The sequence below is a fragment of the Rhipicephalus microplus genome, chromosome X (assembly GCF_043290135.1).
Source record: "Rhipicephalus microplus isolate Deutch F79 chromosome X, USDA_Rmic, whole genome shotgun sequence".
Classification (NCBI taxonomy): Eukaryota; Metazoa; Arthropoda; class Arachnida; order Ixodida; family Ixodidae; genus Rhipicephalus; species Rhipicephalus microplus.
This window is the reverse complement of record NC_134710.1, coordinates 435020748-435164926: the sequence shown is the minus strand read 5'-3', so window position 1 is coordinate 435164926 and position 144179 is coordinate 435020748. Positions and strand designations below refer to the sequence as shown.

Sequence of the window (144179 nt, the reverse complement as noted above, 5' to 3'; positions counted from 1 at the left end):
GGTTCTGCAAAGGCAAACAAGGGAGGCATGCGCATGGGAAATTAACGAGACTCCTTTGTTGACATGACTCATCAGCAGAGCCGTCATGGTCACCCCCGTTTGGAACTACAAGGGGAAGGCTTACTCGCAAAAATCACGACAATCACTGATCTTGCAAAAATCACGACAAGCGTGGTCGTCTGAGTTTACGTCATTGTTGGCATGCACGTGTGCCCTTGAGAATGGCACAGGGACGTGACTACTGGGCTAACAGAGACATCGTTGTGGCACGCAGACGAGCTTATCCTCCCTTGCTATACGTCAATACCAAGTGTTGTCAGGATGCAAGGGTGCCTCGCTGCCGCGTGCACACCTGGTCAACGTGGTTTTTACCAATGCAGTGTCTGTTATGAAAGTGTTTCTGTTATTGGTTGTGATGATGTGAGCACCAACGTGTGATTGGCTTGTGTGAAGACCCTTTGTTCAACTGAGGGTTGAAAAGAGGATGTTTGAATCTGAAATGGGAGAGTGGAGGCTCGGGCTTGGACTCGCGCAGACGGCTGAGGCTGCAATAAAGCATCTGTTCACCGGACTACGGCTTTTCCTTTGCGCTGCCATCGAGCACTCGAGTGATCGAGGGGCACCTATTCCGGACCTCAAACACCTTCCCTTCTTAGCTATTGTAGAAGCTAGTCGATAAGAAGGAAATCAACTCACAGTCACTCATAGCAATGGCAACAGATTTCTAACATCCTTTCAATAAAGGCTGCCATAGCAAAAGAATGCATGATCCGGCTAATAAACCTCTACGTGCTTCCTGATCTACCAATGTAAAGGCTGTTTGCCAAATCATGACCATATGCTGGATCATTCTCCATTGTTCACTTTATTTGTCACACTGGTCAGATCCCGAGGGTTTCGCACTTCTTGCATTTTTCATTACAGGCTACAAAGGTCGATTCATTGGCAACATGGCACATGCACCAGTACGTCCCACATTTCCACTTAGCTATAAGGTGTTATTTCCACTAAGCTACAAGCTGCATTATACAGTACTGACACAAAAGTTTAGAGATTTATTTTGCATCAAATGAGAGGCCGAGCACCTCAAGAGCACAGAAAATGTACTGTTATCCGTGAGTACACACTGAAAATGATTTTACGGCATGTCTCTAAAAGATGGTTTCCGTTCCTACATTACCCACTTGTCCTGCCATGGTATAAAATCCTAGCCACGAGCTCTCACCAGATAGTGTGCTCTGCTCTGTTGACTACATGCAAGCAGCCATTTGTTATGGTTGGTGACCTGAAATTGTCACAAATAGCAACACTAGCGTCAAGAGTCGCCAAAACACTCTTATGTCACACTAATGTTGGTGTCAGTAGGTACACCACGAGAAACAATAATTTTGTTACACTAAAACATTTTTTTGCAGCCTTTACTAAAGTTCATAGTCGCTCAGCGCTCTGTATGCAGACATATGTGTGGGAGAGTAAACTTAGCTTAGAGAATGGCAGTCAGTACATTGTTATATCTTATGCATTCTGACAGTTCAACAAAAATTATTACATAATGACCCTGCTCAACTGTACTGAAACATTGAGTTCAGTTACTCATGGCCATTAGAAGAATTCTTATCAATATTTATGCAAACATGTAGAATTGTAACTTTACCGTCGATGAGTGTCCCCTTCTGAAGGCAACACGAACAGCCATAGTAACCGTTGTACTGCTTAGCGTTGAGAAGAGCAGCTCGTGCCGGTGAGTCAACACAACAACACAGAGCACTGACTGTGGAACACATAGTGCGTCCACACCAGTGTGCCAATCGCATTAATCTTTTCCACAAATGTCTTCATGAACAGATGACTTATGGGATGCTCTTTGCCAAAGCATACCACACCAACAATAGTGTTTACCCAGTGACGTGGAACCGGTAGCTCATTTAAAGCCACTTGAATTGGTCACAGAGATTCCTTACTTGATTTGAACATTGGTGAGCCGTTGTTTTTCAGTGTGACAGTAAGGTCGCTGCAGGATAACTGGTTTTTGGTGCGGCAGTTTCTGTAAAGTTCCCCATCAGTGACGTCCTCGAAGAAGTCTCGATTAGTGGTTGATGCAATCTTCTGCAAACTTCTTCCCACTAAATACGAAGTGTTCTTCAGCAACTTCAGTACTTACAGCTTTAAATCAAGGGTAATGAAGAAGTTTCCTTTACTGAGCATGTGTGACAGTGTTGCTTGCTTGGCACAAACACTACACTGTCCTGTGTTGTTTTCACAGCTTGCAGTCAAGTGTAAACATGCCGCACAGTCAGGGTGAACTTCTACTTTCTTTGACCGCTGAAGGTCCCACAGTTTTCGCAGTCCATACTGCGATGCTGGGAAGATGTCCTTTCCAAAGAGGGTATTCAGCAGTTTTAGTAGTCCATTCACTTGTGTCCACGTGAGCCCGGCAGCAGCGACGAACGTTAGAGCCAACAGAATTGATTGCAGTAGGCTCGTTCCTTGGTTTGGCAATATTTTTTCGGAATTCGTCCTGATGAATTCAGCAAGGTCAACAACAGGGTCGTCGTCTGCCGCACACAGACCCTCGAGCATCGCGTCTTCAGTTGACACATCCGCACCACCTACATTTGAGTCAATTCTTTGGCTGATTGAGTCATATGAGTCAATTTCTAGGCTGATTGAGTCAATGTGTGCGGTGGCCTCAGCTGACTGAAGATGATGCAGCATAAGCAGAAAAAAAAGCAGACAGAATTTTATTGTCCACTAGGGGGCAGCTTTTTCATTAGTCTCATGAATCATGCTTGCATTTGAAGATATAAGTTAGTCCTCATTATTGTGGATGAAAAATTGATAGGTTAAAGCCAATTAATTTTTACTTCGTGAACAGCTCATATTTTCATCACCGACTTTTTACTAATCGGGCCATTTAAAAATTCTCGAGAAATTATTTTGAGTATTAAATACAAAAAAAATCTGATCTTACTGCAGTAAAAGCTTGTTCATTAACCAAACCATTGAATTAACCAAACCATTGAAAGTATAAAGAAAACAACAAATAAATGTCTGTATGCCTTTATGCAGGCGTTAGCTTGATGAATATGTAACTCCTCTACTTGATGTGCATAAGAGTAACAAAACAGCCGAAATTGTCGCAACTCCTGGCTCTGTTAACAGTGTGACTGCAGTTGAAAACCTCTCTGCCAACACTATAACCAGAAACTTGCAACCTTTAATTTAACCACAAGTGCCATGGCCGTACAATTTATGTTAATGACGATGGTGATGCAGGCTGCGCTGCCTTATTTTAGTTGTTCGCAATTGCCATTTCCGGTCCTCTGCATCGCACGCCCGTGGTGCTTCATGTCCGGTTCAGTTTGAGAATCGTACAATTTATAGGGGTTGAGAATTTCATGCTATAAAACAGTGTACATGTTGGCCAAGACCAGAGAGCTTGTACAAAATATCTTATTTTCAGAGTTAACGAGTGTCGAATTGAGCTTTTGCTGTTGTACCAGAAGAAGTGACAGTAGGGCAATTTGGTATTGATTCATCATTCATTGCACAACACCAGACACGGACAAAGAGGAGACTTGATATATGAGTGCAGTTAATGCAATGTTGTGAAGTGGCCAATAATAAGCCCCATATAATTTCCAAATAGAGAAAATATAAAATTGTGTCTCTTGCGTAGAGAGGCATTTTTGTGATTATTTGACTAACATGTTTGTCACAATGGGAGGTTTGAGATAAACAATATATAACAGTAAGGTAACAGCATCTGACTCACTAACACAAAAACAGTAATAGTAGGCACAAGTAGCATAGAGCAGGCACGATGAAATATGTTCGTTATCTAGTAGCGTAACAACTCTACAAAGACAACAGAGTCGCCTGAGATCACATGGCAGATGACATGTCTTTTACGTGTTTGTTTAGTTGTGCTAGCAAGACGTGAAGCACATTACCAAACGTAGACAGAACATCAAGTTAGTTTGAGCAGTTAAGTGCAACATGACAGCATTGCATACCTTACGGCCGTTGCTGGTCGTTTCAAAGTGCCCTTTTAAAGCTACTAAGCAATTTCCGTGTGGTAGTTAACGAAGTGGCTACGCAAGCCCCCCCCCCCCCCCTTACTTGTGAAGGTGCAAGCGCAGAAGTCGCTTGGCGTGCCTTCTTCTGTTGGCTCCACACAGTTTGTCGAGGGACATCTGCGGATGTCGAGCTGGGTTCCAAAGAAGAACAGTAACACTTCGCAGGAGGCATAACGCACAATAGGAAAGTTTTCCAAAACCTAGCCGTAGCGAGTTTCGAACACCCATGAAGCGCAAGAACTATTTATTGACGGCAATCACGGAATTTAGTTACCTCGCTTGAATAAGAAGCTCGCCGATTGCCGGGTGCAGATAGCGTAGCTACGGTGCCTAGAATGCTGTGGCGTAGCTGCCAGAAGGCCGAACTCCGCATAGAGGCTTTAGCGCTGTAGATGTTCTAAAAATTGGCTCACAACGGTGGCTACCGCACAATACCCACAAATTCAAACGTGCAAGCCGAACCAGGGTTCTCCAATCATACCTGCAGCGAAACTGTGAAACCCGATCATGCATGAACCATAGCCAGCAGGTTGTCGTGACATCTAAGGGCAGCAACTTGAAATATTAACTGCCCTTAATGTTGTTCGTTTGTGTACGTTTTCGTGTTACGCCGCACGCTGCACTGTCATTGTTGCGTGGTTGTTAATTAGTTTTTAATCAAAAGATGACGCAACAATTGACAAACTTTCGCAATTTTGGCCAATAGCTTGTGCAGTTTTTAGTACATGATAATATATAATATACACAATCATTCAGCGCTTGCCCAGTTGAACAGCCAGGCAGTTTGGCCAACACTAGCAGACTTTTTCAACGTCTAATCTACGCTTGCAACGTTTTGTTTCATAAGATAACATGAAACAACCTCTAGAAACACATAAACCACTAATATTATTTTTTGAAATTGAATTCTGCAGTACTGTTTTTTCAAAAAAGCTTTTATTTTATAACCAGATACTAGCGCCGTTGTCAGAAAGTTTGCCGTTCGTTTGTGCGTGGAAGTACACAAAAGTCAGGTGTTCTGTAAACAGTCGTCGTGTTTCTTTAATGTGCCTCGCGGAGTTCGTGCGTTTATTTTGTGTAGTTGCCATCACTATCCTTCTTTGTGGTTTTTTTTCGCTGAGAGAACATTGCAGGAGACCTGCCAACAGTCATGGTGTATTTTGTGTACGTGAGATACGCATTTGACAAGGTGAAAAAGGTGACAACTTTTAACCACGTGAAAGCTTCAAGCCAGAGAACTCGAGTGATTTCGAAGGTAAACGCCTATATAGCGTTTACTGGGAGAGGGACAGCCGCACAGCGGGGGCGTACTACGACGCCGAGATCGTGCACATGAAAGGTGAGAAATACACCAAGTTCCTCTGCCATGCATTGTTCACACTGCATGCACCATGCGCAGTGAAATAACAGCGGATATTTATTTGGGTTCTTTAAATCGTCTCTAAACGTCATAGTACTCGTTGCCGTCACAAAGTCAATGCAGCGTGTTACAGTTCACTTTTTTAAATGTCCATTTAGCTTGCAAGGAGGGAATGGACGACTACCTGAAGGAAGTCATGAGTCGTCATATCAGAAAAGGCGCTACCGCAGCCCCAACCGACCATAGTGATGACAAGGTATTGGTGCTTTACATGTGGTTGAACATGTTGGAATTTTTTGCCTGATTGTAATGGTACTGCACAAATGTTCATGGTAGAAAAACGAACAATGTGTTGGGTGTCTCTTGTCTGCGATTATCTTGTCCTTGTAACTTAGTTGTGCCATTTAAGTTCTGCGTTATTTAGAAGTTGGTATGATTCTACCAGCACAGTTAGCCTCGTGTTTTGACTTCGTGGTCTATTTTTTTAGAAATAGGTGGAATCAACTGGTTCGTACAGTTTCATTTCACTAAGAAAGCGTGGACAGATGATGGTAGCTGCGATCCTTTAATATGAAGCTGCAGGAAGAGCTCCTGCACCACCTTTCAGAAGCATGTGGGTTACAGGTTTGTAAATCTACCAAAATTTTCCAAGAAAAAAGATTTTCTAATTTGAGTGAGAAGTTTGAAACAACCAATCGAAATAATGCCGATTTCAGTTCACCAGCCAAACTGTAGTGTGTGTACATCGCGGTGAGTTGTTAGTCAATATCTGTAAATTTAGTGGGAAATAACAAGGCCCACTGTTCTACAGCTGTCACTTAGCAAGTTGCTTATTTATTGGCGTCCACTTGAACATTGTATAAGTTCGAGCTAATCGTTACTCCATAATTCAGCATTAGTGCGGAACTTCTGGCTTGAAAACAAAATAAATACTTCCGCTAGAAGCTTCCGATTCAATGGTACACTTCTGATGATTCGATCGTAGACCTCAGCCAGGATCATGGGTGACGGAAGAGCCTTTGGCACAGATTGAAATATGTGATTAAATGAAATGCCTGTCACTTTAGCAAAGCAAGACTAATTTGACATTGGAAAAAAGTTTAATATGCAAATGACTGGAAGAATATAGCAAAAGTTCACCTAAATGCATGGTGTATATACAAAGGTAAGAAAAGGTATTCTAATATTTAACAGAAATGATAATATTTTAACACAAAAAATGTGGCCTTATAAGACCCCTAAGAATGTGTAACCAGTAACGTGTCTGTAGAGCCAAACTAGGAGTAGCAACAACACAATGGAGCCCAGTGTGCACAGAAGTATGAGTGATTGACCATGGAAAAAAATAGAAAATGTTTATCGACTATTTACGTCAACTCTAGAAATGAAATTTTGCAATGGATTGCTCATAGTCATACAATCGCTGTGCTTTTCTAGGTATGCGGGCTCAGCAAACGGCCACATGCAGTTGTGGCAAGGTAAAGCAAAAAAAAACCCCACCAGTGACAAGGTCAGAGGCCACATGGTTGCGAATGCATGGTGACCATACTAGATGCCCTTCATTCTGGGCAAGTCCCTCAGAACAGGCCACCAGTTTCACAGCAGTTATTTATAGGTATGAAAGTTCAAGCACCCAGTGCAAAGTGCTTTCATTGTGTGATAACATAAGCATGTCATCCTAATTTTTCTAACGCGATGTATTCTAATGTGTTGTGTCGTAAAATACATTGTGATGAAATGCTTGCTTTATTATTAGAATTTAGAAGGGTCTTGCTGCACTTTTCCAAGTACTCAGTAGGTAACGTCCATAAAGAAGTTATTGCCTTACAAATCAACTGCCGCAATATTTTTTTCAATGCATCGAGTACGAAGACAGTTAGAGATTTGCTGTATGCTTTCAGTGCTGTCTCTTTCCTTTGGCACTAGTGGGTGCACTAGAAGCTACACGGGGGTACATCACAAAAAAGCGGGAGGCTCATTCATCAGCATGCAACCTCAGACACTTTGTTTCCCTTTTTGTTTCTTCAAATGCACGGGTGACTTCGTGTGAAAGCAAGCGCACAGGCGGGCAAGTCACGGCTTCTCGTGCTGGCAGCGGTAACTATGCAGCTCATGATACTCTAATCAACCAGTGGCCGTTAACTTTGTGTTATTGACATGGTAATTTGGAATTATGGCATTGTTTTTTAAAAGACATGCTATTTAAAGCTGGCTTTGACAGTTCATTGTGAATTCCAGGCTGTGTATTTCCCTATAATGTTTGGCTCATGTGTTCTCAGGAGCATCAACTGTCTATCGGCCGCATTTCTGACTGTGCTCAAGGAGTGTCACAGGTACCCTTCAGGGGCAAGACAATATAATGAACAGAAACATTTTCACTGAGAAGTTCAATTTACCCCAAAAATAACGATAATAAAAATTCATTTAGGGGGCTCATGCAGTGGCACATTTTCTCCTTAGCAAAATCTAAGAGTGAATCTAGCTTGGCAAAAGAATGTTGGCAGTGGCTTTGCCAGAGTGTCTTTACATCTTGTTATGCTGACTGCTAAAAGAAAGCAAAGTGTTTTTTTTAGCGGCAATGGGTGCACTATCCCAGCTTTCTCGGCACATGGCACCGCACAAGAAACTTCATTGAACAGCCACAACAGTGAGTCTACTAGCTGCTGAATTTTCATTTCATTTTTTCATTTCATTTCATTTTATTTCCTCAAAGACCCCTTGCGTGGCATTACATAAGGGGTGGGTTTATAAAAACTGAGCAGAAAACAATCGTTGGTCCTAAAGTGAAAGGTGATTAGTAATACTGGTTGTGAAGGTAGAAGTACAAGTAATGGCAGGAATGTCGCCTGAAAGGCCATTCCAGGCAACTGCTGTGCGAGGAAAAAATGATGTTGAAAAGGTAACGGTGCGTGCACGTGGGCGTGCGACTTGAAGAGGATGATTAGTTCGTTGAGAGATGTGCGCTGGGGGAACAAAATAAGGTGGCATGCGCATCAAGCTGTAAAAAAACTTATGAAATAACGAAAGACTGGCGATACGGCGGCGGAGGGAAAGGAGGGGCAGTTGAAGTTCTGCCTTTAGTGAAGATACGCTAACGTCATGGGAGTAAGAATAATTGATAAACCTAGCGGCACGATTTTGAATACACTCAAGGGCGTCTTCAAGATAGGCCTGTTGCGGGCTCCAGATTGGGGAAGCATATTCAAGTTTAGTTCTAACAAGGCTTTTGTAAGCTAATAATTTCACATTTCTAGGTGCGTTACGTAGATGACGTCTCAAGAATCCCAATGTTTTGTTTGCCGATGATATGACTTTCGTGACATGCAAACCCCATGAAAGATCGTTGCAGAGTGTGACCCCCAGATATTTAAAAGAATTAACAGTTTCAACTGGAACATTACTGATGGAATATGGAAAAACAAGTGGAGAACGGCGGCGGGTGAAGAATAAGGCTTTGCATTTGTGAGGGTTAAGTTCCATTAGCCAATCATCGCGCCATTATTTTACATTGTTAAGATCACTCTGTAGAGCTAATTGATCAGAAGCGTTACAAACAGTGTGGTAAATAACACAATCGTCGGCAAACATTCGGATTTTACAGAATACATGAGTTGGGAGATCGTTAATAAATATCAGGAATAAAATCGAGCCCAGAACCGACCCCTGCGGGACACCAGATGTTACCGGAAGTGAAGTAGAGGTAGCATTGTTAACAAAGACAGCTTGAGTGCGGTTTCTTAAAAATTCACGGATCCACTTTAGGACGTCGGGGTGTAGGTTTAAGCGGGAAAGTTTCAACAGAAGGCGTTTATGGGGTACCTTATCGAATGCTTTCGCAAAGTCCAGGAATATGGCATCAGTCTGTACGTTAGAATCCAAGTTAATATGCAAGTCGTGCGAAAACATAGCCAGTTGAGTCTCGCACGACAAACCTTTGCGAAAGCCATTCTGCGCGGAATTGAAAAAGTTATTTGAGTCTAGGAAGTCCAGAATCCGGGTGTAGATGACATGTTCGATAATTTTACATGGAATGCTGGTTAAAGAAATTGGTCGGTAATTGAGGGGTGACTCTCTAATACCTGATTTGAATACTGGGGTGATATTTCCGTGTTTCCAATCACTAGGAAGCTCACCCGTGGAAAGAGACTGCGAGTAAAGTAGGCACAAAAATTTTGCACAGATCTGTTGAGTGTTCTTTAGAAATTTCGAATTTATGTTGTCGATACCTGATGATGAAGATAATTTAAGTTTATTAATGATTGCCAAAACTCCGGGTTCAACAAAAAGGATTGGCGGCATGGAAGTACTGACTACGGTAGGCTGTGGCGGGGGTGGAACGTCAGTTTCTTTGCTGAAAACCGATGAGAAAGCTCTATTAAACAGGTCGGCACATTCCGAGTCAGTGGCCACGTCACCTGCTTCATTAGTGAGAGTAATAGTGCATGAGTGGTTGGGATTTATGACCTGCCAAAATTTCCTAGGGTTACTAGCAAGCGATTTCGGTAAGTGAGTGTGAAAAAAAGAATGCTTAGCGTTTCGTATTGCCGTAAGGTAAGCTTTTTCAGCAGCATGATATTTTAACCATGCGTTTTCGATATTCTGCTGCTTGGCGGAACGAAAAAGGCGTTTTTTCTTATTTTCTAATTTTTTGAGCGTTTTAGTAAACCATGGTTTTTGGGGACAGGCACAGAAACTGAGCTTAGGAATGAATTTTTCGACCAGTGTATCACATTTATCCTTAAATAACTTCCAGTTATCATGCACCGTGCGACAAAGAAAGTTATCTTTGAATATTTGAAGAAAGCAGTTTAATTCGTCATTTATAGCAGTGTAGTTTCCTTTATCATATAGTCGTATGGTTTTTTTGGTGGTTCGTTGTTTTGCAGGAGTGATTAAAATGTCGGCTTGAATTACTTTATGGTCGCTTATTTCTGACAAGTAGTAAATAGATGTTACACTTTCAGGAATACTGGTTAGTATTAGGTCTAATATGTTTTCACAGTCTCGGGTTACGCGGGTTGGTTTGGTGACAACTTGAGCTTGGTTGAAATTTAGACATACATTAACAAATTCACTCGCCTCACTCTGTAGTTCTCCGTTAACAGTTAGATTAGGCCAGTCAATATTCGGGAAATTAAAGTCGCCAAACAAGATAATATGGGCATTAGGGTACTTTGTTGAAAGTTCATTTAGCACTGAATTAAGCATGCCGGGAAAGTCAGGATTCCTATGTGGGGGCCTGTAGCACACGCCAATTAAAAGTGATTGCGGTACAGCTTGGTATTTTATCCATATTATTTCCAAGTCTGACGAAATATTTACCAAAGTTGCGGGTAGGCCCTAGCTAACAGCAATGAGCACCCCTCCTTCCATTCTGCCGTCCCGGTCCTTACGGAAGATCTGAAAATTTGGTAAGTCTGCTAGAACTTCCTGATCGCTTACGTCACTATTAAGCCATGTTTCCGTTAATAAAAGCAAGTTGCTACTGGATGATGAAACAAGATTAGAGACGATTTCGCGTTTCGAAATGAAACTGCGAATGTTGGTGAAGATTACGGAAAGAGACACAGTAGTTTGCTGTGTTGGTTGGGGATTAGTTGATGATAACGGACGACGCAGTGATTGCTAGGTTACTTCCTTCACTGCCTGGGAGGATTCATCAAAGACGTAGCGTTTAGAACCTATGAGCAAAGTTTTGAAGCTTAATTTAAATGCTGTAGATTTTGATCTGGCAAAAGAGACAAGCTGTCTTCGTGCATGTCGGACGGCAGGGGAAAAGTCGTCACCAACACTGTAGTTAGTGTCTTTAAATTTCTTGCCTTCCGACAAGATCAACTGTTTGACCTTAAACGAACTAAATTTTACAATTACAGGACGGACGCGGTCAGGCGAATGGCGACCAAGGCGGTGTGCGCGTTCAACTTGTAAAGGCTGTATTTCTAGTTCAAGGTTTTCAGTGATACACCGAATGACTGTTGCCTCTGAATCGGCAAAGGATTCTTTGGGATTAGGATCAGGAATACCATAAAATATCAGGTTATTTCGGTGGGAATGGTTTTCGCTAACGTCTGCACGGGATTGAAAGTTATGATAATGCCGGGTGATATCAGTGGTTAAGGTTTTTGTGTCATCTAGCTCTCTGCGCATGCTTGAAAGTTGACAGTAATGCGTTTCCAGATTAGTCAGACGCTTGCATACATCGTTCAGTGCTGCGTCTGTTGATCGCAGATGATCTTTAACAGTTTGAAGTTCCGCGATCAATTTGGTTTGTGCTACAGAAAGATTTTTGAGCTCGGTGAGTACAGCATGTATGGTATCTGGAGGCCCCGGGTTAGTTTCAACATCCCCTCCCAAAAGCAGTAATGAGCGCAGCACTTGAAATCATTCGACAATAATAGCAACACAGCACTGCGGGCCCGGCAGCTGTACTAGAGAGTAATTACTTGACTTTTTACAAAAGATAGCCTGGGTGTTACCAACCTGAAGAGTGAAGACGAACGGATTAGTAGACTGCGCTTTCGCACAGCTACCGAGCCCACAGAGCGGCGAAGACGGGTGGCACTCTTTTATAGCCGGTGACGTTGAAGTTTGCTTTGACGAGAATGGCCAGGCTGGAACGTAGATCGAGACATCTGGCGGCGGTACGATGAAGTGAAGATCGGTCGAGAGATGGCACCAGTTGTAGGAGCCATTCACAAAGGTATTGGGGCGGGATACGGCGTTTGTCCGGTAGGCAGGAAATCCGTCAGGAGCGAGCTCGTGAGAACGGTGAGTATCTGCATAGTGAAGACGAACGGATTAGTATACTGCGCTTTCGCACAGCTACCGAGCCCACCGATATGAGACTCATCTACTACCGGACATTTATATAGTGTATTTTTACGAAACAGTTTCAAGAATCACTATGGCTTTGTGGTAGGACTCCTGCGTTCCACTCAGGTGGCCCAAGTTTGATTCTCACTCACACCAAAGTTTTTTATTATTGATTTTATTTGCAGCTTTCTCCTATTTTTCAGTCATGGGTGATTTTTCGCTCACAGCCAACGACCCTGACACTGGGATTTCCGTGAAACGACTTTTTTAATGCTATTGCGTGAAAAGAAGCCCCTTCTCCTTTCACTCCTTCTTTCATTCATCGGCTCGTCTCTCCTCCTGGGCGATTACTTGAGGTGGTTTTGGGGCCCTTTAAAGAAAAGAAAACTGTTCTCTTATTGGGCATTGAGAGAATATTCCTGAAACAAATGAGTCTTCATATTAAATTTACTGTGCTTGCATCTGCTTAATGGATAATAAAAAGAAGGAAACTTTTTAGTAACACCCTGATAAAGTACGAGTGAATATTTTTTGCAGGGCTGTATTCTGCAGTGTTTCCAGGCCAACTATTGTGTGCAGCGGCTACACCTGCAGAAATCCAGCCGCCTCAGCATTCAAGGCCATATCTACCACTTGCAGGTATATTGTAGCTTCAGAATCAGAAAAATTTGTTAATTCTTGTTAGCAGAATAAGGTGTTTTTTCTTGACGTAACGCTATGTGAACAATCAATTTTACAATATTTACAGTCGAACCTCGCTACTACGAAACTGACAGGACGCGGAAAAAATTTTGTTGTGGCAATATCTGCCTCAAAACACTGCCACATTTGACCACACTCTCCACAAACATCGTTTGGTTTATAAAAAAGACTGTCACCCTCGTTTTCCCCCTTCCTTTGGACGTCAGCTCAACGGTTCAACACAAGCACGTGGTCAGCAGGTGCATCGCTAGGTCATACGCGGGCACCAGTGAAAGTGCAAATGATGTCAAATGCATTCATTCCAACACCTTCAATGAATACATCGCCGTTGACGCGGACGTTGTTGCTTATGATCAGCTAACTGACTGAAGGTGGCGCCGATGTGTGTTGTGCATCACTTTCATGTCCAGCGACGCAGTGTTATAGCGAACTTCTTCAGTTATTGCCAAGTCAGTTAGCTCATGCTGAGCAAAAAGTCTGCATCAACTGCAATATAATTGTCTGGGCTCAAGTCTGTGTGAATGTTTACCGTGCCCAGGCTGCCGTAGCACACGCGAGTGCCCAAGCACAAATGTCAGGTTACGGCGCTTTAAAAGATGCTTTAGTGCTTTTGTTGTACTGCAATGTTGCAAACGCACGATCTAGAATGAATGTGGATCGGCTCTTGTGGCTCCAGCATTTCAAAGCAAGCATGCACCTTGCCTCAAACTGGCCTGCCGCATCGCTATCGCCACCAAACAATGGTGCTTTTCTACGAGCGATCAGTGGGCACATAATATTTTGGAAACAAAGCGCAGGTAATGTTCGAAAAGTTTCGTAGTTGACAATATGCTTAAATTATCGTAAGACAAATTTTGAAGTCAAGATCCAGTGAGCGAAAGTTTTGTTGAAGCATAAACAAGCGCGAAAAATGGTTCGTTGTGGAGAAAACTTTGACAAATTGACTTCTATGACAAGCTGACGGGGAATAAAAAATCTTTCGTTGAAGCTAAATGTTGGTTGGAGCAACGTTGGTTGTAGCGGGGTCCGATTGTACTCGCATAATAAGCATAGCGCACTTTTTTTCTCCCTAAACTGTTGCTCCGAATTCGGGGTGCATGAATTGCGGGGTAAAGTTTCTGAATTTTTGTTTCCAACTGCAGTCGCAGGAGTCATCATATTAAATTTACTGTGCTTACAACTGCTATATTATGACAATTTTTTTGTAGAGGCTGAACCTGCGGAACCTAAGTCGCTCCAGAATTCAAGGCCACAGCCACCTGCTGCAGAGACACCACCAGCCTTCACTTTAATGGGCAATGGCATGATAAGATCACCTGAAATAAGGTCGATCAGAGATGTGTGATCATTCATTAATATCATTCCAGCTAAATATTCAGCATCCCAAGAAGCCTAAAAAATAAAAATGATTAAAAACTATTCAAAAGCAAACTTTGAAGCCATTAACAGTGAACTTGGTTCATTTCTTAGTACTTTTTTGGAAACCTTTCACGAACGCAGTGTGCAAGAAAATTGGGACATGTATTCAGCTGCTGTCGCCAACATGGCAAACAAACACATTCCTGTTCACGCAATAACAATGACCCCAGATTCCCCATGGTTTAACGCACACCTAAAGCGCCTATCGAACAAAAAAAAAGCGATTATACAGGTCAGCCAAGAAATGCGGGAATGAAGAACGCTGGAATGCCTACAAGCTCGCTTCTAAAAATTATGTAACAGCACTAAAAAAGGCCAAAAGTTATTACTTACAAAACGTGTTACCATCCATGCTAACGAATAATATTAAAAAATTCTGGCGCACAAAAACCCTAAACCCGACGACGCAATCACCCTAGAAGATGCTAGCGGAAATCAAATTCCTCTTGACTTATGTGCGAACGTTCTAAACGATGTTTTTTCCTCTCACTTTTGCGTTGATGCAAATGATGTTTTACCTAACGCAGAACCCTTTCCCCATCCCGCTATGCCTCTAATATGTATTCATTGCAGCGGAGTTGAAGTGATAATTAGGTCCTTAAGATTGTCTTCCGCTCCTGGTTGTGACCAAATTGACCCGAAATTCTTAAAGAGTACGTGTGCTTCTTCATCGGTCATACTAACAATGATCTTTCAGTAGTCACTCGACCAAGGTTGCCTGCCCGCTGAATGGAAGATCGGGAAGGTGACTCCATTTCACAAAGCTGGTAACCGCCATTCCCCACTTAATTACCGACCTATATCACTTACCAGTATACCGTGCAAAGTATTAAAACACATCTTATTTTCGAACCTTGTAAAATTCCTCGAATCTAATTCATTCTTCACCCTTGCACAACATGGTTTCCGAAAAACATACTCCTGCGAGACCCAACTGGCATCTTTCACACATAAACTGAACGTTATACTGGATCACTCTTCTCAGGCCGTTGCATATTTTTGAATTTTTCTAAAGCGTTCGACATGGTTTCCCACAGTTTATTAATGCACAAATTACTTCAACTAAACCTTGATAGGAAACTACTAACTTGTATTGAATTCTTTCTTAACAATCGCTCTCAGTATGTTGCTGCTAACGGGGTGAATAGCCGCCACACCGCTGTTCAATCTGGAGTACCACAAGGGTCATTGCTTGGTCCTCTTCTTTATCTTATTTATGTTAACGACTTACCTGCGTGTCTTTCCTCTCATGTGCACCTATTTGCTGATGACTGTGTAATATTCCGTAAATTAAGCTCCGATGCCGACGTAACTGCTCTTCAAACTGACCTTACTGCTGTCTCAATTTGGTGTCAAAAATGGTTAATGCAACTCCACGTCAACAAGTGCAAGGTTATGAGAGTGTCTAAAACAACTAATTCACCTCCTGCCTACTCTCTCAATGATCTTGCATTGGATACCGTTTCTAGCTATAAATATCTAGGCTTACACATAACAAGCACTTTAAATTGGGCAATTCACACTGAACACATAATTGCAAAAGCAAACAGAATGCTTGGGTACGTACGCCGCAACTTTGCTAAAGCTCCTTCTTCCTTAAAACTCACCCTCTACAAAACATTGATTCGCCCTAAATTAGAATATGCTGCCTCGGTTTGGGATCCTGTATCTGCCATTCTCATACACTCAGTCGAAATGGTTCAAAATAATTCTACCCGCTTTATTCTTTCTAACTATAACCGCACCGCAAGCATATCGGCAATGTAATCTAGCTTGAACCTACCATCTTTAGCAGCTCGCCATCAGTTTCTTCGTTTGTGTCTTTTTCACAAAATATATCACCATCCCCAATTACATAATGAACTTATTTCACTACCAGATTATGTATCACCTCGTCTAGATCATCGTCACAAGGTCGGAGTTCCATTATGCAGAACAAATGGCTGCCACACATTATTCCTACCACGCACGAGCATCGAATGGAATCACCTTCCCGCATCAATAGCAACTATCCAAGATCATGAATTGTTTAAAAACGCCATTAGCTAAGACTGTATGAGTAGGAGCCGCACCACTGTAATAACTTCATATCCATTGCTGCATTTTTGTATTATTTTTTTCTTTTTTTCTTTTTGTGCTAATACCACTCCCCTCTGTACTACCTCCCGGTCCTGAGGGTCCCAATAAATGAAATGAAATGAAATGAAATTTGGATGTAGTAATTACTGAAAATTGTTTTCCTACAGGTGCACCTAGCCAACAAGGTAACCGTCACAAAGACGGTGTACGAGACACTGATGGCAGTCCCTAAAGATTCACACTTCATCAAGCGGGCGGCCACTGCAATTTGGTGATCCGAAGTGCTCGCACAAAAAAGTTTTTCCGGGACACTGCCCAACAGGTATCTGATAGATGGCAGTGAGAAAGCTCCACAGAGGCACCTGACGCCGCGAAAAGTTCACGCCTTGAAAGGCAAGCAATATTTTTCCTGTTCACCGAATTTCTGTTTTTGCATGTGCCAGTTTTCTTCTGGGGCTGTCTAGCCGACTTAAGTGCAAACCCGAATAACAGATATGTGCACTTGTTATAAAAACATATCGGCTCAAATTCTGATCACTCATTCTATTAACCCTTTGATAGTCAAAGATGTACATGTACGGTATTCACTCTCATAATAGGCACACCCCTACTTTGGTCGCGAGAGAAAAAAAGGACTTTTCAGTTTCATGCATAAAATGCACCCCGAACTTGGCAGTGATCAGCAGTTATGTACGGTATTTGCACGGTTGCAATTCAAAGCCCTCCTACATTACCTGGATGGAAGAGAAAAAAAATTTTTTTAGAAAGACCGCGGCTTCGATCGCTCGCAAAGTGAAGAAGGTGGACAGTAGTCAGTGCGTCGGAGCAACCTTTGCACCAGCGCCAACAGTGCTCCGGCCGATTGCAGGCCGCGCGCACTTCGCATAGATCAGACGATCACGTCTTCAAGTGCACTTTGAGTTTTCTGTCGAGAAACGCCTTGGCGTTATCACGTTTCAAAAGCTTTAGCGGTTTTGTGACGCAAGCTTTCACTTTTGCTGTTACTGGGCAGACTTACACAAGCTCGGCGGGCTTTTGGCGCCATTGATCTTCCAGCCGTGAACTCAAACTTTGTGTCTCGTGTGCTGCTCTTGGGTTAGTGCTTGAGTGCGATAGTGTCGACAACCAGTCTTCATGCTGTCTTGGAGAAACATCAGCGACAACATGCAGAACCGCAGGCTAGAACTGATGAGCCTACGAAGTTCGCGCTTATGCAAATAAAGTGCTGACTCTGAGGTAACTTTTTTGGCCTTCGAATTTTAGGGGTCGGCCTGCAATCAGGATAGCCTAAATTCAAGTAGATGGGGTCAGGCACTACGCAAAGGCCCGAGGGCTCTCTGTGGAGGAGACAAACAAAAGCTCTAAAAAATTCGAATGTGGCGGTCCCAGAAAACGTGTGAGCAGCGACGCAAGCGGCTTGTTGCTAAGTAATGCTTCTGCCACATTTTCTTGCTTAGCATGTGCTGCTGCATTTCTGGAATACGTGGATTTTTTATCTATCGATGTCTCTTCATTGCTTTTTTTAATTCTTTTTTTCACAGCAGTGCGCAGGCTTTTGCTTGCACCACCCAGTAAGGGTGCATGGTGCGGCGGGTTTCGGTTTTGTCTTTTGGGCGGTTATCTCTTCCACCTCTGCCAAGCTGATCACTGTCTGTCTGGTTTCTGATCTCTCTGCTTGTTAGTGTCACACATTTTTTCGGAGGATTTTGCTTGCTGTTACTCCCAAATGAAGCATGTGTAACAAATTTCATTTTCGGTCACCTTAATTCTTTCTCAAAGTTTTTAACGATTTTTAAAAATAAATTCAACTGAATATTTTTATTCAGCGATGAATGGAATAAACATTTTTATGAAGCATATCGTGAAAGAAAATCGACGAGCAAAGGGTTAACTGAATTTTTATAATTGGTATGTGTTGCTGTATGTTTCTGTTACACCTTTACGTACAAGATAGGGAAGCCACTAGGGGTTCCCGGTTTTTGTGTTTACATATGTACAATACAGCTTAAAATTCAAATATTGCTGCTGCTGCGATAAAAGTGCGCTTGATCAACTCAGACATTTGACTGATGTCAATGAATTCTCACTTTTTCAGGCACTACGCATAGGCCCGAGGGCTCTCTGTGGAGGAGACAAACAAAAGCTCTAAAAAATTCGAATGTGGCGGTCCCAGAAAACGTGTGAGCAGCGACGCAAGCGGCTTGTTGCTAAGTAATGCTGCAATTAATTGAATAAAGTGAGGAGTTTTTCTTTTCATATCATATTGTTATGTTACATGTTACTGTGGCAGTTTTCACTGCTCTTTCTGAGCAGCTTGCATGAATGCTCAAATAGGTTACACAAAACGGTAGTATCTATCACTGTGGTACCATCGTGCTGATTAATAAAAGCTCCACACCGAACACACTAAAAACGCCACAACGGGCACACTAAAAACACTAAACCATGCACGCTAAAAACGCTAAGCCATGCACACTAAAAACACTAAATCGTGCACACTAAAAACACTGAACCGTGCACACTAAAAACACTAAACTGGTATCTATTACACCGGACACACTAAAAACACCAAACCCGTGTCTGAATTCACGCTCTAATATATACGGCCAACACGGGCTGGTGTATTTTTAAACTGGGTTATTATTCTTTATTCTAATCTACTTGTCGCGTGTGCGATATGGATCGCCCTTGTCGGCAATGGGCTCGGTTGTGCTGTATATCGCACGCACGAAATGCACCGCGAAGGTCAGCTTGGGCGTCTGCAGTTCGCCTGTGCTTTGCGACCACCTAGTAATGGGCCGCCATTGCCGTCGGCCTCTCGTACGCTCACTCATATAGTGCTCGTCTGTCTTCGCCACTGCGATGAGCTCTCAGCTGACAATATTTGGCTGAGACCTCGTCGCTGTGTTGGGAGTCGTCGAAATTACGTTGCAGGTTCTTGTAACGAGCTTAGTTGTAGTAAGTATGTCGTGCACTGTAAGTGCACCAGCATGGGCTGGCAGGGCTTTCGCTAGTGGCAGGGCTTTCGCTTGGCTTTCCCGTCGGTCGGTCGCAAGCACTTCGGTGCCATCCGTTGGCCGCGGCGGCGGATTCGCATTTTCAGGCTGCACTTGCTCGAGTTTATGGAAAATGGCCGCATTACAGCCGATTTCTTCGGCGCTAGCTCCAAACCAGCTCGGCGCTGTTCGTGGCGGCGGTCAAGCGTACGGTCGCTCGTCTGTTCGAAGTTCGCTGGCGGCAGACACTCCACGTGCAGCGCCGTGTTTGGTCTCGCGTTCGCTTGTTCGAGCTGAATGACGTCACTCGCTCAAGACTCGCCGACTTGTTAGCGGCACAGTGGTTCGTGAAGTTGTGGCTGTGGCCGCCGCTGTTAAGCTGTTGTGCTACGGGAATCCAAATGAGTCTTTGACGATGTGTGATATCACGGTGAAATTATTAGCATGTGATACCTCACGTATGTTTTCATTTCACCTTGAACGTATTTCTCATATGCATTTGTATTCATCCTCCGCCACGTGTGACTCACTGTTTCACATACTTATTGTGCAGCCGCGGGCAGTCACCGTGCTGAAGACTGTGTGCGCTGGTGTCTGCGATGCCTGCACATCCATCTCTTTCGTCAGAGCACCTTCAGGAGGACAGTGCGAGATGTAAAGGTTGAGTTATTTGTGTCATAATTTAAACGCAAGTTTTTATATTAACGTGCGCGTACTCGTCATGTGCGTGCATCTTCATCTTCTTTCACGTGCGTCTAACTATTTTTACAATATTATTGTACGTGCAGCTGTGGGAACGTAACAGGCAGAAGGCAGCGTGCGCTGGCGTCTGCGATGCCTGTCATCTATCGCTTCCGTCGGTGGAGCTCCTCACGGAGTGAACAAGATGTGACAATGCGACTGGACTTGTACACTTCACAATGAATTCAATTGAAAGAATAGAGAAACTTTATGTCTATGTAGAAAAAGAAAAGATTTCAGTGTCTCTCTTTTGTCTTTCGTTGTTGCCGTGACTGCGAAAGCAGTTACACATATGTGGCAAATTACTTTTTCGCTTGTTCTTTTCTGCGCTATTTGTTTCTCACTGCGCAAGAAAACAGGCCAAAAAGTATTAGGCCTGGCGGGAATTAAATAAAAAGAATGTTCGAACTGAGGATAAAAAGTTCATCTGATTGAAGTATTTAAGTGGATCAACCGTTCCTCCGGCGAGGTGCAACTGTGAGGAATAACGGTTGCCCGGTAGGAGGTAAATGTGGGGATTAGCAGTTACTCTATAAGTTGCAAATGTGGCGATTAAATGTTAGTCCTTTGAGCTGAATTCTGGGATGAACGGTTACTTACTAAGGTGTAAATGTGAGGACTAATTAATAGTTCCTTCAGCTCGCCTGTGGGGACAGACTGTTAGACCCAGTGCCGTTAGTCCTTAAAAATATTAATGGTGGTGGCAGCCCCATTAGTCCCCAAAAGGACGAACCACACATCCTTTTAACACTCTTTTGCCTTAGAGTGCAGGTCTTTCATTTGAGGCCGCGCAGAATGGCATTGACCATGAGCTCAAATGTAGCGGGCGCGTTCCACAGCCCCAAGGGCATAAAGTTGAATTTCTATAGCCCATCGGGGGTTGCGAATGCCGGTTTCTCTTTATGCTCTTCGTGCATGAAAAATTGCCAATACCCCGACCGCAAGTCGAGGCTGAAAACGTATTTCCCGCCTTGTAGAGAATCAAGGGCATCGTCAATTTAAGACATTGGGAACAGATCCTTGCGAGTGATCTTGTTGAGCGCCCTGTATATGACACAAAAGCGCACGGAGCCATCTTTTTTATGAACCAAAACGTCAGGCGACGACCAAGGGCTAGATGAGAGGCGAATTACTTCTGGTTTGAGTATGTCAGCTAAGTTTTCTTCGATAATTTTTTTTTCTTGGCAGAAGACACGTAGTAGGGCCGGAGGCGTACAACTGACATTCCGACTGTGTGGATTCAATGCGTTGTGGTAGTAGTGCAGCCCAACGTCGAGGAATAAACATCGAAAGAACTTGCGTGTTTCTTTAACAAAGCAATCAGCTGCTGCGTTTGTGAAGGTGTAACGTCGTCACTAATAGTTATAGTAAAGGCGGAAGAACAAGCCCGCTCAATACTAGGGCTGTCGTTGGAGTAGATGGCATGAAGTGGCATGACGAACGCAGGCTCGGGATTCGTCACGCAGGCCACCGTGGTGTTCTGAGCAAGTAAAACTTTTTCGCATGTTGTATTCACAGCGATGACAAGTGCGCAACCATTCAGAAAACGAACTACACCGGAAGGGAGAATGATGCCTTTACCGACGCAAATAAATGATGGTGAGACCAAAACGTTGCCATGGTCGATGTATTTGGAGGTAATAGGTACAATTCGCTCTTGACCTGGTGGTAATTCTGTATCTTCCGCAGCTGTCAAACATGGTGGCCTCTGGGGCCGGTCGTCGTTGGGCGTGCAGACCGTGTCGGTGAGGTGGACGACGCGTTGGCCAAAGCACATAGCCACGGAGGCAGAAGAATGAAAATCCCACCCTAATATATTTGGTGAGAGCAGTCAGTGAGGACGGCGAACTGAATGTCGTGTCGCATATCATCAATAAAAAACGTGGGCTGTACAAAAAGCCGAAGGGCTAATGGTATACCACTGGGCAGCAACCAACGTGGGTCCATCGTGGTCATCACTTTTTCAGACGTTGGCCTAAATCAACACACATTACAGAAAATGCCACATCCATGTCCACCAGAATCCACATACATTTCTTCCACTACCACCGAAATCATGTTGCATGGGCCTGAGGGAGAAATATCAGTCCTAATTTGGAGTGCAGTGTTTCCCCCAGAAACTGCATCACTTAGTTTTTTGAATGACTGGCATTGGCGAGTGAGGCAGGCCGAAGTAGGGATGAGGAGCGGCGAAAGGGTGAAGATGAAAGGCGTCTGGAGTTCCGGCTGTTCCGAGGTGCACTCTGTGCGGGCAGAGAGGGAGACCGGTGGAGGTGATGAAGGGCGTTGATCTTGGTAGTACGAAGTATCTCGTTCACGCATGTCATAACCGTGGTGCTGGTCTTGCTGGCGCTTGCGGCAGAAACGAGAAATGTGGCCACGATATCCGCAGTAATAGGAAATAGGGCGAGATGAGCGCAAGGGAGAAGGCTAGAAACCCTGCGGAATGCCTGAAGAGAGTGTGGTCAGGTGTGCAGAGGAAGGGTCAGGCGGGACCGAACTAAAGTTGAGGGGGGAAGCTGCAGCGACCGATGCGTACGATGGTAGCGGAAACGTCGTGTTTATTTCGCTGGAAGGCGTCGCAGCGACCGGCACGTAGGTTCATATGGGCTGAGACAAGGGTGACTGGGCATCAGCCGGAGAGTTCAGAGATGTCAGTTCCTCCCTCATAATGTTGCGTAATGCCGGTCCAGTAGACTGTGGAGTAGACGGTGGAGAAAGTGAAGAACCCATGTTCTGCAACTTTTCTCGTGTTATGTTTTTTATGAGGTCACAGAGAAGTCTGTTGGTTGTGAAATATTGTTCGTCAATGTCTGTTTGTAGACGAACCGAGTCCAGAGTACCGAGGCACTGACATGTCGGGACGACGTCAGCGATGGTAGCCGGGTTCTGAGCAATCAGGGCATTGAAGGCAATAGTGCCAATACCCTTCAAAATGTGGCGTACTTTCTTGGATTCCGGAAAGACGAATTGGCATGCCAGCAGAGCGCAAAAACGTCCTTGATGTACGACGTGTACGACTCACCGGAATGTTGTTGGTGAATGTCGAGGGCTTTCTTCGAAACTGCAGACCGAGTGACTGGTGTGCCGAAAACGTGATGGAGCTGCTGCTCGAAGGTCGCGCAGTTGGGTCGCGAAGACCAGCGAATAAGAGGGGGATCACTCTGGTGGCTGTGTACGTAAACAGGAGGCATGGCTGAAGACGGCGGGGGAGAGATGGAAGCAGTCATGGCAGCAGCGCCGGCCGGCTCGTTCTGTGACATGCTGCTAGACTTTGGGAGCAATCGGCGCCCTGAACGCAGCTCCAGGGAGTCGAGCGAAGTGGAAAAGAACCAAGGATCTAAAATTCACCTCCACCACGCATGATGTCTGGGTTGAGACAGCATTTCTCCAGCCCAAAGGCTCAGCAGCGAATGAACAGTCTGAGACCAACCGCACACACACACACACCCTATGACGATTGTGGTGACACCCAGTGAAAATGGACAGAGACCCCGACGAATGATGATGATTCTGATAATGCATGTATCAGAAGAAGCGCATGCCGAATGCCCAGAATATATATATATATATATATATATATATATATATATATATATATATATATATATATATATATATATATATATATATATATATATATATATATATATATATATATATATATATATATTGTAATGCAACGTTTTGGGGCTGCAAGACACTTCTTTTACTTGCCGAGCCCCTGCCCCACAGCACAGGTCAGACTGATGATGATGAGTATGTACATATAGATGACGTGTATGAATAATGCTCACACTTATTTTCCCCCCACGCGTAAGCGGCCAGCCCGGACGCGTCTTAGACGGAAACAGAACGTCGAACGAATGGCTTCTGACGCAATACGCTGACAATCTCCGAACCACGACAACGACGATCCGAAGAAAGGTTGGTGGGTGTGACACGATAGTTCACTTGGGACGTTTGTTCATTCATTGTATATGGTCCAATGAAGCATGACTGAAACTTGTCACACAATCCTGGAGTACGAATAGGCGTCTAAAGCAACACTTCATCCCCCGGACTGAAGGAGACATCGCGATGAGAGCTGTCGTAGCTTTGCTTGCGATCTTGCTGATTGATTTCTGTATTAAGGCGAGCCCGTTGCCGATATTTTTTGAGCCTTGTGATGAACTGCTCTGAAACGGTTGCCAAGGCGTCGGTTGACACATTTAGGAAAGAGGAATGTCCATGGCGAATGCCGGTGAACTGCCGTACACGAGGTAGAAAGGCGAGTAGCCAATAGTTCTTTGAACAGCGTTGTTATGGGCAAACGTCAGAAAAGGCAAAATCGTATCCCAGTGGTCGTGGTTTGGTGCGATGTACATCGACAGCATGTCTGTTAGGGTCCGATGAAATCTGTGTGTCAGCCCATTAGTTTGGGAATGGTAGGTTGACGTCTTCTTATGTACTGTGCCACAGGTTATCAGCAGGGTTTCGATTAAGGTGGACAGGAACGTCTTGCCGCGATCACTCAGGAGGACGCGAGGTGCACCGTGACGCAATACAATGGCGTTGAGAAAGAAGTCTGCGACGTCTGAAGCAGAACTTGTGCGTAGCGCAGCAGTGCCTGCGTACTGTGTCAGCTGGTCGACAGCAGTCACAATCCAACGATTACCTGCTGGCGTGATGGAGAGAGGTCCGAGTAGGTCTATGCCAACGATTGCAAATGGAGTCTCAGGACACATGATAGGTTGCAGAAGGCCAGCAGGAGACGAAGTTGGTCACTTCCGTCGTTGACACAAATGGCAAGATGCAACGTAATTGACCACAAAGGTACAGATTCCTGGCCAGAAGAAACGGTTTCTGATGAGGCTTTGTGTTTTGTGAAATCCCAAGTGGCCTGCACATGGGCGTCGTGAAAGGCTTCGAGGACTTGATGACGTAGAGAACGCAGAAGTACTGGAACCCAGCGGTGTTCATCAGTAGTGTAAACGTAACGATGGAGCACATTGTTATCGAGCTTAAATTGCCGTAGTTGTCGGCGCAATCTAGCATTAGGAATAGTATGATATGCCATTTAGGCATTGGATAATGCGATTACAACATGGATCATCACGCTGGCGTGTGGTGAACTCGGTGTAACAATTTGAAACCGGCGTGTCGATAGCCGAAAGGTGTGATAATGTGAGGGGTGACACAGTGCCTTGCCAACAGACGAGCAATAAGCTGACGTTCTTGATGGTGAAAGTGGAAGGGGGCAGCGAGAGAGAGAATCTGCATCTTGGTGTCTTTTGCCAGACTTATAGATGACGTCAAAATTGTACTCTTGTAGGCAGAGCACCCAACGACCAAGGTGACCCGACAAGTTTCACAGTGTCGAGAGCCAGCACAAGGCGAGGTGGTTTGTAATAACCGTGAAGTGGCGTCCGTAAAGACACGGTCGAAATTTTCGTATGGCCCAAACGACAGCAATTAAGGCACTCCTGCTCAGTTATGGAGTAGTTCTGCTCAGCAGCCGCAAGAGCACGACTAGCATACGCTATAACTCTTTCCCGTGAAGTGGCATCCCGCTGTAGAAGAACTGAACCAATGCCATGGCCGCTCGCGTCGGTGTGCAAATATGTAGGTGCGTTCTCGTCGAAATGGCACAGAACTGGGTCGCACGTTAAAGCAATCTTGAAGGCTCGAAATGCACGCTCGCAGTCGTCGTTCCGAGCGAAAGTTGATCCGGATGTCAGCAGCTTGTGCAGTGGCGACGCGATAGCAGCAAAATTACTAATGAAGCGGTGGAAGTAGGATGTCAGGCCCAGGAAACTTCGTAGGTGTTTCTGATTTTCTGGCCGAGGGAAGCGTATTACGGCAGCAAGCTTGTTAGGATGCGGACGAATGCCATATTCGCTGACAAGGTGGCCGAACACCTTGATGTTCTTTTTGGTGAATTGGCATTTTGTGTGTTTAGCTGAAGTCCAGCACTAGAAATACACGTCAAAACTTCGTCCAAACAATCAAGATGATGACGAAAAGAAGAGGAGAAAATGACGATGTCATCTAGATAACAGAGACACGTTTTCCATTTTAGGCCGCGTAGAACTGTGTCCATCTTGCGTTGAAACGTGGCAGAAGCGTTACATAAACCGAATGGCATGACGTTGAATTCGTACAGCCCGTCTGGTGTTGCAAAGGCAGTTTTTCTTTGTCCGCTTCGTGCATAAGTATTTGCCAATCACCAGACTGTGAATCGAGGCTGGAGAAAAATTCAGCGCCTTGCAGAGAGTCAAGCGCGTCGTCGACTCGTGGCATCGGGTAGACGTCTTTGCGCGTGATCCTATTAAGTGCTCGATAATCGACGCAGAATTGCACCGAATCATCCTTTGTTTGGACTAGCACTACAGGTGATTACCATGAGCTGGACGAAGGCCGGATAACATCTCGTTTGAGCATATCAGCAACGTTGTCCTCGATGATTTTCCGCTCTGTTGACGACACTCGATATGGACGGCGGCGTACGATTGTATTGCCTTCCGTTTCAATTCGATGCATGGCGACATAAGTGTGACCCAGAAGCTTGGAAGATACATCAAAAGAAGCGCTGTGTTTTTGAAGCATACCCAAAGGTCTTTGCTTTTGCGCTGACGTGAGATCGGGATTTATTGTGGATGTTAAAGCAGTCGTGGTAGCAGGGTCATCAGTGCTCGTAGAGAAAGATCGCGAGTCTGCGTGAAGGGGCACCAGAAAAAGTGCTTCGATATCTGTGAAGCAAACCACACTGGTGCCCTGGGGCAGTGCAACAGGCAACGAAGTGGGGTTAACTGCCATAACTAATGCTCTGTCATCACGAAAGCGCACCAGGGTAGGAGTGATGGTAAGTCCACCAGAGATGTAGCGTCCACACGGGGCCAGGAACACATCAACAGTACCGATATTATCTGATATCAGGGTCAGAATATGCTCAATACCTAGAGGAATAAAACAATCATCAGCGGTGATGAAACGCTGGTTATGAGCATAGTTATCAGACGAGAGTGCAGTATCTGACATGCGGATGACCCTCTGAAGGCAAGATATCACGGCTGAAGCTGAGGAGAGAAAGTCTCATCCTAAAATGAGTGCATTGGTACACGATGACAGAACGAGGAACTGTATATAGTGAAGGATGCCCTCAATAAAAACTCTTGCTGGGCAAACACCAGAAGGCTGAACAAAGACCGCATTAGCACAGCGAAGGGGCGGGCCCTCATACGGTGTCTTCACTTTGCGCATATGGGAACACAAGTCCACACTAATAAATGAGAGCGATGCACCTGTGTCCACCAAGGCTTCAGTTCATATACCCTCAACAAACACTGAAAGTACATTTGAGGGGCGTTCCGGAGGAGTTCGATGCAGTCCGCAAAATGCAGCTTTCCCTTCTGAAGCTGCACTGTTTTGTTTTCCGGGCGATGGTCAGACGGCATGGTAGCAGGACGAAGTGGTGACGAGGAACGGCGCATAGGGGACGGGGAGCGACGGCGCGAGGAGCGGAAGGTACTGACTGCATCAAAGTGCTGTGAAGAGAGTGAGCGGCGTTGGTACAGTTGGTATGGGTGACTATATTGTGGAGCAGGGGCATACTCATCCCTCTCGAAGTCACCATAGCACGCCTTTTGTCTTGTTGACGTCGACGACAGAACCGTGAGATGGGGCCGCGTATTCTGCAGTAATAGCAAATTGGTCTAGATGGACTCCAGGCTTGAAAAGAAGTGGCCGTTGCTCTTGGGGCGAGGACATTCAGTGAAGGCTGTATAGTTGACCCATACTGCGGTGACTGCTGAGGAGGTGACGCTGCAACCACCTCAGCGTACGTCGGTTTTGGAGTGGTATGCGAGGTCGGGACTTGCTTACACGTCATGGACGCTACTTTCTCCCTCACAATGTTGCGGAGGCTGCCTGCAGAAGGCGTCATGCGGAGCTCAGAAGATGACGAGCTGGCCTGGAGTTGCAGCTCTTCGCGGATCATGGACAGTATCAGCGCAAGGAGCTCACCTTTATGCGTTGGCCTGATATCTGCTGTTTCAAGTTGTAAAAGTATCAGTGGAAGGTCATCAAGTCGCTGTTAAGTACTGATGATATCGGCGACCAAGGTCGAGTTCTTTGCCGCCACAGCGTTAAATGCGATGGCGCCGATGCCCTTGAGCAAGTGGCGAACGCGGTGATGCTCCACCATCGAGCTGTCAACGCGACGGCAGAGGGTGAGGACATCTTCAATGTACGAAGCATAGGACTCGCCAGAGAGCTGGACACGTTCAGCAAGCTTCCGTTTGGCGATGTCTGCACGTACAGAAGGGTTGGCAAATATCTGATGGAGCTGCTGCTTAAAGGTAGGCCAGTCTGGGAAATCCAGCTGATGGTTCAGAAAACGTGTCTTAGCGACACCCGTGAGATAGAACGGTGCGTTGGACAGCTTCACAGAATCATTCCAATAGTTAAGCGCACTCACACGGTCGTACTCATCCAACCAGTCTTCAACGTCTTCACCGCGAAGGCCGGCGAACATCGGTGGATCTTTTTAAGGGGCGGTGACAGTCCAAGAAGGCATGCCCAGGGGTGCAGGCGGGGTGGATGAAGCCGTGTTGTTGTGCTCGTCTTCCGACATGACCGCAAGCTGACTGCGCAGACGGCGACCCGACCGGAGCTCCAGGGATGGTACGTAGTCGAAGATAACAAAAAAGCGCTGAAGAAAGAGGACCAGGGACCGGAAAGCACTCTCCACCACTTGTGTATATATATATATATATATATATATATATATATATATATATATATATATATATATATATATATATATATATATATATATATATATATATATAGAACTCATATGATTGTATTCATGATATTTCACGGTTTCGCAGCACTGTCACGGCGACGAGGACTGGACAGTTGCAAATATGTGTTTTAGTGTAATTACCCTTCCTAATGTACTGCTGTCGTTACATTCTCTCTCTCTCTTACTAACAGATCAATGGTTCTAAGCCCGACATGTCGAACAGCCATCGCATACACAACTAGAAACCCCCAAACAAAATTCTCTGAACAAGATAGTATGCACTTTAAACGCCGCTTTGCGTATTTCGCCAACACTGCCTGGTACCTTTTCAAAGCAAGACAGTGCCTGGAGAAACCTTTTCTTCCGCGCCGCCTCCCTGGAGTCTCGGGACGTCGTCTTCGATGCCTGATTAGTAACGGTCGGTGAGACAAAAAAACTTCTACGGCACGTAAGCCCCTTACCTGAACCAGACACCATCTACAATAAAAGGACCACCAGCCAACAACCCTGAACGCAACACTTCTAAGAAGATACACACTCACGAAGCTACTCGCATATCACAATGAACCGTGGAACGTTCAAGATTTTTCCTCGCTCTTTTTTATTGTCATCTTTCTTTCTTTTTTTCACTTATCCGCTCTTTGGTAGAAGAAGAAAGTGCTCAACAGCGCAAACGGCAGGACGTGATAGAAGAGGCGAAAACCGAGCGCTGAACTAACAAAGTAAGTTTATATAAAGAAAACTGCAATATAATGGAAAACAGAATCTGCGTGTAACCATGTAACATAAGTAAAATCGCACATACATGCGCCAAACGCCCTACCTAATCAAGAATCAGTCACATCAGTGGACCCCAGATCACTAATTTCACAGCCGTAAAAAGAAATTGAGGGTACGCTAACACAGGAAGCGCCAAGTGGTTGAATGTGGAAGGCTTCGCTGTTCTCGCACTTGCGCTGATTTTTAGATCACGCCATGTTCACACACTTGTCAAGAACTGCCTGACAACCACTCTTTTTACAAAGGTCCACCAGGTGGCTGGGAACGGAGCCTTTTAGAAAATAAGCATCCTACCTCAAACGATTGTATATGCATTGGCCTGTTTAAAACTGTAACAACCACAAGTAAACAATATCTTGTACATAATCGCTAATATACATTGAACATAGCGCGTAGCGTGCTTTTTAGTGCATGCTTCTACTTAGGTCCGTCGCCGTTGACCCTGCGACATAGCCCAGCGAGCTTGTCACGTGCGCAGTACACAACTCTGATACCTATTTTGCCAGCGAGTTTCTTTAGCCTATGGGAAACTTCGTGTACGTAGGGAATGGCAGCCGTGCTAGAATGAGGCTTGATCCGTTGGCTGTTGCTTTGTCCCCTATTAGGCACTCGTGACGTTAGGAGAGTCTCGGAGGTGAAAGTTAGCAGGGGATTAGGAAAACCTGCTTGTTGAAGGCGGTGAACATGGTGCGAAAAACCACATACTATCTGGTGGTGACCAGAGCAAGTTAGAGCGGCCTTCAGGCAGAAAAAAGCGACGCTTCGCTTGGTTAGCTTAGAATGAGTGGATATAGAAGGAATGAGAATTTTTTTTTGAGCGTGGCATGCACGGCCAACAGACAACAGAAAGAAGCGTGCACTAATAAACACAGGCAACAAAAAGAAGCATGCACAAAGAAGCATGCACCTAGAAAAAAAGTATTCACTAAGAAACACGCTACGTGCTCTGTTGGACGAGTTTTAGCGTTTGTACACAAGATATTGTTTACTTGTGGGCTCTGTTACATTTGCCAATTAAGCATATGCATAAATGATCGGTTGAGGGCGCACGCTTACTTTCGAAAACGCTCCGTTTCCTTTTTTTGCTGACTTCGTGCATTCACACATAAAAAAGTCTGAACTACATACACCCACTCACACACACTAAAATTCAAACTTTAAACCAGAAAAACATAGAATAAAAAAGCTAGAGATGCAACAGTATCTACGGTCCAGAAAAAAGCAGGTGATGCAACAATGTCTTACAAACCCCACAAGCTGATTGGGGCACAACTTGACCCTTCTGCTATTAAGGCAAACCTAAGTGAGTAAGACAAGATGCAGCACACATGTCGCATTGATGTCTAATAAGTCAAAACTCAGAGGCAGAAAACAAAACCAAAAAATTGCACATTCAAGACCATCACCGTGTCTTTTTTAAAGGATAGAAAAGTTGAACAAGGAAAAAGAAAGTGCCCATTTTCCCCAAAATTCAGTTAAGCAAAAGACAATGAATGCACAGGCTCATTGCTAACTTAGCACATTCACGGATTTTAAAAATCTGAAGTGACTGAACAACATACACACACTCCGACACACTACTTATAAAGCTTTAAAAGCAGAAAACGAAATAAAAGAGCATAGATTGAAGCAATGTCTACGTACCAGAAAAGCAGGAAATGCCACAGGGACTTACAATACCCACAAGCTGAAGGGGGCACATTCTGTTCCTTCTGCTCACAAGAAAAACTTTATTGAGCAAGACAACATGCAGTAAAGAAGTCGCGTTGGTGTCTAATAAGTCAAATTTTAAAGGCAGAAAAAAACCAAAATCCTGTACACTCAAGACCATCCCCACAAAATGCTAACAGTCCCTTAAGGTGACCAGTCATACCCTTTTTAGCACAGAAACGATATGGAGCAGCGTTTGCCAATCCAGAGCAGTTCTCGGAAAAACATTGCAACAATGTATAGGAAAAAAATAACTTATGGTGGAGGCACATGACACTGCCAGTCACCAACAAGATATGGACACAGTTCTTGTGTTGCAAGAAGTGCACACCAGAGTTCTTCAAACAGTGGAGAATGCCTTCTCGATCCAACCAGTGTGGCTACCATTAAAATAAAGTTTCTGAACTGACTCGCAGAACTGGTGTTGATGCCCCTTGCAACCGTCTGATGATCACGACTGTCAGCCTAGCTATCACTTCTAGTTGGGTTGCTTCAAGGAGACTTGCAGTGGTCGGCCCGTGTAGTATAAACCATTTAAAGCCTCGATGGCCCGCACACAGTCCAGGTAGTTGGCCATGGTAACGAAACCAAAATTTTTAGAGAGGCCCACGGCTCTGTCTCGGATGATGTTCACACTGGTCACCATGCCATACTGGGTGAAAAGTTGCCACAGCGAAGTTTCGTCTGTATCGGTATCAATGTTGTAGACAAAGAGTACATGTCCAGCTGCGTCGGCTGCTATGGGAGCGAAATCCATGTCTTCCGTCGGGTACTGGTGGAAGCCCGTCGATGGGCTGTAACAGTAACAATCATGAGCGCCGCACACGGGGCCTCCGCAACTGGTGCTCGAGGGCCCGGTCTTCTGACCATGGGGTCCCCGACCCCCAGGAGGTCGCAGCTTCTTGGTCCTGTCTACAGTGAACTGAATAAGAAGCGGCTCAGTGGCGCCTGGAAGTGTCTGGCCATTCAGGGCTGACATGGCAGCCTCAGCATTTTTACGCAGATCATACAGAGCAAACGCCACCCCCTTGTTACTCAGTCCGTCGTCGTCCTTCAGCACTCGAAACTGAATAAGCTGGCCGAAGTCTGCAAACAGTTTCTCAACCTCCTCAGGTGGGAAGTGCTTGGGGATGCCACGAATGTAGAGGTTGGCGCGCTTGATGGTCTGGCCACTCGGTCTAGCGTATGCCACCTTGATCTTCTTGTTCTGCAGCTCAAAACCATTGAGCGACTCGACCGCCCGCGCTGCGTCGCCTGCTCTCTGATAGTCGACAAATCCAAAGCCATAGCTGTAGCCGGATGCCTTGTGGCGCACTATCTTTGAAGACCTAATGGGACCAATGCTGGTAAAAATTCCCCGAAACTCTTCATCTGTCAGGTTCTGCGGAAGGTAGTTGATGATGAGGTTTGTTTGATTGTTGCCTCCGTCACCTTCCATGGTTTCGTGTTCTTCCAGCGTGCCCGTCGATTCTGGCGCTCACTGCTGCCGTTGGGCTGTTTCGTCTGCTGCTTTCGGCCAACTCGCCACGAGTCCTGAAAAAGCAGCCGCCAATCCTGGTGAACATAGAGGTGCACAAGAGACAAAACAGTTACAGCTTCCCTCACCAAAACAAAGCCCTGTTTAGATGCAAAGAAGCGGGTGCTAACGCTTACACTGGCAGCGGCGTTGACGCTGGCGCTCACCACAGCGTTGCGCAGGAGAAATACCGAGGCAGGTGCAAGCATGCAGTAGTCCATGGACCGGCATGTCCTAATGGAGCACACCAATCACTGCTAATGGCCACTAAGAAACAGAAGAGTCGGATTGAACACAGAGACTTGCTTTCTGCGTCGTCTTTGCGAAGGACGAGCATAGGCAAGGAGTAAGGGGGAGGGGGTACGCATGCGCAATGGGGTGTACATGCCATGGTGAGGGATGCTTAAAAAAAGGGGAAGCGAAAGCAGGCTAGCAGGCGCTGCTCGCGTCGGCGTTGCGAGATGACCGAGGGAGAACATGGAGAAGGAAGAGGCACGCATGCGTAGTAAGCGTGGTTAGGCCGCAAATGAGATTGAACTCGACCATAAGTTGCTTTGCATCTAAAAAAGCAGTTCCTCCGCGAACACGATGGTGGGCGTGACGTCTGTCAGCAGTGTGGTAGAGTTGACAAACCCCCTAGGAAATCAGGGGTGGGGGACGACATCAGCATAGGAGAGTAGCAGCGATAGTGAGTAAACATGGATCAAGGTCGATATAAATAGTAAGAAAAAGGAACAAAAATCACAGGTGAAACAAAGGAAGAAAACACAGTGGCTGCAAAAAAAAATTGACGAGGAAGACGTTCGTTTATACCATGCTTTGTGTATCGTACTCCACCTTCAACGTGTCATGCATCAAAAAAGTATGATGGGCCCAGACTGCAAAAAAACATGACTAATACAAAGTTGCGCTGTTGTGGTGGCATTGAAATTCTTGTGGAGAATAGGACTACGTAAAAATAAACTCTTACGCGGGCGCCACTGCAGTGAACCACAGCAGAACGTGAAATGTTCGAAGTGCAAGGTACCAATCTTTCACCATAAAGGATCTGACAGTATAGTGGCAAGCCACACAGCGAACAACCATAAGCTATGTTGCTTCGTGTCTTTCTCCTACACACTATGCTGACATGCCAGTAAAAGCATGACAAGCTGTCGATCCGGCACGCCGGATCTTTTTATTTTATTTTAGCTCTCTGCAGAAGGGATACAGAAGAAACGACACAATAGAAAATATTTTAGCTTCGTCCAGGCATTGGTTTCTGAAAAACTTATTTTCGGCATCACAAAACAACAGTCATGCTGCAATGACTGGTGTTTCACAAAGGCCTTATGCTGAACTTGCTTAAGAGAAAATAGCGGTGATAACGACACTGATGTCAACCTGCGCATAAAAAATACTTTGGCAAAAATGTTTGCAAAATTTCTACCATTCAACTCTTCGAATTGAACAATATCGCAATTATCATTAGCACGTAGTAATTCTTTTGTTTTCCTCTCTTTAACACGAACACTAATGTTTGCCAGTTGTCGGGGTTTAAGAAATAGTTTGATGTCACTACAAATGCTAAGCTAACTAGTGTGCCGGTAAACACGACTGTGCTTTGTAACGGAAAACCTAACACAGACCGTTGCCAGTACACAGTTCTAGTTTCGAATGGGAGCAGTACGAGCCCACATAAAACTGTGGAAATGCTTACTAAAACCTCATAGAACATCCTCTAACAGTCAAACTTCTCTATAAAGACACTAATATAGGAGACACATGTGTATACGAGACACCAGTGTGTCTACAGTAAAATATGCGTAGATAAGAACAGGCATCTATTGGTACCCTGCTTATGAGAGACATCTCATATAAAAGGCAGGAACTGCTTTCCGGAGCATGTCTCTTATAAAATGAATCAACTGTGCTTTCCTTGGCATGACGTTATATTAGATAACAATATTGTTGTGTCTAACAATAAACAAGTCCTTAAAAGGGCCCTGAAACACTTTTTTGAGTAACCATGGAATTGAGTGAATGGAAGAGCTAATTGCTTCACAAATTCAACGCCGCAAAAATTCTAAGAATCTATCCAGCACAAGCATAGTTACAAACGTTTCTCACACGCTCCGATTGCATTCTCTCTTTTCTTGTCTCGAGGAAAGCGCTGGATGCTAAGCAGCGAGAAACGGGAGGGGCAAACAAAATATGTCACGTGCGCCTCGTGACCTTTAGCACTTTTTCCTTTTTTTTTATCGAACACGCGGCTTTTTGAGTGCAATCACGCACGCACGTGTGGACAAGAGACGGCCTCCCGTGGTGATCTCTGTAACGACCGAGGGCGCCATGTTAAAATCAGCCAATGGCTGATAGATAGGCATTTTACGAGTGGTTTTTGAGCGTCTTCCGTCATTTGTCGAGGGAAGAGAAAGCAATTTTCAGCCGACTTTTATAATTTATTGTGAATTTTCGGCCACGTGCGGTGCTATAACATTTGGATCGCGTGTTCTCGGGAGCCTCTACTGCGAATCAGCAGTGTTTTCTGATCATGCTCAAAAAATGTTGCAGGGCCTTTAAGTGTACACTTCTTACCTCCAATGATAGCGTAGGTCTCATTCTCGCAGAATTGATGCCTTCAGTTACTATACAAGGAAATATTGTTCAGCTACCCACTTGTAATGAGATTACGTACTACGTGACGCCATATGTCATTTTTTCCAGGACGATAGCGCGGTGAAATAGGTTGCCTTCTGAAGTAGCAGAAGTTACTTCACATGAAGTATTTTCAAGATTACTTCAGGGTCTAAAGTAGTGTACTCGCGAGGATGTGTAGGGACGAAACGGTACTGTGAAATGGCTTTGTATTTCTACTCCCACGTGCCACTGCGTATAGTTGACAATGAATTGCTTTATTATTGTGATGTAAAAGTGTGAGTGTCTGTATTCAGTGCTGAAGATTTGTATTCTTATGCTTGTATATTATGCTTTATGACAACATATGACATATTTGAAACAGGAAGTTTTTAATAACATGAGCTTAATGAACTTATGACCAGTGAATGAGAAGCATGACGAATGTCTGCAAGCTGTAGGCCAAAAAGCAAGTACCTTACTTGCAACCAAAACATATTACGCTAAATACCAGTGCAAAAAAGATGTTTGAAGCGACATTGTCAGTGCCACCTAAGTTTCACAAGCTATTATACAAACACAGTCGTGCTGTTCTGAAAAAGCAACTGTGGGCAAACAGAATGCGCTGAAAAATGCCTAAAGTGTAATTTTTGACTGTGCTGCTTTGCATCTTACAGTGTTGGCTGCTAAACTTAGCCAAATTGACAAAGTTACCGGAACAGGACACTCCAAAATGCATAGCGCGACAATGACACACCCAGTTTAATATTTGGAGCAGACTTCGAAAGTAAGGAATTTCTGTTTAGGAGTAGACAGAAAACTGTATAAACCTCTTGGAGCTGAATGAGTTTGTACAATCACTTCTTGTTGATCCACATTGCGCAACAGAAAATGCTTCTTTTAAATGGCTTTCCAATTCTTACGAATAAGTTTTTAACATCCTAAGTGAAAGTACACATCATGGTCAGAAAGTCGTCACGATCAGCAACGCCAAGCGAGGCAGTGCTGTAAGCTGCAGGTGCCACAGGTGGTCGAAGTTTTTGGAGCCCTCTGCTACCACTTCTCTCATAATAATATGGTGATTTGGGGACATTAAGTCCATCGATTTTAAAGAAAATAATTGTCAGCTATCACGTTTTCCTGATGCAAATGTACACAAGCAAGTCTTTATGACGTGTAGATCTAGACGAGTCCAATAGTGTCATTGCCCACATTTGGCGCATCTACTCCATCTGAGATTTCACTCTGCTTTGATCCGCGCTTCTTGAGCCTTATATAGTGCTCGACTCAGTAGACAGGCTATCTTTATGCCTATTTTTGCCTAAAGTTAATTAGTGCATTGATAGTCATAACAGCACTCGTTATGCTGTCTTAGTCTTGCGCGCACAGTTTATGCACATCAGGAAGAACTGATTCCTGGATAAAATGGAGCAATGCGTGGTGACAAACACAGCTATTGAAAACTGCAGCGCTTGTGTCTTCGTGCTTCATAGGAAATGTGAGGGCTGTTTGTCTCTTCGAACAGATAAATTCAGTTGCAGAAAGATGTATTTTCTTTTCGACATGACTGACAAGGTCGGCATGTTTTCCAACAATTTCGCACCTGCACACATAACAGGCTGCCCTCACACAATTGGAACTCACTAAGGCTATCCAGTCTCTGAATCGGTCATCTTTTAGACACTACTATATGAACCTTTGAGTGTGTAGCAGAGAGGCAAAGGAATAAAGATGCTGCTACATTGTAAAACGAAATCAACTGAAATACTTCATGACTGGAAAAAATTGTGCCACGATTGCTGCGGAAAACAAAGTTAGAGAGGAGACAAAAAAAAAAGAAGTGGAGAATACATCAAGGAGGTTTCAACAAAATGCGGGAGTGGAAGCTTTCGCAATGCCTTGCCAGCAGTAGTCAAGCTAGGTTTTGCCCTCCAAAAATCTCAGAAACATACTATTTTCTGGTGGTGCCCACTTTTTTTGGCAGCAGTGGTTGCGGCTGTGTACAAGCATTGACCCTTATGTTCACTCCGTCCAGGTGGTGAATCTTATCTGAACGGCTCACTGGACAGCACTGCTTAGCCGCTGCTGCTGTACCCTCGGCACGTGCAACTACGTCACTGAACTTCAGCCGCTACTTTCGCCATCTACCGGAAATGGAGCCCTAAAAATAGACCATCGTTTGTCATTGCTTGTCATTTTGGTAGCACTGGCTGCGACTGTGTACAAGCATTGACCCTTCTGTCCGCTCCGTCCAGGTTCGTTGCTTCTCGGTGCACTCCTTTCTGTTTTGCGTTTTTTCTCGCTTCCACTGCTGCCTTTAATATAGTTTATATAGTTTATTTCCTTTTTTATTTTGTGTCTCGTGTTTCGTATTTTGAGTTTACTTTTCTTCATTACTTATCTTGAGAATGCCGACTTGCGCGGAACTAGCAAAGGAATTACAGGCTCTTCGGCAGGAGGTCGCAGAGATGAAAACAAGCCTTGTGATGTTCAATGACCTTTTTGAACGTGTAAAGAATGACAATGAGGCACTAACTAAAGAAAACAAGGTCCTGAGGGATGAGAATAAGAAGCTCAGTAAACAAATATGTGATCTCGAACAATACTCACGACTTAATAATGTTGAACTGAAGGGAATCCCTGACACAAAGGGCGAAGACTGCTTGGCAGTCGTCCAGGTTATCGGTGAGAAGATTGGTTGTCCGATTGCCGATACAGACATAGACGCCGCGCATCGGGTGCCCGCAAAGAATGGAAGCAACATTATTGCGCGATTCTGTTCGAGAAGCAAGAAGGCTGAATTTGCTAGGAAGGCAAGAAAGGCACGCCTGTCTACCACAGATATAGAGTTTTCTCAGAGCACAGGCCCTAAACCTGTGTATGTGAATGACTATCTCACACCAGAGCGAAAGCGCCTTTTTCCACAGGCACTTGCGCTTAAGAAAGCCAATCAGTGGAAGCATCTCGGGACTGACAATTGTACAATCAAAGCCAGAAAGGCGGATGACAGTCGCGTTTTTCGAATTGCATGCACAGAAGATCTCAGTATTCTCTTAGATATCCTATCAGTCCCCATTTTAAACCGACCTTAGATCAACATGGCTGCGTTCTCGTGGCAGCAAACATCAGAATTGCTACTCGAGAAGTCACCATCCCTATCACTACTTTACTTAAACATTCGCAGTCTTAGAAAGCACCAGGATGACCTTGCTGCGTTGGTTCATTCTCTGTCATATGTTTATCTGAAACTTGGTTGTCTGGTAATGAGGGTAACTTGTACGGATTGCCAGGTTACTATTCTGAATACTGTAATTGGGAGCTCTGTCGTGGTGGCGGTAGTGCCATACTTGTCAACTCATCCTTAACCTACACACGCCGTAGTGACATAACCTTCAACAATATTTTATGTGAATCTGTTTGGCTTGAATTCAACCATAGTGTTATACCATTGAATAGCCGTAGTACTATTACAGCTTCCATTTATCGGTCACCTTCATCGTCGTATTCCAATTTTTGTAATCAGTTAAGCATCATTCTTAATAACCTAGTGAGGGAAAATAAAAACGTTGTCTTATGTGGTGATTTTAATATCAACATTATTGATCCTGATAGTGCATCGGGCTTAGAATATATGAACTGTTTATACTGCTACGGCTTTACGTCGCATATCTCAGCACCAACTAGAAACGATTTACTAGGTTCGAATACCCTAATAAATTATATCATCTCCAACATTTCCACTGAACACGTTGCAGGTGTAATAGATCATAACATTACAGACCATAATCCCGTATTTTTTATTCTGGGCTCCAAAAATACCAAGGCCAGCAACATCTTTGCGAAACGCCGATTCGACGCGGACAAGTTTGTGCAAATAATTAGCACAATATACTGGGCATCGGTGACTAATCTAGACTGCGCAGAAAAAGCTTTTGTGTCTTTCTCAGAAGTAATAGCTTCACGTATAGATGCATGCACCACTTCCACTACTGTCACCAAGTGGTATCGTTCCCCTAGAAATCCATGGATAAGCAACTCGTTCTTGAAGTCCATTAATAAAAAGGATAACCTTCATAAGAATTTAAAGTTGCAGCCTTATAACCTCGCATTAAAATGACGCTTTCACAAATACTCAGCAACAGTATCTTCTTTACTTAGGCGTGCTAAACGCAATTACTACCGGAATCTCATTGTAAAAAACACAGGTAAAAGAGACGGTGCTGGGAAATCAATAAAGAATTTTTAAACATGAAAAACTGCTCAGAGCCCACAATAAAAATAAAGCAAGGTGACAAAATGTATACCGACCCTGTAAGAGTGGCCGCCACGTTCAGTGAGCATTTCTGCGCATCTGCGTATACGCAGCAATCACCAGGTCATTTACGCAATATACCACGGTGTACTCATTCTTTTTATCTTCATTCCACGTCTGCAGATGAAGTCCTTCAGGTCATCACATCACTAAAAACCACAAGTGCTGGTTTAGATAATATTGATCCTTTTGAAGTAAAAGTAGTTTCAAACTTAATATCACCATCTTTGGCAGTAATTATTAACAAGCTGTTTTCAGCGCGTGCGTTTCCGAGCTGCCTTAAGGCTGGTAAAATAGTTCCAGTTTTTAAGAAGGGTGGTAAGACTTTTGTACAGAATCATAGGCCAATCTGTATCCTGCTTTCTTTGGTAGGGTAACTGAAAAGGTATTCCACATTAGAATAATGCCGTATCTGAAAAAATATAATCTTTTATCTCCACAACAATTCGGATTTCGTCAAGGATATTCAACTGAGTTGGCACTAATTACCTTACCGGAGGAAATCAAACATTCTATTGATAGAGGGTTATTTGTGGGATCTGTGTTTATCGATTTGACGAAGGCTTTTGACACTATAAATCATCACGTTCTACTTGCTAAACTCGAATCATTTGGTATGTCTGGTCCGCCACTAAGTTTTATTAGGAGCTACCTCAGTAACCGGTCTCAAATGGTTTATGTTATTGGCCATCTTTCAACGCCCAAGTTGATTAACGTTGGTGTTCCACAGGGATCAATTTTAGGCCCACGTTTATTTTTGATGTTTAATAATGATCTACCTACCATTCTTACAAGGACCAAGTGCATACTTTACGCTGACGATACAATCATCTTTCAGTCATCTAAATCAGTTTCTTCACTACAGTCTGACCTCAACACAGAATTACATAACATAACTTTATGGTTCCAGGCCAATAATCTTCAGATCAATGCTACTAAAACCGTGTTTAGGTTGTTGCATTCCCCGCGAATTTCACTTGACATACAACCTTCCCTTCACATTGGTAATAACGTCATAAACATTTCCCGTGAAGCGCGGTTTCTTGGCGTCATCTTAGATAGCGAACTAAAATTTCACAAACATGCAGCATCACTTGTTAAAAAGATTGCATTTGGTATTCACGTTATCATCAAGACATGAACTTATTTTCCGCCTCACATCATACGTACTTTGTATTTTGCTCATATTCATAGCCATATTTCGTATTGCGTATCATCTTGGGCCGACACATATTTCACGCACATCGAACGTTTGCAGCGACTTCAGAATCAAGCAGTTAGATTAATGACTTTCAGCCCATTTTACTTCTCCTACAGCTCGTTGTTTCCTCAGCTTAACATACTCCCATTGAGACAATTATTTTGTCATAAAATGTCCATTGTCGCCTTTAGACTCATCACGCATGACATTTTTATTGCATGCATTGATCATCGTCACTTAACTAATGGTAACATCACCCGGTTTTCCTAGTGCAATAATCTTCTTTTGCCGGCCATAAGGACAAAATACGGCAAGTTCCAACCTTTTTTACTAGCATAGCCTTTAGGAATTCATTGCCTTTCGAATAGAAATCATCGCATAACATCCATATTTTCACTTCACGCAGTAAGAAATATTACGTTCAGGAATTAATCAACTCAACCACTTTGTGTAATTAACTGTTATAGCTCTCCACAGTTCTGTGCTATTTTACTACTTAAATTTGCCTTTGTATAATTGATAACACTGATATTGAAACGTGTTGCATTTGTCACGTAGAGTTCATTATTATTGTTTTTTGTCTTCACTTGCTTTTGACTTTTTCCTCGTTATTTTTCAATAGTGAGTATTACCATTAAGTTGTGTATTGATCGTATTTTTATTGTTAATCAAGATTATTCATTATTACTCACAAGTCCGTATACTATTGCTGTATTTTTGTAATTACCCCATCCATGTGGCCATAGGAGGTCCCCCTGCCAGTTTCTCTGAAACTTTGGAACCTCCTGCTGTAATAACGCTAACAATGTAACTCAACTGAACTATTTAAATGACTTGACTTGACATAGACATTCATTGGATTCGATTTGTTAGTCTAAAAGCTACGTTAATTGAACTTTAAAAGATAGTTGTTTCCGAAGAAATATTCCGCAGGGACAAGACTCGGTGATTTATTCTCTAATAAGATTTCGTTGAATGCCAAGTTTACTAAAGAAAACCAGTAACACAAGGCGTACTTTGAGCACTACATAACCCAAAAAGGTTGCCATGTTAAACTCATTGGGCGTGCGAGGAAAACGCTTTTCCGTAACCAGCGAACGCCCACATCTCATCATGCCCCTTGTAAGATAGCTGCCGCAGCTGCCATCTTACAGTTGGCACGGCTTCACTCTTGGGCAACAATTTCCACTCTAGCAATTTTTTAAACCTCCTTGGAGTACATTGCTTTTGTAATGTGCACTTCTTTTTTGTCTCCTCCCTAACGTCGTTTTCTGGAGCAATCGTAGCGCAATTTTTTTCACTCATGAAAAATTAACTAGCCCTACATCTTGTTTTGCCATGGTTTACTTTGCAGTCCAAATGCACGCACTGCTCGTGCTTCTCCTGACCTCACTGTCGTCACTTCCCCGGCAAGTCAGCACGCAACAGGGCCCCCTGCCGTATAGAATGAGTCTTGGTCAGGCCAGAGTACACTTTTTTTTTCTTTGATGCAGATGGCTTCATGCAGTTTTAAGAGTGAAGAGTAGAAACAAGAAAGATGGTATCATTCATGGAGGTCTGTGCATGAGTGGTCTTGGGCCTTTCTATTAACACTTTTTTTTTCTCTTACACTGACATGAATTGCGAAACGCTTATGTCGCTGGATAACCAAACACGGTCCAGTGTACAGTGGTTGCAGCGATTTGCGAACTGCGTCTGTTCGACAAAAAACATGAGTGGCGGCCTGTAAATCTTAGAAAAGGAACGGCTTGTGTGTTGATTTTTGGCACAGCAATTGCTTTGAAAACATCTTGCAAGCGTTTTAGACAAGATGGGGTATCCGGCTCGTTCTCCTGAGAAGGACGTTTGCAGATGAACTCAGCAGGCCTCCACCGTCGAGTTCTTAAGGTTAGCTTCGCTCAAACACTTCGAAGATCTCCTTTAAATGTACTTCATGTACAAAGGCGCACCAAATCAAAGCGTGAACCTAGTGGTCAGTGTCACCATGAGCCGTCAGCGCTGCTTTCACTCCACGGTGAAAGCGTTTCACTAGGTCATTTTCTTCACGATTATATGCAGTTATGCACTGATAGTGCATTCCCAGTAGTCTTGAAAAGTGGTTGAAAAATGTACATTCAAATAATCTGCCCCGGTCGGTAACCGCTTATTTCTCGAACTGCGAAATTGCAATACCCAGATGTCAACAAAAGCACCAACTCAGTGGGTATGGCTTCGGCTGTAATTCCGCTAATTGGGGCTGCTTCTGGCCACTTGGTGAACCTGTCGACTATTGTTAGAAGGTAACAATATCGGTTAAAAAAAGGAAGAGGTCCGACGATGTGTATATGTACCTTGAGCAGGTTGCTCAAGGTACACACAGACTGTGATAGTCACCAGGAAGCAGAAACTTTGGAAAAGAACGTTGGTATGTTGGCTCGTATTTTGCATTGTTGAGAATTGAGGTAGGCATACACGAGCCAAATTTCTCAAACCAGTCTTCATTTCAGGCCACACGTAACATTTGCACATAAATTTCTGCATTGTTCTAATATTAAAATGGAAAAAGGAATGAAAATGCTTCGATATTCTTCACCTTAATGTAAGTGGTACAAAAAGCCTTGGCGAGCTGGTCGGCATGTGAGACACTATGGCGTTAAAGTATCGCCTGGGGCAGGAAGATTTTTGAACAGGGAACTCGTCAATGTACTTATGCCGCGAAGTTCTTCATCCTCCAACTGAGCTGATGCCAGCTGTATGTCTGTCACCTGTGCAGCTTTTATTTCTTCAACTAGGCTAGTGCATTGACCGGAATATTATTGCACTTTTGACAGGCTCATCCTGCATCACAAATTCTGCGAGGTAAGCCAACTGCCTAGTCTCTGTCGGCGAGTACTTTGTTCTTCCAGAGTTCAATGCACAAGTCGATCGTTTATTCTCTGTGAACAAGGTGAAATGACGTCCTCAGAGAAAATAGCACAAGTGCATCACGGCGAGGTAACATGCAGGACGTTTGTGGCCAAAAAGAATGTAGCGCTTCTCCGGTCCTGACAGCTTTTTTCAAGAAAGAAAGCAAAGGTTTCCAATAGCCGTTAATGAATTGCTGAAGAATTTCAACTGCTACGCCATGAGCATTCCACATAAGACTGGTGGAAACATCGTGCTTCGATGCGTTAAGAGTGGTACTCCAGCCAGTTTGTCCTTTATGTTAGAAAAAAGCTTGTTCTGCAGTGTCTATTAAGGCTAATGCTGATGCGGCTGATTTCACGTGAACCAGCAGGTCTTCAAGCGGTTCAACCGCTGTGGCACAAGAAGGGGTAAACCACACGTAGAAATTCGCCAAACCGAGAAAAGCCCTAAGATGTCGAATCGAGTTTGGACGAGATTGATTGATATGTGGGACTTAACGTCCCAAATCAACCATATGATTATGAGAGACGCTGTAGTGGAGGGCTGCAGAAATTTCGACCTCCTGGGGTTCTTTAATGTGAGTTTGGACGAGGGTAATTCACAATGGCCTGAACCTTGGCAGGAAGGGGCTGAATGTCATCGCTGTTTACGATATGTACGAAAAACCCCGGAGATGTCACACCCAACTGGCACTTCTATGATTAAATAACAAGATCATGCTCCTGAAGGCAACTGAAAAGCAAATGCAGGTAGTCGTAATGAAATTCTCTCGACGAACTGGATCCTATAATGTCATCAGTGTAAGTAAACGCAAATGATAGCCCATGGATAGTCCATGCACGACTACGCCAATAAATCGTCGGAATGTTTGCACAGCATCTTTGAGGCCAAGTAGCATTCTCTAAAATTCAAACAATATATAGGGAGCTGTGATGGTGGTTTTAGAAATATCTTCTGGAGCCATTGGAGTCTGATGATATGCCTCTGCCAGATCAATCTTGAAAGGTTGTGCTCTGTGAATACTGGCTGTAAAATTCTGAATGTTCGGCAGCGGGTATCTGCTAGGAATTGTGGCTGCATTCAGAGCACGCGAGTCTTCACACTGACGCCAATCACTGCTTTTCTTAGGTTCCATATCTACAAATGACGATCACACACAACATGAAGGACGACCACTACCCAGTTCCAGCATTTATTTGAAGTTGTTTTTGCTATGCTTATCTTTATTGGTGCGAGGTGACGAAGTGATGCATGTGATGGTGGCCCTCAAGAAATTATGAAGAGTGTTCAATGTTATGGCACTAAGCTTTAGTCCAGTCATGTGCCAGTGTAAGGTGTATAAACTCGTCAAGTAATGTGTTATAGGGCTCTGGAAGGGCGTGCCATATTGTGCAGACGAATGACTAAGTGGAAAAGTTTGATCCAGTAGTGGAATCTACCTTTGATCTTTTGCCTAAGAGGGCCTAGTTCACAAGATGATCAACACTGAGTATTGCATGACTGACAGAAGTGACTATAAAAATTCAACTCAATGCACTTCTAAGTCTAATATTTAGCGTGATGAACTTGCGGCAGTGTATGTTTATTTTTGTTCTGTTCACAGTGTGTGATAGCAAGATTGGCCCAGAGTTTGTTTATTGTCCTTGGTCTCTGGGTACCCAATTGGGTACGTCTGTTTGAAAGGCTACAAATAATCACAATTCAATATCTGCATGTCCAAACTTATCTTGGCACAATAAAGATGGATTACCTTCATGAAGACCCGAGAAGTGCTGCGGTTTGTCTTATTCGCAAAACAAACCAACATAAATGATCGAGTATTGCAGGAGCACTCAGATGCGTACTGCACGAGTGCTCGGCTGCGAGCTCGTCATAAGTAAAACGCTTTTATTTTCAAGGTTGTTGCATGAACAACAACACATTTAGTACATTTCTGTAACTGTAGATGTCCTGGAGATAATAATGAAAGTCACTTTGGTCTGATATTTGTGTATTCAATCTTAGAGACTCCAAAAATTAGGAGTACGCTAATGGATACCATCACATTTTGAGACAATTCTTCCATTTCTAAGTTTCATAAATTTTCTGCGTTTGTTTAGACGGGCAAGGAGTAGAGCATTGAAGCTTTGCAAAAGCTTTTTTCTTTAGTGCGTTCTTGAGACTCAGGAGCCTAAGCTACGAGTGGCTAACACGCTCACCTCTGTTCATGTGTCAACCAGCAACCGAAGTCCGCAGACAAACTCTTGAACAAAAAACACTGGGAGAAACGCGATAGTCACTCGTTACCATTGGTGGTTCCTGATGCCGTTTCCCGTCCAGCCACATGTTAGAGCGCCGTGCCGCACAGAATATTCTAAATATCGGACGTGCCAGCAGGGCAGCGGAGACTCCAAAGAATGTGTTGCTGAAGACGGACGGTTGAAACGAGCTGGCGAGTTAGGTCGAGATTGGCTGTAGCGCTGTTCATATCTAAAGTGTCTTACGGAGGCACTGCCAGCTGTGGTGGTGAGGTTGCTTGCTATAACATCCGTGAGCTGCTGAATGTCAGTGCGAAGGTCAATGATGCAGACTTGCCTTCATGAGCGATTATTCGAATGTGGCACCTGACTGGCAAGCAACGACACTGCAAGCGTGGTAGCTACGCCCATCTTGGAACTTGTATCAGGTACGGGTAGCTGAGAACTCACTCTTTTATACACCTTGTCAGCGAGGGTGGCCAAAGAGTACAGATTCAGCTCCGGTGCTGTTGTCAAAACTGTCTGCCACATGGGTGGCAAGCTGGGTGAACAGTTTCTTAAGTAGCACTTGGTCAAAAGATGAGACTCGAACGCAGAGAAAGGCTTGCATGTGTCTGAGGAACTGTGATAGACGGCGACCTCGAGCTCTGTTGATGACAGGAACATTTGCATCCGCCTTGACTTTCAAATTGTCATGCCCTCAAGAATTGCGTTCTTTAACGTGTTATAGGGCATGCGGTCCCATGGCACCGATAGCATGTCGCACAGACCTTGGGGCAAAGCACCAAGCAATCAACTAAATTTTGCTGGCTGTGAGGCAACAATGGATACCTGTAAATGAGTCTCTACTTGCATAAACCTAATGTCAGGTTTGTGCACAACTGAGGGAGCCCCACTGCATAGTGACCTATCATTGGCAACGTTGACTTGGTTAAGTCCATGTCTGATATTGACGAAACAAAAACTTCAGGAACATTGTGTTTCGTGGTCTGTAGATACCACTGTAGCAGAGAGGCAAAAGGATGCTACTACATAAGAGCACAAAAACTAACTGATTCATTTCGCGGTCCAAACGCTCGCACTTCCTGCGCCTCTTTAGTCCTCATGGTCGTCGCTGCGCCGGAACGTCAGCCCGCGACAAGTGTAAACTTTTGCATGGTTAGTCTTGTTTTCCTCTTGATTTCTGTCCGCCTCACTCAATACTTACGCAATACAACCACATGCAACATTTGAGCAGGCTGCAGGTCAGTGTTGCCAACATAAAATTTCAAGAGCCTGCAACAAGAACCCCGAAAAGCAACCCGAACACTACTCGTAGCAAATTTTCAAATGGTGTATGAATCTTTTTTTAGAATATAGCTATACAACCCGCTAGAATTCATATAAACACGATAAAGGAGGAAAGATTAAGCGGAAGGATAGGGAGGTTAGAAAGACGATAGACCTTCCCGCGCTTGCAGATAGACCACTATTGCACCCTCTAACTACCATCAACAAGCTGAGTCTAGCGAAAAAAAGCTAAGTTGGCAACACTCATCAGAAGCCAAGTGTGTTTTTATGAGTTCTTTTTGGGCAGGTATTCTGCGCATGCGTGCTGTCCTCAGGTAGGCGCGCACCAAGGTTTTTTGGTGGCCAAAACGTGATAACCCGTGTAGACCAAGCAATATCTGGTGCCAAAAACATGCAAACTTTCGCTGCAAAGACAGGCGCGAACGCAGGCCTTCGATATCGCCTACCGGCATTTGGCAGACGATTTCGGAGTCTTAGAGCTGCCAGTTTTTATTTCGATGATCTCCACTTGCAGTGTTGTTACAAATAGGAAAAGGTCCACTGCAGGGATGCCAGGCGGTCGCACAAGTAGTTTGACAAAGATCAGTGTGTGCTAGAGAGCGTAAACAAATGCTCTCGTTAGCGTCAGCGTTTGCTGGACCAACCAGACACGCCGTCGTCGCGTTAGAAGAGAACGAAAAGTACAAAGGCCGAAACACTCGCATGCTGCCCGAGCACGAGCAAGGGCGGATCAGGGTGTCTAGCTCGGGCACGACTCACGTGAAATGGCGGTTTCAACCCACGCACAATGCGCGCAGATGCGCACTTGAAGGAGCACTGACATCAAATTTACTCGCGTCAACATTTTTGCACCAACGAGTAGCTATCGACCCCCTAGTTGCGATTCGCCACCTGAAACGTATCTGAGGTACGAATAAACATATCAATCAATCAATCAATCAGTTTTATTGTGTATCATTGTTACAAGCTGCCACTCTAGCGTCGCCAGCGCGAAGTCGGTGACGGGAATGACAGCAGGTTGGTTCGCTTCGTACGCAAGCAGAGACAGTGAAGAGAGCAGACACGTGTGAAAACAAAACAAACTTTACTCTAGTGATATTGCAGCACACGGGATCTAGTACAACACTTCAATACAACTAACAAAATACATTAACACTTGATATAACTAAAAAACAAATAAAAACTATAATCAGCTTACGCGAGAGAACTATTACAAACTACACAAACTAACAACAATAGAACTACGGAGGAGAAAGTTCGAAGATAAAAACAGGTGAAGGCATACGTGTGATGACCGGCAGCGTTGCGTCCCCGACGATCGGATGCGAGAAGTCGAAGAGAGTTCTGCCACGACTGCGATGTCGGTGGTGTTGCTACGCTGGTGGCTCCGGGAGGCTAGTGCTTGCAGGTGACCTCGGGCAGGTTGAGCTAATTCGAGGCGAAGTCCCGATGTCTACGTTGCAGACGTCAATATCGCGTCACAACTAGACGAACGGCTAAGTTTAGGTGGTCAGCCGATACAGAGCCACACTAAAAACTTCTAGAAGAGGTGCTTGTTGTTCTGTATCTACACCATGTTGGTCTGCGACTAGTCTGCCTAGTTGGGCAAAATCCTGCGCTTAAATCCCCTTGTGTCTCCTCGCTCTCTTCCTTGGGGACAAGAGACCTTTACATGGGTCCGATCATGCGCGTTTCATTGATGGAAACTCCACCCCACAAAATATACTGATCCCACCCCTTTTCAGTTAGGAGAGGGCCCTCAACTAGCGAGAGTGACAACCTGTTGGGGTGTTGTCATACGACTTGGCCACCAGAAGTTTTTCCACGGTTTCCCTCGTGGGAAACGGTCAGACTGTTTGGCTCTCAGCCGGTGCGTCCCGTAGCCTAATCCTTGTTCCGGGTACATCGCAGCCTTCCACGACGTTGCAGACGCCGCCGCACTTAACAAATGATCAAACGTCCGTGGCGACGTTCTAAGAAGAGCGCCCCATTCTGCACTTCTCGGCTCCCTTTCATGCGCCCGCCCTTCCCACAATCTGTGGGGGAGTACAGCGCCCGTTAATTGCCGTGACGTGGGGCCGCCAAAAAATGGCCGTTCGTGACATTGCCCCCTACTTTCAGAATGTTATTCTTAACATTGGCTCAAACTGAGGGGATTTTTTTGACAACAAGGAACAAAACACCACCAACAAGGGAGACATGAGGACTGTCCCTCTCATACACAACATAAATAGGCAGAGTGCATCAAAGTAACAACAAAAGGGAAAAAACAATTGTCAGAGTACCAGCTTCAGTTACACGCAACAATATCAATGCGCCATGCAAACAAGAAAAAGAAATGCCGTGTACGGCAGCCATCAATACAGAATACACTGCACGAATGTATACTACAAAACAAAATGGAACAGGTGCGCTCCTCTACTGTAGTGAAATCCTTCAATGTAAATTACAACATGTAAAAACAACCAATGCACCAAGCCAAAATAAAACAACTCAAAATACAGTTCTTGTACAATGAAATATGAACATACAAACAGAAAACCAACGACGAAAGGAGAAAAAAAAACATGCTCATAGACCTGAAGAACTATTTCCGGCTCAAGTAATCGGCTTCATAGAGACATGTTGTTTGAGACTTCTAAAAGCCTCCTCGTGGGCTGCTGTTCATTTCACCGAGTTAGCTTTACCCTTCCGGGTTACCTTTGTAAGGGGAACGCTGACTTCTGCGTAACTCGGGATAAATTCTTGATAGTACCCGGTCAAACCGAGGAAGGCGCGCACTTGTAGCTTGGTTGAAGGACGTGGTGCAGGTTCGATCTTGTCGAGTGTTTTCCACGTGCCCAAGTGTCCTGTCATTATACAATTGTGTGCTGTTTTAAGCACAGCGTCTCGGTGGCAGTGCGGAACGACTAATTGGCGTACAAGCCGTCCGTTGGCCTCAGTGTACTGTCGCTAGAGCAGTCCCTGTTCTTGTTTTTACTCGACGCTTCTCTTCTCATTTTGGCATGTTTGCTTCCTGCCTATCTTCTCAAAACACTGTTTAAAAGTCGCATCTCCCCTCTGCTCGCAGCCTTAGCTATCTCCCGGCAATCCCGCCGTGGTCCCAGGCGAACGAAGCTTGGCAAATTTTTCCGGCTGTGCATGTGCTTGGGAACAGGCGATAGCTGCTGCTACAAGCTCTTCCCTTAACTCCTTTGTCGAGACAGGTTTTTCAGTCTCCTTTCTGGGATGATTAGGAGGTCTTACGCTATCGATATTGCCCAGAATGAGGTTATACAGTGAATCTTGCAGGCATAGTGCTGTCAGATTGCCAGTAAAGTAGGGGGTGTCAACCTCAATCCGTGCTTCAGGCAGCATCCTCGCTGTTTTGTCAACCAAGTAGACGAGTCTGCTTGTATCTGCCAGCTCGTCTTCCTTCACCAACTTCCTCCACACGATTACTGTGTTGCACCCTGTATCCCGCAACACTGATATGTCTGTGCCTCGGAGGGTCCCTGTGGCCACTGGTAGGTTCTCGGCCAGATTTTTCGGTGGTGTCACCGTTACGGCGCTGACGACGGGGATTTCTTCGCTATTCCTCAGCTCGATATACCCGTCGCATATGGGATCCTCATGCGTTTCCCTTGGTGCGTAGAGGCAGGACGTCTGGAATGAGTCATTTGCTCCTGACCGGCAGTCATCTGCCCTATGTCCTTTTTTCCCACACTTGAAGCAGACGATGGCTACATTAGCGGCAGGTCTGTTGCGATACAAGTGCGGCGAGTGATTCCCACGATTGCAAATATAGCACCGTGGTGGTGGTGAGTGGATGTTGCCTCCTTTTTCGTATTTCCCCTTCTCGTCCGTTATGGGACCATCTTTCTTTGTTTTCGCTAGGCTTGCTCCACCCTAAGCTTCCAAAAACTGGTCTGCCAGCTCAAGCATGTCTCCCAGAGATTCCGCCCTCCTTTCTTTCAAATATAATGCTAGGTTCGAACCACATCCATGCAAAAACATCTCTCTATTCAGCAATGCGCTGAGGGACTCGAAATCTGTCTCAGTTTTGGACAGCTCAACCCATCTATCGACGTAATGTCTTAAGCGAGCCGCGTACTGTGTTGCTGTTTCACCCCCTACTGGCCTCTCCATATTAAACTTGTCTCAAAACCAATCCGCCGTGAAGCAAAAGCGCTTAAGGAGGGTGGTTTTAACCTTGGTGTAGTCCGCTGCATCTGTAGGTGGTAGCCTGCGATAAACACTTAGCACCTCTCCTGTAAGACATGTCGAAAGCGCCGTCGCCCATTGGCTTTCAGGCCAGTTTTGCCCTCTCGCGATGCTCTCAAATCGGCGTATAAACGCATCTAATTCGTTCCTTCCTTCGTCAAAGGTGACGAGCAGTCTACCCGTATGTATTCTCAAACTCGGCTCCCCCCCCCCCCCCTGCATCGTCGTGCTCACTGCTGGATCGGCTCACCCTGCTACTCTCACAGAGGCGAATCTTTAATTGCAGTAACTGCACATCCCGTTCTCCGGCTTCCCTAGCCGCTTCCCTTGCCGCTTCTCGTTATTTCTCCCTTTCAATGCGTTCTCTCTCCTTTTCTTGGCGCTCTCTCTCCTTTCCATCGCGTTCTCTCTCCCTCTCTTTTTTCTTTTCCTCCCAGGCCAGTGCCCGCTCTTCTCTGGCTAAAGCCTGTGCCTGTTCCTGCTGCTCCTTAACCCATTGTCTCAGTTCGGCGCCCTCGAGGCTTACCTGTTTTTCGTGCGCGATCCACTTATCAAAATTCATACGCTCCATACTGCAAACTGTCACTATAATGCCACTATGAAACCAGCGCAATCATATGCAGGATGCAACCACTTCAACTGTGCGGCTCTATCACCACGCTGTCCGCACGGTTCTCGTTGAACCCTCACTGTCTTACTCTTGTACGGAACGTCCTGTCTCGCGGACGCCAGTTTTGTTACAAGCTGCCACTCTAGCGTCGCCAGCACGAAGTCGGCGACAGGAATGACAGCAGGTTGGTTCGTTCCGTACGCAAGCAGAGACAGTGAAGATATCAGAGACGTGAGAAAACTAAACAAACTTTACTCTAGTGATATTGCAGCACACGGAATCTAGTACAACACTTCAATACAACTAACAAAATACATCAACACTTGATACAAATAAAAACAAATAAAAACAATAAATCAGCTTACGCGAGAGAACTTTTACAAACTACACAAACTAACAACAATAGAACTACAGAGGAGAAAGTTAGAAGATATAAACAACTGAAGACATACGTGTGATGACCAGCAGCGTTGCGTCCCGACGATCGGTTGCGACAAGTCGAAGAGAGTTCTGGCAAGACTGCGATGTCGGTGGTGTTGCAACGCTGGTGGCTCCGGGAGGCTAGTGCTTGCAGGTGGCCTCGGGCAGGTTGAGCTAACTCGAGGCGAAGTCCCGATGTCTACGTTGCAGACGTCAATATCGCGTCACAACTAGACGAACGGCTAAGTTTAGGTGGCCAGCCGATACAGAGCCACACTAAAACTTCTAGAAGAGATGCTTGTTGTTCTGTATCTACACCGTGTTGGTCTGCGACTAGTCTGCCTAGTTGGGCAAACTCCTGCGCTTAAACCCCCTGTGTCTCCTCGCTCTCTTCCTTGGGGACAAGAGACCTCTACATGGGTCGAATCATGCGCGTTTCATTGATGGAAACTCCACCCCAAAAAATATACTGACCCCACCCCTTTTTAGTTAGGAGAGGGCCCTCAACTAGCGAGAGTGACAACCTGTTTGGGTGTTGTCATACGACTTTGCCACCAGAGGTTTTCCCACGGTTTCCCCCGTGGGAAACGGTCAGACTGTTTGGCTCTCAGCCGGTGCGCCCCGTAGCCTAATCCTTGTTCGGGGTACATCACGGCCTTCCACGACCTTGCAGACGCCGCCGCAGTTACAAAAGGATCAAACGTCGGCGGCGACGTTCTAAGAAGAGTACCCCATTCTGCACTTCTCGGCTCCCTTTCATGCGCCCGCCGTTCCCACGGTCTGTGGGGAGTACGGCGCCCGTTAATTGCCGTGACGCGGGGCCGCCAAAAAAGGGCCGTCCGTGCCAATCATTCATATAATGACTGGTTATTATTATACCGGTAGGACCCCAGAGCCCAGTCATGGCAGTTGCAGGGGTCCGTTTTTTAGCAGTAGTAGGTACTGCTGAGCTACTCACAGACGGTAAGTACATACAAGTGCAACGAAAAACAATAAATACATATATTTGATACATAGCAATATAAAAATACATACAACTACATAGTTATCGGCATAATATTCTTAATTTATGTATTACTGTTGTGAGTTTTGCAGGTGATCGCAAACACATTGTTTATACAAACGATATGATGTGGATGCTGCGATGGTACAAGGTAAAGTGTTGCCCAGTTTTAGTGCAACATAGGAAATATAATGTGCTCCGTAGCTAGTCCTTATGTGAGGTAGGCATAACGGTTTACTTAAAGTAGAACGTAAGAAATATGTGGGCGTTTGATATGGTAATGCTATAGATGGGCATCGAACAGCGTTATGCAAAAGTTTGTAAACAAGTAGTAACACATGGTAATTGACACAAACTGTGATGGGTTCTATGTTTAGTAGTCTATCAGCATAGGAAGCTGAGTCTGTTTTTGGTATGGAGAAAAGGGCATGCACAGCCGTGTGCTGTGCTACTTTGAGGTGTTTCAGTGTTGTCAGGTAGGTCAATCCATAAATTACTTTGGCATATGTGATGTGTGATTGTATGGAAGAATGATATAATGTTAACATTGTCTTTATTGGGAGAACGTAGCGTAGCCTGTAAAAAATAGGTATTTTTCTGTATATCTGCAGTGTTGTCTCAAGTACGTGTGTGTGCCATGAAAGTTGTTCGTCCAAGTATACACCGAGAAATTTATTATTACTAACCGTTTCTAGTACTCTGTTATTCATTTCAAGCTGATAACTTAATGTATAGTGGGTGTTTTGGGTGCAAAGATAATGTAATTACTCTTAGAGCGGTTGGAGAGTAGTTTGTTTCCATTAAGTCAAGATGATAACTTTTGTAAGGCTGTTGTTGCTTTATGGTATAAGATAATTTCGTTTTTGCTGTAATAAATATGTTAGTGTCATTTGCGTAAAGGATACAATCTCCCTATGTTATAGATGGCCGATCAATAATATAAGCTAAGAACAAGAATGACCCTTGAATTGAACCTTGTAGAACACGTCTATTAGTTATACATCGACATGACGACACACCCTTTAAATACACATATTGCTCTTTAATATTGATATAGTTTGACAAAAGCGTTAGCGCTGTCCCGCCTATTCCGTAGTGATCTATTTTGGTTAGTAATATGTCATGATCAAGTATGTCAAACACTTTCGTGAGGTCAACAAAACTACCCAATGTAAGTAGTATATTTTTTATGTTCATTTTTTTCAAAATAGATAAACAAACTGTAATGTTGTTTAATATATCCGCTATCAAACGTGGTTCAAATTGAGTCGGAAGCCCTCAAAATTTTAGTGCTGTCAGTGCTACCTTGTGGCGACGTCGAGGCATGAGGCCGCCAGCTAGGGAAACATGGAGAAAGGAAAAACTGAGTAGGAGCCCTATCCTATTCCATTGCATTGCAAGAAGTGTGACGAAATTGACGTCAAATTTATGGGGCAAACAAACCAGTATGGGACAAACAAAACAGCAGACGCTTCGCAAGGTGCTCTCAGCACTGGTTCGCTTCTGCGCTAACTTATAGCCCCGGCGTAAACTAAACGCGTATTGTATAGTTTGCATGCAGTAAAACGTTGCGAGCACACTTTTCTGAAAGTGTTCGTGCGTGCCAGGCCCAAGCGCGGCGTGCTGAAATACTTCGTATAGTGTTTTTGAGCAACAGCAGGGAAAGCACTGTTACATGTCGTAATAAAAATCATTCAGCCCCTGCATCATCGTATTCGATTTCATCCGGCAGTGACTTACGTGTACTACTCACCAAAACGCGTTTTTTCTCTTAGCCGGATTTCCCGATCTTCGGGTCTATTAGCAGTTTTGCTCAGTGTAGCAATGCACAATTTTGAGAGCTAGTTTCGCAGCTGTTCCTTGCTACGCCTGCCTGGTGATTGACATACTTCACGTTGGTAAGAAGGCACCACTCTATTGTATACGCAATCGTGCACGTACAGTGTGTATTCCAGGGCGCGCGCACACAACACGCAGCTAGCGCACACCGTACAATGCATACACTTTTAGTCCAATAACAAGAAAAGTTTATTGTCCTTCCGTATGAACGACACAACTTCTAAAAACGCAACATGATGCCTACAACACTAAAAACAAAATTTCGCGTGTGTTCTAGCTCAGTTGATGCAATGAGTGAAAAACAACGTAGCGTGCAGCTGAGAGCTCCGCACGCAAACATCATGCATTATTGATCAACAGTGAAGCGAACATACGTGTAAAGTGCCACCAGGTACATCCGGCGGTGAACGCGATTCGCACCGAGTATACACGACAGCTGGGCATCGCACAGCCTTCCTAAACATCTCTGCCGGCAGCGACGCAACTCGTGCATTGCGTCACTGCCGGCACAAAACACCTACCACTCAGCTGGCGCCGCTTCGAAGGCCGCTGTGGCGGCTGCTCGGCGGAAATCGCTAAGCGTTTATCTGCTTTTCTGCTAGGAGGTAGTGCGGGTGTTTGCGATGCGGCGAAAACTGGTAGGCGTTCTGTGCGGTGGCTTGACGAGTATGACGTCAATGCTTCTATATTTTTCCTTCCTCCCTGTAGGTAAAGTAGCCCCAACTCGTTCGTCCTCTCTCCCTTTAGCCCCAGCCTCAAGAAGGCGCGTCGTACTTCCAGTGAAATCCAACTTGTTTCCCAATACAGAATTAACCCTCTAGCAGCTCGTCGCATAGTGAAGCGATCAAATGCGGCTGTTCTTCTTAGGCGTCCAGTCCCTCTGTCCATCAGCGCGTACGAAGTCTACCCACTGGCTGCGTTGAAGTTCGTGGTTTAGATCCGCGCTTCTATGTGGAGGTTCTCACTGCGCAGCGCTTCACGGACATTCTGGCACGTGTTGTCACGCTGAATGATTGTACTCATGCTGTGGAGCACATGTCAAATCTGTCGATGCGCCACGATGAATCGCACGCACGTTTCAACACAGCAAGGAGATGCATTAACTAGGGAATGGCCGGGAGTCGGCTGCAAACACACTCTGATCGCAAACATCATTGTTACTAGCGTATCGTCACTCAAGTTGGTATTTGTGGAATGTATCACACCGAACACTTAGCACTAGTGTCGATGTCGCAGGGTAGTCTGTTTTTTCGTCTTTTCTCTTTAGCTTTTCTACGCTGTTTTACATGAAATTAACATAAATTCCACGCACGGGATGCCATTCAAATTTGGACAAGAAGACTTATGCGAACCCAGCGATCAAATCATGGGCACACCTCGATCTTGAAACTTCAAGTCAATGCTCTTTAAGTCCTAACCACACGTACCTGTTGAATTCGTGGCATTCACGCAACGGCGGCACCCTGGCCTCTCCATATAGACAACCGAAGCTAAAGTTTGTGGAGCGACGACAATGCCGCACCTGGCTTTGGCGACGACCTCCGCAAAACTTGAGGACGGGCCACGGCCAGGCTAGACTGCACCTGCGCGCTCGTGCCTTACGGCCTTCACATCAGGTGTAGTACATGCCTCTCGCCACTTCTTTGAGGAGGCGCTGGGACCCTGGCCCTCTTTCGCCACTCCTTAAAGTGCGCGGAACGCCAGCACATAAGTTTGGGCGCGCTTCGCCACTCACCCCGCGTTGAAGAACAAGTAGCTTAATAGTTGAAGACGCACAAATGGTTTACGACATTGCCCATAACTGATAATGCTGGGCTTGGACCTATACACTACTGAAGAGTGCACTTTGCCTGCAGTGCCACAAACCACGAAGTGCGCGCACGATCGTAGCCATTTTTTTTACATCAGCGTCATATTATACACCCTTACATATCACACACTTACAAGTTCGTCTGGGTACGCTGACGGCTTTCTTCCGTCGCGTTATATTTTAAGCGAAAGAAACGCGGCCTTTTTCTTTCCTTTCTGTGCATCTGTTTCAATATTGTGAACACATGCGTGGGGCTTGCTTTTGTGATAATTCTAGGACGCCCTTTTTTCAGCAACTGCTGCACGTTTTCCCATGATGGTGCGACACTGGAGAGCGCAATTGTCCAATCACAGCCCATGGTAACGACCCGTGCGATGAGGGTCGCTGTTTATCGTTTGCGTTGTTACTACTCGCACCGCCGCCGACACTGTTGCGCAGTGCGCCGAAGTCACAAATCGCCAAGCTTGTTCCGTAACGCGTTTCTCAGCTCGCGGATGCATCTGCGCAGAGCTTATAGACGAGCGGACAAGACGACAGTGAGTTTGGAAATGTTTATGTACAGTATTGAAATAGATGCGTTACATATTTGGCACGGAGGCCGACAGCTCAGGGACTCAAAGAGCCGAGATGTTTTTTGACGCCCTAACGCTGCTGTCGTCTCTCTGACGCATAGGTCGGCTGCTTGGCATCACACCGCTTGCTTTTTTATAGGCACTAGGTGAACCATTACTTGAGCAACGTCCAATCAGAACCTCCGCTGGTGGCGTGAGCTTTCTGAAATCGGGACCCGCCGCTGGATTGCGTCATAATCCTCCAATCCGAAGCCACTACGCTGGGTTGCATCCATGATTGAGTGGTAATACCACGCGTTGCCTAAGACTCGCCAGACTGGATGTCGTCGATTGGATTGTCCGGCTGCTGTCGGGCCCGTAGGTTGATGGAGCTCGCCGTGCGTTGCGTAAGACAGACCGGTGCCGCCGGGCTAGATAACGTCGTTGAGGTGAAGGCGTCAGGGGGGCTTGCTGGCCTCTACACAGATTGCCTTTGCACAGACAATGAATTCGATATGGACTCCCAGGCGTAAGAGCGTGCAAACACTTGCTGCTTCTTGTTCAGTGAAAGCATCTTATGAAGTTGCAACTTCAAGATCTGTTTGGTTGGTTTCCGCTTTTGGCTTCCTTGAAGTTTGACGTAGAGGCAAAGCTCGTGAAGCAGGATCTTTGCGAGGCTTCTATGCACTTTAAATCAAGAAGGCAGAATAGTCCTCAAAAGAGTAGGCACAGAGTCAGGAATAAGTGTTCTGATGCGGAACGCAAGCACATAGTCTTCATCGCGCAAGTGTCTCCTGCTTACGACTGTCGATGCAGAATTATCGTTGATGATGAGCTTGTGTCTCGTAATATTTTTTGTCACTTCGCGCACAGCTCAGTATTGTTTGGGAATTGGTGAGAAGAAACACCGGGTGTTTTTCCCGCACGCAACTTTCATTATGGAACCACGGGAATCGAGCAGCCATGACGGAACACAGCGATACACCTTCACACATATAGTATATATTCATTGCGTAATGAGCGTACTCAAGGTTGTGTGACTGCCTTCTCAATTCGTGAAATCACTGTATACTGAACACTGAAAAATCACCGAATTAAATGCAGCCGTGCTTGTTAAATCCCAGAAGAAGGCAAGTCACACTAGAGATAAAAGGAAATTGGCAACCTGCTTGTAGCACTGACCCACACGAGCATTCATGCAGATTTTGAAGAAAGAAAGCTACTTAACTACTTGCCTAAATTTGTAATCTTGTCAGTTTCTCTTTATAAGCATGTTTTTCTACGAAGCAGAAGGATAGCGCAAAAATGATTTGCACTTGAGTTTTGTTCCGGAGCAAGCGGCTTGCAAGCATAAGCAGCTGCGTACTTTGTTCGCATTTTTAATGGACATGGCTTGAAACACAAAGGAATGCAAGAGGGCATGGGGTCTCTGGAATGAACATTTATAGGTGGAGTTAACACCTTGATAATTCAGACAAGGTTATTCAGCAGCAAGGGTGCTCTTTCATAGCGATAGCAAATGTATGGACTTTCTCGGCTAGATTTTGCCACCGGCGTTGTCGTCACTCACTGTATATGTATACGTAATCATTTCTATGAAAATGCAAGAAAGAGAAAACCCAGGAAACACTCCGGCGTGCCGAATCGGACGTGGCACACCTGGGCCGTGAAATCAAGGCGTTAACCACTGAGCCCCCCCGGAGCACTTCCCTTACAATTGAAATGACAAGGTATTCATACCTACCGCTACCCGCTGCTCACGAACATCTCGAAGGGAATTGTGTTGTCAGTATTACCAGCAAGATAGCGCAATGAGCGTGCAACACCACATCGCGCAGCGGCACCCACTCTAATATCCTACGCGTAATTTGCTCGGCTTAGAGAAGGGGGCGACGCTTCCTCACGCGCCCTTATCTCGTGGTGGCGAGGAGGATAAGATCGTACGTCTTCACTGCCCTCGGGCTTCTCCCGGAACGATTCTGTTATATTTACTTGGTGCACAAACGTCACTGTAATTATTTCAGTCTCCGTTTGCGAAAAGTGCATGCTTTTCAGACACAGCAGAATAACAAGTAAGACGCTTATTCGCGTGTATCTACCCGCACCTGCAACTACGTTTTGTGCATCAATTGTGCATGAGAAACGCGGGGCACGTTTCCATGTGCTTTCAATATTGCGCGTGACTTTTCAATTTGTTGCTATCACGTTCATTGCTTCGCCTTGGTGGCAAAGCTGCGATTTTTTTATTTTCTCCTTATACGCTGTTTTTATTCATTACATATACAATACACATGCGTGTTTAAAAGAGTCATCAGGCTGCAGACCACAGGTTTTAGACTTGATAACCGCTTCAAATATATTTGGAAAAATAAAGAATAATGTAAAATACCTATCTAAAGGAAGGGGTCGTTCTAATTCTGCTAGCGGCCTCTCTTAATTGCGACGGCTTTGTCCAACGAGACCAAGAGTCAGAGGTATTTGGTGCTCTCTGCTTGCGAAAGAGGTGCGGCATTGTTTATTTTTGTTTGTGACCGTTGCCAGTTATTTATGCCTCCTCAATTATGCCTCTCACTAGCCGACATTTTCTCATTTTTACCTAATTTCAGCTTGTATTATCCACGAGCACATATATACCTACATTACGTGGAAAGCCATCTGGAAAGATTAATTTTTTAACTAGGCGAAGCTCTCTCAATTCCTGACTTAATTATTAAAACTTCTCCCCCTCTTCGTCGAGAACCCACATTCTACGGTTTCACAAAGACATGCTACCTTGTGCCGTGTGCCTGGTGCAGAAGATGCAAGCTCAGGGTCACTGCGCCCCCACCACCGATGGCTGGCGAAACATGCTCCGATACACTCCCATTGTATTCACAATGAGTGAGAAGGTCATAAGAAAAGAAGCGCGCACAGGCGCAGTCAGCGACTCCTCTATTTTTTCAGCGCCCGGACAATCGTTTTCTTCAGGCTGTCGCACGGAGGAAGGAAAAAGGTAAGGAGAGGGCATGCCCAGCTGGTGCAGGGCGTAAAAAATGTGGCGGAAATGACATCATGGCGGCCATAATTACTAGGCACTATGGCGGCGTTGCTATGGTTACGGGTTGCGCAGTGGAGCTGGTCTAGCAGTGAGTGGCCGCGGCTGGCGGCGGAATGTGTGCCTCCCAAGGTCTCGTGCTGAGCCGTGGCGGACAATATCTGTGCTCTGCACCGCGTTATTGGTTACGCAGTGTTCTCCTGGCTGTTACATTACTTTTAGCAACGTTTACAAATCCCTTTGTCCATCACGGCGTTTCAACAGTGCGTAGAACAAGTGCATATCCATGTGTCGTGCGGCGGATGACGCGGATGAAGCAGTTAGTGTTCAGCGAAATTGCGTTGGGCACCATGACGAAGCTGAATGAGGACGAACGCCTTGCAGGTCTGTGACGGTTGAGTAGTGCTCCTGCTTGTGACAACGGACGACGCTGTTGAGTCCAGCAAAACGCCGTGAGGACCATGTGCACATACGTAGTTTCGTGTTGTGTATGTACAGTAACAACTTGCATGTGCATATTAAAACACCTTTTCTGTTCCGCTTGGTACACTCTCCACCAGCATTGCATGTAATCTCAACGTAACAGCAACCACGTTCAACTGTCACTAGCACCGTGCTTAAAGTCACCACGGTCACAGAATGCTGACGCCGGTGAGTTTCACGCAGAACACGGGACACAGTGGCAGGACGCTGCGTCGGCCGCGTGGCGGAATGCAACCGTAGAAGGCGCACGACCGATCGTGTTGTCTGTACAGTTGCTGAATTAATGACGTGAAAGCACTCGCCGTTCTCAGTGCATCTAGCGCGCGTTCTCTTGTAGTTGCTTTGTTGTCGGCGAGCTCTTACTCCCTGTTATTACTCGGACGAAGCGATTTCGCTGAAGGTGTCCCGCTGGCTCAGAGTTATGAGCCCAGTTCCATTAGTTTCGGATCGTCACGACACACGCCCTGCGCAGCCCACGTGCTTTCCGAGCCGGAGAGGGAGTCGCGCCTTCTGCTTCGCATTCATATGTAAACAAGAGAGGAGAATTTGCCTAGTCATTATAGCCGACTTCCGGCTTCATCGCGGCTTTACAACGAGTGACGTCAGGGCCTCTCCTTACCTTTCCTTCCTCCGTGGGCTGTCGAGAACGCACTCCTCCTCCGCTCACTGCTGCCACATGGCGGCGCTGCGAGAGTAGACTACGGGAGGCTGGCGTTGAACGACCGCACGTAATACAAAGCTCGCAAACGCGTCTCTTCATGCGAATTAGTTTGCAGTCGTGCTTCTTGACGGCTTTACGGATCAGGGTTGATAAAAGTAACAAGAACATAGCGGTGCGCCTTTTTCACCGGGCTCTGTCAGGCTGTCCTACTGATCCGATATATGCGCTCGAGTTTTATAGCATTCGCAGTTTATTATCATTGTCAAGCTATTGAAACCGGATTACATGCATGCCACAGTATATAATACGGTTGTGTACCACTCTGCTTAGCTGACAGAAAAAAAAACAGATCGTCTTTTTTCGTTTCTCATTGGTAAAAAAACCCGCTGGTTCTTCTACGGATTCACTTGGGACGACTTGTTTGTTTGTTTGTTTGTTTGTTTGTTTGTTTGTTTGTTTGTTTGTTTGTTTGTTTGTAGCCTGGAATTCATGGCACATACCCACTCTGGAGGATTGGCAAACAAAACATATAGCATTCTATAGATGGTAACTGCACTGTTGCTTACAAAAAAAGATAAAGGAAGACATTGTCAAAAAACGAACATTCATAGAGTGATAAAAAATAAATTAATTACTTATAAAATAACTATACCTTGATTTTTGGAGCTGACTAGACAGCTGAGTCAGCCAAACTCGAGTAATTTGGGATCTATGTCTCTTGTTTATTGACATCTAGAAAATTACTTCATGGCTGTTCTTTTTTGAGAATTTGTTAAAGAGAGTCTTATGTTGAAATACGTTTAGTGTCTGGAATGTAATTGAACACCACGTCAAACACATTTCTTGGGCGATTTCCGAAAACGGAGGCGCCAAAAATTACAACAGTTTCTGTGGTTAAACTTAAACCTAGCTTCGCAAACGAAACAGCTAGAAGCCTTTTCCTAATTACTGTGTACACTCTAAGCCAAAAGGAAGAAACAGGGGTATAAGGGTTCCTCCTTTCAGGGAGCAATTGCATTGCCACTCCCAACTACCCCCCTAAAAAGAGTAACTGCAGAAGTACGAACTGTTGTTCTCGTTTCAGTTTCTCCTTCAGAGGATGAACAGTTACTTTTTCGGATGACGAACAGTTACCCCCTCCATTTGCTCCCTGAGGACCAACCATAACTCCCACCAGTTGCTCCTCTGATACCAACGACGAGTTTTGACCATTACTCTCACGTGTTCACAGTTACTCTCTGAGGACCAACTGCACATGCTTCCAGTTACTCCTTGTGGAAATAATATTTATCTCGACTATGCTTGTCAGACGCCTAACACATGGCGAGAGTTCCTTTGCACAGCACTGTTTGTGTGCTTGTAACACAAAAAGTGGACAAAGTTTAAGGGAAAAGAACTGCTTTATTGTATTTCTGTTTGAGGCGGTGTGTGAGCACACGTAGAAGTAGACTTCGCCACACCACAATCAACAATAACCAAGCGGCGTAGTACATCAAACGTTTTCTGCGTCTTCCGTGGAAAAATGATCCCGAATTCCCAGCATGGGCACTCTGTGTCATCATGGCAGAGAGAAGGGCAATTTCTCAAACTGTGAAGGAATTGAGTTGTGCAAGACTGGTGTTGACATCAAGCTAGCGCAGCGGAATGACACCGCAGGCATATGTGAAGCATCTCATTGCTGAAAGAAGAAATAGAAGTTTGAGGTGTAATACGCCAACATCAATAGATAACAATGAGCACACACACCACAGCAGAATTGACATTCAAGGAAGTCTACTGCAAAGTAAAATGTAAAAAAATGGTAGGTTTGGCCAAACGTTACTTGGTAAGCCAAATAAATGTTGATGTGGCAGAGGCTCTTCACATTATGTCTGCTGCCAAGATAGCAAGATTTTGGCAGAAAATGTGCGGCACCTCAACAAGACAATATATTTGTAGCAGTTAAAGCTGTGTAGCAGTGTAGAAGTTAACTAGCTTTCTATACACAGCTGGGTAACATTTCCATGGGTCTATTCACTAATGGACATTAAAAGCGAGATCATTTGTGTGGCAAATAACGCATACCATCCGCTCATGTTAAAGTAGATATTTAGCCCCTGCACATATTTACTCTCGATCTACTGTTTTGTCATGCGCTGCTTCTTCATAAAATGTGCAATACCTGTAGGAACAAGCCAAGCCTGCAAGTACTGCTAGAAAGCAACGTTTTGAAAAAGCTACATGATGATCATCAGTGAATTTCCTAGCAGCTGACGTAAACGGCTCGACAAAACTATTGACACAAATAAACATAGACAGTGCTACCTTGATACAGTGCTTTAAATTTAGGGAACTAGGGTGCACTTATTCACTCGGTTGACGAGTCACAGCCGCACGATTTCTAAACGAAACAATATATCTTAAGGCATGCACAGATATTCTAATTCTTTTTCCAACAGTGCCACAGATAGCTTGCGGATACATATATATGCAAGCGCAACATTATGTGAAGCTTTTATTAATTCGAAGTCTTGCTGGTTCACAGTCGAATAGATAACTGCTCTGTTGGACAAATTGGAATAAGTGCACCATGGTTTCCAAAAAAGCATTATTAGAAGTTAGCGCCTGTTGTGAATGTCTGCCTATTTATTTCCTGCTGTCCTTCATGTGACACAAAGACATTTGTTAAGGATGTGCTACCATGCAAGCCCACATCGCATACTAAGTCAGAGGGAGTGAAATACAGATATTAGGAACACTGCCACATATAGTAGTAGCGTAACCTTTCAGGACATTATAACAGCAGGAAGGTGCACAAGAAAGTTAAACACACTCTTGCAGAACGTTAAACGTGTGTTTTTCAGAGTGGGAAAGGTCAATATACAGTGGCACTTTGAAACCCACGAAACATGTGCAAGAAACAGAGCAAAGGCGAGACAAGAAACACTGTTATGAAGGCCTGCGCACGGACAGCTTTCTGAATCTAGGCCCAAGTTATGCTTTGTGCAAGCCGAAACCCGTGTAAATAAGGAAAACGTACTTTCAGTAGCACCAGTGAAAAACAAATCTTAGTTGGATTTGAAGTACAAACCACAATCCCTGCAATAAAAACATAAACATTTTATCTCAACGATAACAGTAAGCACACACTTGGGCCAGTGTAGCGATGTCAAATTCTCAAGGCCAGGGTAACCAAGTGGCATGATACGCTCTCCATTACGTGGGCAGTTTGTCCCCCCCCCCCTAAAAAAAGCGATGCTTTCGTATACGTATTACGTACAAAAACTTTGAACGTACCAAAATTCACTTGGCTACTGTACTTTATCATAATTGAGAGCATCATTATTTGCAGTATAACCAAATTTGTGCCATAGACCTTGTGATACACCTGAGAAGAAGTAGTAAAAGGCATGCATCAAATATTGTTTTATTTGCTAGCAGTGAAGTGTTGTTAATAACAGCCAAGTGGGAACCAGCCTAATTATGTTCATGCGGCAAATCCCAAACAGCGTTATCGAGGCCATTAAAAGATGAAATTTTTGTCGATTGGTATTCACGTCGAAGTGTGACTTAAACCGTTTGCCAAGTTTCCACAGCGCATACAAATTGCATGATCCAGAATAATGAAAATGCTAACGTGAACCAACAACATATATTATCATGTTTCACAATATTCAGTTTTGCGAAGGTTTTGCATTGCTTAAGAAATCAAATATTTGGATCATTCCCCCTCACATTGTTCTGTCCATATGCAAAGTCCTAGTTTGACGGTGCCCTTATAAAATAATACGTTCAGCGTGGAGGTGAAGCAAGAAGCAAGTGAAGCAATGGTGTAGGCAGGTTTTTTTTTTTTTTGAGGCGCACGGGGGCGGGGGGGAGTTCACTTATCTGAATTGGAGACCGGACATGCAAATATGGTCAAGCATCATACTGTCATATTGGGCTCTCTATGGCCGGGCTAAAAGCATTTGGGGGTGCGGTGGGGGAAAAGGAAGGGGGAGCACGGGTTCCGTGTGCCACCGCCTTGCTATGTCACTGAAGTAAAGCGAAAATAATTTGTTGACTTACTGGTCTGCATACACTACAGCTCCAAAAAAAAATGCTGCCGAAGGCTTCCACACCCAACCGTTAACGTTGCATAAAGCCAATGAAAGACAAGTACCCGTATCAAGGCAGCTACAACCCCGCCCTAATGTTGTACTAGGTTTTAATTCGGACAGGAATGTTTAACAGCAAAAGTACACTATCACTGCAGCTGGGAGAAAGGCAGCAAGAGGGTATGCAGGCGGTAATAAAGCAGTAATTTAGTCCCATAGGGCTAACAGTGAATACGGTGAATAAGCAAGCGCAAATCATTTCTCTTCTGATAGCGCAAACACTCAACAATGTCTTAAGAGAAAAAAACAATGAGCCAGCTCCACACTTTTCACAAGCTGTAAATAAGCATAAATTGGGGAGTTGAAAACGCCACAACCAATCTTGGAATGTAATTATCCACACTGTAAGAGCATTCAATATAGCTGGAAATGCCACTCACCTGCGAGCTGATGCAAGCGCAGTCTTTTGTCGGACGAGCGAACAGCTTTGCAGATAGCTAGGACGTGTTTACGTTGTGGTAGTTCCATCCATCACCAAAATCCACAACAACATTGCACTCTCTAAAGATAAATATACACTAACCTTCATCACGAATAAGTAAAACCGCAAATCTGCTACACACACGCTCAACCAAGACATAGCACACCAGCTCACCTGTCCACGTGCGCCACTGCTCGCCGACCACAACCCATATGAAAATGAAAAGTGCGAACGCGAACCTAGCTGCGCCAAAAAAACATCCAGTGGTGGCAGCGCAGGCATCCACGAAATACTTTTAGTGTGTTCTCCTAATGCACTTTTAAAAAAATTACGAATACTAAATCTCAAAACTATTCTAGAAAAAAATTAGAAAAAAATATAAATCATTTTTAAAATACATCGCTTGCTTCCCTAGCGCCTCATTTGTCGTGCAGGTGCAGAAGGTGCAGATTTGTCATTCTGCCCTTGAGACACGGTGCAAGAATAGTTTAGGTGAGTGAAGAACGCGAAGCGAGTGCTTGGCGGGGAGGGGCCAATTATGTTCTCGTTTGCAGCGTGCAGATAGATTGCTCGCCGTACTGAGGACCGTGGCGGGCTGCTGGCACATTCCGGAAAGTACATCCGGCAAGTGAGCGACGGTTTCCAAATCTTAGAAAAACTGGTAATCGTACGATATCAACCATGCGACACCCATAGAGTGGCGCCGCGAAAGAGAGGGGGATAAGGGAGTATGACGATGTGGCGAGCATGTTGTGGTGACGATAAATGAGCACCGCTACTTTCCTACATCACGCGGCTTTCCTGCACCGAGAACGGGAGAGTGGAAGGCGACGTACAGCGGCTATAATAGGAAAGTGCGATGAGCGGCAAGCGGCGCCTACGGAGTGCACTGAAGCCTCTGAGGAGGAGCCGCGTGGGGGGGGGGGGCGCAGTCGTTTAGCCAAATTAGAGGGAAGCCAAATAAAGGGAAGCCGACTCGGATACAGCATTTCTTTTGCCAAGCAAGGAAAACACATTGAACAGTCATTACCAGCATAGATAGATGCAGATGATATATTATAATTAGCCGACAATAAGGAAGATATGCAGGGATTCTCAGACATCTGTTGTGATGAGGGAAATACGTTTAATTTCAACTTCAGCAGGAAAAAAATCAGCAACAATGATTTTCAAGGATAACAAAGACAGTGAGAATAAGATACAGGAAGGTATGCTAGAAATAGACCTCTACCGGGGTACGTCACGGCGTGACGTCACAGGTGCATGTGCAAGGCGGTGGTTGGCGAAACATTCCCGCCGGCGACTGAGTGGGTTGCAGTCGCTCGGTGCTTGGGGCAATTTTTATTTTGTTTTTGAAAACTTAATCTTCATCTCACAGTGGCAACACTAGCTGTGGTATGTTGAAAATCTAGGTGTGTGATAAAGTGCGTGATGAAATATTCACCTGCTGGCTTGCTGTTTATCTCGGAGAAGTGAACACACGTGGCGGCCTGTGCGAGGAACAGCGGCATCGCCTTCGAAAATGTGCAGTGTTGACTGTGGCGTGTAGTGTGCGTTAGTGAAACTGGGAATATTGTGCGTGGTCTGTGCAGTGTGAATAACGCGATGCGTCTTGTTTGCGAAAACACTGGTATTCGTTGTGGGCCGGTTTCAGTAACTGGTTGTCAATGGAACTTTGCGATCCGACATTGTAGTCAAGATAAAAATACATTTGACGCAATCATCTGCGATTGGGTACATCTCAGCGTATGCGCGGCGTACAGAAAAATAAAAGTTCATGATCCTCGGGCGATATGTACGACTACGCATGAGCTATAGGCATGTTGTAGCGTTGCCGAATCTGCATATATGCTTTATTGATATATTTGTGGATTGTAACGTCCCAAAGCCACCTTATGTATATGACAAATGCCGTAGTTCAGGGTTCCGTATATTTCGACCTTTTGGGGTTCATTAACTTGCGCCCAAATCTGAGCACATGGGCCTACCACATTACCGCCTTCATCAGAAATGCAGCCACCACAGCTGGGATTCGATCCCGCGACCTGCGGGTCAGCAGCCGAGTACCTTAGCCACTAGACCACCACGGCGGGGCCACCTATATGCTTCACCACGGCTATAACTCGTATTATTGAATACCTGATACGTGTTATTAGAAACAGTGGAGATTTTAATTTCTTATCTACTTCGTACTTTTACGGCTCGATCTTTATGAAGTGACAATGTGCATTATAAGTGTGTATCAGGCCTGAAGGAGCAATATGTATGTACGAAAGTGCGTTATAGGTGTTAAATGCAGCAAGGTTAGTGTGCCAGATGATATTATATATTTTTAGGATATCGGGTTTTACATCACACGAATTTTCACTCGGTTATTGAAAAACGCAGCGGCAGAATGCCACTTTGATTTTCACGAGGATATGTTAACCTCAGCCTAAACTAAGGCAAGAAGTGTTTCATTTTTTTATTCATCTCCGATCAGACTTGTGGGCAATGAGTGAGAATCTTATACGTGACTTCGTGCACAGCAGCTCACAACCATGCTGCCGCAAGTGCTCTACCTCGTTTAAAACTGCATTGCACATGCCACAATAGAAATTAAGTAAGTTTACATCCTTGTCATGCAAATATTTCCTGAAGTGCCAGTAACCATGTACATTCAAAACGTTCGCTTTCGAAAAAGATCAGAATTTTTTTATGGCTGCCTTTTACGTGGGTGAACCCCTCTGCATGCTAGTCGCGTCTAAGTACTCTAAACAAAGCTTGTCCATCCATCCAACTACGACAAGCAAATTTCCACACTATGAGTAGTGACACTTCCGTGACCCCCTTTCAAAAGCTGCGACTTTAGAACATAGTAATGTAGAAATTTCTGTGTAGTGAATGCAGATACGCAGCTCTGCTATGCAGAAAGATGCCGCCGGAGGAACTTTCTTGCCAACCAGCAGCTGCTCCGAGAGAGTGAATGAGGGGTGGGGTGCTCGCAGTGATGTCACACTGTTTACAAACAGGAAGAGGTCTGTAGAGGATAAATACAAATGATTGGGCGCATAAATAAATAACGGGGCTGAGTATGTATGGGAGCACGAAAGATACGTAATGACTAAGGGCACCAGGAATGCAGCTGTAATCGAAACAAGGGCACTATAGAACAACAATAGGTATGACGTTGTGAGAGGAATTTGGGAAGATGTCATGGTCCCGTGTTCAACGTTCAACAATACGGCCTTAATCAGGAAATCAGAAGTCCAAGCAAGACTGGAAATTAAACAACGTGGCATAGGTAGACTTGCTTTGGGAGCACACGGCAATACCCCGAATCACGGAGTGCAGAGAGACATGAGATGGACATCGTTTGAGTGCAGAGAAGGTAGCAGAAAGATATAATTCAAGGAGCGATTGAGAAAATTGAGAGTGGAACGTTGGGCTAAAGTTTTCAGTTACTTGTGCATGCAGAGTATCGGCACTAAATGGAGGAAACAAACTCGATAATTGTCCAGCAAGTATCTATACAGCAGCAGAATACCAAGCCAACAGGAAACATCGGTTAAGAAGAAGGTTACGGAAACAGAGAGGGACATGTGGAAGATAAGAATGCTTACAAAATCATCACTGGAGACCTACCAAACTTTTAAGCAGGAAATTGCAAGAGAAAGTAACTACAATGATTTTCGGGTAGTTCTCTGCTCTTCTAGGCTAGAACGGGAGTATTGCTGACTAAGACGTACCGAGCAATATACAAAGGCATAGACACAGTATGTAGGGCGTGTGGAGAGAAGGAACAAACGGCTAAACATTTGATATTGATCTGCAAAGGGCTCCACCCTATTGTTGAAGATAATGGTACCGAATTTTTCAAAGCATTGGGGTTTAGAGACAGTAAAGGCAAAATAGACTTTAAACAAGTAGATATAACCAGAAGGAGGCTAACTGATTGGTGGCTACAATCGAGACGCGAATGAAATTTATTCCTTAAACACACAGTGATAGTACTTGACTTTATGGCTAGGTGGCGTGGGCCACAGCCTGGTCCTAAGGGCACAGCCAGATACATAAAAAACAACGTTGTTTGCACGTTTCCGGAAATATCATTGGGCGCGTTCATCCTCGTTTTTTTTTATTGCGGTGGCACTCTGACACCAAAGCTACTGTATGCACTCTCAGGGCACAAAAATAAAGTCAATGTTCAAAAACAAAGTCAATGTTCAAAAACAAAGTCCCAACTCGTCAGGTCTTCCTCGTGCGTCTCGTACAAGGCGCGTGCAGTACCTCGCAGGTAAAAGATGATGTTGGCCTGCATAAGTGTCTCTTCCCACCTGTATTGCTTGCTGACGCACTCGTATAAGACGAGCCACTCGTCAACGTCAGTTGTGTCGGTGCCACAAAATGTACCTGGATCGAGAAGATGGGAAGGAATCATAGGTGACGGAGCAGCCGTAGACAGAGCGGAAGGCGCACTGCCTTCAGGCATCGTGGCTGGACGAAGCTAACGTCTGCTACGGCAATCCAGAGTCAGAATGTTACCCAGCACTTCCACCAAAAATATGTAACGGGGAGTACTTAATGAGTGAATGCCGGGTGGGCTAGCACTGCACACAGTATGCAAGGATGCTGGACAAGAGAGCAGTTCAGACACAGCCCCACAACAAACTCGTCGTCTTCATTCCGTCTGCATCATTTTCTGCACCCGTGCCTGAAGTACCTTTCTATATCCGTGACAATATCATCAAGTGTCAGGCATAGTTTGTTGTGTTAGAGCATTTTTCGCCTACAGAAAACGTCAAAAGGCATTCTATGCAGTGCTTGGTTCCTGTCTTATGACCAATATTCGGTGTACCATTATGAGCCAGGTGAGCTTTGTTGCATTAGAGAATATTTCTAACACAAACATCATTGGAAAGCCTTCCGCATGGGGCACAATTGCAGTCTCACTACCTAATCTGTCACGCCATGAAGCATTTGGTGTGAATTGTTGCATTAGAGAACTTTTCGGCTGCAGACAACGTTCAAAAGCCTTCCATACACAGCAAAAGTTTTTACACCCAAAAGGGTGTAAAAAGGGTGCTTTTACGAGAAAGCACCCTTTGCAACACCCTTCAACACCCATAAATGGTCGATTGAAAAAAAAGCACCCATTTGTTTGGGTGCTTGCCTAGATAGCACCCTAAAATAGGCTCTAAGGGTGCTTTTGTGCCTGAGAAGGGTGTAGGTGACTTCATCAGATGGAATATGCAGCATAAGAAGAACACATAATTATAATATTTGGTATTTTACGTCTCAAAAACCTTGATATGATTATGAGGGTCGTCGTAGTGGAAAGCTCTAGAGATTTTGACCATTTGGTGTTCTTTAATGGGCGCTGATATCGCGCAGTGTCTACCTTTTCGCCTCCATCAGAATTCGACTGCCACGGCCGGCATCGAACCCGCGACCTTCGGATTGGCGGCCGAGCAGCGTAGCTACTGCACGAGTATGTGGACCTTGCGTTAAATGACGGCCTAATTGACTTAAAATGTGTGAAGGTGCTCTCTGAATACAGCAGAATGCCAGCAGAAGCAAATCGCGTTTCATCTATAACGGCAATTAACTGCAATCCACGTTACGAAAGCTCACCTTAGCGTTGGTTATAAGCTACATGTTTGCTGTGGATTATATACAGGAACATAATGTTCGCCCGAGTATGGGTGTGTGTGCGTGAGCCTGCGCATGTGTTCGCGTGTAAGCGCGATTGTGTGTACACCCGTGCATGTGTGCGTGCGCGTGTATGTGCGAGTCCGTGCTTGTGTTAAGCGTGCCTGTGCACATGTGTACGCCCATGCATGCGTGCGTTTACGGTCGCGTGTGTGTGTTGCCGTATGTGTGTATACGTGTATGTGTGTGCGCCTGTGAATAAGTATGCGTGTGCATCAGCCCGTGCGCCCTCAAATTTCGTGTGTGTGTGCGGGGGGGGGGGGGGGCACTGCTTCTTAGTGTTTAAGGTCCCACACCTATTCAGACTGGGAGTCTATATGGGAGGTGGCTTAAGAAATGGCGGTGGTCAAGGCACTGTACACTAACTATTCAGTACATGGAAAACAGCTGCACATTTTCGTACCTCATCATTGCTTACGAACTTGCTGTGGTAACTGATTAGCTCCGTTGAGGCGCTTCTACGCTCGAAAACGTGGGTTATGACCAATTAACACGGAAAGCTGTCACTGCACTTATGCACAACCATCGTTTATATTAACAACGTTTAACAAGAACGTGCACTGCCTTTGCTACAGGTGCTTAGCTAGCTCATTGGGCAACCATATGGAATTATGTGCTGATCATGTGGTCAGCAAAAAGTTTGTTATAACAACCTCGGCACGTTTCGTGGTGCATGACAAGCCTTCTAAACATCCGCTACTGTGGACTAATTTGTTCCAGCTTCGACTACGCATTCAGTGTTTGCGGCACCATACGCGGAATCGCCTGACACAGACAATGCAAAAAGAAATTTCTCTGGAAAAAGGTGTAGCGATGCTCTCCCGCTAATGCCACCGAGGACGAAATAATTATTGTTTCTGGCCATTCCATGGTGCACTTTGTTTTGCGCAAGTTTTGCTTCACTATTTTTCACCCACTGATATCGCATTCCGTCAAAATACTCAAAGAACCCGAGGCTGGTAAATAAGCTGCGTCGCTGTGCGACAGGCTGGAAGGAGAGTGGCCGTTTACAAGGAGTCATTCCCCGTTGAACGGCCGTCCGCCGTATGCGCCATAGCGTTTGCCTTTCGACGCCGTCTTGGCGGGTTTGCCACTCCCCCCCCCCCCCGCTCAACCCGGCCAGCGTTGCTCCCACAACGGCGGCGTAGATAAGCGAAGAGTTGCGTCACCGAACACCTGCGTCGACAGCTGCGGCGCCGCCACGCCGCCGCCAGTGCCTCCTCCTTCTCTCTCTCAGTGTTGCCCTCTCTGTCTCATCAGTCTTTCAAATGCGTTGCGTTGGTCGGGGGTCTTGGTCGCTGTGTGTGTTCTAGCGAAAAGGCGCATATTCTATGGTGGTCACGCATGGCACCGTGTTCGAAGTGACGCTCGGATTAAGGAATATTCATGGAGTGGCGGACACGGACAACGTGGGCCTGTTAACGGTGAGTGTACTGTTTTCCTAGGTAGTAATCATACAGCGCTAGCTGGGCGCCTGCAGCAGCTCTGCCGAAGTAGGCTGCCAGCCATTTACAACAGCATGCGTTCGCGGGCCTGTTGCAGATGCCCGATTAAACGTGGGACTTAACGAGTTCACACTGCTATGCGCGATGTTGTGTAAGTGCCTGCATCACTCATACAGTGAGGGATGTGATCACTTAACAAGGGCGGGATTAGTTGCTGATCGCACATTGTCTCTACACTGCACAAAGTGATTGATATTGTTTTAAGATGTGCTTTGGGCTACATCGTAATAACATTTCTAATAATACTCAAATGTGCAACGTGCTTCTGTAGGTGTAAGCGCAAAAAAAGAAAGAAAAAGCAAAAATTATGTACAGAGGCGCACTGTACGAAATGGCTTTTTTTTTTGCTTGAAGACGGTATAGTTGGAGGTGCTGATATGCCGCGATGCTCCCAGCACGTGCGCCTCGGTCTTTTAAGCTATTTAGGACAAGTGCCACCAGCGACGGGGAAAGATCTAGCAGACTTCCAAAGGCGCGTTGTTGTGGCCATCGCCGTGCGTTGTTTTCCCTCGTTTCTGTTTGCTGTTTTCGTGCTTCGCTTTCATCTGCGATAATGTTCGGCGTTATAACAGAATCGAGAGAGTATACGTCACTGTTGGAGCTATGTGCGGTTTCTCTAGCATAAGTCATGGCTGCTGCAACGTAGTCGGCGTCCGCGAGCGTTGGTGTCGTTCGAGCGCTCTTACTTGCGTGATTGTGTTTAACTGAGTATTTAGGCACGGGTTACGTTTGTAAATTTCGTAGTCAATAATCGCTAATAGCGTGCCCCTGATTGCCATCAGAGGATGGGCTTGGTTGTCGAAATATGCCAGACACTTTTTCTGAAAGCAAGCTTTGAATTTTTTTTTTAAAGAAGTACTTTCATACGTGCAAAGCAGTGCCTATTGCAGGCCCGCAACTCTTTAAAAACTGGACGAGCTATCACATCTTTTATCAAATTACAATGAATTAAGATGATTGAATTATAGATGACGAATTTCTGTGCTAGATTAGGTGAACAAAACACATGTTCGCAGCCCTACGTCTAGAAAGCAGGCAAATAGGAAGCACAGCGTCAAATTTGGATTGGATTCCATTGACGGAGCATCTTGTGAGAGTAGAGAGAACGAGAAAATTGTTCATTTTTGATGCCCTTAAAGAGGCAGTCAGAATTGCACTGATTGGTGACTTGTAACAATTCCTCAGATATTTAGAGGCGTGATTTAAGTAAGTAAATCTTTTACTTTTTTTTGCAGACGTCTTCGCTAGTGCCACGCCCAAGATCATTTGTTCTCATGTAAAAGAGAAAGCAGAGATGTCTTCACTGTTTGTACATGAAGAGGTAAGTTTCTTGTGCGTTTTGATTAATGCTACATGTTCTAAACGTTGTACTTTAAGAATTGTTTTTCACACTGGCTCACTACCCTAGAAGGAATTTGATTCTTAAGTGAGTTCAGGCTTTCGTAAGTGCCATTTTTGAGCTGTAGTCTTACACTTCACCTCATTTCGGGAATTCGCTGTATGCTGGAAAACTCTTATCTTTATCATACGAAATTATTGGAATGTATGGGTTGTATGCTTCGAGTTCAGTGTAATGTCAATTACACGTCATTTCGAAGGATACACACTACACATTCTTTATATATGGTGCTGCCAGAACAGCACGAAAATTTTTTATGAGAAGTCATATTTGCTCTTATTACAGGATGAGAGGGTGCCGCTGACGTCCTGCGTAGTCTACCCTGGACCCAGCCTAGAGCAAGCCTACTTCCTGAACCTCCACATGGATAACCGAAAAATCTTCTGTGTCAGTAATGACGAAGAAAGAAGGAGTGACAGCACTGATGAGTTGATTTTTTTTTATTTTCAACATTGTCTAAGGCCGCAAGGCCTTTAACAACCACCGTGATTGAGCGGCTTTTTCTCGGCGTGAGTTTGGAGTTTATCAAAGAAGTTGTTCAGGCAGTACGACGCTGAAAATTTTAGTGTCACAATGCCTGAACAACTTTTTCTAGTGTGTTCATGGTAGATGAACAAATATTGTTATTTGTGTAAGTTATTTTGCTTAAATATAGCTGGACCATTCCATGCCAAACGTCCCAGCCACTTTGGCGACCATCTGAATTGTATTTGAAAAAAAAATGTGCTGACTTACTGCGTTGAAAACAGTGAACTGCTAGAATACTTCAGCGAGAAAAAAAGTTTTGTTCATGTGGCTGGCTTATAACTTCCTGGCATAATGCCGTCTGTGTGCTGTTTGTGGAAAATTTTGTTTTAGAACTACCGCTTATTTTTTCTAAAGCAGATTCGGTCTACCTGTTAAGTAAATGTGCTTCTGTAAGGTATTTGAATCTCAATAATAATAGTGCAATTTTTTTGCCACATTCGCTTCCAAGAATAAAGCCAAAATGTGTTATGTTTGCATTTTTTATTGCAATATTGCACTTTGTATGAATATCTGAGCAGTGAATACTTACTCCAAAGAAGGTATATTCTGAGGAAAAAATATCTTTATACCTCTCAAGCTGCTGAAATATACGAGAAAATATCACGAATTTCACAAAATCGTGAGTTTTGTCTGTATTGAGATGCAATTTGCTCCGTGTTGTGATACAATGAAAACTCATCATTATACCTAAACTGTAAGAAAATGAAATTCTTTTCTGTAATAAAAATCTTATCGCAAAAAGTACAGGAAAGAGCGCTGTCAACTGAATTTTATTGAAGGTGCTACGAGCGTTTTTATACTGAGCACAAGACCAGGGCTCATCTGCAACAACACATGTGTGACCATGACAAAATAATTTTAACCGAGAAAAGAATACTCTTTTTCGGAAAAGATAAGTGAAGATGTACTGATGCCTTGATCCTTGGCCTTCCTGATAAAGAGTTCTAAAATCTCTCATTTTTCTGCTTGCTTTTTTTTCAAAAACCATGTTTTATGAAACCTAGGACTACACTTACATTCTTTACGGTGTCCGGTCATGAGTAATACTATAGCCCTTCTTAACATTTGAAGCATGCTGTCTTGCTTGATAATTGAAGCATTGCCCAGTTTGTCCTATGTTTACTTTTCCACGTGTTAGCGGTATCTCATACACATTAGATTGGCATTCAGTAAACCTATTCTAGTGATGAATGGTGCAAGATTGACTATTCCTGTTGCTGTAAGTACATGCACTTTTGAAAGCTTGCAAGAGGTGGAAAACAACAATGTCATATCTGCTGGCTCTTTTCCTAAAATTGTGGGACACCTTATGTACGTAGTACCATCTGACATGCAAAGGTGATTGGTCATTCTCTTTTTCTTTTGGTCCTGTTTCCTTTAACTTTACTTTCTGCAGGAGGGTTTCGCAAACAAGTGTGATGATGCTGTTGGGGTATTGGCTGGTGCTATCAGCCCAGGAGTGCTAAGAATGTTCTGCCTTTTGATAGTGGGCATTCAAAATTAATAGAAAGAAGAATTGATACCACATGTATTCAGGCCACCCTTCAGAAGTCATGTTAGCACAAGGGTGAGGTCAGGCTTAAAAACCAGATTAAAAGACTAAAAGATGCTGGGTATCCCAACAGAATCTTCACACCCGTTTGCAAAACCCTCCTGCAGAAAGTAAAGTTAAAAAAGACAGGACCAACAAAAAACAATGACCAAAACCTTTGCATGTTATACCACATCATGTGTCTCACAACTAGAAAATTAGCCAGCAGATATGATATTAGCGTGTTGTTTTCCACCCCTTGCAAGCTTTCAAAAGTGTGTGTACTAAACAGCAACAGGAATAGTCAATCTTGCCCCATTTGTCACGATAATAGGTTTACTTAATGCCAATTTAACGTTTGTAGAAATATTTTTTATCAGGAAAACCAATGATCAGTGCATCACTACACGTTCACTTATCTTTTCCGAGAGGGAGTATTCTTTTCACAGTTAAAATTATTTTGTAGTGCTCACACGTGTCGTCGCGCATGAACACGGTTCTTGTACTCCGTATAAAAGCGCTCGTAGCACATTCATTAAACTCAGTTGACAGTCTGTGCTCTTTCCTGTCCTTTCTGTCTCTTCCTAAAGTTGTCGCGCTGTGACTAGCACACAACCACGATGAACCAACTCTCCCAAATTAAGCTCTTGTTACGTAACACGTAGACGGAGTTTCGTATGGAAAGAAGGAGCGGTGCTTTTAAAATAAAATTTTTCACATACAACACCTAGACGGCATTCCAGAAAGTTCAGAAGGCAGCCACGTGACCAAATATTTTTTCTCTACTAAATATTCCAGAAGTTCACTATTTTCAATGCAGCACGAGTTTTTCGAATACATTTGAGATGGTTGCCAAAATGGCTGAGACATTTGGCATAAAGTGACCCAGCTGTGTCATTAGCCATAATTATGCATTACCTCTTTTGTTTTTTGTGTGTCCTGACTCAGTTTTGTGTTCGTTTTTAGCATATTGTGTTTCTGATCATTGTATTGGTTTCTTAAGTATTCGCTAAAGTTATATGTGCGAAAACCCGTATATGATTGCATGTACATCATTTCTCATAACCAATTGTTATACATCCAGGAATACAAAGCTTAAACCACTGTGATTGTATACATTTGAAAACACTATCCATATATATTTTTGTGTGCATCACTTCTTGGGAACAATTGTGTACAGGAAGGCGTATATAGTGAAATCATGGTGATTGTATATATTTGAAAGAATCATAAATATATATTTGCCTGTATTTCATTCCTATTAACCGATTGTGTACACGAAGGAGTATTAAACTGGAAACCACTGGGATTGTAGATACTTGAAAGAATTATAGGGATATATTAGCTTGTATTTCATTTGTAGTCTCTATGTACTTGAAGCAGTATACTAAACTAAAACCAGTGTAATTGTATGTTGCAATAAAGTGAAACTGAAATGATATAATAAACATTTGAGGTGTTGCATGTGTAGTGTACGTATACATGAACGTATATCTGGTGAAAAAGTTGTGTGGCAGAAGAAAAGTTTATGTTTTATTTGCCTATTAAATAAACGCAATATGCAAGGGCAGCAAGGCTTCATTTTCTGTAACGCACATTATGCATATACACTGAAGTATATATAGATCCAGCACAAGTTCATACACGATTGTGCGCGTTTATAATTTTGCCCACACGCAATGAATGGAGCTCGACAGGTGGTGCGCCATCGATAATCAGGACCACTTTCTTCAAGTAGTGTTTAATCAGTGCATGCTGATATCTGTTGGTGGCAGTATTCGCCACCCCTGCCATGGGCACTCAACACCCTTGTGCACCCTTCTCGCACCCTCCTCAGAGGGTGCTAAAAAAGTGATGGACATCGAAGGCACCCTTTCTTAAGGGTGTTTTTTTAACACCCTACAGTTTTTTTACATGTACACCCTATTCTAAGGGTGCATGGTAAAGCACCCTTTTTGGAAGGTGCTGAATTAACACCCTTAGGATGTCGTCCACGGGACAAGCTCATTTACACCCTTCTGGGTGTAAAAATTTTTACTGTGTATACAGGGTTCAGTTGTAATCTCATGACCTATATCTGCCCTATTGAAAAAAACGTTCACAGTAGGAATGGTGAATTCCACCATTTTGGTGGATAATGGTGGTGGAAATGTTGGTGGCACATGGCGTGTGGTGGCGTATGGGTGATGGCGTGCTCCAGCCAGCAGGGCTGGAGCGCGAAGCAGCGTCAGAACCACAGTGACAAGCTGCCAATAAACAAATAATAAAACTAATTGTATAAAAAACAATGTAAAAACACCCGTAAAAAGAACATTCTGCAGCGCAGAATTGATCCTGCCACATACGAATTTCCAACTAAGCACACTATCCACTGCGCCACGCCGACAGGTGGCAACCTTGGTCTTAAAGGAGTAGTCAACTCAAACTCACTGTTTAACGTAAGTTTTGTTTGCTGCTCACTTGAGATGGGCGAGATCTGCACCTGCTACCAACATTTGCACATTTGCTAAACACGACCACTGCTGCCTGTAACGATTGCCACTGCAATAATAGCTACAGCGCTATGTTTTTGTTACAACTTGCAACCGCAAGAAAAATAACAACTCATTGGACTGAGCAGCAGGTAGAGTTATTGGCGGTTACTGCCAAGTTTATTATCCGTTTCTCGCTCCTTCCAAAGGGCGTTATCTCTTCAGGCTTTATGGCTCTTTTATGCTTATTCTATAGACACGCCCACACAATTGATTGTGATGTTTTTCGCGCAACGCATAGCGCAGTCATTCAAGCGCACCGCTGTTGCTTTGTCGTTAGGAACAACTTCATAACGTCTTGGCCAAAACGAATGCAGTGCACCAGAAACATTATGCTATAACAATCGTTCAGTAAGCATACGAATGGATGAGTCTGTGTTCTCGCATAAGAGCCAGTGAAGTGCCGGCGAGTGCGACCGGCGGCTGTCGTGAGGGGAGGCGTATAATTGGTGGAAGTGCTGCAAGCGCTTCGCATCAATGTTTGTCGCTTCTTGCGCGGACACTCTACACAATAAAAAGGTTTCATTTAAATTATCGATGTTAGAGTTGTGTTGTATTGTCATTTTTACACGTCGAAATTGGGTAATCTGAAACCAAGAAGCGCCGATACAACTTGTACGGACTCAGTCGTTGGATTAACCTTTGGTAGAAACCATGGTGGTAAAACAGAAGAATGAAAGTCAAATTCACTGGGGCTCATCACGACGCATGTCAAAAGTGAAAGTTTATGCATATTCGCACGCACTTAGTCAATTTAAAACTACGGCACAAGCAATGGAGTGTGCAAGAATTTGCAGAGTTGCGTTTCTAGCGTGCCGATATCATGTGACCGCCGTGTTCTGCTCTAACATTGAAAGGGGCAATTGCGAACTGGAGCTCATTTATTTTTCGACAACTGCGTACCGATGTGAAACATTTTGTGTCACTGATCACAGTGACATCACTTGTCTTCTAAACATCAAAAAAAAGAAACATCATGGATGTAAAACTGCTGTAAGTACGTGCGCGAAATGTAAACATATTCACGGCCGCATAATCTACGCTCCACAAAAATTGAAGCGTTGTTGACACCACAGGAGTAAAAAAATTAACGTGCTAGAAAGCTATTCAGTAACGTTGGTTTCTTTTAACCGTAAAAGTATATCTCTGCGCATACAAGAATGAAACACTGCAAATAAGTTATTTCCCATACTGACTTGTGCTTCTTTATCATGCCACATGATCCACCAAGCTTCCTTAACGCCATCATCATCCACCTTGCTCACGAAGCCTTCCACCAAAGATGTTTTGCCTCGCCACCATCAGCCGTTATTTTCCACCGTGACCACCATTGGCTCGCCACCATCACCACCATCTGCCATCACTTTTTCTACTCTTGTCGTCATCATGCCATTATGCCCACCACAGTTTCCACCATATCCACTAATATGACCATCATATCCACTATTCTTTCCACCATATCCACCAGCGATTCCCGCATCCACCAACCCAGGATTTTCAATAGGGTTCATAAAGTATTGGCTGCGGTTTACCGCTTTTTGAATATTGACGAGATCCAAAAGTCTTACATACAAGATTCAGTTGCAGTCTTGGACTGATAGCGGCGAACGGAGCGTCGGCAGTCGATCAACTACTCACAAGCGGTGAAGTGCGTCGGCATTTATACTCTTACCATCGAATGTTCTAGCGTTATCGCTGGCGGTGGCGTAGGTTCCAGAATAATCTGTACAGTTCGCAGAGTGGGCGTGATCTTATCGAAATGATCTACTAAAGTCTGGAAGCTTCTCGAAAACTGCAGGCGCGGTTTGCGCTGAGAATTGTGTAGTGTTTTGGGGCGATAACAAAACTTGAAAAATAGAACGTGGCATTGCCCCCCTCTGAAAAAGGCATCGTCCCGATGCTTTAACTAAGATTAAGGTACAACATTATTGCAACAAATTACAATAAATAAATTACGATACAATAATAATACAAAAAACACTGTTTCAGTTTGTTAACGCGCATGAAACGGCTTGAGGCGCGCGACATGGACTACTTCAGGTCGCGATCGGCGTCGTTGAAAGTTCGTGATGCCGTCGGGAACAACCTCTTAATCAAGTGGTCCGAGACTTCGAACCACCCTGTATCGTCCCAAGTACCATCGCAAAAGCTTTTCACTTAGTCCACGTCGGCGTATCGGCGTCCACACCAAAACACGTTCACCGGGCTGGTATTCTACGAAGCGTCATCGAAGATTGTAACGGCGGCTGTCGGTCGTCTGTTGATTCTTGATGCGGAGACGCGCGAGTTGTCGGGCTTCTTCGGCGCGTAGAAGGTACTCACTCACATCGAGATTTTCTTCGTCGGTGACGTTGCGTAACATGGCATCGAGCGACGTCGCCGGGCTCCTTCCGTAGACCAACTTGTATGGAGATATCTGCGTCGTCTCCTGCACCGCCGTGTTGTATGCGAAGGTCACGTACAAAAGAATGGCGTCCCACGTCTTGTGTTCGACATCGACGTATATTGCCAGCATGTCGGCGATCGTCTTGTTTAGCCGCTCGGTGAGGCCGTTGGTCTGTGGGTGGTACGCTGTCGTCGAGCGGTGGTTTATGTGGCTGTATGCCAAGATCGTTTGAGTTAAGTCGGCAGTAAATTCCGTTCCTCTGTTGGTGATAAGGACCTCCGGGGCGCCGTGACGTAGGACGCTATTATCGACAAACAACTTAGCTACCTCGGATGCACTGCCTTTGGCAGGGCTTTCGTCTCGGCGCAGCGGGTGATGTTGTCGGTAGCTACAACGATCTATTTGTTTCCGAAAGCTGACGTTGGGAACGGCCCCAGTAGGTTCATACCAATCTGCTCGAAAGGTCGGCGAGTTGGTTCGATTGGCTGCAAAAGTCCCGCTGGCCTTGTCGGTGGTGTCTTGAGTCGCTGACACAGTCCCGGCATGTCCTCACATAACGATTGACGTCGGTGGTAAGACGTGGCTAATAGTACCTTTCTTGTATCCTCGCGAGCGTGCGAGAAACACCGAGGTGCCTTGCTGTCGGATCGTCGTGCAGGGTCTGAAGAAGTTCTGGCCGCAGAGCTGAAGGCACCACAAGGAGGTACTTGGCTCGAAGCGGTGAAAAGTTTTTCTTTTGGAGAAGACCGTTTCGCAGGAAGAACGACACAAGTGCGCGCTTGAATACCTTCGGGACTTCGGTGGTCCTGCCTCCGAGGTATTCTATTGGGGCCTTAGGTTCCGGGTCGGCCCGCTGTCACTCAGCAAAGTCGTCGGTAGTCATTGTTCCCAAGAAGTAGTCGTCATCCGGGTCATCGGGTGGTAGTTGGTCGACAGGCGCACGAGAGAGACAGTCGGCGTCGAAGTGTTTCTTGTCGGACTTGTAAACGACGGTAATGTATATCCTTGAAGTATCAGGCTCCATCATGCGAGGCGACCTGAAGGATCCTTCAAGGTGGCTAGCCAACACAAGGCGTAGTGGTCGCTCACAACATTGAAGGGCCTGCCGTAGAGGTAGGGGTAAAATTTTGACGTAGCCCAGATGACGGCGAGGCACTCCTTTTCTGATGTGGAATAATTGGCTTCTGCTTTGGATAGCGATCAGCTGCAGTAACTAATAACCCTTTCAGGTCCGTGAGCCCTCTGTAAAAAAATGGCGCCCAGACCTACGCTGCTTGCGTCAGTGTGTATTTCTGTCTCGGCAAATTCGTCGAAATGGGCAAGTAACGGAGGCGTCTGGAGGCGATGTTTAAGCTCCTGGAAACGTGTTCCTGCGGCGTTTCCCACTTGAACTCCACGTCGGCCTTGGTAAGGTTAGTGAGAGGATCGGCGATGCGGGCGAAGCTTTTCATGAACAGCCTATAATAGGCGAACAGGCCCAGAAATCGGCACACCGCCTTCTTGTCAGTGGGGGGTGGGAAGTCAGTGATGGCGGCTGTTTTCCGTGGACCAAGACGAACTCCAGACTTGCTAATAATGTGCCCCAGAAACAAGAGCTTCTCGTACGCAAATCTGCACTTTTTTTGCTTCAGCCTGAGTCCGGACGTCTTGATGGCTTTAGGTAACACTTGAGGCGCCAAAAATGCTCGTCGAAACTCGAGGAAAACATGACCACGTCGTCCAAGTACACAAGGCAAGTCTGCCAGTTCAATCCTGCCAGTACTGTATTCATAACGCGTTGAAAAGTTGCAGGCGCTGAGCAAAGACCGACGGGCATCACCATAAACTCGAAGAAGCTATTCGGTGTTATAAACGCCGTCTTCTCTCGGTCTCTTTCGTCGACTTCAATTTGCCAATAGCCAGTCCTGAGGGCCATTGACAAAAAGTACTTGGCGTTATGGAGCCGATCAACTGCGTCGTCTATTCGTGGGAGAGGATACACGTCCTTTCTTGTGATTTTTTTGAGGCGGCGATAATTGATGCAGAAACGTAGGGCCCCATCTTTTTTCTTCACTAACACCACGGGGGACGCCTATGGACTCTTGGATGGTTTGATGATGTCCTCCCGCAGCATCTCATCAACTTGTCTAATCATGGCCTCATGTTCGCGCGTCGAAACCCTGTACGGACTCTGATGGAGTGGTCTGGCATTTTCTTCGGTTATGATGCGATGTTTCGTGATTGAGGTCTGCCGAATTTTCGATGACGATGAAAACCAATCTTCGTATTGCAGGAGCCGGGCCTTGAGCTGTTCTTGCTTATGGTTTGGAAGTCTGGGATTGACGTCGAAAGCTTTGGGAGGGCCTTGGTTCCTTTGAGCAGGTTCCGCAAAATCGGTGAGGGCGAAAGCACTGGTGGCGTCCACAATTTCTTTGATGTATGCGACCATTGTTCCTTTGTTCACATGTTTGTACCCATTGCTGAAATTCGTGAGCATAACCGTTATTTTGCCTTCCCGCAGCTCTGCGATTTCTCTTGCGACGCAAATATTTTGGGTGACCAACAGATGCTGACTGTCTTCAACGACGCCTTCCAAGTCAGGTGATTTAGGAGCGCCGACTTTAATAATGACGCTTGAGCGAGGCGGAACGGTGACTTGTTCTTCCAGCACATTCAAGGCATGGTTTTCTGATGACGTGCACGGCGGTAGTGCTTCTTCTGTGGATAACGTTATCGACTTTGTTTTTAGGTTGATGACAGCACCATGGAGGCATAAGAAGTTCATGCCAAGGATGACATCTCTCAAGCAACACTGTAGGACTGCTAAGTGTGTAGGATAAATACGGCCGTTAATGGTGACTCTCGCTGTGCAGATTGCTCTAGGCGTTACGAAATGACCTCCGGCTGTGTGGATTTCAGGGCCTTCCCAAGCTGTCCTAACTTTCTTTATTTTCGTCTCGAACGACCCACTGATGACGGAATAATTGGCTCCACTATCGACGAGAGCGGTCACACTGTGGCCATCGATAAGAACGTCGAGGTCGCTAGTTTGCCGTCTCGCATTAGAGTTAAAGCGTGGCGTTGGGTCATGGCTGCGTCAGCTTGTTCCGCTGCTTCCATGTTGCGTCATCAGGCCACCTTCGGTAATTGAGCTTTCGCCGTCAGGGCTTTGGCAGGTTGGCGTTGTTTTCGGAAAGCTCCGTCGCGTCGTCGTGGTCGTCGGAAATTCTTCGGTAGTTCGTCGCACAGCAACCGCACCTACATCAGTTGCTGCCCTTAGTATCCCGGATACGGGCTAGGAGACCCGCCCCACGTTGGGCCACAGTACTGCCGTTGGTGCGGCGACATGTGGCGTGTTGGCGACGGCGAACGGGAAGGACTTCGTGGTGTCCATTCAGTTCCTGTCAGGTAGTCGGCGATGTCACGTTGCCGTTCTCCTTGCTGTGGACGCGGTGCATTGACGGCGAAGCCACGCAGTCCCATCAGTCGGTACTGGCAACGGCGTTATGTGTGTCCGGCCTCGCCGCAGTGGTAGCAGAGCGGGCGGTGGTCAGGGGTGCGCCAGACATCAGTCTTCCTCGGCGCACTGCGCTGGGCCGCTGGTGAACGGTAGGACGTCGGTGGGGGTGGTGGCGGCGGTGGCGTCTGGCGACGGAAGTGGGATCGGGCAGCGTTTTGGCGAGTGCGTTGAGGAGGGGCGTGGCGGCGGGCTGCAGCAGCATAGCTAATGGCTTGCAGCTGAGGCTCTTGAGGCTGAGGAGCGCGCAGCGATTGCTGGATCTCCTGGCGTACGACGTCCGCAATGGATTCCACGTGAGGCTGCGCTGAAGGATGTAATTTTTGCAGCTCTTCTTGCATGATCATTCGGATCGTCTCACGCAAGTAAGTGGTTCCAAGCGCTTGAATGCCGTCGTAGCTGGTAGACGAGAAGCTACGGTTATATTGCCGCGTGCGCATCTCGAGCGTCTTCTCTATAGTAGATGCTTCTGAAATTAATTCGGCGACCGTCTTTGGCGGGTTTCTGATCAGCCCGGGAAAGAGTTCCTGCTTTCCTTTTCGCACTAGCGGACGGACCTTCTTCTCCTCGGACATTTCGGAGTCAGCGTGGCGGAAAAGTTTATTGATATCTTCAATGAATAGCGCCACGTTTTTGTTTGGCATGTGCATGCGGGTTTCAAGAAGAGCTGCGGCCTTCTCCTTGCGCACCACACTCTCGAAAGTTGTGAGGAGCCTGGCGCGAAAGACGTCCCACGTTGTAAGGCTTCGCTCTTGACTCTTGAACCACATCCGAGCAGCATCTTCTAAGGCGAAATACACATGCCGGAGGTTGTCATCGTCTGTCCAGTCATTGAAGGCGACGACGCGATCGAACCTTTCGATCCAGCTTTCTGGGTCTTCCAATGGCGAACCGCGGAATGTTGGCGGCTCTTTGGGTTGCCGGAGCAGGATTGGTGCAGGCTGCACGGGGGTGGTCGTGGTTGCAGTAGTTGACGTCGGGATCTGAGTCTGCCTGGCTGCTACAGGAAGTTGCCCGTACTCTGGTTTTGGTCCCCTCTGCCTGCAGCTTGTTCGCTGTTCAGTGTTAGCGTCCGTGTCTTCTTTGACGCTTGGGCTGGGGTCGTGGCTTGAAGGAAGCGTCCGGTACATGGAAGAAACACCACCTCCACCAGATCTCACGGGGTCGTGACGTGGCCGAAGACAGGAGACTTTGCGTTGGACTTTAACTGTTTATTTGGGCGAACCTGGGCCCGGTAAACTGAAAGACCGATTACAGTAGCAGTCTTGGACTGATAGCGGCGAACGGAGCGTCAGCCGTCCATCAACTACTCACAAGCGGTGAAGTGCGTCGGCATTTATACTCTTACCATCGCATTTTCTAGCGTTATCGCTGGCGGTGGCGTAGGTTCTAGGATAATCTGTACAGTTCACAGAGTGGGCGTGATCTTATCGAAATGATCTACTAAAGTCCGGAAGCTTCTCGAAAACTGCAGGCGCGGTTTGCGCTGAGAATTGTGTAGTGTTTTGGGGCGATAACAAAACTTGAGTAATAGAACGTGGCAATATTTCTAACCCACACTTCATTCGAAAGCCTTCCACAGGGGGCACAATTGAAGTTTTGTTACCTAACTCTGTCACGTCATGAAGTTTTTGGTGTGGATTGTTGCACTAGAGAACATTTCGGCTGCAGATAACGTTCGAAAGCCTTCCACACAGGGTTTAGTTGCAATCCTACGATTGATATGTGTGACTTCATGAAGTGTTCGCTGGAGACTGACGGCCGTGAGTCGGCCCTCAGTCCCCTGCAGCTGCAAAGCAACTGACCACAGTGGCGGTCAGATCTGCAATGCAGCAAAGGGTGCTAAGAGTCTTTGGGTTTGGTCAGGCTATCAATAAGACCTGAACTTGGAACGTTCGATGCTCGATCCTTATCTAGTGAGGCACGGCTAGTTGTACTATTCAAGGAACTAGAGTGTGTTAAACCAGATGTAACAGGGCTCAGTGAGGTTGAAGAACAGATGAGGCCTATACAGTGCAACAGAATGGGCACGTCCTTTGCTATTGGGATTTGGCTGACACAAGAAAACTGGGCCTGGTGTTCCTAATCCACAGAAATATAGCTGTCAACATAGAGGAATACTATAGCATTTTTGAAATGTGGTAGGTGTTGTAAATAAACTCAATAAAAGATACAAGATGAAGGTGGTATAGGCTTACGCGCCTGCATCCAGCCATGATGACGCGTCAGTTGAATGGTGTCTATAAGACGTGCAGTTGGCGATAAATGAGGTAAAAAGAAAATATACTATACTGATGAGTTACTTCCATTCAAAGGTAGGGAAGAAGCAAGCCAGAGACCAGGCAGTAGGAGATTATGGCATTTGCACAAATAATGCCACAGGAGAGCTATTAGTAGAATTCGCTGAACTTAATAATTACGGATCTTGAATACGTCAAACCGAAAACGAGGGTACCGTAAGTGGACATCAAGGAGCCCTAATGGCGGAAGTAAGAACGAAATAGACTTTATACTGAATGCACCCTCAGGGATCGTGCAGGATGTTGAAGTGCTTCGCAAGGTACGATGCAGTGATGATAGAATGGTACGGTCTTGACTTCGGCTAGACTTGAAGAAGGAACGACAGAAACCGATACGCAAAAAGTCAATCAATGAGCTAGCACTGAGAGAGAAAATACAAGAAGTCAGTCTCACGTCAGAACAGGTACTCAGCTCTTATTGAGGAACGAGTCTTAGCATTGACACAATGAATGATAATCAGACGAGTACCATTACGAAGTGTGCAGTGGAAGTAGGAGGTATGATAGTTAGACAGAACACTGGCAAGCTGTCCCAAGAGTTGAAAAACCTCATTAAGAAGCATCAATGCATGAAAGCTTCAAATACAACTGGCAAAATACAAGAACAAAGCTTCCAAAGTTGATTAATAGGTGTAGGATGTCTGATGTAAAAAGTTATAACGTGGATGAACTTGAACACGCTCTGAAGAGCGGAGGAAGCATCAAAGCAGTGAAGATGAAACATGGGATATGCAGAAACCAGATGTTTGTACTGAGGAACAAGGAAGGCAAAATCACTACCATTATGGATAAGATAGTTAAAATAGCAGAGGAGTTTTACAGAGCGCTGTACAGTAACCGGCCCAACCACGACTTTAATATGAGAACTAGCAGTATCCCAGATGGCATCCCACCAGTAATGATAGAAGTAGTAAGAAAAGCATGGGATGGAATGCAAAGAGGCAAAGCTGCTGATGAAGACCAAATAACATGAGATCTGCTGAAAGACGAAGGACAGATTGTGCTAGAAAAACTAGCCACCCTGTTTTACAAAGTGTATCCTGACAGGAAAAATACCAGATCTTCAAAGAATTCTAACATCACCTTAACACTTAAGAGATTAGAAGAAAATGAAGAATTACAGGCTGATCAGCTTACTCTCCGTAGTATACACGCTATTTACAAAAGTAATTGCAAACCGAATTAGGACATCATTAGAATTCAACCAACCAGAAGAACATGCAAGATTTCAGACAGGCTATACTGAGCAATCGATCACATTTATACTATTATTCAGGCAATAAAGAAGTGCTAGCAATGCAACCAACCACTACACTTTCCCTTCGTCGATTATGACAAGGCATGTGATTCAGCAGAAATATCAGCAGCCATGCAGACACTGTGGAATCAGCGCGTTAACAAAGCATATGAAAACATCCTGGAAGAAATCTACAGGGGATCAACTGCCATCATACTGCTCTGTAAAGATAGCAACCAAGTACCCATCAAGAAGGGTGTAATGCAGGGGAATACAACCTTATCAATTCTATTTACGACGTGCGCACAGGAGGTTTTCAGAGGCCTAGAGTCAAAAGAGTTAGCGATAAGAGTTCATTGAAAGTACCTTAGTAACCTGCCCTTTGCCGATGATCATGGCTGAGTAACTCAGGGGACGGATTGTAACTCATGATTACAGTGTTAGACAAGGAGATCGGAAAGATAGATCTTAAAATCAATTCGCTGAAAATGAAACTAATGTACAACAACTTCAGAAAAGAACATCGCTTCGAGATAAGTAATAGTAAACTTGAAGTTGTAAAAGACTATGCCTATTTAAGACAGGTAATAACGGCGGAGCCGAAGCACGAGATTTAAGTAACTAAACGAATAAGAATAGGTTAAAGCACATTTGGCAAGCACAGTCGAACTATGACTGGTAGATTGCCACCATCCCTCAAGAGAACGTTACATACCAGATGCATCTTGCCGTTTCTTATCTAAGAAGCAGAAACCTGTAGAATTACAAAAAGGGTCAAGTGTAAATTGAGGATGTGCAGCGAGCGATAGAAAGGAACTTGATGGTTGTAACCTTCAGAGACAAGAAGACAGCAGAGTGGATCAGAGAACAAACAGGGGTTAATAATTAAAATCACGAATAAATGAAAATGGGCTGGGCATACAGTGCGTAGGCAAGATAACCGCTGGTCATCAAGGGCAATTGACTGGATTCCCAGAGTAGGCAAGCGGATTAGGGGGAGACGAAAGTCAGGTGGGCAGTTGAAATTAAGAAGTTTGTGGGTATGAAGTGGCAGCAGCAAGCACAGGACCGAGTTGACTGGTGGAACATGGGAGAGGCCTTCCTCCTGCAGTCGACGTACTCAGGCTGATGATGATGATGATGAAAGTGTTGGCTGTGGTTAGTCTCTTTATTGAATATTGTGACTGCAGGCAATGTCTAGAAGTCTTCTATACAGGATTCAGTTAGTCCTATGACCAATATATCTCACATCATAAAGTCTCAGGCACAGTTAGTTCTGTTAGAGCATATTTGGAAAAAAAAAATTACGAAAGGCATTCTACACAGTGCTAGGTTCCTATCCTATGACCAATATATGTTGTACCTTTAAGAGCAAGGTGTGATTTTTCGCATAAGAGAATATTTCTACCGCAGACGTCATCCGAGGGCCTTCTACACAGGTTTCATTTGTAGTCTTATGACCTAAATCTTTCACATTATGAAATTTCTGGCGTGAATATTTAGTCAACGAGTGCTGTAAAATAATAAGTCTAAGCGTACTAATTGTACCAACATACTCGGTACATTATTAATTAGTTTTGAAGTGTAGGTTTTGGAACCTGGTGATTTATCAACCCTATTAAGGGGTGGCCGCCCCTTTAGTCACTCATGAGGGGGGGGGTGCATTGTTAACTTCAGAGATTTGCATATTAGAATGGGGGCTAAGGCACCCCCTGCAATGACATAAAAGGGAGGGGAGCACTATGAAGAACTTTGCGCACGCCTATGATATACTTAATCCTAAACGCGACTTTTCGTTTGCGGGAGTGGCACATGCACCGATGTTGATTTCTAGTGCATACCACTGTAGTTACTTTGACCACTGCGATGTCAATTACTTCTAAAATAATAAAAACTGTGGTGGGTGAAACACAATATTTTAACGTGCTCTCATATCTTCAAAAATGTACGAACCCGCTCCAGTTGAAAATGAGCCGTTTTGTACTAGAACAGCTTCAAGCCAACAAATCAAGCACACTGTGCATCCGCATTGGACGCATGAGCATCGACGCATGCCAGTGGTTGTGTACCGTTTTCCTGAACTGGCGCGACTAGATGCTTTTGAAGTGTAGGTGTGCACATACGCGTGCCAGTGGTGTGCACTTAAGTGTGCCGACCACGGGATCGTGTGGCCGAAGGCATTGACGCGCTATCTAGCGACGAGACGTGTGCTGCGGTATACATGCGCGTCCTATCGTATCCCACAGCCTCTCACGTCGCTCTCTTCGACGCACTTCTTGCAAAAATATCCCGTGAGTGTCGCTGTCCTTGCTCCATGAAATGTGTGCAATTTTTCGCGTAGCGGCTGCGACGATGCCGGACTCGCGTTGTTGTTTACGCTGGTTCATTATCACAACTAAGCGTAGCTAGCCTCGCGAAACCTGATGAAGCCAAGCACATAAAACTAAGTTTTCTCAGCTCAACTTGCCTTTGTTTCGTATGGCCAAGCTGAACTTGAATGAGTCTAGTTAGGTGAATGTAAGTCTATCCCAATCTAATCTAGCCTAGTTAAGCGTGGTATCACCTAACGTATTGAGGCGTAAGAAACCTTAATTTATCCCAGTCCAACTCGCTGTTTTATGTTAGGCTCATCTATTATAAAGGTATAGCGCGCCACGACAACACGACAAGGACACAAAAAGAGAGAAGCGCACACTCACAGCGCTAACTTGCAACTAATGTTTTATTAGAGATCACACATGCTTTTTATACAGTAACACTAGGCCGGTAAAACCTGGAACATATCATGTTAGGATAAGCACACCTCATGCATGCGTCATCATCAATTGCGATAATCTGCACTCGCCAACGTCAAGGTGAAGATTTTAGATACTTCTTTTGTTTAGGTGATAAAGCTATCGAAGCCACACTCATACATTTCTGTTTCATTTTGTCAATTTTGAAGGCCTCGATGATTTCAAGCGTAGTTGTGTCACGGGTCCTAAAAATAATACGGGTGTTTTGAAACACACGGACACAACCACAACTTTGACAGTAAAGGTCCAAATGACCAGATATAGCTTTTTCTACGTTTTAATGGTGTTTCCTAAGTCTTTTTTTCACACGCCTTTCAGATTGCCTAATGTACACTCAATAACAAGTCAAAGGAGCGCCATAGAACAACACCACGACAACAACTGACAAATTTTTCCTAGTGCTTGATCTTACACTCAACTTTCCTGCTGCTGTCTGCATTAACCTTTTTGCACATTGCTAAGGAATTACTACATCCGCACCAGCCTTTCTTGCTATCCTTCGCAAGTTATGCGAAATTGCATGCATGTTGGGCACTACAGCAACCTTGGCGGCCATAGTGGCGGCTGCCTGGTCTCTGACGTTAGCCCTTTCTTTCCTGCTTATAATTTTGGCGACGGCACTTAACAAGCGCATTGGATAACCAGAATCAAAAAAAAAGTTTAGCTTAATCTCACAAGCTGACATCAAGCTTGTGGTGGCACGACTTGATAAGTGAATTTTAGAAACAGTAATGTATCAGCGCACGTTTCACCAATTTCGAGTGAGTGGACCTGAATGGAAGAACCGGGGTATTTCCTCGCGTCTCATAGCTCCAGCATATTCCTGCTAGCGAAAATGCAGCTCGAAGTCGGCGAATCTTATAAAATTGTCATTTGGTACTCCATGAGTCAGCATCAGGAGAAATACCACTCTCAAGAACACGGTTAGTGTTCCTGTCACAACGCCGTCAAAACTGTTATGATCATTATCGGCAACGATCAGAAAGTCGTCTACAAATTTAAAAACACCAATCACGTTAGTGTGCTTCACACACTCATCAAGGACTTTATTACGTTTTGTTAAAAACAGGTTGCTCAAGTACAGGGTTATGCAGGAGCCTATAGATATCCTGTTCTTTTGTTTCACAGTGTTCCTATTTTACGTTGTATAGGTTGAGTTAAGATAACAGTAATAAAAGAACTCTGAAAACTGTTCACTCGACACACCGGCAGTATTTTGGAATTGAACCGCGCCTACTCTATCGATACCTTCCCACACACACATCGACTCGGCCTGAGGGAGGGTGTAATAAAGATTTTTAACATCGATTGAAAATGCTAAAAGATTTATGTTTTCTTTGCCTGCGAAAAAATCTCGCACTTGTTCCGCCTTTTTCACCAAAAACAGGTTGCCAAGAGAAATCAACTTAAAACTTATTTGTAGGAAGACCCAATGCACTTTCGCCAGGATTCATTTTCCTAGATGATCACTCTGAAAGGGCCATCAACTTTATGCGTTTTTGCCGTTATAAATATAGTGATCCACTTTTCTTGTCTTCTCGACCGACTTACCAGGCCTTCAAGATTAAAGCTATTGCATAGCTTTTTTGCGGCAGGTCGAACTTTTTCTAACGATATGTTTTATGAGTATCAAATACAAAATCAATGGCCTCTGACGCCTTCGCCAGATACAACAATTTACGCATAACCGCAAAACCACTGTGTTTATCGTTCGGTAGCAGCGCGAGTAACTTTGCCTTGAAGTTCCTAATGGTTCTCTGAATGACAAATCTGCCACCTAGAGGGCAGACAAGCATAGATACGTCGACACCTTTAGATAGACACCTGTCAACGTCAACTTCAGGTACTTGTTTGGAGACATTCCGAACCATTCCTTGAAGTTCCGGGCAGGATTTGCACGGCTTGATGGCGAACTTTGGTCCACACTTGAGTACCGGTTGCACGTTTTCGGGCAAGTTCACGTCACCAATGACCTAAAGAAAACTCGATAGTGCGGAGGGCTTCTTCTGTACTTGCGTCCTCAGCCCCGGCAGCATTTGCCGCCACAGGAATCCAGTTGTCTGGTAAGCTAGTAGCGAGTATTCGCGCCAGTCATTGAAACTTGAGCGTGGTCCCGGATTGAGCCTGAGATGATCTCTCTACATGCGAGTGTGCCTCTGCCACTTGCGCGAAAACTCGCAACCAGCTGACCGGACAACCGAATTCGTCTGGCGGCAAGTTCTGGCCGGGCTGAAAATGCAGGTACAAAAAAAGCCCTCCACACCATCTAATCCTGTTCACGTTATCGGTGACGTGAACCTGCCCGACAAAGTGCAACAAGTGCTCAAGTGTGGACCAATGTTCACCGTCGAGCAGTGCGAATTCAGCCCGGGACTGCTAGGGATGGTTCGGAATGTCTCCAAACAATTACCTGAAGGTGACATTCACAGGTGTGTATCTGAAGGTCTCGACGTACCCGTGTGTGTCCGTGCTCCGGGTGGCAGATTTGCCATTCAGGGGACCATTAGACACTTCTAGAAAAACTTACTCGGGCCACTACCGGCAGATAAGGACACTGGTTTTGAGGTTATGCGTAAATCATTGTTTCGGGCGAAGGCGTTAGAGGCCATTGATTCTGCATTGGATACTCAAAGTACCATATCGTTAGAAAAAGTCAAAACTGCCACGAATAAGCTATGCAAAAAGTTTAACTTGAAGGCCTGGTTAAATCGATCGAAAAGACAAGAAAAGTAGATTTTGATATACGTTTCATCGCGAAAACGCATAAAATTGACTATCCTTTCAGAATAGTCATCTTGGAGAATTAATCCTGACAAAAATGCATTGCGGTCTTTCTACAAACAAAGTTGATATCTCTTGATGAACAATTTTTGATGAAAAAGTCGGAACAGGTGCTAGATTTTTTCGCAAAGAAAACACGAATCTTTTAGCATTTTCAATCGATGTTAAAGATATTTATTACACCCTCCCTCAGGCTGAGTTGAAGATGTGTCTGTGGGAAGGTATCTACAGAATAGGAGCGGTTCAATTCCAAAATACTACCGGTGTGTCGAGTGAACAGTTTTTCGAGTTCCTTTACTTTTACCCAAACTCAACCTATGCGATGTAAAATGCGAACACTGTGAAACGAAAGAACGGGATATGTATAGGTTCCTGCAATGCACCGTACTTGAGCAACCTGTTTTTAGCAAAACGTAATAAGGTCTTCAACAAGCGTGTGAAGCACACTGATGTGTTTGCTGTTTCTAGATTTGTAGACGACTATGTGATCATTGACGATATTGATCATAACAATTTTGAAGGAGTTGTGACGGAAGCTGTAACCATGTTTTTTAGAGTGTTACCTCCCCTGGTTCTGACGCATGGAGTACCAAATGACAATTTCATAAAATTCCTTGACCTCTGGCTGTATTTTTCGTCATCAGGAGGATGCTGGAGCTGTGAACTGCGAGAAAATAAACCGGTTCTTCCATTCACGTCCACTCACTCAAAATTGGTAAAGCGTGCGGTGTAAATTCCTGTTTTCAAAATTTACTGGGGAAGTCGTGCCTCAAGCTTAACGTTTATTAGATTCTGGTAATCACATGCATATGTTAACCGCCGTCGCCAAAATTATAAACATTAAAGGAAGGGCAAAAGTCAGAGCCTGGACAGCCGCCACGAAGGCAGCCAAGGTTGCTGTAGTGCCCTACATGCTTGCCATTTTTCATAACTTGCGAAGTATGGCGAGAAAGGCTGGTGCTGATGTAGTGTTTTCTACTCCCGAACAGTTGCAAGGAATGTGCAAAAAGGTTAATGCAGACAGCTGTTCGAAACGGGAGTGTAAGATGAAGCACCGGGAAAAATTGTGAATTGTTGTCGTGGTGTTGCCTATGGCCTTCCTTTGACTTGTGACTGCGTGTACATTAGCCAATCTGTAAAGCATGTGAACAAAAAATTTAGGGAACACAAGTACTACGTAGAAAAGCTATTTCTGGTCATTTGGCCCTTCACTGTCAGAGCTGTAGTTGTTTACCTGCGTTTCAAAACACCTGTATTCTCTTTAGGGCCCGGGACAGAGCTACGCCGGAAATCATTGAAGCCTTTGAAATTGACAAATTTAAAAATAAACGTGTGTGTGTGTGGCTTCGATAGCTTAATCAGCTAAAGAAAACAAGTATTCTGAGCATATAAAGCACGCTTCTTCATCACCTGTACAAAACCATCATCACCTAGTGTTCTTCCTCTTCATCGTTGGTGGATGAGGCTCTTGAGTCAATTCTGTGTCTCTGAGGTGACTGTTTTTGGCCACGTCTTCCAAGCCTAATAAAGGCATGTAAAAGACTTTGTCGCAGGTGGTGGAGGTGCTGGGTACTATGGAAGCCAGGTGTTCTGGTGCCGGTCGTGCATAGTAAGGCTTTTTTTGCGTGCTGGGCGCCAGGGACGCCAGATGGGCTGTCGTCGTCGTCGGCGGTATCAGTGGGACGAAGGCTTGAGTAACTGCGGCGACTTGCGCGTAAGTCAGTGGAGCTTTAGACACGTGACGGTTTGTGTACGCATTACAAGTCATAGCCGCCAACTCCTCCTTGACGACGTCCAGTAAGTTTGTACTGGGGGTGTCAGAAGGAAACTGGTGCGCTGGAAAACCGAGCGCCGGCAGTTCCTCTCGTATCATGGCGCGGATCATGAATCGTAACGAGGAGTTGGCAGTAGAGTTGTCAGGGATGGCTGCAAGAGCTGCAGTCGTGCGGATTCAAGCTTGTTCAGGCCCTGGCACATAGCTACAATGTGAGCAATAGTACTTGGGTCCTTTACAACCAAAGCATTGAAGGCAACGGGCCTTATGCCTTTGAGTAGATGGCGCACTTTGTCTGTCTCGATCAAAAAGGCGGCGACGCATCTACAGAGAGAGAGAACATCCTCAGTATACGAGGTATAAGACTCGCCTAGTTGTTCCCGACCATCAAGTGTTCTCTTCGCCAGACTGGCTCGAACTGCAGGAGCAGCAAAGTCTTGGCGCAGATGTTCTTTGAAGATCTTCCAGTTAAGAAAGGCGATCTGGTGGTTAAAAAACCAAGTCTTCGCCAGTCTAGTAAGATAGAAGCAGACGTGGTGGAGCTTGTGAGGATTGTCCCAGTGGTTCACTGCAGTCACTATGTCATGTTGGTGTAGCCAAGCGTCCACGTTTTCACTTAGTAGTCCAGCAAATAAAGTGGGCTCATGAGGGGGTCCACTGACGATTCAAGAGTGAGAGGTTGCGGCAGTCTTCAACGCAGGGGTAAAGGTAGAAGCGCCTGAGGGTTCGTCCTGTGGCATGCTGGTTGACACGTAGCCCGAACGGGGACCTTAGCGGAGCTCAAGGAGGTAAAGCGGGCTAGCAGGAACGGGGAATCGAGAAGCAACCTCCACTCCTTGCGACGAAGTCCTTTCCTTTCGCAAGCTTCCTTGCGAAGCTTTCCTTTCGAAAATTGTGAAAGAATTGCTAAAAGCCTCCAGCACCAGCCACAAGACAACCTCCAGCTATCAACCCCACACCAACGCGCTCACTGAGCGCTTTGGTCACACACTGTTCGACATAAAGCCATGTACATTGAGCCATACCAAACCAATTGGCGTACGATTTTGCCGTTCGTATCGTTCGCTTATAATACCGCGTACAACGCACAATTGGCTACTTGCCATTATACCTTGTCTATGGCCGACTGCCATCTTCCTTTCTAGACATCTCGTTCTTGACAGCCCCGGTTACACCATCTGCATCTTCCTATGAAGAATAAGTGTAACGCCTTCATCACTGTCACCAGCTCACCAGACTCAACACTGAGGAGAGACAACAAGCCCGTAAAAATCGCACGACGCATCTCACGCCACTGTGACCTTCCACCCCAGCGACAAGGATCTACTCCGGACAACAGTTCGCACTTCTGGTTTGTGCGGCAAATTGCAGTTTCGGTTCCGCGGCTCATACACAGTCTTAGAGGAGGCCTCACCCGTTAAATATCGCGTTGAACCTGTGATTGCTCCTAGTGACTGGTGCTGTCGTGGTACCGAGATAGTGCATGTCTCGCGTACGAAGCCTTTCGCAAAGCATTCTCTGAATTTTTAAGTTGCGGCTAGGATGGCCGTTCTTATGTGTGGGGAATTAGTGCGGGCATTTAAAGCGCGCTTCTTCTTCACCTGTACAAAACCATCACCTAGTATTCTTCATCTTTATCGTTAGTGGATAAGGTTCTTGAGTCGGTTCTGTGCCTCGGAGGTGACTGTTTTTAGCCACGTCTTCTAGGCCGAATAAAGGCGTGTAAAGGACTTCACCGCAATATCTATAATCTTCACTTTGACGTTGGTGAGTGCAGATTATCGCAATCGATGATGATGCGTGCATGAGGGGTGTTGTATTTTAACATATGTTGAAGGTTCGAACGGTAAATGGTTACTGTATAAATAGCATATGTGATCGCAAATAAAACATTAGTTGCAAGTTAGCACTGTGTGTGTATGCATCTCTCTTTTTGTGTCCTTGTCGTGGTGCGCTATCCCGTTATAAATGAGGAAACCCAACTAACAAGCCCGGCAAGGTGTCTTATCTTAGGCGTAGAAAAGCTTCAATGCACCCAGATGACTAGAGAATAGTCCAAGTACAGTCCGATTTCATTCAGCATAATCGATTATGCTATAATTTATTTCTGCTGAACAAAATTAGCCCAAATTAGGCAAAGCTTATCGCAGCCAAATAATTCAAGTCAACTTGACCAAGATCCTTGAGGCGCCAAACCCTGAAAGGTACTAATAACCCCTGACTGACACAGGGGTAATTAGTGTTAGGATGCATACTAGTTGTGGCTGATAAATGTGTTTGATATTCGCTCAACTACAAAAATATGGGAGTTTAAAGTGACATAAGTGTAATAGTTATGCATAACTGAGATACTCAAGGAGCAACAAAGTAAGTATAGAAAAATCTCATTAAGCATGGTTGATCTTGGCATCATTAAACTAGTCTCAATATAATTAGGTTAGTTAATCCATTTCTTGTAGAACACAATCAAAGCAATCGAACTTGAATATGTATGAGCTTAGATAATCCAAGCAAAGGCAGGAACAAAAAAACTAATGAGAGAGTCTCGTCTCATTAGGCAAAGGATAACCTGATTACCTTGTAATGAATTTATTTTGTCTTCATACTTATTGGCGCTGTTTTCATCATAACTAGGCTTATTTAGGTTCAAGTTTGCCAAACGCAACAAAGGCAAGCTGAGCTGAGAAAACCTAATTTCTGTCTTTGGCTTTATTAGGTTTTCTGGATGGCTACGCTTATATGCAAATTAACTGACATAGATAATGACGAGAGTCCGGCAGTGGAACCGGCGCCATCGAAGCCGCTACGAAAGAAAAAAAAACGGCACAGACTTGATGGAGCAAAGACTACGCCTCCCAGTTGTCATTTTGGATACGAGCACGTCGGAGAGAGTGACATGAAAACCAACTGATACGACGAGACGCTCATGCGCATTGCAGCAGGCGTCTTATCGCTAGACAGCACGTCGATGCCTTGGGTCACGCGTTCCCGTGGCCTCCACACTTATGCTCTCGCCTGTACGTGTGGTTCGGCCTTAACAAAATATGTGGCATTTAACGTCCCAGAAACACATCATTGTTATAAGACGTGCTAAATCTGAGCACACGGGCCTACAGCATTTTTGCTTCCATCGAAAACGCAGCCGCTACAGCCTGGATTCCATTCCGCGACTTGCGGGTCAGCAGCCAGGAACCTCAACCACTGGACTACCGCGGCGGGGTGACATTAACAAGAGGGTCGAACGTTAGGCTTAAATTAGTCATGCATTGGCGCCGACCGGCACGAAATCGGAGGCTCGAGCGCCAGACATGCAGCAAAATTTGTCTAGTCGGCGCCAACTACCCAGTACGTAATGCGCAGAATGTGTGAGCTTAGATATGCAGGTGAAAGTAGCGAATTCAGAAAAACAGCAAAAATGGCTACTCACAACCAGGGAGTACACAAGTCAGCACTGGCTACCTTGCTTGCTTGATCCACTTCGTGGCTCTTACCCACTAAGGGGGATTGGCCAAGAAGCCGGTGGGTAACAAAAATCAATACCTTAAAATTATCTAGCCTAGGGAAATTAGATTATTTTGTTTTGACTTGGTGGGAATAATTAGTCACAATGTGAGAAATGAGAAAGAAAAGAAATATTAGAATTTGTAGAAAAACTGACGTGTAATCGTTATTCATTTATTCAATACAGCGGACTCGAGGTCCAAGCAGGGTGGTAATACACATACAAATAAAATAATTGTGAAACTAAACAATAAAGGGTGAAGAAGCTTGTTTGGTAGGTTAGTTCATTCATCACATGTATTAGTAAGACAGTTCCATTCACATATGGTTCTTGGAAAGTACGAATACTTCAGTAGGTCTGTGCGAGCAAAATATGGGATCAAGGCCTTTGGGTGGTGGTGTCGGGTGGACCGGCTACTAAGGGGTGTCTAATACAGGGATGGGTCTAGAGCTATTTTTTGTTCAAAAGTTGATCAAGGAATTCTAATCTAGCTTTTTGTGTTCGCATCTGCAGTAAGGGAATGTTGTTGGCTAGCATTAAATCTGAGGGTGAATCTAACTTGGAGTACTTGTTGAATATAAATCTAACAGCTTTTCTTTGAATACGCTCAACCGCGTGTATATTACGTTTTGTATAAGGATCCCATACTATGCTCGCGTACTCTAGTTTTGGCCGCACAAGGGCTGTGTAACAAAGTAGTTTAACATTCGTGGGAGCACTTTGAAGTTTATGTTTAAGAAGACATAGTTTATGAAAGGCAGATGAACAAACATTATCAATATGGAGATTCCAAGATAAGTTGGGAGTGAGTGTCACACCAAGGTATTTGTAGGAGTTTACTTGTTGCAGTGGTGAAGACCCTAATATGTATGTATACGATTGTGGATTCTTTTGGCGAGTCACTGGAAGGCACATACATTTGTTCGCGTTGAGACACATTCCCCATTTGTTGTACCATTCATATATATTGCAAAGACTAGTGCTCAGATCGTTGAAATTGTTAGTGGAACGTATTTCTTTGAACAAAACACAATCGGCTGCAAACAATCTCATTTCTACACTAGGGTGAATAACTTCAACAATATCATTGACATACAATAGCAAAAGCAAAGGGCCTAACACACTGCCCTGTGGTACACCCGATGTGACTGGAAGACAATCCGAATATTGGCCCCTTACATCAACGTACTGTTCGCGATTATTTAAATACGCAGAAATTAAACAAACGAATATTTCGGGTATACTTATTGTTCTAAGTTTGGAAATGAGTTTACTATGGGGAACTTTATCGAAGGCTTTGCAGAAATCTAAGAAGAGCCTATGTGTCCTACCGTGTCTATCGATGTTTAATGCAAGAGCTTGAAACAGGGTGACCAGTTGAGTTAAGGCGGAAAATTATTTCCGAAATCCATGTTGATAAATGGTTGACAAATCCTGCATACGGGATGTTGCAGGACGTTTTGAAGTTGGGGAAAGCACCCACCAAAGGATGATGTATCGAGTCATGAATTTCCTTCTCGACATTGCCCCCCGCATCGTGACCTTCCCAGATGACATGAAGAAACTTTCTAACGACTTTAAGCAGGTAAGAAAAACCCCCTTTCAATTTCAACTGCAAAAATGTTTTTGATTTAATCAAAGCAGCATGTCAGTCGCTTCCATCGGAATGATTCTTCAAAGCGTTGTTTTTATTCATAAAGGCGATGTAAGTTCTGGTAAACATAATATATACAGGACACCCTTGAATTCGGTGTATAACAGTACGGTTGGAACAAGCAGTGAGTTATCATTTATGCTGTAAGCTGCATGGGGATGTTGAAGAGCTCGCAAAGCCATTGTTTTCAGTTACATTGCAAGTTCTTCACACCTGCACGTAGTAGAGTTTGCGAAAACAAGTCAAGCTCAAGCTCTCGGCCACTGTGCGTAATGACGCTTTGCTAAAACTGTCAATGCATTTCACGCTTTATTGCGCACGTAACCATGCCAATGAATTTACGTTAGTACTGCACAAAACGAACAGATACAAGTACAAAACCAACATCCAAGGAAATCATGTGAAAATGAGATGTGCTTGAAGCTTGAATTAGTGCACGACTTCACTTGCTACTTTGTTAGCTCCTTTTGCTCTTTCTGTGAAACGTTCTAACATTTTTTTCAAACTTTTAGGTTTCAGGGTTTCCGAACACTATTGGCTGCATTGACGGAAGCTATATTCCGGTCAGGTGCCCTGCTGGTAAAGTGCGGTCAGTGCATGTGAATCGGCACCACTACCCATCCTTGACGCTGCACGGAATATGCGACAACCGGAAGAGGTTCCTAGATGTCAGCACAGGTGCACCCAGCAAAATTCACGACGCCAGGATCTTCCGGCTTTCAACCGTTTCGAAGAAACTGCCTCAACACTGCGCTGGGAAATACCACATTCTTGGGGACGCAGCGTACCCATCTCGCGAGTACCTAATGACTCCCATTCGCGACTACGGAAGCCTCGATGCCTCTGACAAGGCATTTAGTGCCAAACTTTCATCTACCCGAGTGCTAATTGAAAATGCGTTTGGGGAGTTAAAGGGTAGGTTTCGGCAGCTGCAGCGTGTGGACCTCACGACAGTAGACAACATGACAAAATTTATCCTCGCATGTAGTGTCCTCCACAACATCTGCATTGACAACGGTGACTCGCCTGATGGTCTAGTTCCAGGCATGCATCTGAACTCTCAGGGTGCTAGTGATCCGAACCCTAGTGGAGCCAGAGTTCACAGCGGAACATCCAGAGAAGAGAGCCTCTTACGGGCGCTTGCAGAGGTTAAGCGAGAAAGACTGAAATCTAAGATGGGGCTAAAGAGGAGGCAGCCACAAAATCTGTCTTAATGGAAGCATATCGTGCTCAAACATTAAATGCAACGCTTAAGCAGCATCTCATTTTGCGAATGTTCAGGGACATTATGGTTGAGTATGAAATAAACAGTCATGAAAACATGTTTTTCCAAAGTGCACCTCTTTATTGCTTGAACCCCAGGGCCTCGCGGATGAGCTGAAGTTTGTCTTCGTGCATCTTGCGGCGCTCCTGGCGTTCTTGAATGCGCTCAGCTCGCCGCTCGGCGCGCCTCATCTCCTTTTCTTTTTCTAGCTCTTCCCTGCGAGCCGCTTGCTCTGCACAAATAGCTCGCATTTGGTCAAAAAAATATTGCATCTGCTGCATACGATTGGTACTAGCGCGAAGTTCCCTTTTCTTGGTATCTGCTGGCCCTTTTGTGCTTTGCCCACTGTCTGAACCACTCGCCGGAGTACTGGAGATTTCAGGTGAAGTTGAGGGTACATCAGCTGAGCAGTCGGAACTTGATGAAGTTGCCTTGTACGTCGCTCCATAAGAGTCCCTTTGGACTTCGGGCTCGAGGCTGTCGTCAATGCTTTCAATTTTTCGCATTTCATCGTCGAATGGGAAGGGGAAAGGTTGAGCACCGGACTTGTTGTTATTGTGGCACGCTTTTCTCTTTTGCCTCCTTACCGTTTTTACGCGGTTTTCACATTGCTGTGGCGTTTTGCTGCATCCAAGCACATCAGCCAGATCCTGGGAAACCTGTTTAAAAAGCATCTTCTTGTTCTTAAACTGTTTGAAAGGGCCAACTTGAGGGAAGTATTTATAGTAATAGTCTAATAGAAGTTTAGTTCCCATGGTGTCCACTCAGGAGCTGAAATAGAAATAAGGCAAGCTTGCTTAAAGCACATGTGTGGGGCACTGCAGCAGTAGAAGCTCACCTCCGCCACCTCTTTCCCCTTGTGGCGCTGGGCCCGTACCCACCTCGCCAGTGGTTGATGAACTGGTGGTTTCTGCACGTGCAAAATAAGTGCGAGTGTAAAAACTCTGCTGAGGTGCCTATTCTGCGCGACGTGAAATGATTATGGTGTTCTGTTCGCGAAGTAAACGCCTCCGGGTGCGATGAATGTACAATACTGAAATTCGAAACTGCGCGTAAAAACGGCACAGGGGACACAACGACACAAGGCGCTGGTGTCGTCGTTTCCCCTGGCCCGTTTTTTCGCGCTGTTTTGAATTTCAGCATGCACCACCAACTAGCCCAAACCACCGTTCTAACGCAGAATGTAGCATGCCATTAGCCCTTGCTGAACGCAAACATAAAGAGGTTTGTTTTGTATACTCAAACAGGGATGCAAATAATTTCAAAACACCAACCAGTAGAAGTGACGATAAACGGCAGAAGAAAGTTCGACAGTACAGCACAAAGTGCTACCCCGTGACGCATACATACGCCAATTACGTGCTCCGTCTTCGTCCGTTGTTTCCTCACACACCGCGACGCTCCCGCTACCTGAAATGGGCCATTCAGCACAAAAAAATTAAAAAAAACTGGCAAAAATTATTGCGAATTATGGCCTGTGCTTGCTAGTTATTGGCGCTTACCGTGGGGATTCTCGTCAATGCTCTCCCACGCGTCCAAGGCATCGATAACGACTGTAGTGAGCACAAACAAAGCCGTGAATTGACGCTGTTATCGCTCGTAGCTAATTTTTACGAGATACAATGCTTACCTGGTGTAGCGCGTACAGCTGACCCCTTTAGCATTGCCATGAACATCCGCTCGGCTTCATCATTCATCGTCATGAGGAAGGCAGACACAAAGCCACCGGCACGTATCTGACGAAACTGGCGCGGAATAACTTCGTGCGGACAACGAGAGCGCGCGAAATGCTCCGAAAAGCAAGCGCGGGAAAAGTTTGTTCACATGACCCGTGACATCACGCCCTCTTTCTCTTTTCTCTGCTCCCGGAGCAGCGCGAATGTTTCATTCGCGGAACGAAAGCGCACGTCCCCGTTACTCCCGTGTGCTGCTCTGGCTGCTCGCTGCACTTGCTCCTGTTCGCCCAATGGAATTCGCTCTAAAACTAATATGGTGTCCGCTACCCCCGCAACGCCCGCAGCGCTTGCAAACGGTATTCTTAAACTCTATTATGATGGCCCCGCCACGTGGCTAGTAGCTAAGGTACTTGCCTGCGGACCAGCTGGTCGCGGCATCAAATCTCGTCTGCGGTGGCTGCATTTTCGATGGAGGTGAAAGTGCTGTAGGCACGTGTGCTCAGATTTGGGTGCACGTTAAAGAACACCAAGTGGTGAAAATTTTTGTAGCCTTGCACTACAGTGTCTCTCATAATTATGTGGTGGTTTTGGGACGTTAAACCCCACATTTAAGTCATATCAATCTGTCAGACCTTTATGATGTCAAGGACACTGCGACTCCTGCCACTTTTTCCATTGTTCTTTGTTTGGCAGCAGACATATGCTATGGCAGTTGTAAGATATAAAATATTTAACCTTGATTGTCGGGTCCAAATATCGAGGTTTAAGAAAAAAATTGCTGGAAGAGACGCTTTCACATGGCTGTAGTGAAGTCAGCGCTTATTTGTCTACACATCGGAAGCGTGCTGTTTTCGGGTAATGCCTGTTTAATTATAGCTGTTTCGCTCTGTTCAAAGATTCCTTGCACCAAATTTGAGAACTAGAGATATTTGGTTTTAAAGTGATGGTGAGTGCTTGTTCGAGTATCCAGGTGCAATCGGAATTTTCTGTGGTTTGACGTAGACACGGACCCTGTCGTGACATATAAGAAGTCAAGCGAATATTGTCGGCGTTATAGAATATTTACGGGGCACACACAATGCCCCGACTAGATTGGGTGAGGGCTTTTGATCGTGATCCCTCTGGCTCTGTTGTCGAGCTGCTCTCAGAGTGATTTTCGCTGCTTACGGAAGGAATGCTTTCCTTTTTTCTGAGGAGTACGCGCTCGTAGCATCCACATCGTTTCATTCTTTACCATCCGCGAGTCCGCTTTTTTTAAAACAGCGTGGTCAGCGTCACTGAAGCTAGAGCGCACGTAGTCTCAGGGGTCACGCTAGTTGCGGAGCATGCACAAATTGATCAGACATAATACTACAATTATAGAGACTGTGGCAAGCTTGTATACATCGCTGACCAGAGCCTTCGAAACGCTTTTTACCTCTATGTTGAAATACTTCAGTGGCAAAAGCATTTTCCTAAATATCTCCATGGAGGAAAAAATAAACTGAAGAGAAGCTGATACGTCACGTCCTGTGAATCCGGAAAGAGGAAAGAGTAGAGGTCTTGCATATGTGGGCACGCTACGGCGGCTCTCGCATGTCCGACGGGCGCCAGCGAGAGGGAGCCCAAAGGAAAGAATCAACGACCGCTTTCGCCCTCAAACAATATGAACTAAACTCTTAGTCGTGAAGACCAACGCCCACTGTAGGTTTCTAACGCATTGCATCACCTGTGAAGTGCAACAGCAGCATAAAAATGCCCATTCAGAATTCCAGCAGACTATCAAGAACGCGGTCATGCGACTGGGGATGCCGACGACACGAAACGCCAGCGTGCCTACCTTGTCCCATAACCTCCTTGACAAAGCACGTGACTTCCGCCACACTTTTCGCTCTGAAGCTCGAATAGTGAGTGCCTCTCGTTAGGTACCTTGCAGAACACTATTCATTAGCCAAATAGGTTATACTCAAACTTCTGGAGTGGTGGAGGGGCTCCGTAGCTGCACTTTAAAAACAGGCCGTCTTTTGACAACCATCTTTTCATCTATTTGACTAGTCGTTGCCATCAAACGCAAAAGATGGGGGCTTCGTCAATATTTAGCGAGCGGAAAGAGAAGGGGTGAGAGACAGAAAGGGAGAGAAGCTTTCAGTGCGCTTCGGTTGGATGCCACACGTCATGTGACACGTCACTCTCTCTCGCACCCGTTTGACGCTAGTCCTCCACGAGGGAGTGGAAAGGAGGCCGCCGCTGCTGTGCCAGAGAGAAAGAGAGACAGTCGAAGGAGCCGGTGCATGCATTGCCAACATATTTCTTTGTGTTTCTTCGACCTTTGTGCGGGGTTTTTTTTTTTCACGTCAAAAAGGAGCCTGCTGCTTGGTGCGTCATTTTGTCTTATTTTTTGCGTGGTGTACTGGAAAGACCGATGGCCCTTGTAACGCGCGTTCTGCTCGAAGCTCCAGCCTAAGCCCAGGTTCAAGGTGTGTGTGCTTATATACTTCTTTCATCTGTTTACATCATTCGGCTGTCCATGGTTTTAACATGGCACCTAGTTTGCGAGTAGCGAAGAAGCAAGCTCCAGTTTTCGCAGTTTGTAGAGTTGACTTCATTCGCACGTCTGTGCAAATTCTCTACTTGCAGTTTGCATTCGACCGACGTGCTTGCACCGTTGAAGTTAGCATGACACCGCCACATTGGGAGGTACTTTTGCACCGAGGCTAAAATATGTGCATCAATTTTTCGTCCTCAGCTTGTGACTAATCACAAAAAAAGAAAAGTCCACTTACTGCAAAAAAAAATGCGAGCGTAAGAGGAGCATTAGCGCGTATTTATTGTACTTATCGCGCACTTTCTATCGCGATTGAAAGTGGTTAATGGTGAAAGGACACAAATTGATTGGTCGAGCGCGTTATCATCTTATGTACCGCTGAATACATTGCGAGTACCTGATAAAGATGTTTCTTAAGCACTTTTTATTTTCCTGTTTCATCTGTTCGTTATACCTGCACTATAAGCCCATGGTTATCTTCACTTTTCTGAAGAACTAAATAGTGCGGATGATACAGCCACCAATTCGTGAAATTATACGTAAAACAAAAACATTTTCTGTCTAATACTGTGGCTAAAAACTACATCTCTTCCGAAATATCTTACTTGTGTTCTTGATCGCTAGCCAGCATAAAAGGCAGAGGTTGGTATGTAATTACAATCGGGTAATTCTACTCTGATTCGCGAGTAGCAATCGAAAGTTACCTTATTTTATGAATGCACACGGAAGCGTAGATACGTCGCGGAAAAATGACCAAGATGAGAAACACAGAGTGTATTTTGAGAAACTATGCAACAAGAGCAATCATGCGCGTGGGCAGACTAAATTATTTAAAAGAAAAAACACTGCCTATGAAATGAGCAGATATCACTTCGTAAAAATTGACAAACTTGAGTTAAGTGCAGCGCTATCGACATGTGAAAGCATGTAAAACAAGGTAGGTTCAGGACGATTCTAGGAGAAGTGTCAAGTGTTTGCAAGTTTGTATGCAAGTTACTGCATGCAACTGTATAATAGACATCATTTACTGACTGCTAGTAGCTTCAATATTTTTTGGTCAACAGGCCTGGTCTGAAGAGTCAACTCACACCTGGTGTAGACAGGACAAGTTCAAGCATATTTGGTCATGAATGTCTCTGCAACTTTCAAACTGCCAAGCGAGGTATGTACTCAATATCTTACAATTTTTTAGGCTACTTGTTTTATGATTTCTGGTTGCACGTGCATTTTATTTGTAAAGGCAGACCAGATCCTAAAATGCCCCGACGTGGTGGTCTAGAGACTAAGGTACTTGGCTGCTGACCCGCAGCAGCCAAGTACTCGCAGCAGCCAAGGTCGCGGGTGACCCGCAGCAGCCAAGGTCGCGGGATCGAATCCCGGCTGCGCTGGCTGCATTTCCGATGGAGGCGGAAATATTGTAGGCCCGTTTGCTCAGATTTGGGTGCACGTTAAAGAACCACAGGTGGTCGAAATTTCCAGAGCCCTCCACTACGGCGTCTCTCATAATCATATGGCGATTTCGGGACGTTAAACCCCACAAATCAATCAACCACATCCTCAATTATGTCTTCTAAACTAATACCTCAAATTTGATGTCCCCATGCACCCAAGTCACAGTTGCTTAGCTTCATTGTGAAGGAGGCTTTTAGGGAAATAGAAATGTCATCTTTTTTGTATCTTTCATTTTGTCATATATTTCCTCCGCTTCAGGGCTGTGTAGGCTTGTGATACGAACTGCATTATCAGCTGCTTATGTTGAACAATGCATAGTGGCCCTTAGAAGTTTGGTTATGATGTGTGGTATAGATAGGTATGTCTGGTTATTACAATTTTACTCCCGTGTCTAACTGATTTTTCGCTTGTGAATTCCCAGCATTCAGGTGGAAATAGCCTGGAGGGGATGCCAGCCATACCTGATCTTGCTGTCCTAGGTGAGTATGTCATATAGAAATTTTTGCTCAAACATTGACTTGTGTAGCTAAGCTTGTTATTCAAGGCAACAGTTGTTCGAAACATAGACATGGAAAATTCGAGAATGTGAAGTGTCACTGGAGCAAACGTTTTTACAAGTAAACTTGTGTTCTTCAAAGCTGCCGCCTTTAAGGAGACACGTACGCTTGTGGAAAGTTCGTCTCTGGTGACGTTGCTTAATCATGAATTTTCCAACCAAAATATTGTTTTGCTATGGCTTGACTTGATCTGCAAACTTTATTTTATGTATATGGTGGGAGTGGCTTTAGGCAGTCCCAACATGCTTCACTATTGTATCGCAGGTAAGATGCACCTAAAAGTTAGGAATGAGGCTACCTCAAAATGCAAAAACTGGGTGTTTTTCTATTTATATGAAATATTAGGGTCACAAGCCACTTTAGGTATAAAGACCCACCCAGACAGATTTCTGTCGACTACGTTCACTATTAAAATGTTCCAATTAACGCATGAACTGCTTGTCTTATAACAGCGAACTTGGACTTCATCCTGCATTCCTATTTGCTTTCCCTAATAAAGATGTATTTTTCAAGAAGCATAAGGTAGTTTGTTGCTGCTCAACGTTGTTTTCTTTTTCCGCAACTCCAAAGCTCTTCACTACGGCATCTCATAATCTTATCGTGGTTTTGGGACGTTAAATCCCACATATCTATCAATATCAGACTTCCCAGTCGTTGTCCTGACTTTTACAATTTTCGTCGCCAATTTGTGGTAGGAAATGACTGTAACATAAAATAGTCGATGCCCAGCTAGTTTCCTTGCAACTATTCTCCTAATGTTTGAGGCCTTTTACAAACGTGATTTCCGGACTGGTGTTTTTTAATACCCTGTTGCCAATTCACATGAATGTCTGATAGTCGTTTAACAGGGCGAGGTGGTGTTGTGGCATAGCGTTGTGCATGTCTTCTTGTTTTCTTGGACACCGTGTAACCCCAGGCTACATGGAGATCATTATATTCACAAGATACTATTAATCTGTTGCCCTTGATCAGCTTTACTTCTAGCATTAGCTTGTATAGATCCTTTAGGTGGTCCTTCAGAGGGCTGTACACGTTTAACACAAACAAATTCTTTTGAGCAAAAAATTTTTTATATGACATACTCACCAATGACAGCAAGATGAAATGTTGCTGGCATCCTCTCCAGGCTCTCTTCATCTGCATGCTGGGTATTTACAAGCAAAAAATCAGTTAAACTTCGGAAAAAAATCGTAATAAGCAGGTATACCAATCTACACCACACACCAAAACCTAACTTCTAATGACTGCCTTGCATTGTTCAACATAAGCAGCTGATAATGCAGTTCATATTACAAGCCTACACATTGTTGAAGGGAAGAAAATACATGACAAAATAAATGATGAAAGAAGAGGACATTTATACTTCCATAAAAGCCCCCCTCATATTGAGGCAAAGCCACTGTGGCTTGGGTACATGGGGGTATTAAAAAACATAATTGAGGATCTTGTCAGTCGTTATAAAAGAAATACACGTACACTTAGAACTGGTAAAACTGTCAGACTACATAAAAATATTGTGAGATATCGAGTACATACCTCGCTTAGCAGTCTGAAAGTTGCAGGGACATCCATGACCAAATATGCTTGAAGTTGACCCGTGTACACCAGAAGGTGTCTGTTGACCCTTTCCTTTCAGACCAGGCCTGTGAACCAAAGACGATTGAAGCAATTAGCAGTCAGTCAATGATGTCTATTACACAGTTGCAGTAACTTGCAGTAACTTGCCTACAAACATGCAAGCACTTAACACATCTCTTAGAGTGCCCTAAATGTACTGTTTTAAATGCTTGCACATGTCGATAACGCTGCACTTACCTCAAGTTTCTCAATTTTTACGAAGTCATATCTACTGGTTTCATAGGCAGTAACATTTATTTTTTTTTTTCAGTGAGCCAACGCGCATGATTTTTTTTGTACAATGTTTGTCAAAATACAATCTGTTTTTCTCATATTTCTGTTTTTTTCCGCGACGTATGTACGCTTCCGTGTGCATATACAAGATCAGGTAACTGTCGATTGCTATTCACGAATCAGGGTAGAATTCGATCGCAATCACATATCAACCTCTGCCTTTTATGCCGGCTAGTGATCGAGAACTAGAGTAAGAAATTGCGGAATAAATGCAGTTTCAGCCACAGTACTATACAAAAAAAACTATTTTTGGTTGACGTATAAATTCACGAATATGCAGCTGTATCATCCACATTTTTAGTTCCTCGGAAAAGTAATGATCATCATGGGCTTATAATGTAGGCATTATAAAAAACAGATGAAAAGAAAAAACAAAAAGTGCTTACGGTATATCTTCAACGGGTACTCTCAATGTATTCAGCGGTACATAAGACGATAACGCGCTCGACCAATCGATTCCGATTCTTGCACCGTTAACCACTTTCGATCGCGATTGAAAGTGCGCGACAAGTGCAATAGACACGCTCTCATGCTCCTCGTACGACCGCGTTTTCTTTTTCTCTTTTTAGGGGCGAAGCTCCTTAGGGCGTGGGCTATGCGTCCACTGTAGCCTGTATATAGCCACCTCTAGTTTAGTTCTTGCAGTGTTCACTAGATGGCGGTACCGTCCCCTGTATGTAGATGGCGGTACCGTCCCCTGTATGTGTTTTTGGAGAGCTCCGGAATGACAGCTACAGATAAGTGTTTTTGCATGTTTCCAGCTTGCCTCTGTATGTAGCGTTATGAGAACGTAAGGCGCTAGCGTAAAGCTTGATTAGGTCTAGTACGGTGTACGTTTTTTTTTTTAGTATTCTGTACTGTGTCTTTTTTTTCTCCAGCCACCACGTGGCTGAGGCCTGCGCGTAGACCGACCACGTGCATGCGCAGGTGCTGTGAAGTGTAGCGTATCTATTTATTATTGTGGTTCTTTTTGGCTTAGACCAGTGTATTTTAGTACAGTTTTCTAACACGTGGGCATCGGTAAACTGAGCTAGCCATGGTCAAAAAGACCGTAAAGTGTTCAGAGTGCGGGGTAGGGTGGAAGGTGGAAATTAGTGCGGAAGAGAAAGCAGAAGATGACGCCAAGTGTAGACAGTGCGAGTTCGAGGAGAAAATGAAAAATATGATGGCGGTCCAGAGTGGGCTCATGGAGAAAATCGCAGAGCTGGAGAATGCATTGGCGAAGGAGCGAGAGAAAACGTCAGCCATGGAGGAAAGGCTCTGGGCAGCCGAGAAGGGCCTATCGAAGGTCGTGAAGGGGAACGAAGACGCAGGTGACGGCGGAAGCATTATGGCGACGACCCCCCGTGCGGGAGAGATGAGGGAAACAGGCATGACAAAGGCAGATACATTGGCCACAGGGCCCAGCTACCGGGAAGTAGTTTTGAGGGAGGGAGAGAGCAAACCAGCAGCCGTGACTCACGCTAGTCACCTAGTCAGCAGCCAGGTGCAGGTTTCAGAAGGAATGTCTGAACAGGTCATCATCGCCGGTGACTCAAATTTAGTCCGATGCGCAGCGGCAATCAAAGAAAGGGTGAAAGGCGACAAGAGAGTTGCGATAGGGACGTTCCCAGGACAAACGCTGGGGACAGTAATGAGTCAAGCGGGTGAACAACTCGCAGCTAAAGCTAACAATCGTAACCTCGTTGTAATTGCGGGAGGGTTAAATGACGTCCTGAAAAAAGAATCGTCAGGACTAGCGACGACCTTGGCGAAAGGGGTGGATGACATGCGCACCGTGTCCCCCCAGGTGCAAATTGTAGTATGCACAGTACCGGAAGTACCAGTACGCAACGTCAACCTGCAAAGAGCGGTTGTCGACGCAAACAAAGAGATATGGGGAATTAGTCAAGAGAAGGGTTTCGAGGTAGTGGATTTAAACAGGGAAGTGCACAGGTGGGGTGGATTCCAAAGAGACAAGATTCATTTCGATAAGAGGCTTGGACACGAGGTGGGCTGGCGACTGGCAGGACGCGCAGTAGCTTTTTTGGGGGGCTCACGGGCCCTTCGGAGTCCGGGGTAGCTCGTAACAGGGAAAACAACCAGGAGGACGCTTTGACAGGTAGAATTGCGAAAAACCAGAAAAAAGGTAAAAGAAAAAGGAAAAAGGCGCGTGTTGCAATTAGTTACATAAACATGCAGGGTGGCAGAAAGAAGGCAAAATGGTTAGAGATTGAGGAGCAGTTAAACAAAGAACAGATAGGCGTGTATGCGGTTACAGAAACACACCTTAGAGACTTGGAAGAGCCACCACATATTAAAAATTATGTTTGGGAAGGGTGTAACAGGACCATATCGGAAAGGAAAGGTGGGGGTGTAGGAATGCTAATTCACCGCGGAGCCAAATGGGTTAGAGTGAAACAGACGTGTTCAGAGCACCTCTGGGTTCTGGGCACAGTAGGTGGAAAGGATACGTGGCTAGGGGTAGCCTACTTGTGGACGGGGAATAACTGCAGAGAAAAGAATCAGGAGATAGTGGATTGCATGAGTGCGGATATTAAGGAATTTGGTAATGGGGCCGAAATCATCCTTCTAGGGGACATGAATGCCCACATACATGACCTTGACGGATATTCAGACACCAATGGGAAGTTATTACTAGATCTTTGCGAGCAACATAGTCTGGAGATAGTTAACACGGGGCCTAAATGTGACGGCCAGATCACATGGGAAGTCGGAAACAAGCAATCAAGTATTGATTATTGTCTCATGACTGAAGGAATTTACCACAAACTGACAGAAATGAGGATAGACGAGGAAGGCATTAACAGCTTGGGTAGTGATCATAAACGAATAACATTACAAATGGGATACGAAACTAAAAATATGAGCATGGAATCAAAGTCTGGCAGCTCGTATTTAAATGACAAACAAATAATAAATATAGCCGCAAGAGTCGAGGAAGAAGTAGGCGAAATACTAGGCAAGGACTGGGAGTATAGTGAGCTGTTACATCTAATGACGAAGGAGATAGGGAAAGAGAAGAAAACTGTTTGCTGGAAAGGAAAAAGGAAGCCAAAAAGTTGGCGGAACAAGGAAATCCGGGAGGCGATCGAGAAGCGACGCGAAGCATCACGGGAGCATAGAAAGGCAAAAAAAGGAGAAGCGGCCGCAGGACGAAGTCAAAAAAATATGGGAAATATATTTGGAGAAAAAATCCCTTGTACAGAAATTGGTAGAGGCAAAAATGAAAGGTGAAAGTGAACGCTGGATGACAGAGATACACGAAAAAAAAGGAGGCCGTGCCTAGGATTTTTTGGAGCCACATAAAGGCGCTAGGTAGGAAGTCTGTCACAACGCAACAACATATTCTAGATGAAGGAGGAAATCAATTGGAAGGGTACAAAGCGCTAGGTTACATCCAAAAGGTAACAGCCGATTCGTTTCAAAAGAGCGTCCAGGGGATCTCCCCGGTGAGTAAAAGTGTGGCGGAGAAAGCAACAGAGGAAGAGCTAGTACTTGATAATTTCAACTGGAAAAAGGCCGAAGGAAAAATTCCAAAGCGCACTTCCGCGGGTTTAGATGGGATTCCCGTTAGCCTCATTAACGAACTAGGACATAACACTAAAGAAGCATTGTTAAAAGCAGTAGAAAAAAGCTTAAAGGACGGACAAATACCGGACAGTTGGCGACAAAGTAGAATGAACTTAATCTATAAAGGCAAGGGAGAAAAGGACAAGATTCGCTCATATAGACCACTAACTATTACATCGGTACTATACAGGTTGGCGATGCAAGCAGTAAAAATGAAAATAGAAACATGGGCCGAACATAACGATATTTTGGGAGAACTTCAGAACGGATTTCGAGTCGACAGGCGGTTAGACGATAACCTGTTTGTTCTCACTCAGTGTATAGAAATATCTAAAATAGAGAATAGGCCCTTGTACGTGGCTTTTCTAGACATCACTGGGGCATACGACAACGTTAATCAGGAAATTTTGTGGGATATATTGAAAGGAATGGGCATGGGCGACGACTGTATACAGCTTTTGAGGGAGATATACCGAGAAAATACAGTTTGCATAGAGTGGGAAGGAATGCGTAGCAAAGAGAACGTTGAGGTTAGCAGGGGTCTGAGACAGGGATGTCCTTTGTCCCCACTGTTATTCATGCTGTACATGGTGAGTATGGAAAAAGCGCTAGAAGGTAGCAACATTGGTTTTAATCTGTCACACAAACAGGGCGGCATGATGATTGAGCAGAAGCTTCCAGGTTTATTTTATGCGGACGATATCGTCTTATTTGCGGACAGTCGAGATGATATACAGCAGCTGGCGAATATATGCGGAAGGGAAGGTGAAGCTCTTGGACTAGGATTCAGTGTAACGAAGTGTGGATTGATGGTATTCAATGATCCCTGTGATCAGACGGTGTCCATACAAGGCCAAGAAATACCGAGGGTAAGTGAATACAAGTACCTTGGAGTATGGGTAAATGAGAGTGATAGATACATGGAGGTACAGGAAAAAGCCTCGGCAGCAAAAGGAAAGAGGAATGCGGCAATAATGAAGCACAGAGCGTTGTGGGGATACAATAGGTATGAGGTGCTTCGAGGTCTGTGGAAGGGTGTAATGGTTCCAGGGCTTACTTTTGGGAACTCAGTGGTGTGCATGAGGGCAGAGGTGCAATCGGGAATGGATGTAAATCAAAGGACTGAGGGGCGCCTCGGGTTGGGTGCTCACGGGAAGACGACAAACGAGGCTGTAAAGGGCGATATGGGGTGGGCAGGTTTTGAGGCGAGGGAAGCGCAGAGCAAAATAAGGTTCGAAGAAAGGCTAAGAAATATGAAGGAGAGTAGATGGGCAGAGAAGGTGTTCCGTTATTTGTATAGGAAGAGCGCGGACACACAGTGGAGAAAAAGAACTAGAAGACTCACTAGTAAATATACGGCTGGTATTGTGAGCCATATGTCAACAAAGAGCGTTAAGGGAAAAGTCAGGGAGGCGGAGAGGATTTACTGGATGGCAGCTATGGAAAAAAAACCGGCTTTGAGTAACTACCGAAAGGGCAAAAATGAAATAAGGAGGGAGGCATTTTACAATAATTCAAGGGGAAGCGCTTTACTGTTTGAAGCGAGATCGGGTTGCCCTAGAACGCGTAGTTATAAAGCAAGATTCAGTAAAGAAGAAGAACAATGCACATTCTGCGGGAAAGATAAGGAAACGGCGGAGCATGTTCTGATTGAATGTGGAGATATCCACCCAGGTGTACGTTTGGGCACGAGCCTACAGGAAGCCTTGGGTTTTAGGGACAACAATGGAAAGCTGAACACACCCGCGATTGAAATAAGTAAGAGACGGTTAGAGTATTGGTGGCAGAAAATTAGAGAGAAAGGACAAAAATAAATATTGGAAAAATAAAATATGGACAGTGTGCCGTAAATGGCAGAGAACTTAAGCTGAAAATTTACCTTTTTTTCCATTAAGATAGAATTTATCGAAGTAGAGACATTAGGCCAACATAAAAAAAAAGGTTTTTTTTTTTTTGTCGAGCCTGGTGGCATACTTGTCACCACCCCGTTATAAAGGGGACGCTCATAGCATCCATCCATCCATCCATGTAGCCACCTCTAGTTTAGTTCTTGCAGTGTTCACTAGATGGCGGTACCGTCTCCTGTATGTAACCACCTCTCGTTTAGTTCTTGTAGTGTTTACTAGATGGTGGTACTTGTAGCTGATGATGAAAAGATGCAAGACGTTATAAACTAAAAAGCGGTACTTGTAGTTGATGAAAGACGCGAGATCTTATAAAATAGGAATGATGTCACATATGGCGCGTGTCATTGGTTGAAGGCAATCGTTCGATTTAGTGCGGCGACGTACGCTAGGGGGAGCGTTTTAATAAAATCCGTTCGCTGTTGGCGCGCGCTCGGAGTCGCCGGATGGATAAGGCTGCACAGCAGAGAGAGCGCAAGGCGGCAGCAGCGCGCGCTCGCAGACAGAATCCCGATGTGCGAGCGCGCGAGGCAAGGGACATCGCAAGCCATCCATCGTCTAAGAACAAATAAAAGTTGATTTGTGTATATACACACACAGCGTTTCTCACGTCTTTACATGATGATCGACTGGGCAAATTACACGGAAGATTCACAGTTTGCCGATGAATCCCTCCGGAGCTTCGCCCATTCATCATCATTCACCCCGTGAATATGCCGTAATTTTTTTCACAAGAAGATTACTTTTTTCTCTCTTTAGACACAAGCTGACGCCAGAAAATCGCTGTACGTGGTTCAGCCTCGGTGCGAAAGCACCTCCCAAGGTGGCGGTGTCAGGCTAATTTCAACAATGCATGCACGTCGCTCAAATGTATACTGCAAGTAGAAAATTCGCACAGACGCGCGAGAAAACTCAGCTCCAGAACCCGTGAAAACTAGCGCTTGCTTCTTCGCTTATGGCAAACTAGGTGTCCTGTTAAAACCACGGACAGCCGAAGGATGTAAACAGACGAAAGAAGTAGTAAGCACACTCACCTTGCACCTGTGTTAGGCTGGAGCTTCTAGCAAAACGCGCGTTACATGGGCCTTCGTTATTTCCAGTACAACGCGAAAAAAATCTGACAAAATGGCGCACCAAGCAGAGAGCTCCTAACCAGCGCAAAAAAAAAAAACCCACACAAAGGTAGTAGAAACACGACCTCCCTCCCACGAAAACCTCCCTCGGCTGTCCCTCTTTTTCTCTGGCACAGCAGCGGCGGCCTTCTTTCCACTGTCTCGTGGAGGGGTAACCTCAAAGGGCCGCGAGAGAAAGTGACGTGAAACGTGACGTGTTGTAGCCAACCGAAGCGCCCTGGAAGCTTTTCTCCATTTCTGTCTCTCATCCCTGCTTCTTTCCGCTCATTAAATGACGGCGGAGCTCCCGTTTTTTGCATTTGATGCCGACGACTCGTCAAAATCGATGAAGACATGCAGTTTAAAAAATTTTACACCCTAAAAGGTCCAAATGGGTGTACGCATTAAAAGCACCCATATGAACACCCTTTTACACTCCATTTTTAAAAATTGAGGTGTTCGTGAATAAAACATTGTCAAAAAACTCCGTTTACAGCATTATATTTGGGGTGTTATGAACAAGGCTACAAATGATTGATTGATATGTGGGGTTTAACGTCCCAAAACCACCATATGATTATGAAAGACGCTATAGTGGAGGGCTTCGGAAATTTCGACCACCTGGGGTTTTTTAACGTGCACCCAAATATGAGCAACGCGCCGACAAGGCTACAAATACACGACATTTTCAGGCAGTTTTGCTTATACTGTTAGTATACATTAACCATCTTGATATTAGTAAGGCTCCTACTACTAGCTGCTTGCGGGTCTAGTAATGAATCGAAGCAGGAAGTAATGTGACGGAAACGCAGTTTTCTTAGATAAAGCACACAAACTATATTAAGACGGAAGATGCAATAGGAGCACCGCTTGTTCAATAGAGTAAGAGCCAATTCTCCTGTATCTGTTTCTTCATCTGTGTCATTTGCGTGATTTGTCAACACTCACAAAGTGCACTCATTTGCCGGAACAAGGTAATGCTCCTCACATTAGGGTAGCCATGCATAGAACACCCCCCCCTCTCCCATAAGATCAAAGCTTTTAAAGCTGGAGATAAAACGTCTCCCACGTGCAAAAAACAACAACCACAACAGCACAGCTGTTTAGCCATAATCACCACGTCCACAGGCCATCAGGTCCCTCAAAAACGAACATTGACGTCTTGTTCTTTTAGCAGGCACCTTTTATTTAGTTACTGTAGCAAATGTTCCTCTTAATGTGCCCTTAAAAGTACGTCATGGAAATCAGGAAGAGGACATCGACCATAAAGAAAAATGCAGAATAAGGGCATTTCGGTGACCTTGACGCAGCCTTGCTCACAATGACAGGAGCCTTGTTGACTAAATTGCGATCAAAGCTCTTCTCAGGGGAGCCGAAACGCATTCTCCAGTTATCTCTCTCTATTTTTTTGGGGGGGGGGGGCGGGGGAGGATCCCCTTCATTTAGTTTATGTAACTTCCCCAGCACACGTGCTCCGGTCAAAGCCTTGACTTAGCAGGTAGTGAGAAAACAACATTGATGAAATATTTTCAGCCGCGGTCTTGCTCCAAGGACTGCCAGGTAATACAAATGTATTGTCGCAACGGGAAGACAGAAACAATATTTAACAGGTTGAGAAAGCAGCAGGTCAGTATTTTTAGTGACTCTTCCTCTGCCAAAGCATTCCTCTTCTTTCTTGTTATTGCTTGCTGCATAAAAGCATGCATATGCGCGGATGCGCTGTCGTCTTCGTCTTTCTAGCAGTACGCACGTGGCAATATGTCCTCATCCAATAGTGTGACGGCCGATGCATGCAATGTTTCAATGTCTGTACCGAAATGAAAGTTCTGATAAAATACCGCCTGCGTGAACCTGAATGTACAGTCCCTAAAAACCCATAGAGCTAAGCGAAAAATATCAGCTTAGCTTTTTTACCAGTATTCACTACATTAGGTCGGTGAAGGTGCGCTAAATATTGCTCTTGAATATTACAAATGCACGTTCTGACGAGTAGCTCATGCTGGCCACACTGCACCGTCACAATGTTCATTGCGATTCAGATACACTGTTCAAGAACGAGCATAATGCAACAGATCACTGCCACAAAAAAAGAAAAAAAAAGCAGCGCCCGCGCTATCAGTAGAGGGCCGGAGCTAGTGTTCAACCGCATCTAGCCGGTCTGAGAGCGCCTTCGGTGCCATGAAGTCTCGTCGCCTAGACAACCTTGGCTGCCCGGAATTACTCTGGGTGCGCTGGCGAAAAACCCTCCCGTGTGTGCGCGTGTGGGGCGCGTGGCTTCTCGATCGGTAGAGTTTATTAGTCGGCGTTTAGTTTGAAATGTTCCCGTGTTCTGTGCTCGACCTGTGTGTTCTGTCAGTGCTGATTATTGCGAAGGTGCACCATCCTGAAGACTGGACCTGCGGATTCATATTGTGGAGCACTCGAAGTGAAATAGTGAGTACAGCTCTCACGTTGTTCCGTTCAGCGCTTTGTTAACTGCGTGAGCACGAGAATAACGCCTTCAAACAATTTCGTTTTCAGTAAGTTGATGACAAATCAACTTTTGTTTACTTAGCGAGAATATTTGTCCAAGCTGTTTCACGGGGATGATGGCGAAGTGTGATTGTGGGCAAGTTTTTAGTTAGTTCAGATTGTATTGAGTACACAGTGAGCATGCACGGCTAAGGTTCAGCGAAGAAATTGAACAGATTTTTGCGGTGGCCTTTGTTGGCAGCCGTGTTTAAAGGGGCCTGTTTGTGATGCACATCAATTCTAGTTTACTAATTAATGCATGTGTGGGTACGACGCCTGTTAGCTCTAAGCATCAACCGTATCTAATACGCATAGGCTTGGGCATGTTGGTAGTTCATTTACTCTCTTTTTTTCTTACTGCACAAAAAGACCGAGAACGGAAAACAAGGGCGTGGTGTCCATGTCGTTCTTTTCGGTCTTTTTTCGTTTTGTGCGGTAACATTACCGTGATAACTCAGGTTGATGTGTCGGGTGACAACACAGCATATTGTTTCGCGTTAGGTACACCTCGCGAAGTTTGCCTACTTGCTAATACATTCGATTTCATTAAATTCGTCTTCACTGGTATTTTCGTTTACCCACAACGTAGCTTGACACTGCCGACAGCCGTGTCTGTGCAGCGGATCGAGCACTAAAGCTGGACTTTTGTTTGAACAGACCTTTCGTCTGTGTGTGTGGTCGAATTGCCTATTTGAACAGTGCAAACGCTTGTTTGAACATAACTGCTAACGTTTGAGCACATTTTATTGAGATTGTTTCCAGTATGTGTAACTTTCAAAATACTCTTGTTATTCAGAGTTTTATTGCCGTCGCTTCGCTTTGACGTTTAACTTCGCTAAGTACTTCAGATGTTAAAGGTATTTTCGCTATGTGAAGCGTATTATTATTCTTTTTTTTTGTTGCACAATAACACTTTCATGTTATACATACTGCACGGTATCTAAGCATGTGTTGCAGCCAAAACGTAAGACTGGGCAGCATATTTATCTGGGAACACAACACGTACAGCCACTGAACAGCCTACGCTGCATCGGGAAAGAGTTATGCCTTGTAAGCCTGCCAGAATGATTAAAACAAATGGCCCTAATTTAGCAGTATGCAATGGTCATTAAGTGAAAGTAACAGGGTCACTTTGTTGCTAACTTCCCAACCGATTTTGCGGTTATGGCAAATGTGTTTTTAAAAAAATTGTGCTGATTTAATGCACTGAAAGCAGTGAACTGCTTGAATATTTCGGAGAGAAAAAAGTTTTGGTCACTTGGTTGCCTTTTGAACTTCCTAAAATAATGCTTGAGTGTTTATTCTGAAAAGAATATATTTTACAAGTACCGCTTCTTTTTTATATACCAAGTTTGGCACATGTTAAGTAAAGGGGTTTATGTAAGGTGTTTGAAACTCAGTAATATTCATTCAAATTTTAGGCCACATATGTCTGCAAGAATTTAGCCAAAGTGTGTTATGTTTGCATTTTCTCATTGCGATACTGCACTTTGTATGAATATCTGAGCTGTGACTACTTACTTCACAGAAAAGATATTTTTATGAAAAATTATTTTTGGATATCTTATACTATTAACCTCTACTCTAAAAGATCACTAATTTCACAGAATTGTCATTTTTGTCATTATTGAGACGCAAGTTGCACCATGTGGTCGTCCAAATAAAAAATACCTTTTACCTCAATTGAAAGCAAATAAACAGTTCTTTGTTTGTGACAAGTTTCATTATTACAATTTCTATTTCAAGGAATAAAACAATTTTCAATTTTCTCATCAATGTCAATAGGGAACTTCGAGGAGTCGGTGGCCGTATGACCAAATGACGAATGGGGAACTTCAAAAATTATTTAGGGGCAAAGCTCTTGAGGCCTTCTCTGTGGTCGTACTAATAATATGTAGCCACTTTATGAGTTGCACAATGGATAGCGTTAGTGGTTTTCACAGCATATACACGGACAAAATGATGATTCGTGGGGTGACTCGTTCGTCCGTACATTTGTGCTTTCGCCCGTTCGCCTGTGCCGTTGTCCGTCTGGGTTTCCGTGTGTCGGTCTGTCCATGAGTCCGTCCGTCTTTCTGTCCGTCCATACTTGCGTCAGACTGTCTGTCTATTCGATTGTGCATCCGGACGGACGGACGCTATGCCACACTCATCATCATTCACTCCGTGGATATGGTGTGATCTTTTTCACAAAACATAAATTGCTATACAAAATTTGGCACATTAAAAGAACTGTTTATTTGCTTTCGTTTTAGGTACAAAGTCTATTTTAATTCAACCACCACATGGTGCAAGTTGCGTCTCATTATAGACAAAACAACTATTTTGTGAAATTCGCGATATTTTCTCGTAATGTTTGACAGGTTGAGAAGTCTGAAATATTTTTTCCTCCAAATATAGCTTATGTGGATTAAGTATTCACTCGTCAGATATTCATTCAAAGTGCAGTATTCACATAGAAAAATGCAGATATAACACATTTCGGCTAAATTATCTGCGGCGTATGTGGTCAAAAAATGGCAATATTATTACTGAGCTTCAAACACTTTACGCAAGCCCTTCACTTAACTTGTAGCCTAAATTCGGCACGGAAGAAGAAGAGGTACTTATGAAGTAATTTTTTTTCACAAACACCCAGACGAGATTCCGGGAAGTTCAGGAGGAGTTCAAGTTACCAAAAAGTTATTTGTCAGCGAAATATTCTAGCAGTTACCTTTTTAATGCAGTAAAATCAGTGCGATTTTTTTCGAATACATTTGAGATAATCGCCAAATTTGCTGGGACGTCTGACGTGGATTGATTTAATTGCCAATTCTTTCATTATATATTCTTGTCAATGTAAGCCAGTTCAAGAACACTAGTATCATTCGCACTTTAATACGTAACTATACAGTACTTAATTTTGCAAGTTACCTGCACTGAATGCCTTCTCAGTGCGCATACCGTCATGTATGCTCAGTGGCATTGTGCTTTTGTTCAATACAGATCAAAATATGTTTATGTTGTTGCGCGTTGTACTGCATTCTTTTTAATAAACTAATCGAATGAGTACCATGATAGGTCTGCAGAAATACACATGCATCTGTGTTGATGCATACTGAAGCATGAAACTTGACAATCACTTAGATTAGTCGATGCATGCAGCTAATGTAACATTATCAGTTTTGAGCAGCACCTTTTATTTGCCTGCGCGAGCAAGCTGAAAGGGTAAAGTAAGGTTCATATCTACAGCACGAAAGGTTTAATGATTCTGCCACAGCGCGCTATTCATGGCGTTTATTGCCTTCTATACCTTTTCTAGCATTTATCACTGCAGTGGAGCCCGATCTCACTGAATATGCTTGCTATGCACTCAATTTATACTTACACATGAGAAAGCAGTTAGTTATGCAGGGTACATATTGTATGTTGCACTCTTTGTGAAATTTCGGTCATTGTTTTTTGTGTATTTATTTTAGGTTTCAGGGATTAAATTTCCCGTACAGAAAGAACAGCTTCGCCCCACTTCTCTCGGAGGCACCAGTCATCTCAGCAGCTGAAGATGATTGTGCGAGGAGCAGTGATGAGCTGTGGTTTCGCACTTAGAAGTATACCAACACTGACATTACATTAATACAACCTCAATTACACTACCTTGTCGAATGTTCTAATTTTTAATGTCGAAATTTATACTGCGAGATATCATAGGTTGTAAATGTGATTGCACAAACCTGCTTACTCTTTCTACGTGTTTTTTTTTCTATTGTATAGGTGTCAATGAACGCCATACTTCTCAGTCGTTGGCCCAACTAGCGCAAATGTTTTTGAAAGTTGTGTGGATTTATTGTATTGAAAACAATGAAGTTCTAGTATAGAGAAGAAAAAAACTTGGTCACGTGAGATACTTGAAAATTTTTCAGAATGCCATCAGAGTCCTGTTTGTCAGACTTGCAGTTTTTCTATAATAAAGGCAGTGAACATATGGGCTTAATTGTTTTTTGCTTCGGCATTATGTTCGGTTGAACCTTACGCTGCAAGTGACTGCTTGCACTACTGTGTGTGTGTGTGTGTGTGTGTGTGTGTGTGTGCGCGTGCGTGTGTGTGTGTGTGTGTGTGTGTGTGTGTGTGTGTGTGCCGCGTCCTACTTTGTCGTTTTTAGCCCGGTCTACCTACACTTATATACACTGGTCTTATGCAGTTCATTCAAGAGACCATGGGCGGCACCTTATTTTATCAGCTGCATGCATGCAGGTATAAGTGCAGTTGGTGACACCAGTATCTTCTTCTTCCCTATCAGCCGCAGAGAAGGTTCATATATGCTTCTCTCTGAGAACAATTGAGGCTTGGGCCAGTTGGTGATGCATATTTGATGGAATGAAGTGCTATGAACGGCTCTCCTCAACACAAAAGACTAAGCGTCACCTCCTGTGTCTCTGCTTTTGTTGTCCCATTAGTTGCGCTTCATTTCATCAAGTATGCTTATTCATATAACTGCCATCGTTTCAAGGGGGTTTTAGTGTTACACTCCACTCGCATGGGTATAGCTGCATCCAACACCCATAATTTAGTGGTGTTCATATACACCTAATAAAGTAGGGTGTAACGTTCATTTACACCCTACAGTTTCAGGGTGTTTCTAAAACCTTTAGAGTTTAGGGTGTTCTTAGACACCCTGAAAGGGTGTTGCCCATGGGACACAACAAATACACCCTTATGGATGTAAAAATTTTTAAAGTTTGGTTGTCAAAATGACGGCCCGTTTTTACAGTGTAGATTTCCTTTTTAGTCCGGGTGCACAGAGACACTTCGAATAATGTTTATAATTAATTATTTTCCAAATACTGCTAGCCTTTCGGCTGTTACAGGGGTGGGACATACTAAGAATCACAAACATCAATACATTCAAATCATACAGCAATTTAAACAGCAACACTTGAACTTTGAAATGTTACATGACATACATTGGAAACACCGGCATGGAGGCTGAGGAAAAAAAGTGCAGTCGTAGTAAGCATACAAATAAATTGCAATAAATTAACATAATAGACCATGCTTACAGAAAAATATCTTTGAGCCGCCCTTACTCAAATTTTTCCAGTGAATCACGATGAACCAGTGGTAATGGCAAAGCATTCCACTACCGAATTTTTTTTGGAAAAAATGAATTCGCATATACATTGACACGCTGTTGTGACACTTCATATGTGTAATTGTTTACACTTTTTAGGTTTCTTCCGCGGCGTGGCGTTAAGTATTTTGTTGTGTTTATGTTTAATTTATATTTTGACAATAAAAACAAGAACCTCATCCTTGCCGATTGCCGTCGTTCAGCTAAAGTGGGCAGTTGAAGAGAGCGTAGCATTTTTGTTACTGACTAAGTCAAGGAGTACTTTGAAAGAATAAACCTGGCAGCTCGCCTTTGTACTCTTTCTAGCATATTAATGAGGCCTATTTCCGAGGGTTCCCACACAACGCTGGCATATTCCAATGTTGGCCAAATATACGTAAGATGTGCTGCTAGCCTAAAGGGAGTCGTAGCAAGTCTTAATTTTCTTCGCAAGTGCCATAGTTTTCTCTCCGCCACAGCACAAATGTTTTCCAAATGGGTCCTCCAATTTAGATTACTGGATATTGTTACACCTAAATATTTTATGTCATTGACGGTAGACAGGCGGGTAGAACATAGTGTAATTGGAATAGAACACACGCTTACTTTTGTTTGTGAAGCGCTAAGCAACTGTTTTAGTTTCATTTATTTACATTTTAGATTCAGTGCACCAATTACTGATAGCATCAAGAATATCATTAAACGTTTTTTGGTCAGCTTCACTGTGTATTTCTTTATAAATTAGGCAGTCGTCTGCAAAAAGTCGCACTGTAGTACTTCTATCTATGCTGCATGAAATGTCATTTATGTAAGTTAAGAATAATATTGGTCCTAAAACTGACCCTTGCGGTAACCCTGAGGTAACGCTTAACAATTCGGGTTTGAAGCCGTTTATTTCTACATATTGTGTTCTGCCTGTCAGGTACGCACTTATCCACTGTATAATGTCATAATTTATGCCTAGTTGTGCTAACTTATCTATTAACTCCCTGTGAGGAACCTTGTCAAAGGCTTTGGAGAAGACGAGACATATTGCGTCAATCGGAACGTTATTATTTAAGGCACGCGTGAAGTCATTGACTGTTTCTATTAATTGGGTTACAGTGGATAAATTCTGCCGAAAACTATGCTGATTAGAGAAAAATGTTTTTGTGCCCTCAAGATACGTATACATAGCTTTGGATATAATATGCTCTAAAAGCTTGCAGCATACACAGGTGAGGGAAATTGGATGGTAATTTTCCACCTTTTGTTGGTCTCCACCCTTATGCGTTAGCACGACCTTCGCCACAAGCTAGTCGTCTGGGACACGCTTTTGCTTTATTGAGGCATTATGTATTATGTATAAATAGTGCGCAACCCATTCCGCATACCGTCGCAGTAAATCATCTGGTATGCCATCTGGTCCGATCGACTTTTTCACGTTCATGTTCAGTAATAATGATACGATGCCTTCATAAGTGTTCTGAACGTCAGGCATAACTGACAACTGAAAAGGAAGTGGCGTGGATGCATCACCATTATCAGGACAAGCAGTAAACACTGACTGGAAAAATCTGTTGTGTAGGTAAGCGATGGAAGAGCAGTCTGTCACCAATTCATCTTCGACAACAAGAGAATGCACGCGTCTTGAGTGGTCTTCCTTCTTAGACAAGTGACGCTGAAAATGATGGGGGCAAGATTTCATAAATGTCGGCAATATTTCTTCGTAATACTTTGTTTTTGATTCTTTCAGTTCAGCACGCAGAAGCCTTGATAAATTGCATATCTTGGATTGATCTTTGTTTACTTTTTGCCTCTGGCGGTAAATGGCGCGCTTCAAATGTATTATCTTCCTATTCAACCAAGGATTCTGTTTATTTTGTTTCTTTTTTTGAAAGGGCACAAATTTGTTGATACATAGCGTGACAATTTCTTTAAACCTTATCCACATCTAATTGTCGTCACTTTCCTCACTGAACGCATCCAAAGAAAACGACAAGTAATCAATTATGCTTGCATCATCGACCTTGTTGAAGTTGCGCACATGCCTGAAGCTTTCTTTTCTGCATGGCAAGGCACCATCAATGGTTATCTCAACTGAAACAAGTTTGTGGTCCGACAATCCATGTTCAATTGCAACGTTGAATGTGTCGATTTGCCCGTCAATGAAAACTAGATCTAGTATGGAATGCGGATACCCTGTTCCACGTGTACTGTCAGTGACGACCTGCGTGAGGTCATGGCTGAATGCCATGTCTAAAAGCCGTTGGCAGTCTATTGCTTCCTTCGATTTAGTTAATAATGTGGTCCAATTAATTCCAGGAAGATTGAAATCTCCCGCAATAACCATTCTACGATTTCGGGTAGCAATACCATCAAGGTATTGCTGCAAATTTTCTAGGTATGAACTAGGGGCGCCTGGAGGCCTGTAAACGGCACCCAAAAGAAGGGAAGTTTTGGGTAATTTTATTTCTACCTATACACTTTTATGGTGGGGTATTCTTTCCATAACAATTGCTTCAACATCTTCTGCAAGTAGGATCGCCACACCACCACCTCGTGTATCGCGGTCTTTCATAAATATTTTGTAGCCAGGTGGTACAATTTCGCTATTCGCAATTTTCGGCCGCAGCCACGTTTCTGTGACGGTGATTACGTGTGGGTTATAGCTTGCTAATATATGTTCTAGGTCACTAACTCTATTGATAAGGCTCCGAGCATTTGGATTAATTAAGCGAAAGCTGCATGCCCTTGACTGCGAATGGCATCAGTCATCGTCGTCAGAGTGATGTTGTTTTTTCTTTGTATGCTTAAGCTTAACTCAGCAGTTTTTGTCGTAGTCCCAGGAATACACGTCTTTGTCTATGACCAACTTATCGTAATTCAAACGCATGCGTTTTCCTGCATCTCTTTCTTTTTTTCTGATTCCCATAATAGCTTACGCTCGCCTAGAGTTTCCTTGCAAAAGTCGTCCCCAACTGATATACTGCTGCCTTTTCGCTTTTTGCAATTTTTGTAAACTGTCAACTTCTCTCGGGAGTCGTAAAACTTCATAATGACCGGACGCGGCGAATGGCCCCCTTTTCGGCCTATTCTGTGGATCCGTTCAACTGTTTTTAGTTCGACGCCAAGCGTGCGAACAAAAAGGTTCTGCAGTACCACTTGTTCCAGGTCTTCTGCGGTTTCTCCCTCGCCCTCTTCAACTCCAAAGACCAAAAGATTATTCTGTCGACTCCTATCCTCTAAGCTTATTAGCCTTTCTTCTTGTCTTGATAGTGTCACGGTAAGGTTCATGATGGTTTTCGTTAGCTGGCCTATTTTTTTATCCTGATCTTTGATTGTTTCAATGGCGTCTTCTATTTTAGTCATTCTTTCTTTTAGAGCGCTGAGATCTGCCTTAATTTACTCCTGACCTTCAGACAGTTCCTTTAGGAGGACTTTCGCATCAATACCTGGGTTGGGTTCAACATCGCCAGATAATAGCAGGCACAAAGAGGAAAATCCAGAGAACAGTACACTTGGGCACGGCACCAAACAACAAATTTGTTGTCAGTTTTGTAACAGTATTCTGGGTAGAAACTGACTTGTTCAAGCAACAGAAGCGGCATATCAGGCGACATTGCTTTCGCAGTGCTGCCGTGCCCACTGAACGCTGCTGGCAGAGGGTCCAACTTTATAGGTCCCGCAAACAACCGCTCTATGCGCGTTCCAGGGTGCCTGCGCTCGAGGGTAGCGTCGACGATGTGTCTGTGGTCGATAACAGTGGTGTCAGCAGCTGGTACGGCCACGCATGCGCTGTATGCCCCAGCTTGTAGTGATGCGCAGACGAAGAAAACCTGTTCGAGCAACAGAAGTGGCATATTAGGCGACATTGCTTTGGCAGTGCTGCCGTGCCCACTGAACGCTGCTGGCAGGGGGTCCAACTTTAGAGGTCCCACGAAGAACCGCTCTATGCGCGTTCCAGGGTGCCTGCACTCGAGGGTAATGACGGCCCGTTTTTACAGCGTAGATTTCCTTTTTGCGTCCGGGTACACAGAGACACTTCGAAAAATGTTTATATGTTTCAGGATTCAAGAAATGTCATAATGTGCGGCACATGGGTTCGCTTTGAAGCGAGAAGTAGAAGCGCCTAAAAAGAATGACGATGGTGGCGCAGCCCAGGGGAGGTGTTCAAACCTTTCGCAAAATTCCACCCCTCCCCCTGCCACTTACCCAGCCTATTTTTTCGTCGCTTTGCACTGAAATGATTTAGAAGCTAAGCGCTGCTACTATCACAATATCATTCCGCGGTGCTTTTACAACGAATAATGTCTGCATGCGTAAAAACATGTCGATGTGTTTCTCAAGGCTTTGGCACTCTAAGATTTTGGGCAGGAATCTCGGCCACGAGTGCTTTAACCTGACTCGGCAAAGGAAGTAATGCTTAAGTGGTGATTGATTGATTGATTTGTGGGGCTTAACGTCCCAAAACCACTATTTGATTATGAGAGACGCCGTAGTGGAGGTCTCCGGAAGTTTTGACCACCTGGGGTTCTTTAACGTGCACCCAAATCTGAGTACACGGGCCTACAACATTTCCGCCTCCATCGGAAATGCCCCCGCAGGGGCGCCTGTTAAAGCAGGCGTTTGGTGTGTAGCGACACCACGGACCCGAGCTAACGGGGGAGTTTCTACTCCCTCCCACGCCTAGCCGTGCGTGGCTTTGCCGTGTCCGGGGAAAAGGGGATCCTGGGGGTTGAGCCGACGCTGGGTGATTGGACCGTTAAGGCCCCCCGGCAGAGGCAACACACCCCTTTGGCCCCGGCTTCACGTAGACGGCACCCCTGGGCTGACCCACCCAGGGGAAATCGGCAGTCGCCTTTTCCTATCTCTCTCTTCCTACATCTTCGTCTTTATCTCTTACTGTTTATCTGTCCTGTCTTCTACTCTCTTCCGTTTACTTCCAAACTTCCTGGCGGCTAGGGTTAACCCTGTGCAAATAGCCTACCTTGGTCTAGGCGCATTGGGTTATAGTGGCGTTGTACGGCTGGCGTCTGCAGGTTTCAGCATCTGTAAACCTGCAGCGTCCCCTCGTTGGGCTCCGTGGTGGGTGGCCGCCAACGCTACCGAACAACATACAATTAGCATGCACAAAGCATTCCCTTTACTAAGTGATCGTGCCTCCTCAAAGCGGGTACGCACCGAAGATATCAACTTTTTCATGCGGCCAAGACAAACCTTTCCTCGATTCCATGTTATACACTGTGAAAAAACTAACAAGCAAGCCAGAACAGTATCCCCCTTCGTAGTGGCTAGGTCCTTAACCGAAACTCTCGGTGCCGGGTACAAGGTTACCAAAATGGCCAGTGGAGATCTACTCCTTGAAATACATGAACAAAACCAATTCGATAAACTGAACACCCTCACAACGTTTGGAGACACACCCATCAGTATTACGCCACACAGGTCCATGAACTCATCTCGCGGGGTCGTATCAGACGTAGATTTGCTTGAGCTGACGGAAGCTGAACTTCTGGAAGGATGGAAGAGCCAGAACGTGACAAACGTACAGCGTATTAAGATCAGAAGAGATCAAAAGGAAATCCCAACCAAACACTTAGTACTGACCTTTGCTTCGAGCGATTTGCCGGAAACTATTCAGACTGGGTACACAAAGACATCCGTGAGACCATATATTCCCAACCCCCGCCGTTGCTTCCAATGCCAGAAATATGGCCATGGCTCCAAAACGTGTCGTGGTCGCCAGACTTGTGCACAATGTGGAGTTCTAGGCCACGTGTCTGAGAACTGCAAACAACCACCACACTGTGTAAACTGCGAAGGAAACCATGCCGCATATTCACGCTCCTGCACATACTGGAAAAAAGAAAAAGAAATAATTACGTTGAAGGTGAAGGAAAACATTACATTTAAGGAAGCACGGCGAAGAGTCGCTCCATTCTATGGAGCTACATACGCTGATGCGGCGCGTCAGGGGGCACCGCCGCACCAGCCCTTGCCACTCCCTCGGCCCGCGCATACCGAGCCGGTGGTTGTGGCACCTGCCCCCAAGGCGGCTGTAGCCCAGGCTACACCGCCTACTCCCAAACAGAGACCGGAGACTCCAGAGTCCTCCAGTCTCAAGGCCTCACCTCCGCAGGTGAGGCCCGAAATTCGAACTAGCAGCCCGCACGTGCGGGCATCCAGTGCCTCCGAGGAGGCAATGGATACGTCGGCACCCTTGGTGCCGAAAGAGCGGCGTGGCTCCTTGGAGCGCGCCAAGAAAACAAAAAAGCCGATAACAGGGCCTGGTGACGGCCCTCTTAAGTGAAGTCAAACTCTGTCTAAACAGCCACTCGCTTTTCGTACACACAGCACTATTTTACATTCACCATGAACACTCAAATTATACAATGGAACGTCAGGGGCCTTTTCAGAAACCTTGACGACATCCAAGAACTCTTACACGAATACTCACCAAAAGTGCTGTGTGTACAAGAAACACACCTTAATTCAAAGCACACAAGTTTTCTCCGTAAATACGTTATATTCCGAAAGGACCGTGTTGATGCTATGACATCATCCGGAGGTGTTGCCATCATTGTGAATCAAGGAATTGCATGCACACACTTACAACTCCAAACATCCCTTGAGGCAGTGGCTGTTCGAGCAGTTCTTTTTGATAAACTGATCACAATCTGCACTATCTACATTCCTCCTAGCTATCAGCTGCAAAAACGTGATTTACACTCTTTAATTGATGAACTTCCGGAGCCCTATGTTCTCCTTGGAGACTTTAATGCGCATAGCAGGCTATGGGGTGACTCTCGGTATGACGCGCGAGGTCGATTGATAGAAGAGTTCCTTCTCTCCTCAAGCGCGTGTCTTCTAAATCGAAAAGACTCAACGTATTATAATCTCGCCAATAACACCTACTCCTCCATAGACCTAAGCATAGTATCCCCATCTCTTGTGCCCCTACTCCAGTGGAAAGTCATCAGTAATCTGTACGGAAGTGACCACTTCCCCATAGTTTTGAGCACAAATACAGTAACTGAGTGTCCATCACGTGTTCCCAAGTGGCTCATAAACAGAGCCGACTGGGAACACTTTTATACCATCGCTCGTCTAGGTTGGAATGACATAAGTACTTTGAACATTGATGTTGCTGTCAACTACTTCACAGCATTTTTGATTGATGCTGCAACAAAATGCATCCCACAAACAAATGGACACCCTGCAAAACGGCGTGTGCCATGGTGGAACTCTGAATGCCGAAACGCGCGCAAACAGCAAAACAGAGCTTGGAGGCTGCTTCGGAACTCACCGACAGCCGAAAATCTTGACACCTTCAAGAAAATAAAGTCTCAAGGCAGGCGAACGCGTCGGCAGGCAAGAAGAGAAAGTTGGCAGAAGTTTTTGTCAGGGATCAATTCATACACACAGGAAGCTAAAGTCTGGAACATGGTCGGTAGGATAGCAGGAAAACAAGTACACACACTTCCACTCGTAAACACTCAGGGTGACACCTTGGAAGATCAGGCAAACTTCCTCGGTGCACACTTCGAACAGGTGTCCAGCTCATCCCACTATACTGACACTTTCCAAAAATACAGAACAAGAATAGAAAAGCAGAAACTCGAACACAAATGCACTGGATACGAGGCATATAATCAAGCGTTCAGTCTAGCTGAGCTCCGAACATCCCTAAACTCCTGCAGTACTTCTGCCCCAGGTTCTGACCGTGTCGTTTATGAAATGTTAAAAAACCTGCCGATCGAAACGCGAAAAACCTTACTTTGTTTGTACAATGCTATCTGGTTTTCTGGCACTATCCCTAACTCCTGGAAAGAGGCTATTATAATTCCCGTTTTGAAAGAGGGCAAGGACCCTTCCTTACCTTCCAGTTATAGGCCTATTGCACTCACAAGCTGCTTGTGCAAAATCTTTGAAAAAATGATAAACTGCAGACTTGTACACTTTCTTGAAATAAACAATTTGCTCGATCCATTTCAGTGCGGGTTTCGAGAAAGTAGATCCACCACAGACCACCTTGTTCGTATCGAGGCACAGATCAGGGACGCCTTCGTCCATAAACAATATTTTCTCTCTGTATTCCTCGATATCGAAAAGGCTTATGATACAACATGGCGTTTCGGAATTCTAAGAGACCTGTCCCACCTTGGCGTGCGCGGAAGAATGTTTCACATAATCGAAAGTTACCTGTCAAACCGGACATTCCGTGTCCGAGTGGGCACGGTTCTTTCCCAAACATTCGTCCAGGAAACAGGCGTGCCACAAGGTGGTGTACTTAGCTGCACACTTTTTCTCATCAAGATGAATTCCTTGCACTTGTCCATCCCTCGCAATATGTTCTATTGTACATATGTCGACGACGTTCAGCTTGGCTTCAAGTCATGCAACTTGGCCATGTGTGAGCGGCAGGTTCAGCTTGGTTTAAATAAGGTCTCCAAATGGGCAGATGAAAACGGATTTCGACTTAACCCACAAAAAAGCACATGTGTCTTGTTCTCTCGAAAGAGAGGCATGCACTCGGAACCCGACATTCGACTGAACGGGCAACAACTGTCCGTCAAAGCCGAGCATAAATTCTTAGGCTTAATCTTGGACAACAAGTTGACCTTCGTACCCCACATAAAGTATTTAAAAACAAAATGTTTAAAAGCCATGAATGTTATAAAAGTGTTGTCACGTACTACGTGGGGTAGTGACAGGAAATGCCTCATGAACCTGTATAGAAGCCTTATTCGCACCCGCTTAGATTATGGGGCCATTGTTTATCAGTCAGCGACTCAAAGTGCTTTGAAGATGCTGGATCCCGTGCACCATTCGGGCATCCACCTTTCTACGGGTGCTTTTCGCACCAGCCCCGTAGAAAGCCTTTACGTTGAGTCGAATGAGTGGTCCCTTCATCTGCAAAGAACCTACATGTCCTTTATATATTTCCTTAAGGTGAAAGCAGACAAGAGGCACCCCTCATACTCTACTATTAATGACTTATCGAGCTCCATTCTTTTTCAAAACAGGCCTTCAATGAGGCAGCCCTTCTCAGTTCGCCTGAAGGGTCTAGCTGAAGAAACTGCAGTATCACTTGAACACAGTTTAATGGCTCCTGTTGCATACCCGCCACCGTGGCAGTGGCAGACTATAGATTGCGATGTGTCTTTTTTAGAAGTTACAAAACATGCGCCTATTGCCCATATTCGAACATACTTCTTGGAACTTCAATACAAATACACACGTCCTGAGTTTTTCACAGATGCCTCTAAGTCTAACTCTTCTGTGTCCTACGCTGCTGTTGGCCCTTCCTTTTCGGATGCTGGCCCTCTACATCCAGGCACAAGTATTTTCACAGCGGAAGCTTACGCGATACTTGTGGCAGCTAAACACATCAAACAATCACAAATACAAAAAGCAGTAATTTATACAGACTCCCTCAGTGTGGTAACGGCTCTGCACAGTCTTAAAAGACAAAAAAACCCTGTCCTCGTTTCACTTTACTCCATTTTATGCACCCTCTACACACTCAACAGACATGTTGTTGTGTGCTGGGTGCCAGGGCACCGTGAGATTCAAGGCAACGTGATGGCGGATCAGCTTGCTGCATCCGCCCACGAAAGCACCGCCGTTACACCGACATCAATCCCGGTCCTTGATCTTAAGCCGTCTCTCAAACGAAAACTCAGGGACTACTGGCAGAGCAAGTGGGATACACAAACACAAAACAAACTACACGTTATCAAGCCACACCTTGGCCATTGGCCACCAGTATCAAAATCGCGTCCAACAGAGGTAACACTAACAAGACTCAGGATAGGACACACATACACGACACACACACACCTTTTGTCTGGTGGCAATCCACCATTGTGTGACAGATGTGGGGAATACTTAACCGTCCTTCACATGTTAATTCAGTGTAAACACTTAGAAACTCTTAGAAAACAACATTTTCCAATACTCTACCGACAACATATACCTTTACACCCTGCAATGTTTGTCGGTAGGGAACCACTTTTTAGTCATAATTCATTGTTAGCGTTTTTAAAAGAAATTCACAGCTTTCATGTCATATACCCGGGCATACCGTAGCAGGACCTCTCCAGAGAGGTTTTTGCTGCGGTGGCTACACAAAAAAGCACATGCCTCACGGCCCTTGGACGCAAGGGTTTGAACGAGTGAGGCACTTGTGCTATCGCCATACATATCCACCATCGTCTTTTATTATCACCAACTTTTGTCATCTGTTCACATCACACACACCTTTCACGGCATGGTCATGATTTTATTACCTGTATGTTTTTACCCGCCTTACTGCGAGGAATTTTATGGCCCTTATACAGCCGCTTATCACAATCATTGTCCATATTTTTTAGTAAGATGAACTGGCGCTCTTTGGCCGTGAATCGGCCCTTGCGCCATAAAACATCAAACATCATCATCATCCATCGGAAATGCAGCCGCCACAGCCGGGATTTGATCCCGCAACCTGCGGGTCAGTTGCCTAAGTGGTGGTCATACTTGTAGCTGCTAGTACAGATCTTGCCGGAGTCAATCACTGTGATCATTTTATATGGCAGGGGTTTTTTGAGAGGAAAGAACCAGACACAGTTACAAGGTCTGATAGGCCACGATAAAGCATATTAAAGAGTGACTATTTGTACGTGTGCTCAGATATACTCAGGCCAGAGAATAATATTTCTACTGAACCTTCGAACGTTCTGCTAACATCTAAACGCACGCACGCACACACACACACACACACATACGCGCGACAGAATATTTGGTTCAAACACCTAACTTGGCTTGCTTGCGAGTATGCAATATACCTATACATATCTTTACTGTGCTCTGATGGCTAAAGGCACTCCAAAGTGTTGTCTTGTGACGAAGATGCAACATAGGCAAACGCGCAGGCCAATCACAGCCTTAAAAAGACCTACTGAAATACTCATCAGGTAACTTAGGTTGATAAATAAAAAGATGGTGGTCGTAAACCAAAAGCAGCGTAATTATAAATGCAGCGTGGGAAGCTGTAGTGACCAAAAGTTGTATTGTTGAGACGTGTGGCAAAGAGCGCAAGAGTAAAGAACACAAAGATGAAAAAGTATGCCACCAATTCTATAGAGGATGCCACACCTATCTTTAGCCAGAGTTTAAAGATATGCCGACATACCCATTTACGACACAGCTAAATGCAAGTTGGTAATCAATGTCTGGAGTTAGGGTAATAATGTGTTCTGAAATACTATTTATTGTTATCTGTTTAATTAACTAATTTTTGAAGAAACAGAAATTATGAAAAGTTTCAAAGCAAAAGTTGTAGATTGTTTTGCAAAATGTCTGATTAGGTGGTTTGGAACATTATATCGGTAAATTATTAGTGTTTTTATGCTAACTACAAACGCCCATGAAATACAAAAAATACCACGTGCCAAACCCGCTCGCGTGCCAGTGCGCACGATTATTCTAGTGCTCCCTGAAGGCTTGTTCTCACCGAAGGCGGTGCGGCCAAAGTGACGAAGCGGCAACGCGGAAAGCGAGCGAAGCCTCCTCTCTCAGGCGGCGAAAGCGGGAGAAAAACCAGGCGGCATGAGAAATCGCACTAGAAGCAATTTTGGGCCTCCTGCTGAGGATCGCGGCTTTGCCGCAGTCAATCAGAACGCCACGCAGCGGAGGCACAGTGGTGGCGCGGGTGTACGTTTGGAAGAAGCTCTGACACGTCATAGCGACACGTGCGCAAAGTCACTGGATGGCCGCCTCTTCTGCTGCGTGGCCAGACGAAGGAGGCATGCGGTCTGAACAGGTTCACGTCCTCGCCGCCTCGCCGCTTCGGAAATCACGCTTTGTCACGCCGCCTTCGGTGTGAATGAGGCTTAAAGTTCCGCGTACGAACGACCATAGATTTGCCCTATTGTGCTGTCTCGACAGGGACACAACGATGGTGGTGGCTTTGCGACGAACACGTTTTACTATCGGCCACAAAAAAAAACTAACCGTTGTCACTGCTTATCGCTGTCCTGAACCGGTGCGAGGGAAGCGTATCGTTCATACGCAGTACGTTAGAAAGAACTAAAAATCATGGCGTGCGTAGGCGCGTCAGTGGGTTTCTCACGTGGTTTTATTTTATTCCAATAGCAAATATATAGACACTCTCGACTGGATTTAGCCGCCGGCGTCGACGTCGGCGTAACTCACCGTAAATGTATACCTATATCGACGGTTTCGCAAGAGCTTGCTAGTGTCTAGCAACATTGCGCGTTCACCGAAAAACCACCCCTGTAAACTTCCGGTTTCACTTGTTTTTGCGTGATTTGAGCGTTTGTTGCCAGCCGCGGCTGCTTGTGTTTCGAAGTTTTATGCGGATAAAATTACTCCTGTAGAGCACTGGCAACTCGAGTACAGCTGTGTCAAGCAAGGATTCAGTCTACATTCCTAAATTAATTTTAAATCCTAGTTAAACAGTTCTGTTTTTCGACTGAATACGATAGGAAGAGCGGCTACATTGTTGCGAGCACGCGAGAAAACTGGATTCCCACTGAGAGCGCGTAGGTTTGTTCTGCACTTCATCAAAGGCAATGAATAGCTCAGCGCAGGCTGATGGCACAGAGGCGATACTCAGACATTAGACTAGTCGAAAGCACCTGGTTACTGGAAACACATCATAGAGTCACTGTCGTGTTCTACCCTTGGCACTTAAGTGACGTACTGAAGCCTGAAATGGACAGCAGAACGTGAAAGCTAACGCAGAAAATCCATCGCAAAGGTGTTTATTTTATAGTTTGAGTGATATGAATAATGTGCACTGTTCGAAACAACGCGGGACGCAAAGTACCTGTGCTTAACATGAATCGCCGCATAGTGTACATCGTGTTGTGCACGTTTCGTCGTCGCTGCATTTGAATTTTTGAAAGCAACACTGGTGAGTAGGCTCTCATCTGTGGGAGCAAATGACTCATCGCCTGTCTTTCTACCGAAAATGATCATCGCCGCATTCTCGCTTATGTATCTTTTCGGTGTGTAGATGGACTGTAAATTGAGGTAGGTTTACCTTGAAAGTTTTATCCATAAATGGCTTACTCGTGAGTAAACCATAATAGTTCGCGTGACCCTGCAGCCGTAGTTAACATCATCACATCAGTACATTTCATAATTCCTCGGTCACATGAACATTTTGAATTGCGAGCGATTTCAATCACTGCTGATCTCTTTAAAAAGTGCGCGGTGGGACACTGGCGCAAAATAAGCGTTTTATTGTGAGGTTGTAAGCTTATGAGAAAACACAAACATGTTAAGGGTACAACAGGAGGAAGGTTTCCAGTTCTAGTCGAAAAGCTGAATGAACAACTACACAAGGAATTGACCAACTCTAATTTTGCATGTCGACAATCTGGGTGCGCTTTGAAGACGCGGACAGGGAAAAGGAAGTGTGCGCTGTCAATTCCAAGTCTAGATCTTCAAAGTACATCCCCATCATTGCCATGAAGAACCAACTGGCCCAATTAGGTTCGCTGACAAACTTCTCCTGCAGTTTATGCATTTTCTGCTTGCGCGATCACTATCTGAGGTAACACGGAGCAGGAGGCCGCACTCGTCGGAACGCCATGACAGATACTTTGTGTGGCGCCCATCGGGAACGCGAGCAGTGAAACCCTTCATGTAGCCGCTAGACCTTGCTGCAAGCGCATGCTGCAAGCGCATTCTAAGGAATGCACCAGAAATAACAGAGCATCAAACTGAAGCACACCACAGAAACACTGTTGGAACCATTGAAAAAGCATCGCCGGAAGTGCCGCACCGGAAGTCTGCTGGGGTAGGCCGCTCATCGCGAGCCAGTTTGTTTACAAGAACCGAAATATATTATATATTTATGAAAATGCAAGAAAGAAAGAAATCGAGGAAAGTACTCGGACGCACAGATTCGAAGTTGGAACCTCTGCGTCGTCAGTGCGAGGGGTTAACCACACAGCTTCCAAGGAGCACGTCCTAGAACGTGCAAACTAGAGGCTATTTTTTTTATTTCGGTGGCATTTGTAGTTGGCAGAAAAGTACTAATAATTAACAGATATACTGTTCAAAACTGTCTAATTGGACGTTTTTCAAAGCGATGTACAGTTTTCTCGTTATTTTTTAATAATCTTCGTTCTTTCAAAAGGTAGGTATTTAAAGAGTTTTAAATAAACAATACTTTAGAATACAAAAAATAGTATGACTAACTCTAGGCAACGGTCAGCAACATGCATTTGGTCAAGTCGTAATTGCGTGTGTCGGCATATTTTTAAAGTTTGGCTAAAGAGAACTGAGGCACCCTGTATATTGATTAGCTTCACATGTTCGTTTACTTACATAGACCTGACTAGAAGGGCACACCGAGCAATTCATGCAACTAGAGACATGACGCACGAAAAAAAATTCACACAATGAAGAGCGTGTGTGGGCATGTTATTGATTGATTGATATGTGGTGTTTAACGTCCCAAAACTACCATATGGGTATGAGAGACGCCGTAGTGGAGGGCTCCGGAAATTTCGACCACCTGGGGTTCTTTAACGTGCACCCAAATCTGAGCACACGGGTGGGTGGGCATGTTATCATGTAAAATTAGGAGCAATATACACATTAACTGTAATTTTCTGAAAGGAATAAAAGAAACTCTGCGCAATAAATGTCTCACGCAGCAAACAGACATCTTACACTCCAAAACACTGTTGATTATCGTTTTCAAATGACAGGAACACTATTCTGCGAAACAAATGTCATATTATATGCTTTTTTATACTGCACAAAGTTTGCGAGAATGGCTGGCTGCCAATTTGGGTTGTTGCATTACCGTTCACACCTTTCGTGTCCACGAACCACGTCTGCAAGTGATAGATGCCACTGAAAAGCAAGGAGCGGGCAATGAGACAACTTAATCATTCTGTCATGTTTTCAAAGTGATTTTCAGCAATATTTCTCTTATGATTGAACTTGCTTTCTTACAGCTGGACGAAAAGTATCCCGCGTACAGCTTTTACCAAAACCTTTTCTTTTTACTACCAGCGAGGGTGGTGCAGTAGTTAAAGTGCTCAATTGCGAATCTGCAGGTTGCGGGAACGAATCCCTGTCATTTTTTGATGTAGGAGCCAATTCTTGAGGTCCGTGCACTTTTATTTAGGTGCATGTTAAGGAACATCTTAAAAATTCATACTGAAAAAACAAAGAGAAGGAGTGGAGCAATGACAACAGATGGCATCAAAAATACATGACGTTTCAATTAAAACACCGTTGAGGAAATTGCTCACCAGGATTGAAAATTAGGCCACGACTTTCAATCGAAAAGCCATCAATGAACTCGATATGGAAACAACAAAAATATTGTTTACGAAATACTTCCTCAATGGTATTTCAATAGAAATGAGCCGATGACATTTTTACTTCAAAGTACTTAACAGAAATACTGTCGAAAAGCAAGTCAATGAGTATTGCAGAACCACTGATGATCAATAGAGTCAATCGTTCGATCATAGTCCGACAATGGAAAATTAAGTCTTTTTTATAAGGAACCAAAGTGGTAAACTTTCCGGAGCGCTCCAATACGGCGTATCGTTATCATAGGGTGGTTTTTGGATTGAAACCCTATGTTTTTACTGTCACTCAGAAAATCTTATTCCATGAAAAACTTCCATTAACTTTCTTCCTTGGTGTTTAGCAGGCGACTATGGTTGGTACTAAACACACATTTAGCTTAAGCTATCTACGTTCCCGGCAAAAACTGAAACAATGTCTTCCGAGCGGACTTATATTTCATAATGTATTTTTAAAGAACGATGCCAAGCAATCTTTAATTTGTTGTTGTAGCTCTTAGGTACAACTTTAGGCATCTCAGCGATGAAAAAGAGCGGTCTGCTTCAGCTGTGCTCACCAGAAGAGTTGCAAGAATTTTTAAAATATGCTGCACGTTTGAGAAGAATACATCTGGGCAATTGGCAACCGCTTGTATCGCAGACATGCTCAGCGTTTCTCGCTTCCCTCGCTTCCATTTCGCAGCCCATACTGCTAACTGTCCTTGCGATGCCGAAGTTGAGATAATGTTCGAGTACACACCAGCAAGCTTCTCGGCAGCGTGAAGAGTGACAGATTCGGGAATATTCTGTGGCAGAAGGGAAGAAAGCATCCTCAGGGTGTACCGATGCCTTTTAAAGCGCTCATTGAACTGGTGTATTGAATAGTACAGAAAAGGCCAGCAATACTGAAAGACTAAAGTGCCCTTTAACGCTAGCCAATGGCACGTTATTTTGATGAAGCTGCCTACCTGTGACAAGCAAAATCAAATTTTCGCCAGTTGTGAAGGTGCACTGGGAGTAGCGTCGCCTTTCGGGAAATAATCATCAAGCGTTACACCATAAGGCGTTTCGGCGCGACCATTGAGTCTCATAGACAGTGGTAATCGACCCAGGACATGAACTACCCAGCATTACGTGTAGGCAGCATATTTCAAGGGGGTGATTTCGCATTTTAAGAAACAATAACGCGTTCAGCAAAGTTCGGGCAGTTACCCTGACTGCGAGAAACGAGAACTTTAGCGACGGTACATGTCGTCCGATAAAGTTTCGCCTTAAACACTAGCGCTCGTTTTTCGACTGGTGGGAAAATTTGCGTTTATACATTTTCTCCACATCTCTTCAGGTGCCGATAAGGTCACGTTCACCCAGTATCTTACTGGGCACGCGAGACGTCTCACGTCTGTGATTGCGCCCACATGGGAGGCTGGTAGTTTCTGTAGCGTTGTGATGAAATACCACAAACATTAATGAACGCGAAGGAGTTGGTGGCAGCAGTGAAATTCCAGCGACTCGCATCAGAATTCCCGAAATATACAATCAACAGACAGGAATGGTGCACAGTATATCGCGTTGCATGGGCTGCCAGTTCTCGTCTAAGCTCACGTGTTCTGAGAAAAGGATTATGGTGCACTATGCTCTGAACAACTCCGTAGTTCATTCCTTCATCACTTGTGAACCGATCACTTAAGATCTTGTGTGTTCGAGGCTGCTCCAGTTCACGCTGCTGTAACGGTTAGAAACAAGAATGCGCGTATGATGCACGGTGAAATAATCTGTACAGTTGTGAATCTGTTGACGTAGAGGGAAATGTCCGTTGCACGCTTGCGAACACCGGAAGACACCTTGCCGCAATGCTATCATTTCATGGAGCTGAGTGATGAAAGCTAAGAAAAAAAAGCGAGAACATTCCGCGTTTTATTGCGCGTATTTAAGCGTTCTGGCACATAAACGCAATGAGCGAGCCAGTTTTATGTAAGTAGGTATAGTACACTCGCACATGAACTTTCGATAGATATCAAGTGAGCATTTCTCATCAATGATTACCATGCTGCCCTCGCGAATCGCATGACAAAACCTCTACGATTGGAGTGCTTGATTGCTATCAAAAGACATTTCAACTGATAATCTGCCCGAAAAAATAACGCGCGCAATCCGTGTTGCAAACGTGCAGCAAATCTTAAAAAAATTAAGTATTGTGACCTGGTCTCTCTGCTCCGACGTGGGAGCGGCCCTCAACATGCTCAAGCACGTTCCGAAGGACCAAATAAAGACAATATAACCAGCCATTCATCCATCGCAAGCATGCTTGGATTGGCGCAGTGAAGTGAAAATTGTTGACTAAAAGCTACCACTGTGTAAGACCTGCTTGACTTGAGATTAACATAAAAATAATTCTCATAGCCATGCAGTTACGACAACGACAGTAAGAAATTCGCTCGGCAATGTGAGCAAAACTAAACTCTAGTTATGATTGTACAAAAACATGCTGCGTATACCTCTCATTCCTTGTTGTAAGCGGAAGCGTCCTTGACCGGTGAAACGCACTTTGCCCCGACGAGGACTACGCCATCTACGCTGTCACAGAACGAGCGCTAAAAATGGGCGCGCCGCCAAATTCTTGCGATAACGGGCGGGAGGAAGGCCGCGAGGTCAAAAGAAAAAAAAAGAAAACAAACATCTAAGGCTCCCTGGGCGCGCGCTCTCCCCGCGGAAGCGTGGCTTCGCCGACGAACCTCCTCACCCCACAACGGCGGCCGAGCAAGCGCTGGAAAGTTCCAGAGGGAAATAGGCGTGGTCATGCCGAGCTGAGTCATCCGACGCGGAGGGCAGTCGAACTCTCTGGCACCTTCCCCCAGGGTGCACGTTAAAGAACCCCAGGTGGTCTAAATTTCCGGAGCCCTCCACTACGGCGTCTCTCATAATCATATGGTGGTTTTGGGACGTTAAACCCCACATATCAATCAATCACCTTCCCCCACCTCCGCTGCGCATCGCGCCGACAAAATGATGAGAACTTTCTGGAATGTCGCGCGGAAGGTATTTAACCGAGCAGCCGAGACGAGAGATCAGGAGGAGACGGAAGTTAGCGCCAGAGTGCGTAGGGATTCCGCCGTGTAGTCGGCGAAGGTTTTGTCCGTAGGGACGAAGCAGGAGATGAAGAGGATTTCCACCTGAGGGGTGAAGGCTCGAGCTACAGGCAAGAGAGTGTGTTTACCGCTATCGAGCGAAGACGCGTGGCGACAGCTGCGTGTGTGAATCCGACGTGTTCGGGCGAAGAAGTTTGAAGCTTGGAGAGTGGCCAATTGAAGACGCGAGGTTTCCTGGAAGAGAAACTTCGAGGGTGCGGAACGACAACAACGCTGGACTTCGAGTAAGTGATTCTCGGAAGAGTATCATCCAGACTTTTGTTCCAAGGACTTTGGACTGAATAGGTTTTTTATCTCTTTAGTCTTTAAGTGTCTTGGTTGTTAAATGCATGCGACTGCATTGTAGTGT

At 44.8% G+C, this 144179-nt stretch overlaps 1 protein-coding gene, 1 long non-coding RNA gene and 1 pseudogene across 2 annotated transcripts; 2 read left to right on the top strand and 1 right to left on the bottom strand.

The window, feature by feature from the left end:
- Positions 1-29554: 29554 nt before the first annotated feature.
- On the bottom strand, positions 29555-100137 carry LOC142776585 (ELAV-like protein 1-B pseudogene; annotated as a pseudogene).
- A 1519-nt stretch (positions 100138-101656) lies between these two features.
- On the top strand, positions 101657-103020 carry LOC119185364 (putative nuclease HARBI1). Its single transcript, XM_037434410.2, has 2 exons — positions 101657-101737; positions 102319-103020. Exons 1-2 carry the CDS (start codon positions 101657-101659, stop codon positions 103018-103020), a joined length of 783 nt encoding a protein of 260 aa, XP_037290307.2.
- A 17037-nt stretch (positions 103021-120057) lies between these two features.
- Positions 120058-124251, top strand: LOC142777461 (uncharacterized). Its single transcript, XR_012888108.1, has 2 exons — positions 120058-120212; positions 123749-124251. It is a non-coding gene; the product is annotated as an uncharacterized LOC142777461 (long non-coding RNA).
- The last annotated feature ends 19928 nt before the right edge of the window (positions 124252-144179 follow it).

Bases quoted from the DNA above. Each gene is read 5' to 3' on its own strand.
- LOC119185364 (XM_037434410.2), top strand. From the start codon at position 101,657: ATGAATTTCCTTCTCGACATTGCCCCCCGCATCGTGACCTTCCCAGAT. The intron at 101,738-102,318 runs GTAAGAAAAACC...TCAAACTTTTAG, and splicing joins TTTCTAACGACTTTAAGCAG to GTTTCAGGGTTTCCGAACAC.